This window comes from Solea senegalensis, linkage group LG4 (genome assembly GCF_019176455.1).
Source record: "Solea senegalensis isolate Sse05_10M linkage group LG4, IFAPA_SoseM_1, whole genome shotgun sequence".
Taxonomy (NCBI): Eukaryota; Metazoa; Chordata; class Actinopteri; order Pleuronectiformes; family Soleidae; genus Solea; species Solea senegalensis.
This window is the reverse complement of record NC_058024.1, coordinates 13,819,981-13,964,159: the sequence shown is the minus strand read 5'-3', so window position 1 is coordinate 13,964,159 and position 144,179 is coordinate 13,819,981. Positions and strand designations below refer to the sequence as shown.

General features: G+C 39.7%; 5 protein-coding genes, 1 long non-coding RNA gene and 1 other non-coding gene across 10 annotated transcripts in view; 4 read left to right on the top strand and 3 right to left on the bottom strand.

Moving 5' to 3' along the window:
- Positions 1–4,794, bottom strand: part of barx1 (BARX homeobox 1) — a 4,948-nt gene extending 154 nt beyond the window's left edge. The window contains exons 1-4 of the mRNA XM_044024568.1: positions 4,129–4,794; positions 2,918–3,209; positions 1,563–1,647; positions 1–418 (exon numbers count right to left, since the gene is read on the bottom strand). The exon at positions 1–418 is cut by the window's left edge and continues 154 nt beyond it. Of these exons, the coding sequence (XP_043880503.1) occupies positions 251–418; positions 1,563–1,647; positions 2,918–3,209; positions 4,129–4,333 (750 nt within the window). The 5' untranslated portion in view covers positions 4,334–4,794 and the 3' untranslated portion in view covers positions 1–250. The remainder of the gene's footprint in view (positions 419–1,562; positions 1,648–2,917; positions 3,210–4,128) is intronic.
- Positions 4,795–6,650: 1,856 nt separating this feature from the next.
- Positions 6,651–15,246, bottom strand: LOC122767765 (carbohydrate sulfotransferase 15-like). Of its 2 annotated transcripts, XM_044023232.1 has the most exons (9): positions 14,753–15,246; positions 13,516–13,862; positions 12,021–12,288; positions 11,077–11,217; positions 10,386–10,539; positions 10,045–10,198; positions 8,794–8,941; positions 8,123–8,317; positions 6,651–6,977 (listed from the first exon to the last, which is right to left on the bottom strand). In XM_044023232.1, the coding sequence occupies exons 2-8, from the start codon at positions 13,816–13,818 to the stop codon at positions 8,127–8,129; spliced, it is 1,359 nt and encodes a 452-aa protein (XP_043879167.1). In that variant the 5' UTR covers positions 13,819–13,862; positions 14,753–15,246; the 3' UTR covers positions 6,651–6,977; positions 8,123–8,126. The 2 variants fall into 2 exon arrangements, with proteins under 2 accessions (XP_043879167.1, XP_043879166.1); XM_044023231.1 differs by lacking the exon at positions 6,651–6,977 and having other exon boundaries at positions 7,806–8,317.
- Positions 15,247–16,044: 798 nt separating this feature from the next.
- Positions 16,045–28,625, top strand: ptpdc1a (protein tyrosine phosphatase domain containing 1a). Of its 3 annotated transcripts, XM_044024582.1 has the most exons (10): positions 16,045–16,242; positions 18,851–18,942; positions 22,046–22,217; positions 22,539–22,619; positions 22,825–22,943; positions 24,146–24,283; positions 24,609–25,708; positions 26,060–26,245; positions 26,616–26,726; positions 26,900–28,625. In XM_044024582.1, exons 2-10 carry the CDS (start codon positions 18,861–18,863, stop codon positions 27,020–27,022), a joined length of 2,112 nt encoding a protein of 703 aa, XP_043880517.1. In that variant the 5' UTR covers positions 16,045–16,242; positions 18,851–18,860; the 3' UTR covers positions 27,023–28,625. The 3 variants fall into 3 exon arrangements, with proteins under 3 accessions (XP_043880517.1, XP_043880516.1, XP_043880515.1); XM_044024581.1 differs by lacking the exon at positions 16,045–16,242 and having other exon boundaries at positions 18,706–18,942; XM_044024580.1 differs by lacking the exons at positions 16,045–16,242; positions 18,851–18,942 and adding an exon at positions 21,414–21,950.
- Positions 28,626–30,136: 1,511 nt separating this feature from the next.
- LOC122767804 lies at positions 30,137–33,457 on the top strand. Its single transcript, XR_006360246.1, has 2 exons — positions 30,137–30,456; positions 32,904–33,457. It is a non-coding gene; the product is annotated as an uncharacterized LOC122767804 (long non-coding RNA).
- A 3,033-nt stretch (positions 33,458–36,490) lies between these two features.
- wnt7aa (wingless-type MMTV integration site family, member 7Aa) lies at positions 36,491–52,175 on the top strand. The gene is made up of 4 exons (XM_044024971.1): positions 36,491–36,972; positions 37,460–37,686; positions 41,036–41,307; positions 49,338–52,175. The coding sequence occupies exons 1-4, from the start codon at positions 36,902–36,904 to the stop codon at positions 49,815–49,817; spliced, it is 1,050 nt and encodes a 349-aa protein (XP_043880906.1). The 5' UTR covers positions 36,491–36,901; the 3' UTR covers positions 49,818–52,175.
- On the top strand, positions 42,842–42,914 carry trnaa-agc. Its single transcript has one exon. It is a non-coding gene; the product is annotated as a tRNA-Ala (tRNA).
- A 37,760-nt stretch (positions 52,176–89,935) lies between the features above and the next one.
- On the bottom strand, positions 89,936–143,889 carry fbln2 (fibulin 2). The gene is made up of 16 exons (XM_044023138.1): positions 142,019–143,889; positions 120,726–120,849; positions 119,958–120,087; positions 118,882–119,068; positions 115,335–115,544; positions 113,224–113,346; positions 112,153–112,254; positions 105,364–105,498; positions 103,390–103,527; positions 100,549–100,692; positions 99,135–99,263; positions 97,145–97,270; positions 96,015–96,131; positions 94,766–94,894; positions 93,119–93,242; positions 89,936–91,147 (listed from the first exon to the last, which is right to left on the bottom strand). Exons 1-16 carry the CDS (start codon positions 143,781–143,783, stop codon positions 90,787–90,789), a joined length of 4,044 nt encoding a protein of 1,347 aa, XP_043879073.1. The 5' UTR covers positions 143,784–143,889; the 3' UTR covers positions 89,936–90,786.
- Positions 143,890–144,179: the final 290 nt, after the last annotated feature.

The window sequence follows — 144,179 nt, the reverse complement described above, 5'->3', positions numbered from 1 at the left end:
CATGAGGGAACACACGCTGGCAGGGCTTTGACAAAAACACATGGCTGTTGAAAAGTGGTGCGTGCTCAGTTTCAGTGGAACCTGCAAGTCTTTTTTTTGGGGGGGGGGAGTTGGGGAGGGAGGGGAGCATCAGGTAAGATAGCGTCGCCATGCTATGCCATGCCACGATCAGGATGATGGAGTCTGGTCCCACAGAGTCTGCACATATAAGAGTCTAGAGTGTCTGTACAGGCCACACGGCTACAGCAGCTCATTCCTCCTGCGTGACATCTAAGTGGGAGTCGGAGCTTTCAGAGTGATGCTCAACATCAGCCGCTGATCGCTCCTGCTCAGAGATCTGCTCACTGCTGGGGATGGAGTTCTTCTTTGGACGGCCTTTTGGTTTAGTCGGCGACTCCAGACCTCCTCCCTGAAGCACCTGAACCAGAGCAGGAAACTTAGGTTTTGCACAAATCTACAAACTGACCTGAAATATTTGAAATTATAACATATTATGCGATTTTCTTCTGTTAGCATTCACAAAGTAATATCATAAGTGTGGATTAATTATAACTTTATAATATGGTAATTATTGACTCTGATTTCTTCACTTAGCAAAGCCTTAACTTAGTGCTTATTATTTGCCAAAATTAAATTGTATTATAAATTATTACCATGCTACTAACGATATATTTAAATGTTTGTGTGGTGTGTTTTTTTTCTATATTTTTTGTTCACTTAATCCCATGGTTCTCAAACTATGGCACATGTACCACCAGTGGTACTGCAAGCTTCCTCTGGTGGTACAATCAGAAACACTGTTCTACTGTATGTACCAGGGTATGTGGTCGGAGTGGAGCTGAGGGATTTTGAAAAATGAAACATCCATCCATTTTCTACCGCTTTAACGTCCACAGGAGGGTTGTGGGGGGTGCTGTGCCATTCTCAGCTGACATAGGGCGATAGGCGGGGTACACACTGGACAGTTCGCCAGTCCATCGCAGGGACACATATAGAGACAAACAACCATTCACTCTCACACTAACACCTACGGTCAATTTAGAGTGACCAATTCACCTAATCCCCATATTGCATGTTTTTGGACTGAGGGAGGAAGCCGTAGAACCCGAAGAAAACCCACGCACACACAGGGAGAACATGCAAACTCCATGCAGAAAGGCCCTTGTTCCAACCGGGGCTCGAATAATAATAATTAGAGTCACCTTTACTCTCACCCCAATATAATCTAATTTCACTACACAGTGTGCAACATATGTGTGAGGAAGAGGAGGATGATGAGTGATGGGAATAAATCTGCCTCCTACTTACACCACTGTATTTTAACATTGGTGCTAGCGGTATTAATTTAAGAGTTCAATATTATCTCAAGTGGTACTTGAGGTAACTTTGAGAACCACCGATTTAATCTCTGCAAAGAACAAGAGTTTGAATGAGTGACACAGCAGTCTCTCAATCTGACTCTGGGCTCAAACATTTTCACTTCAACTTCAGTACATGTGAGCATCTAAATAACGAGCCATCATCATCATCATTCATCACACAAAGACGCAGAAATGACTCACAATTTTCTTCCACTTCATCCGTCTGTTCTGGTACCACGTCTTCACCTGCAGTTGACTGAGGCCCAGAGACTCAGCAAGGTCTATTCTGTAAAGGAACAACATCAGACCTTTCACAGTCACATTCAGCTTCTAAAGAGTGTTTGGCAGATATTTCTAACACTTTTCACATGTTTGCTGCATTAAAAAAAACCAGTAGCTTTAAGAAAATCAGTGAACCCTAATTGAAATCTATCGAACCTGGCATTGTTGCCATTATGACAGAGGGCATTTATTAATTATATATATATTATATCACTGTATTGATGACCATGATGCCGTTTCTTTTGATGTTTTTTTGTAGTTGTTTATTTTGATTATATTGTCAAACGATGTAGGAGGTTTATTTTAATTTGAGTGTGTTTTTGTCATCTCATGCAGATTATATTCTTTTTATTTGACTCATTGTAAAAGTAAAAGGAGCATCAAGGGCTGAAGCTAGAACTGAAAACCATAATCTTCATTTTACTAAACTTTTATTTTAAAATCTTTTACAAGTGAAACCTATAGTCAGTTAATTTTTATATATATATATATATATATATATATATATATATATATATATATATATATATATATATATATATATATATATATATATATATGTGTGTGTGTAATTAATCCTTCACAAGAAGGTTTGAAAAGTAATTCAGATGTATATTGTGAGAGCCATTCTTGACAAAAGTGTGTTTCCTGGCCTCTCCTGCTGTTCATGTAGGCCTGTACAATAATGAAATAATAACATTATACATATATACATACATGTGTATATATATAGATATAGATATATAGATTTTCAATATCAAAAGGTATAATGCTTTGAGACACAACAATAATTGCTATGAAGCCTTTTGCCTGGGATGTGTGAAATGTAAGCGATTAGCGATTGCTGTTTTCTGTCCATTAAGAATTTCAAACCGACTCTTCAACATTCACTCAGGAGCTAAACTTTCATCTTTAATTAGATGACACTGTATCGCAATAGTTATGGACATCCACTGATTTTTTAACACCCTAGTTCATAGACTTCATGGATAAAAAAATTGTTGTATAATTTTTATATCACCTATGACATAAATGCTCGCGTTGTGATGTGACCACAGTAACATTTTTTGTATTGTAATTTTGTATAATCGTCAGCCTGTGTGGTGATTGAAAAAAAAAAAATCAGAATGTACAAAAGGTGCCATCCTAATGGCCTTTTTTCAATTGAACCCTTGCCCTCTGAAATGTCTACGCGCGCCACTGCGTGCGTCTGCCTGCGCGTCGCAATCTGCAGTCTAAAGTGAATATGAGCGAAAACTGTCAAGTCCACGAACCTATCGGGCGTGGACAGGTACTTCTGCTTCTCGAAGCGCTTCTCCAGGCCCATGAGCTGCAGCTCGGTGAAGACGGTGCGGCTCCGGCGGCCCTTCTTCACTTTGCTGCCTCCGTCGACTCCGTGCTCCAGCTTCCCGCGGAGGTGCAGATCCAGCGGCAGGTGGTGGGACGCGGCGCCGACCTGCAGGCCCGCAGCCGCGGACAGCAGCGGCGGGCCGAGCGGGGAGCCCAGCGAACAGGACAGCGGGGACATGGGGAACTTAAGGAGGCTCGTCTGCTCGGCTTTAAGCGCTGGAGGACATGAGAACAGGTGTGGAATTAGGATTAAATATTTCTATACATATGTAGACCTATAAAAATAGACTATGATGCTATAATAATAAATATGTCCATTACTCCTCATACATAAACCTTTAAATCTTCGTCTTTTTTTAATCTGTCGTTGCAATTATTATCATCATCATCATGCTTTATGATAACAAACAAGCAAAAACAAAAAACAACAACCCAATATGCTCTGCGTCTTTGATCCAAATGGACTGACGTGTGTCACATGATCTTGGTCAGAATCGGTTCACACTGATCAGGCGTGTTTGACAACACGAGTCAGTGTCAAAAGTCGTCAAAACTGGAGCTGATAATAAGACGCAGCAGCACATCTCAGTGGCTCTAACATTATTATTAAAAAAAGGAAATATTATAGAAAGATATTTAAAAAAAAAATATATATATTTTCTTTCTCTTCTTTCTTAAAATCAGTGGAGCACATAATATTTTACGCACGTATAATTTAAAAACGTATTGGATACATACGCATACAATATCGTGTATTTTAGTTAAGGTCAAACAACTGTATTTGTCCCAAATAGCGATTCAGTTGCAACAAAAAAACATACATACATACACACCAGTTACGACGAGTTTTTTACAACAGTTTTTCATGAAAAACATAATGAGACGCTAACCTTTTTTTCTGCAGCACATTTAAGCATTTATTTCATTTTATTTTTGTGGCTGTTAATCGTCTGTCAAACACAGACCCGCTGCATGTGAACAAAAGATAAACCATTTACTGCAAACCACTCCACGGGAATTTAATATAATTAACTTAGCATTACTTTTGTTATTATTATATGGTATAGACATGTACATGTTATGCGCAGTTCTTCCATATTCAAGTGTTACATCATTCGCTCGCTTGCTCTCTTACCCAGCTGGCTGTGGAAAGGCCGGGCGGACAGCAGAGCGTGTACGCCGAATTTGAGGAGTTCTCCGGCCGGAGCTGACACTTTGTGCTCCGGGTGATCGGTCAGGATTTCCTCTATCATGAAACTCCTGTAGCGATGGGTCCTGTGGTCGGCGCTAAAGTCCGGAGCATAGAATTGCGCTCCCATGTCCAAAGGATGCTGCATCATCTCGCTGCGCGCTTGGTCGCCTCAACAAGACGAAAGCCGATGCTCGCTCCCTCGGTCAGTGGCCCCGCAGGCCAACTGACATATTCCCTCTGCAATGTAGTCCGGAGATCGAAGTTATCCCCAGGTTTTGGATTTTAAAATGAAAAAAAGGGAAGAGGCGTCCGACAGGTGTTTCGCCTGTGGTTTTCCAACTGTGACTCCGCGCGTCCTTTGGCAAGTTCTTTTACGCGCGAGCACCTGGTTCTTATTGGAGAGTAAATCTGCAGCCACCAACGAGCCTGTGACCAAAAACTCCCACCAACGCCGCTGCGCTCATGTCCGCTGGTGTGTGTCTGTGTGTGCGTGAGAGAGAGAGAGAGGAAAAGAGAAAGACACGAAAAAGAGGGAATCTGTCAGCAGCGAAGCGCGTCACCTTGACAGTGAGTAGAGGAAAACGCTTTTGGGCTTTATGAGTCCAAAAGCCTTTTCCTCAAGACTCCACCTCCTCTCTCTCTCTCTGTCTGTCTCTCTCTCTCCCTCTCTCTGTGCTTGTGTTTGTGTGTTTTTGTACGTGTCGCTTTGTGGGGACCAAACAAAACGTACACCCAGGTGAGGACATTTTGGCAAAATGAGGACATTTTGTCTAGTCCTCACATCTATGCTGCACAAATCTGTGTGTGTATGGTGGCATAAATACAGACCCTGTCAGGACCAGTACTCCTCATGGAGACTAAGACCTGCCAAAACCTGGTCCCACTGAGGCAGAACCTCCTTTCCGAGGAACCGGTCAAGTTTAGGGCTAAAAGCTGAACTGTGGTTAAGACATTAACTGGTTATGGTTAAGTTTAAGTAGGCTGTCCAATTGAATGGAAGTCAATGCAGTGTCCTTATAAGGATAGCCGCACAGACGTGTGTTTGTGTGTGTGTAGTAACATGCAAAGCCGCTCCCATCTGCCCTGCAATGGATTTATATGCAAAAAGAAAAGGAAATCAGTATCTGAGGGTAAGGGACACGTAAAATGTCTTTCACATAATTTAGCAAATTATGAGGTAATAGACTGAGGACGAGAATGATGATGAGAAACAAAAGGAGCTAATTTCAAAGGATACTGTCTGCTGACTGTTAATTATTTACTCACTTAAACCATAAGAGATGACAGACGAGAACATTAAGGCCTTTGCATATCTATACATACTTAATACATGCCAATGAATTTCTTTATAGGGACAGTGTCTATGTTTCTCAACTTCAATTACAAGATGAAAACATGTCTTTTTCTTTTAATTGACTGGTAACAAACATGTACAACAGAAATAAAGTAAATGTAAAAATTGACTTATATTAACTTTAATGTTCAGTTAAAAGTGACCACACTTCTGGTTTTGGTTCAAGCTTGTTTGAGATAAAAGTGTCATATACCCCCTTATCATATATCACCCCCTTCATGCAAATGGCATATAGGTATCTCATTTATTCTGCAATAAAATAGATTTTTACGCTTTTATTGTATGGTCCCAAATAAAATATAATTTAGGTGGAGACCTCACAAAAAAGCAACAACACTGAACAAGCATGAGAGGAATAAATTATGTTGTACCATTGTTGCTCAGTCATCAAAAGCTCAAAGAAAGAATTGAATCTTAAGGTCAAAAGAAATCCACTCTCAAGCACTTCTGAGATTTTCTTCCTTTACTTATTTGATTGTAAAATGTCTTTAAAGGAATTACTTTAAATAAAGTGACAATGTATGGCAAACTATGGCTGATGTGACAAATATTTCCAACATAATAACACAATTTAAAGCACAAAGCCCCAATTAACAAACCTGCTACTCAGTCTTCATTAAACAGTACACTTATGATTATGTTTAAATCGAAATAAGCCTAACATGTAAAGTTACTTAAAAGCTGGATAAAAGTGTAACAGAGAAGAATGTAGCAGAGACATGCAACTTTTTTCAAGAAAAGGAGCCACTGTTCATGATTGTTGTGTGAGCACAATCACAATGCACAATGTGCATTCATGGTAAGTGTAGTTTTAAATCTGGTATGTTTTGTATGGTTTGTAATTTTAATATAAGTCCCTCAAGAAAATGTGTGTTGTACACCAGTGTGCAGAAAACAGAGAAAGGCAAAAAAAAAAAAAAAAAACTATAGCTGATTAATTCACAATATGTTAATAATTTTCCAGATTAATCGAGTAATTGTGTGGTCCACAAAATACTAGAAAATGTCGATCAGTGTTTAATTATGTTATGTTATAATTATCATATTTTGTCGGCAAAAAATTATTTTTAATTATTTCTTGCAAAGAAACAACAATTTACATTTCATTAGCTGAATTCACAGAGCTTTTATTTAATCTTTATTTTTTAAAGTTTAAAATAGTTGATGATCTATTAAGTAATCAATTTCTGATTGATTAATCATTGCAGATCAACATATATTTAGTCAAACAGTCTCTTAAACACTAATATGAGTCATCCTTGCTCACAGAGTCAGAGCTGACCCAGAGAAGACCATGTGTACCAATAAAAATGATGAATTTACTGGAGTTGTCTGAGCAATGTCGTAAACTACCTCACTTTGTTGGAACATGTCTCCCTCTAGTGGTTTTCTTTAGAACCGGACACATGTCTGTTGACAAATATGCACACTCCAGCACCTGAACAATGAAACCACAGAAAACTTTATTTAACCTGTTTTCCACTCAGTAATCAGAATGAATGCAGTTTAACACAATTGTCCTGTAGTGACTTAACAACAACAACTATATCACTGAATCTATTTGGCAGAGGTGTTTATCATATACTCTCATCGATAAACACTTGACGGGGCACAATATTAAAGGCTGACCCAAGGAAATTTCCCCTGTAGAATATTGACAGGGAAAATCATGGTGCTGGTAGTGTGGTGCCAGTTGAGCGATGGAGGAAAAGAGTGGACAAAAGAGAGGATAAATCCTGCTCTGTCCTCCACTCAGCACCAGACCCTTCTATATTTTCAAAGAACACAGGGCAGAAAATTGGGTAGACAAAACCAAGCGTAAATATTATTTTCTTGTGATCCTGCTAACATTACCTGTGCTTACGTTGTCTGCTGACCATATGGTAAATTAACCTACGGTAAATTTAGAGTGTCCAATTTACCTAATCCCCATATTGCATGTTTTTGGACTGTGGGAGGAAGCTGGAGAACCCAGAGAAAAACATCTTGCTGTAAAGGGAAGAGTGCTAACCACTACACCAACCGTGTGGCCCAATCTCTAACTAAATATAATTTAATTTAATTTAATTTAATTTAATTTAAATGCATTCAATATATTCAGTTCCAAATGCTACATAATTGATCTTTAAATAACAAAAACTTCATACACTTCCAACCAGTCATTTTGTTTACCATATATGGAACTCAGATTTGAACTCAAACACAAGAAATGTGAAGACAGTTCACCATACTTAATATGACAGAAACAATAATATGTACACCCCTCTATCATCTCAGATTTCTTTAATGGAACATATACCATGAATCATAGGTTTACAAAGATACCCCCTCTCTAAGCTGATTTCTACTCCTTTTTATGTGCTTTGGCATTGACCCTGGTTGTCCAAATAGCAATATTCAATACTCATTATGTCATTAGTCCCCAGAATTGTTTGTGATGTTCACTATCTTGAGTAATGATGACATTGTGATTAATGACGCTCATATAAGCTAACCCACAACACTGGACCTAAAGTATTACCTCTGATCATTAAAATGAGTTACCTTGATTCATATTTGTCCAGTTTTTGTATATGCTCATACCTAATCAGGTTTCATTCCAGAGAAAGGCCTCATTTTCTAGTAAACTGGCGAGTTTATTGTTGAAGGGCCTGTACAATTCCCTGAGGAGGTGTTTGGTGGTTGGAAGCATAGGACCTATCTTCTCATATTGATCCTCCTGAGTGTTATAAATCTTCTTTTTGAACACCTTTTTTTCCTGTTCCAGTGTCAGAGGATCTGTAAGAAAAGTGGGAGATGAGCTTATATGCTTATATTTCCCTAATCTCCATATTGCATGTTTTTGGACTGTTGGAAAAAGCCAGAGAACCCGGAGAACATGCAAAATCCATGCAGAAAAGCCCTTGTTCCGACCCATGCGATGCTGTGAGTTTCAAGTTGAAGTCAGAATAGGTAATGTATGTAAATAGTTCCATGTGCCATGTAGACGTAGCGGTAACATTTGGGACATTCATACATACAGTAGTTTTGTCTGTTTGTGGAATAAAACCCTCTTTTAAACATGACCATGGGCCTCATGCTCATTACTGGAGGGAGCGAGGGTGACATATATTTTACAACAGGTGTAATAGACAAAACCATTCACTTAACTGTAGGGGGGGGGCCCAGAGAGCAAATCCAACTTAGTGTTATACATAGAATAATGATGAGCAGTTCACTTCAAGAGATGGTTCTGTAGATTTTTGCATACATACCGAGTCTCAGAAAATCAAAAACTTTCTTCAGTTCCACTTCAGCATTGGTTGCGTAGTCTTCATATCGCAGTATTAAAATCTGCTCTCTGGGGAAAACAGTCAGCCAGTCCTGTAAGAAGACATAATACATCCCCAAAGGTATCTTGATCTGTGGGGAAAATAGAGACACATTTTGGGTGCATACAAACCAAGCTGTTTTAGTACTAAATCTTTCAAAGTTATTCATTGACGAAATAAAACATTAGACTGAATGTTCATACTATGTTTAGGGTCAGACTTTAAAAATAGAATTAGGAAGTGATATACGCGATTTTGCCTTCGACCATCTTAAGTCAAACAGAGAAAAGGAGTCATTGAAGAAGTTCATATTTAATTTGTTTGCTGAAATAGTAAAAAAAAAATCCAGAATGCACAGACACTACAACTCCTGATGAGGGCAGCAAGGCATACCAAGCTGAGACACTTCTCAAGTAGATTGTCACAAACCTTTCTTCCTCATCTCATCCCAAACAGAAGACCCATATAAACAAAGACTCTTGAGGCATTCTTTTTTTTATTATTATTATTGATTATTGATTATGCTAGTTTCAGGCTGAGCTGTTTGCTGCTTTCATTGAAGTCCATCTCTTAGGATATCTGTGCTGTCTGTCACCTGCATTATGTGAATAGAGTTGACTGGCTGACAGATCTCATAACTCACTGTGGGAAAAGTGACTGATACAAGCTGAAGGGGTCTTTGTTACCAAACATCCAAGCTCTTATTTATGCACATTTAACGGTTGTTATTTTCACCTTTGGGCCATACATTAACACATCTGTAAGCCTTATTTTTCTGGGTTTTGTAAGGATTTACTGTACTGTATCTGTAAACTATAGAAGCCCTAAATCTCTCTTTTAGTCCAAGGATAATGTGTTTGATTTGTTTTGTTGTTTCTTCCTACAGGTCCTACAGGTTAGGCCTTAAGTACAGTTTAACATTTTTGTCACTTAAAAATTACGCTGTCATAAAATGAATTGCAATCTCTTACTTTTCCATAGACAATGTATTACCGGAACAAAATTCAGGAAATGTTTTACATGTTTACAGTTCCTCATGGCATCACCTGTGCAGTTACAACCTCTTGGAAGACAGTTAAAGATACTCAAAGTGCAAATTAGTAGCTTATACCAACATTTAGTAAATAAGTGTTATTTTTTCTTATGTTACCTGCCATCTAAAGAGATAAAAGAGAGAACATTATTTCAACCTACCAAACTGTGCATTAGGTCCGGGTTGTATGCACAAAAACGAAGTGACTTCTCAGACAAGCAGGACTGAAACAACTTGACCAGTCTTTCAACTAAACTATGGAAATGTTCTTTTGACAGAAATGATTCCCTAGTGTACAAGTAGCTGGAATAAAGCCTGCAAACAGAGTAAAACACAGACGTAAGCTAGTTGGATCTATAAAAAGACATTGCTGAATGTACACCAGGAAAATTTAAAACAAATACTGTATATTTTGAACAGTGATAAATTACTGATCACAAGGTGTTCATATAAAGTCACACGTATGTAAAGGCAGATGTTTAGATGGATATGTTTGTCATACCTCTCCGTTGGCTCTCTAATGATGGCTATGATTTTTGCACCAGGCTGAACTTTGTGAATCAAGTCCTCGATCAGGACCATGGGTTCTACACCATCCCTCATTTTGTCCACGTTCCTGGCTCTGTTGTCCCACATGAGTGATGGACTGGCATCAACTGTCAAGACAATGAAAGTCTTAGTGTTCCCTTCCAATCTGTATCAATCAATCAATGTAATTATGTATCTGAGGTTTGCAGAAACATACAATGGCCAGATACAGTATAATCCTGGAGACTGGGCTGTGAGACTACAGGGCAAATGTGGCAAGTTGAACAGTATTCTTGACTACACAACTTCAAAGAGCTAAAGCAAAATCAACCAATTCAAAAGTGTGCCTTTCAAGATCAATAATACACTTTGTGGATGGGATCCTTTTTGTCCCTAGTCATTTTCTTCTGTTTGTCAGAGCCATACCCAGGTGACAACATTTTTCAAACATGTACAATCACAGATAAATAGCAGCAACCAGAGCCATGTGAGACCGTAGGCCACAACGGTGTAAACAACTTCAACACAGTAATCGTGTATAATGTGATAATGTGGTAATATTCTAAGTCATTCAAAGTAATCTGGAAATAGCGAATGACAACAAAAAAGAAATATAAAGAGCATTTAACACAGACACACATTAAAACACTTTGACATGTATTCACCTGCTATTCCCTTGAGTGGATTGAAGTCTTTTTCAATGCGTCCATTGAGTCCTGCTTGGATATTGGCGCCTGCCCAATTATACAGATCCAGGTAGTCTTGCACACGTGTATTGTTCACCATGTTAACAACGTCGTTTACAACTGGAGAAACACCATAATGATTTAAGTCATGGACTTCTTCAGCAAATTAGTCATTAGTCATATTTACAGATTGTTTTAAGATTTCAAATCCACAAAGTAAAAGAATCGAAGCAAATTCTTAATTCGTAAAACATGAAAAGTAGCAAAGACAAAGATAAAAAAACAAACACAGCATTAACACTCATTAACTGTATAATGAGACAAACAATGCAACATGCATGTGTAATAGTTACACAATAGATGTTTTTGTAAACCTGCTCACAATTTTTTTTTAATTTTTCTTTGTTTTTTAATTGTAACTGTGGTGAAAAAAATAATAATTTGGAATGTGTAATCACTTCAGAATTTATCATGTATCCCTATATATCTGAAAATAAGGTAACCATATCCAACAGAGGTGGATATTGACCTTTGTGGATTTGACATTAGGACTAAAATATCATCCGTGAAGATCAATCATTTCTTTTCTCTACCCCCAATAACTCCCACACTCTAGGGGAAGTTTAGCCTTTTCAGTATAACAGTGACTCTGTTGTCGAGGTTGGGAGTTGACTAAGTTCATATGTCAATAGCAGTGCTAAAAATCTTCAATATCTCAGGACTATAGTCTCACCTGTTCTTGAAAAAGCCCCAAAAGTCAGCCAAACGTTCAAATTATCATTTTCAAATAAAACATTAGACTTCACATTATACTTACTTCTAAACTGTCTCTGCATGGATAACTTAAATGATCATCATATATAAAATTAAAATTGTATTATTATAATCAAATAACAACATGCATCCATCTGCTGATGACTTACCATAGCCTGTCTTGGTCCACCATTTTGGCTCCTTTATGTGGTTGTAATTGGCCTCTGGATGCATCTGTAATCTGTTAAACAAATCTGTTGTGCCACACTTTGGTTGGCCGATGATGTAAACGTATGGTAGGCAACGCAGACGAAACAGTTTGTCACCTTGCTGGTGGAACTTAATCCTTTGTTGTGAATTAACATTTTCAAATGACTCCTCATACCAGCAAGGGTTCAAGAGGTTTGGAAGGAATTGGTGAGGAATTACAGAGAACAACTGCAAAGATACACATGACAAAGTTAGCAAAACATCAAAAGTATATACTATATATATATACTATAAATTATAGTGAATAACACACTGCTGAAGAGAGATGTTGCAAAAGGGAAGGCAAATCGGGCATCTAGCCGACACTGCAATGACAGCATGTTTTTTTGTAAGCACTAACTTGCTTACAAAATTTCACAATTTGTAATAATTTTAAAAATGAGGCAGTGGTGGGACGGATTATGTTAAACTGAATAAAGTAGTCATACCAAGGTTTTTATTTGTAGCAGCAAGAGATAATTGAAGTCTAAAAGTGGGTAGTTTGTTGGTAGACCAGTAGAGTTAGTGTTGGTCCAGTGGGTCCTTCAAAACACCTCTGCTGTAGGTCTTAAGGGAAGTCATGAGTTTCGGTTGAAACTGTCTGAGATTACTTTTGTCACTCTACTGAGGCTTAATTGTCATAAAATAGAAATCATGCCATTTTGAAAAAGATCTGAAACTATGAGTGAGACCATAAAATCCACAAGCCTGAGGAGTATAGACATTTTCACAGACATTTCTCACTGATTTATGTTGGAGAAGATGCCAGTTTAAGATTGGAATGGGCATCAAATACAGTCTGGAATTGGTCATTGATTCTGGCTGGAAACGGCTTCAATTACTAGACTGCTAAAAGAACCATATGTTGTGATGATTTAAATGTAAGTAAGTGGGGTAGGTGTTAATGAGCTATCTACAGCCTACCCCCTTTTGATTTACTATATGTATATATATGTGTATGTAGCTTATTTATTATTTCCTTGTTTTATTGCTTGTATTATTTTTTTCCTTGTTTTTGCATTTGTATGGTCTGTTGATTATGAATCAATCATTTCCTTGTCTATGAGCTTTACAATAACCTATTTGGACTTTAACTATTAGTTTCTATATATGGCTTTTAAAACAGTTGGATGTTCAGACCATACGTGTAACACTGACACACACAACTTATTGGCAGTGAGCAAACCTTCACACTTATTGATACATGTCATCCCTATTACCACCATATTGTTACTTTAGAGCAATATAAAGTGTACCCAATAATTGTCAGTATCAACTTTTCACAAGATGACGCAACCATACATAGAAAAAAAAGAAAAGCCATTGCATAGCTAAATAGCAAACAAGCATTACTTTTATCATGTAATTTGAACTAACATGCAAAAATATCTAAGGTCATTTTTTTAATAAACTTACTTCAGGCTCCGCTTCTATTATTTCCGCTTCCTCTGGCAGCTTCCTGGGTGCATACTCCAGTTTGGCGCTGACCAGTTTCACCAGCACTTCCAGATCTATTACACTGTTTTCAAGTGGAACTTGAACATTTCCTGCCCCCTCAGCCCTGACAGCCACAGCAATGGGCGGAAGTTGCAGAGAAGTGTTAAGAACTTCTGTCTTGTTCCATGGCAAAATATATGAACCCATGATGAAAATGGTCAGTGCCAGAATGATGGTGAACAGTCGGATTTTTGAGATTCTCCATCCAAACAGCAGACCCATGACTCCCAAAACAGGCTTTATCCTTCCCTTATCCGTAAGGCAAGCTATGGAGGTGACAAATTGATATTGAAGGTTAGGAGCATATTGGTGTGACTCTAACTTTGTTGTTTGTAGCATTCATTAAAATTGGCACAAAATAGAACAAAGGAAGTGCACCCTTTCAAATAGCAATTTCGATATGAAAATAATTATTGTTTTGCCTAATTCCCAAGTGTTAGTGAGAGAGTCTTCTGTTGCAACAAACAAGAATAGAAGCTTCACACCGACAATGATCACTGTCAACATGGCAATGTAGTAGCAAAAAAAACATCACAGGTCCTGCACCTGACGACATTGGTATCAAAATTTCACCAAAAAATGTCTAGTTTGAATTCCTTGTGACACAGTTGGTGTGTTCATCGGTTTGCCATGCCTGTAAAGTGTATTGAATCATAGACATATTTTCAGCACAGCATTTACTATCATGTTTTCCAATTTATATATTATTTGATACATTGTGGTATTAGAGTGCTTTTGAGAATACACATTTCATTATCAGCATAGAGCTCAGCCTATGCAAGTTGTTAATGTTTTTTACTTTTGTTAATGTAGCTGACTACTTGACCCAGCAAATAATATTATTGGGAGTAGCCTCAGTCAGCCATTTCTCTTTTTCAGGAATGCACTAGATTAGACCAGCACCTTCTTCAGCACAGCTATTCATCACAATAAAATACATGAATGTATAAAGATAAAAATAAGAAAATATAAGATTACAGATTCCTCAATGTCACTGATATATGTTTGTGTAGTTGTAAACAGTTTAAATAAAATACTTAAAGACACAGTAATAAAAAAAATATTTTTATAAAGTAATTGTAAAATTGATCAGACACTGATGGGTTTTTTTTTTTCTTAGAAAAACATGTAAAGTGTCGCTTTAAATGTCACTTACTGTGGGAGAAGACGTATCTATGATCTGTTCTGCTGCTCTCCAAATTTTCTTCTGAGCCACTGCACAGTTCTCAAACCAGACAGTGATGCAGGATGTTGTGATGCTTCAGTATTTCCAGTGTAGAATGTTGTCATGCTGAAACAGGCGACTTCACTTTTCCTGCCTATGAACATTCTTTGTAAGAACTATTGTGTTGCAGGACCAGTTCAGGTTTAACCTGTATGATTTGCCCTCCAGGAACTTTGTCCTGCTGACCCTCTCTGCAGCTGTGGTTGATAAAGAGGGGACTATGCAAATCATCCAAAATCATCTCCTTTGTTTGTTTTTCCAGATTTAAAGGTCCAGTTATTATTATTAGTTTAATAATTGTACATTTACCAGGCTGATTGTGTTAACTGCTGTCTTTAAATACTCCAGTATAAGCCTTTATATCACGGGACCAACATCTAACTCAACATCTTCTAAAACTACCATGATGTTGTTTTATACGAAACACACACAAACTAGCGGGCAAATAAGTTATTTTCAGTGTACTAAATCATTAGGAGCAGTTCATTAAAAAGATTTGTTCAGTACTTCTGCCATGACCGGAGACTCCATCTGACACAGTGCACATGGGTTGGGATTCAGCTCACAATCGCCAGCTTTTTGACATTGTTGTCGATAAATACAAATTTCCTTGTTAAATGTTTGAGATTAACACACATTTTGGGGATTTGTATCATCATACTGGTCTTCATATGTAAGGAAAAAGTTTCATTGCTTCCACATACGTTGTCACTAACAAAGTTAGAGAGGTTTCTTCACAGGTTCGTTCTATCCAACAACTTCTTACACATAGGAAGAATAAAAAAAGGATACTAATGTTAGCTGCACCTAGTTCATTTATTTTGGTCCCGTCCTCACATCATACAATTATGGAGTGAATTAACGCAATACATTTCTGAACATATCCACCAGAATTTCACTCTACATTGGGTAAATATATTGTTTGGTTTTACTGATCATGTTATTAACGTTACTAGTGAATTAAATTTAATTAACCTGCCTTTAATCTAAATTCTATATTCACAAATCAAATTTTTCTGGCCTTTCAGGTTTTATCAAACAATATATTTCAACAATTTCTGAGTGTCACAATAAAACAAACAATGAAGACATTTACCCTATGTAAGCTTTACAAAGTATTTCTATTATATATTTTTTCGTTACGATTTGTCTTAGCCCCTGGCTCTGTTCGTATTGTCAATTGTATGCACTGTATTGTATACTTGTTCTAATAAAGTTTTCGTATATGAAAAAAAAAAAAAGAAACAACATGTCAGGTTGCTCGGCTAGCAAGCTAGCTTCCCTTAGCTAACCAAATGATGTGGCAAGTAGAAAATCCCGGTTTGGTGTATGCCAGCGACAAAACGACTGTGGCTTTAGCTAGATTAATCAACGATGTTATAAATACTTAATGCATACCCGGAGACCGACGACAGGAAACGGTAAGTTGGGGTTTCCGTTGCTTCAGTGCTAGCTTCAGCTAATGCAGTACAACATCCGGCGTTGGGCTAATCATTAGCTTGCAACAGCAGCATCTCGAACACTTAGCGTCACACAGAGGTTATGATGTTTGTCAGAAGAAGCCTTTATAGTGGCAGGGTAAGACAGCAGTTAACGACATGAGGTGAACACGTATCAGCATCAAGTATCTGCAGTTATGGTACTGTCATTACGCTGCTGGTTGGCTTAACTTTGATTTCTCCTCCACTGGCACACATTATCAGTCAGAGATGATACTGTATTACACCTGACAGAGATACCTGAAGCTGTTTTCAAGTGGAAATTGTGTCTGAAAACAGGGATATTCATGTAATGTTGTGACCCATAATGAGTAAAGCTGTTGTTGTGGGACTGCAACTAACTTATTTTCATAATCGACTAATCTGTTGGTTAGTTTCTATAACACTCATTCAGCTCCTGTGGTCGGTACAGTGTCATTTTATTTTGTGATCAGTACACATTCACATGTGTTCACATTTAGAACACTGAAGATCCTGGATTTTTTCCCCAAATAATACAAATAAAGATAATTATTAACTGGTTTGAGGCCCTTTGCAGTAAGAAGACTTGGGTTCCCAGTTGGAATAAGGGCCTTTATGGAGTTTGCATGTTCACCCTGTGTGTGTGTGGGTCCTCCCACAGTCCATAAACATGCAATAATGGGGATTAGGCTAAATTGACCGTAGCTGTGAATGTGAATGTTTGATGGACTGGTGAACTGTCCAGGGTGTACCCTGCCTATCGCCCTATGTCAGATGAGATTGGAAACTAACAACCCTCCTGTTGAGGATAAAGGGGCAGAAAATGGATGGATGCACCACCACCATCATGGTGACTGAAAATTCCATATTCCAACCTCAAATATGTGTTCTCCTTGTGAACACTGTAAACATAAGTAGCATCATACCCCCACCACTTTAGTACTTGATAAAGAGCTGAAATATAAGGTGAGAAATCGTACCATCTTGTCTGCCATATTGCTTTATTGGCACACTCAGTGTAAAATGTTCTCACATCCCACACTCATTAGCAGCGTCACTGAAACCATCTCTCAGCTTTCACACAATTTCTCGCATGTCCACCAACAGCTTCTGTCCACTGGCTTTCCTCGTCATTCACCAGTTTGTAATCAGGAGCTCCTACAAAGACTGCTCAGTTGATTTCTGGACACATTAGATTGTGGTGCCATAAAAAAACTGTAAAAAAAACAGTTGAGTGGATGGAAAAAGACGGGTTTTAACTTTACACCATCAATTATTCAGACTACAGGGCGTGTGTTATAATGCAAGATTTGTGGTGAGTGAGGGGACTTCAGGTTAGACCCTTGGTTTTTGGAATCACAATGGTGAGTCACACTTTGCAATGGTTCTCTTTTTTGTATGGGCAGAAAATGACAAAAACTGTTTTAACAGTGGAATGCTGAAGTAAAAAGTAAATTGACTAGTAATCAAATACTAACTCAATCCCCAACTAATTTGATACACAATAGGCTTGATTATTTCTTCATATAAGAAACTTGTTTTACAGCAATTATACAGGGCCCTATAATTTCCATGATGCGGAAAATTCGTAGGGAATCGCAAAATGTGGGCAATAAAATCTACTAAACATGGAATTTATCATGAAATTTCAGTTTTTCTGATCATTTTGCAAAGACAGGACATTTATTCATTATCTAAAATGCATCCTTTTTAATGCTTTCAGTTTAAAAAGCAGGTCCACAGTAAAGAATTAGTCTTATATAGATGTCTTACTTTGATTGAAATTCTGACTGACTTGATCAAATAGGAAGAAAAAAAGCAAAGATCATGGAGCTGTTTCCCATCAAAAAGTTATCAGGTGAACTGCACCAACCCTGCTCAATTGTTAATGGACCACAGTAAGGCAAAGAGAGCAGTGAGGTGCACTGTTTCACTCTTGCAACTTCAGTTAGCACAAGTGGTGTGGGCCATTGTAGTTCTGAATGTAACTTGAGAAACCTTTGGTCTTTGGAGTTAAACTGACACACTGTGTGGCACAAGGGTGAGATCAGGCTACAGAAATCCCATGCACTGTAGATGTATGGCTCTGACACCACAAAATTATAGGTGGATGTGTGGGTTTGAATAATTGATCAGTGACTTCAGCTTTGTGAAACAGGAGGAATTTGCCTGATCTCTAATGCAGTGTTAAATATACTTAGATATTTGCTGGTTGTAACTCAGAGTGTGATGAGGTTGTTTGGTGTGTGCTCATCTCTCTGGTTTGTAACACAGCACCTATGATCTCAAGTGCTCCCAGCTCCCACTGTGGTCTCCAGAGCACACCCACCTGCTCCCAGAGGTGCAGTGGTCAGACTAATACATGAGTTGCTGATTGGCTCGGTTTGCACATTTCCCTCTCTCTCCCCTTGGGTGATCCTGCCAGGCAACACATCTCATGCTCCTCGTATCTCATTTGTGTACATCTCTTGACTGTTTGCATCATCAGCACAGCCAAGCTTGTACATGAGCTGGGTTTTTTTTCACCTTTTCTTTTGCCTCTGACACAATGTTTATTTACTCCTTTCAGCCCACCTGCCATGGCAGTTGGAGTCAGCGTCCTGAGTGACCTACCCATGACTGGAGTCCGAGGTGGAGAGATCAACACAGATATGGAGACGGGTAGGAGAGCTACAACACACAAACAAAAATGTGATGGTTATGCTGGTGACTGTAAACTTAAAATGCTTTGCTTCTAAATTGGCATTTTAATTGATAAACATTTCTAATGATGAAGACAGACCACATGTATTTTTACTATGTGCGGAAACGTTGCTGGCCAGGTTTTAGTAAGGAGACAACACCAGTGCTCCAATAAGTAAATGAAAATGACCTTTCCTTCTGTAATTGGGAATCAAATTGCAATTTGAATTCCTGTTAGAATAATTAACTAGAACGCAACTAGATATTAGATCAGTTAAAATGACTAGTTGTTTGGTCCATACAAATTCAGGAAATTGTGAAAAAAGTCAGTTTCCCAAATGTAAAAGTGACTATGATGTAAATGTCTCATTTTGTCCACAAATCAAAGATATTTGGTGTAAAAACCCAGAACATGTTCTCGTTTATGAAGCTGAATTCACAGAACTTATTTATACATATTTAAAAAAGGAAAAAAACAAAAACAAAATCGATTACGTAAAAAAGAAAAAAACACTGGTGTGGACTGTTTTGTGCGTCTGTGTGTGTGTGCACTGCATATGTCTTTGTGCACCACAGGGCACAGGTGGTTAATTAGAGGAGGATAGGGTATATGTACTGTAGGTGTCACAGGTATTTAGGAACTGTAAACAGGAAAGAGAAAGCACACTGTTTTTCAACCTTATGTGTGTGCATTTGGGGATGCAGTTTTGTTATGTCATTGATTTGTGCTGGTGGATTTTGAATTGCCTTTCAATCAATGTAATAATAATAAATTTCAGTGCACAATACTCAATAGCTTATCTCCTCTTTTTTGCACCTGCATGCATTGGATAGGCTTTCAGATTTTCCTTACAGGCTATATTTTTTTGATGGATTGCCACTACACTCACTTTCTTTTTCAGTAGGTAGTATACTGGTTATATACCCAAAGAAAGTGTCATTGTTTCTATTACATAAGAAGAATGGTTTAATATGTAGTGTCTGGGGTAAAAGTGTCCAATGATATAAATGTTATATATTTGATATAAATTCAGTTGCTTTGGTGTGAACCTCACACAACAAATCTGTTGTCAAGTGATATGTTTGTAATTTGATTCTTCTTTTGTTTGACATTGTTCCATATACTGCATTAAAGACTCTTAGCACAAGAGGTGGTTTTATTTTATTACATGTGCAGCCTGTAATGATCTCTGAGGTTGCAGCCCTCATGCATCCTTGCTGTCTGTATGTGCCTGCTGCTCTCCCACACTGAGTGGCTCAGTGAACCAGCAGTAACATTTAACATTGATGTTTGGGGGGCTTCAGTTGGACTGGCTACTGAAGTATTGAGTGGACCCTTGAGCACAGTGTCACAGTTTGATATAGGGCCTTAATGAAAACCTCTTGGTTTCTGCAGAATGAGCCAGTCTACTACTCCTGTCTCTGTCTGCCGAGTGGTCTTCGGAGCTAAACTACACCCCCAGAACACATACTCTCTTGTGGTTGGCCATCCCTGCATTGGAATTTTTGTCCTGATCAATTTGAACAACCTTTGGAATGCCAAAAATTGAGATAAACTTGGTTTAAGCTTTCAAAATGGACTTTGTAGTTACATCCGACGAGTGATACACAGCTGGATACCTGGTAGTATGACACATTGCTGTGAAAAGTTACACATTTTCAGACTTGGATTTGGGTGGTCAGTCAGTCAATCACCAAGTGTTCAAAAGGTTGACTAACAGCATGTATGGGATGCAAGCCATGGATTGAGCTGACAATGCAACAGGTGTTAATGGGCACTCTCCATAATTCATACCTAAGAGGAAATATGTATGTCTTGTTTTGCCTGTATTGCAAAATGCTACAATTTAAAGTCGTTATAGTATTAGTTATTTATATAGTTACAGTATATGATAATTGTTTAATGTGCTATTTTATGTTGCCCCCCTCATAGCACACATTGGTACTGCCGCTACAGAGCGTGTGAGGAAAAGTGAGGAAACGTCAAATGATACAGACACTAAAATGGGTCTGCTATCACTTCAACTAAACCTCATCAGACAATAATAATTACATTCAGTCTGTGAAGATTCTCAGTGATCCAGGTCATAGTCATCTTTTGTTGTTGTCGACTGGACAACCAAGAGTTCTGACTAACTGGTTGAAACTGGATGAGAGGGGTAAAAAATTTGCATGGTTCAGCTTCACAACCCTCTAGACAGGTTTCAGCCTCAGAGGCTTAATACGCCAGTTAAATACCTCTGTATTTAGCCTCTGGGGCTATAGGATATGGGATACCTGGTTTTTCCACCAGTTAGTCAGAAATCAAGAGCCTCTCGAATGAGATTTGAAACGCTAACTCAAGCAAGTCCAGTCACCTACAGCTAACCACAAAAGACAGTCCAACATACGTTTTATGTAAACACTCATGTTTGTGTGCTTGTCAACAGCTGTTGGTGTTATGTCTGACTGCTGTGCAGTTGACCAGCCTTAAAGCAAATGTGTTATTTTCCCATTTAAGTTACAAGCCGTCGGCCTTATATCTGTGTGAATGTTATGTCTCATCCCCTCCAAATACACATCTCCCATTATTATAGACTTTGGAGATGGTTGTCATAGACACCCATCAGATGCTGCTGATGAACCAAATTGTTGTATTTGCCTTTCATTGCCATTGGGTGATTATTGTGCAGTGATTCACCACAAGCACAGCGCTGCTGGGTTGAGTCATGAGCCTTTGTTAGTCCATAGCTGCTCCCATTGCTGGTTACAGCACAGAAGACACTGTGAGATGCAGCAGCACAGAGGACGGCACTCTTTAGCTGGGGAGTTGATGGTGTGCATATGGAACCATGACTGCAGGCACTCTGCCTCAGATGTTTTGATGAAGGTCTTGCATCTCAGACGCAGTTCAGCCTTAGAGATCCTCTCCTCCTCTTCCCACAGAGTCATGGTGGCTGTCAGCATGAACCAGTTTCAGCCTACTACTGAATGCAAAACCAGGAGATGTAAACACAATAAAGATTCCTTAAGTAATGCATAAAACGGCGAGGATAGCTCAAATTAATAATGATACTTACCTTTCTTTTAATTTTTCTTTCAGCCAATGCAAGGGTCCCCACGGCAAAATACACCAAGATGGGGGAGACCCTCAGGCATGTCATCCCTGGTCACATGCAGTGCTCCATGGCCTGTGGAGGGAAGGCCTGCAAATATGAAAATCCCTCTCGATGGAGTAACGAGGAGCAAGCAATCAAAGGACTCTACTCATCCTGGTACGTTGGCCAGTCTCAACACTGCCTTTTACACAGGGATCATGTTACTTTTACATAGGGTTAGTATGGGTCAACATCGATAGGTACATAAAACGTTAATTCATTTGTCCTGGTTTGGCTTTGTAGTGTGATTTTGTCAATCTGGAGTAACCAAACACATCACATATTTAAGTAATTTCAAAATGATTCCAAGTGTGTTGGAATAAAAATAATTAATCAGCCATCTGATTATTTCTTTCCAGTTGTTTTGCAATGAAGTCACAGTATTGATATTTGTTGTTTATTCCTCAGATCCACTAACTCGTTATATTCTTTGTACAGGATAACCGACAACTTGCTAGCTATGGCAAGGCCTTCTACTGAAATCGTAGAGAAATATAATATAATTGAACAGTTTCAAAGGTACAGTCACTTCAATTCGTCTTTCAAACAATGTTAGAATTGAAAAGTTTAGTTTGTTTGTTTTCTTGTTTATGCTTTGCTGAAGATTACCAATGAAATGTAGAATGTTTGTTTTGTAGATGCAGTATTGAGGGATAGAAATATTGCTATGAATGTGTTGACCAGTGGTGGTTTGTTGAGTGTTCATACTGGTTGCTTTGCTCAGGTGTGGTTTGAAGACGGTTATTAACCTGCAGCGGCCTGGAGAACACGCCAGCTGTGGTAACCCACTTGAGCAGGAGAGCGGCTTCACCTATCGACCAGAAACCTTCATGGAGGCAGGCAGTGAGTGTCACTAGCAGACTGTGGACTGTCACAAACAGGATACAAAAACACATGTATATGCAACACACATCCATGTGACCCAGCATTGATGTCATCAGAGAAATTACAATAATTGAAAGAGATTCAGCTTTACACCTAATAAATGCCGAACAAAATGTCTAACATGTACTTACCCTTACACGGAAGCTTTTTACGCCGGTCCCTCAAGCAGTAGCATCATGGTGGTAGCTGCACTTTGCCCTTGCTAAAGTGCGTTTCAGAGGATGCTTCATTTAGCTTTGCTTGGATGACCTCTGACCTCTTCTGGGCAGCTGATGCAGACTCATTAAAAACATCATTTTGGTCTTGCAAACAATGACACAAGTGTTTATTTGAATAAAAGACAGGGCTGTCTAGTTGCTGTAGAAACTAGGGTGGAGGTCACATTTTTCTCTTTACCATCAATATTGTGTTTTGCTTACACCTGGAACATAATGTTGTCCCTTGTTGTGGCCATGTAATTACTATGGGATTTCAAACATGTGATGCATGCAGAAGGCTGCACTCTTGATTTCTCTTCTTAACAAGCTCTCTTGAGGTTTTTTAGTCAGCTTAACAAAACATCCCATGCATCTTGAATAGTGTTGTCTTCATTTGGACACTACAAGAAGAGAAGGAACATTGCCTTGTTACCTTTATTACCTTTACAGCTGCTCTTTATGTCAATGTGATAGAAATGTAACACATTGGTCTGAATTATTTCTCCACATTTTTGTCAAAGTTACAATGTCAGTTTTTTCCACTACACCATTCTAGTTCTGCCACGACTTGGCTCGGCTCAACATTGTTTTTCTTTTTTTGGGAAAGTACCTCATGCTTTTTTACCACCTGCTCTGGCGAGGTTCAAATGTGATTATTTTACTAGGGTAAACAGTGGGAGGGTTAGCTAATGCCTCTGCCTCTTGACAAGGAAGAAAAAATATTGATATCTCTGTAACAAAAATACTATCTCTGTTTCTGGTGTATCTATTTTAATTCATCATGAATGTGACACCATTAAAGGAGTGCAATATTAAGTTGAGTACTCATAAATGACTTAAGACTTGAATTTGATAGATGGGTGAAGCTAGCAATGCTTTGTGTTCTTTGCCTGAAATATTATCAGGAAGATATTGAACAGCTCTAAAAAATAATTGTCTAATGACTGATATTGTTTATTTCAGTCTATTACTACAATTTTGGCTGGAAGGACTATGGTGTGGCATCTCTGACTACAATCCTTGACATGGTGAAAGTCATGTCATTTGCGGTCCAAGAAGGAAAAATGGCCGTCCACTGCCATGCAGGTCTTGGAAGAACAGGTCTGTATCATCAGCCAAATTCAAATTTGGGACAAATGTTAACATGAAATCATAATTTGGTGATGGGCGGTCAAAGGTCAAAGCTGCTGTCAGCTTCAATTTTCTGTCTGTTGCTGCGGTTGAAGCATAAACATACCGAGTGAGGAGGGCAAACAGTTGACCTCACATGCTGAGGACCACTTCTGAGAGGAAGAGGTTTGGCTTCTGATTAGATGATTGGATAAATGTTTTAGGATACTGGAAAGTTGCTTTCTGAGATGTATTGACAATAGAGCTCTGGAGATCGACCAATGCTTCTATAACTGTGTTATTTGTCTTTCTGTAGGCGTGTTGTTGGCCTGTTACTTGGTCTTCACATCCAGGATGAGTGCTGACCAGGCAATCCTTTTTATACGAGCCAAGAGACCCAACTCCATCCAGACCAGAGGCCAGCTGCTCTGTGTCAGGGAGTTTGCCCAATTCCTTACTCCTCTTCGAAGTGTCTTCTCCTGTGCGGAGCCTAGAGCGAATGCGGTCACCCTGTCCCAGTACCTTGCTCGACAGCGCCACCTGCTGCATGGCTATGAGGCTCGGCAGATGAAGAATGTCCCAAAAATTGTACAGGTGGTGTGCAGGCTCCTCCTTGACATTGCAGCCAACAGACAAGTGGTGATTGAGCAGGAATGGCCAGAGATGCCCGACCTCACAGCAGAGGTGGAGAAGACGGTGTCCCAACAGGCCCTTCAGCAACTAGGGAAGGAGATGCGAGGGAAGGGGATTCCTGTTCCTCCTTGTTTATCTAACCCACTAATCTCCGCAGCTCTGCAAACCACAACCTCTCATGATCAGCCTGTGACCAGTGATAATGACCTGGACCCTCTGTGGAGGAAGCAGAACATAAAAAGCCCTCAGAAATGTCTCTTCAACAGTAGTAGGCTCAGCTACAGTGACCCTGTCCTTCATAAACATACACCACAGCAGCACAATTCAGGAAATCTGGGGAACATCAGTCCATTTAATTACCTGATGAAACAGTCCTTGTCTCACACCAGCCTTGCAGCCTCGAAACCCAACAGACTGTGTGACCTTTCTCTTGGATCTCTCCAGGACCCAAATATAGAAGCACAGCAAGACACTTGGTCTCCCTTGTTAAAAAAACAGCCACATAAAATGATTCAGAGTTTGTCTTTAGATCTGTCAGAGCAAGGGAAAAAATCCCACTATGATGCCGCACTACCAGCCTTAACCAACAGCAGACGTGCAACCAGTGATGAGCAGCCAGACGTGGTTGTGACAGTGGATGGATCAGAGAGAGGGGATGTCACAGGTCCTTTCATCACCCCCCAGGTTGAGCTCCCTCCAGAGAGCAGACGCATGCTGGTGGCCAAAGTTCTGGCGACAGATGTGACAGACAAAGATCTGACCTCTAAGGTGTTACAGTGGCAGGTAGGTTCCTCCATAACATGTCAGCAAGTATACCAGGCAGTAACATGTAGTATTAAGAGCAATAAACCACTAATGTACAGTGTAAGTAGAGAGTATTGAAAAGCAATAAGATGCATCACACAGCTTAAAATAAACTAGCCCATATAATTTCTACTTATTGTTGCATGGTTATAAAATGTGATACAGAAAATGTGCAAAAGCAGGCACATCCACATTTAACAAACACTGGGTGCTTGGCACTCAGGATTGACAAAATGACAAAAAGCATCTGATAAGCCCTGATTTTTATTTCATTTATTTTTTTATCTACAGACATATTTGAAACAGTGTTTTTGCTTTTTGCTGTGATAGATGGAGCTGAACTCCAGAGAGGGAGCATGGGAGAGGTTGTGCATGGAGAGAGACCCTCTGGTCCTCTCCAGTCTGATGTGGTCGTGGCTGGAGCAGCTCAGGGATCCAGTCATAAGCAGTGAGGATATAAAATCTCTGAGTGTGAAGGATGTAAACCCACAGAATGCCCTAGATTCACTGGAGAAGGTACAGATTCCTGTCACTTATAACATTTACAGCTGTACAAATCAGTGTGGTAAAGCTTGACTAATTGTATACAATCACTGTGTACAAAATTACTGTATACAGTGCATGTATCTGATACAAGGTCTGTTTCAGAAAACAAATATCATCATCATGTCCTGTTGTGATGTATGATATACACATACATCACAACAAACAGCACCATAATCCAAAACACAACAAATGTTCTCTCCTGGCTAACATATTAAAATAAGAAATAAAAATCTGTACTTTAAAATAAGATTTTTTGAAGGACTGAAAATGTAAACATAAAGCTGAAATTGTTGTCATGTGATCTGATATTATCATATGTCCCTCTCCTTCCTGTTGCCAGGGTCACCGACTCACTCTGCTGTGTATTCTTGATTGTGCTGCTCATCTCCTGCCAATGCCTGAAGATGTGGAAACTTGTTTTCTCAACCGTACAATAACAGTATTTACTAAGGTGAGGATTAACATGAGATGCTGAGCCTTCAGTTAATGGTGCGGTGCTTTTTTGCGTTTACATTAGGAATAGTACCAAAATAAATAAATAAAGCTCTTGCATAAGTTTTAAGCAAGAGCTTTAACATTTGCAATTGTTTTGTATTAATCAGATCTCTTAAATTTGATCACCAGCTTGACCCTGCTTCAGAGAAGAATGAGTGTTTATACACAACACTGAAAGCAATCCTGACTCCCATTCTTCACGAGCTGCATGACAAAGCTGTGGAACTGAATGAAGACATGATCAAGCCTTAATTAGTCTAACTAGAGAATGAATGACTGATTTTTCGGGCATTATTGTGTTTTTTTATATCCAATCTTTGCATCAGAGTCTGCAGAGGTCTGCCAATCTTTTGTCATTCAGGATTGAAAATGTGTAGTAGGTTTAGGATTGTGTTGTTGTTTGAAGCACTTAACAGAGTCAAGCACTGCCAATCTGTGTTAATGTGCCACTGTGCTCAGTTTGTCATGTGTCCTACTGTAATATTTGTGTACAGTATGTGTTAGTGTGTAGAAAATGACTGAGGAATATTCCAATGATGTCCATGTTATTTAAAAATGTCACCCGGCTTGTTACTCAGGTAGGTTTAACTAGCTTCTGAGCAAGTTCAACCGGCTTTGACGACAGGCTGTGAGATTGCTTTGTTCTTGTAGAATGTTCTAAGCTGTAAGCTGTGGTTATTGTTATAGCACTGCAAACACAACTGGCCACTCTGCATTTTCTCTCCCAATCAATTATGTCCTTAATACTGTGCACCGGGGAAAAAACTTTCACTGAAGTCTTCTGTTGTACAGGCATATGTCAAACATCAAGCTGCCTCCACTGGTACATGTTAGCAAAATGTCTGCCTCAGCTAAACTGATCTATGCCTGGATTCTGCTGCTGCTCTGTGTGTGTGTGTCTTACTTGTACATATATCTTTGTAAGGACCAAAAAAAAGTTATAAACCACAGGAAGTGAGGACATGTAGTGAAAGTAAGGATAGTTTCCTCGTCCTCATGTTCTGTCACACCTTAAAGGGGCTTTTTTGGTTTTAGGGTTACAATTAGGTTTCAGTTAATGGTGAGTCATTTAGTTGTGATGGTTATGTTTAAGGTAAAGGGCTTGCAAAGGTATTACATCTATTAGTGAGTGTCCTCAGAATGCTGTGTGTGTGTTTTGAGGGCTGCCTCTCATCTCACATCTCATTCATGACACTAATGTAACTTCATATCTGCTGACACACTGAATATGGAACAGTAATGATAATAATAACATGAAGGGTGTGAAGTTACTCTGCAGAATTTTCAACAAGCACCATTTTTTCACAATTGCAGTGGCCTACTTACACAATTAAACACAACTGACTGCAAGCTACGTGAGTCTGTGTGAACTAAATTTATCAATAGTTCATCTTGGAAAGAAGAACGTTCAGTGAGAGAAACAGGTGTTATCCTCCATTTAATAATTACTTTAACTCACCCGCCCTCTTAGCATAAGCTGCTGCATTGTGAATATGTGTGAATCAGGCGCTCCCTGGTGGTATAAGCAAGTTAACTAAAGCTGTTGGGGAATCAAAACGTGAAGGAAAAACACTTTCTATACTTGCAAGAATTATTATATTGTTGCAAATCATTGTGTGTGAGTCTCTTTGCTACTCAAAACACAAACACAATGCTCCATACAGACCTTTGAACACTTTTCAAGAACTGCACTAGTACACCTTCATAATTAAAAAAAAAACAAGTTAAAACCAATCTCATTTGTTTTATATGGGCACATATACTGTATAACAGGGTTCTCCATCCTTGTTTCTTCTGAGAGCTACTTCTACAAAAATCATGGCCTATTTCAAACCAAATAAACTGAATAAGCTTGTTTTGCCTGAACATTTACAAAATACCGATGTCCACAACTCAATAAACATAACAAAAATAGTATCTAATTTACCTCCATGTACATTTTGTATTTTTGTATGCATTTTTTTCTAGTATACACGCCATCAAATTAAAATATTGATGCTGTCAAAACAGAACAATGCATTCACAAATACACCAACATTTTTGTCTTATTCACGTTTCATTTTGATATTATCTACCCACATTACATTACATGTCATTTAGCAGACGCTTTTATCCAAAGCGACTTACAATGGAATTGAGTACAGTCAGTGAGGGGTGGAATCGAACTTGCGACCATTGCGACCACGATGTTTTTCGCACATAGGGTACCGGTCTTAACCGGCTACCGGTTGCGACCATTGCGACCACGATGTTTTTCGCACATAGGCTACCGGTCTTAACCACTGCGCCACTCCACCCCACATGTCACTTTCATTTAGTGAGATGGCTGACACTGCATGGGGTCAACAAGACAGGTGTATGCTGGAGTGGATCCATTGAAGTGTCATTTAAATGTCCATCTGACAGTCTGAACTTTGATAATGACACACACACACACACAGACACCAAGATGACCGCAGCACAACTGTTTGACAACAAATTGGCAAATAATCATTTAGTTTTAAAGGGTGGGACACCTCTGAATTTGGATAAAAATTTAAGCGGGGTGTGTTTCACTACTGAAGGCAAGCTACTGGGAAATAGACGAGAGTTACTCGTAGGAGACCCCTGCTGTATAACCTTTGCATAGATGTCTGTCAGATTATAATCTCAGATAACTCACTTTTAACTGGTTGATAAAAGATACAAGCAAATTAAAGTGAGATTATGGAAAAAAGAAATTACCATTAGCACTGCAACAATTATTTCCTAAATTAATTGTAGATAATTCAATCAAGCTTTGGGATTTTTCAGCTTCTTAAATGTGAATATTTTCTGGTTTCTTTGCTTTGTATAACATAAGAAATCATTAAAACTGATTAATTTTGGGTTAGAAATTTGAGAACATTACCATTTCCAGTCTTGTATAAAGTACCTAAAAGGATACCTGAAGTCACTTTTTATAAGATTTCTTAAGAAAAAGTCTTAAAGTATCTGACATTTACTGTACTTATCAAAAGTAATGTTCTGATTAAAATTGTTTAATTAAGTTTTATAAGTAAAGGTATTAAAAAGTAAGGAGTTAGGATTGAACAATGGTAGCTCAGTATAGAGTTCTCAACGGGCCAGAAAATTACAACCTGACCAGAGCCCGACATGACCACAACAAACAACATATAATTTGCAACCTGCAAGAAATGTGTTTTATCAGCCCATTAAGCCCGTTAGCACATTTTTTCGGCCTGAACCCGGCCTGAACTTATGGGTCCGTTCGGGTTTATCAGGCCGGCCTGACCCGTTGAGACTAGAAAAGCTCTATATAAATACAGACCATTTCCAACTCTTCCTCTTCTGATTTTATTTGGTTGTAACGAGTAACAAAGATAGTTAGGGGAATTGTAGTGGAGTTAAAGTTGCTATAAATAAAGTACAGATACCGGCATTTTGAACAAAGTATTTGTACTTTCCAGGTTTGAGAAACACCAATCAACGTTTTCTGAATCAAATAACAGATCTATCTATTGATTATTCGTTTATGAAAATAATCGTTTGTTGAAGCCCTAATCACCCCTTAATCGCTGACATGATTAGAGGCATCGGTGTAGTCCACACTCCCAAACAGAAGGGGGCTCTAAGTACCGAAGCTGCGCCATTGACGCTAGAAGAAGAAGCAGCCAGAGGGAGAGGCTTTCTGACATGGCAGAGAGGTCCGTTGATTTTTATTAAATCTTATTTTTTAATCACTGTACGTTGATGCTTGGGTATGTTTTTAAAAATGTTGTAATAGAGTAGGTTACTATTTAATAACGGAAGAGCTAGTCAGCTCTACTTTTAACCGAGCTTTGCTTTTCTGCTCCACCATGCTGGAACGTGCTGCTAGCTAGCTGCCACCTCGTTAGCGTTAGCTAGCAAGTTGTTGCTAACTAACGCTAACGAGCGGTGAACTGAGACATAGAAAGAGAGCTGCTGCGTCTTTGACGCTGAAGTCATGTGTGGACTTGCTCTATGTGGAAGGAAAACGACTGCGCCGACAGCGAAACTGTGCACGTAAGATGTTGCACGTCTCAAATGCCCAGTCACGTTGGCCAATTATTGGAACTAGCTAGCTTCCTCGCTTCTCCAGTCGTTATGACAGTTTAACGGTCTGGGTTTCTGTTTAATGTCAGGAGTCACTTTATTTTACACAAACTATATAAAATAACAAGTCTCACATAATGCAGTTTTTTCTGAAGGAATTGCTTCCTTCTAAAACAATTAGTTCTGTCGTGGTCAGACAGTTGTTAGTTACCTCTTTTTTTTACTAAACCAACAGTGTGAGGCTCTGTAATACAACGATGAAGTGCTCCTCCTTATTGGACATTACTGTAAATTATTTGACTATATACTGTGGGTAAGGTGACCTCATATTTGTCATTAGGGGTGTCACAATTCTCGATTAATCCTCCTTAAATCCTCGATACCACCTTTGCTTTCAGAGGTTGTGATTGTGTCGTTGTTTTGATCAATATTCAATGTACAGTCGAGATTGTAACAGTAAACGCCATTGTAGTGCTATAAACATGTCATAACCAATTCACAATGGTCCTGTCTAACATCTGTTACATATCGGCTCCTGGTCTCTCTCTTCTGTCTCTATAAGTCACTTCCCTCTTTCCCTTTCTGTCCCCCATTTCTCCTTTTACCCCAACCAGTCGAGGCAGATGGCTGCATATCCTTGAGTACTGTCAGAGATTTCTTCCTGTTAAAAGGGAGTTTTTTTTTCTCTCCACTGATGCCTAGTGCTTGGTCATTGTGTGGGATTTCTCAACTGTTGGGTTTCTCTTCTCTCTATAATATTCTGCCTTACTATGTACAGTGCCTTGAGATAATGTTGAAATAAAATTGAATTGACTGCAGTAGTAGTAAAACAGGAGGATAATTAACCATTGAAAACCTGTTCATATAATTGAAACAGTCTGTTTTTTGTTTTATGGCATTGTAATCAGTCTGTCATTTATCGTCTTGTTATAGTACAGTATAGTATAGTAATAGTGTAAGCAGTACAGCTTCCCACTCATATTTGAGAAGAGCTGTATCAATGTCCTGTAACTTGGCTTGAATAAACATTGCTGAGAATTTCTTTACAGATAACTCATAACTTATGTGGCCTTCACAATGACTGAAAAGGTCTTTCTGATCTTTGATAAACGCTTAGACCCTCATTCTGAAGTTAACAGAGTCCATCTTTGTCTTAGGGGTTAACCTGCATATTTTTAATTTGTCACAACCAGTGCAAAAAGCTGAGGTCAAGGGCCCGAGCACTACTTTGCCAGCTGCTGTCCATGGTACTGAACTATCAATGGCGGCACTATTTATCAGATTGTTCTCCACCATCATGACTGTAGAGTGCAACAAATTTAGTCACATGCGACCAAAAATGTTTTGAGCGTGACTTAAAAATGTTCTTTGTTCACACCGGTGCAGTTTCCCATACATTGATCAGTGTGTGGCCACAGAATCAACTCCGTTTGCACCCCTCTCTATTAATAAACCCAGACACAACACAGTATCAACATTACCTCCCTCCCTGTCTATTTTCCAGTTGTATGTAAACTCAAAAAATGCACACCGTGGCGACTGACAACATACTCACCACAGTATAGTAGTATTCATTATATACTATAGTTGTTTCATACTTTGAGTTGGGAATAACTAAGGAAAGTCTGCCTTGCCATTAATATTGTTTAGTGTTTGTTTTCCGCTCTATATTCACCATATAACCACTACAAAACAGTCAGGATTTTTCCTGCTGATCTAACCAGCGAAACAATTTAATGTGTGTGTGTTTGCATATACAAACATGTCACCTTATTGTTGTTTAGAAACATTTACAAAAGTATGAACCTATATGGAAAATGTCAAAAAGGTAATCCTCAAAATTGTGGCACTGAATGCAGCATCTTGAAAAATATGAACGCACCTAAATGTTGTGCTGGTTGAATGCAAAAAGTTGGTCTGGAGCCCTGACAGTGAAAACAATATGCAGACTAATGAGACAAAGAAATGTTGTAATTAATGTAATTAGTACTCTGTTTTGTTTGTACAGCCTCCAGTTGAATATTATTGATGTAGAAGTTAACCACTTCCCCTCTGTATGTCTCTGTCTATTGATCAGGGTTTTAGCCGTTGACCTGCATCAGGACGTCTGGATTCATCATGTCACTGCTCCTCGTCTTCACTTTGACTGCAGCGTACACCTCTGTTTACACTGTGGGTTGAGGTAGTAGGTTGTATAGTTTTAGGGTCACACCCGCACTGGGAGATAACTATTCAACCTACTGTCTTTCTCAAAGTGCCAAACTTGCCCCTCAGTCGCCGCTGTACGGATTATGATGGTCAGTTTTCTGAGAGCTGTGCTGTCGTGTCTGATGAGCACGTTTCTCCCAGCTGCTCGCACGGTGTGAGGTAGTAGATTGTATAGTTTTAGGGTAGTGATTTTGCCCTGTTTGGAGATAACTATACAATCTATTGCCTTCCCTATGGAGTGGCATCTCTACTCTTATGAAATAATTTTTAAAAAAATGTTTTCTTCACTAATCACAGCTGTTACTTGGTTATCGTATGATGTCTCCCTCAGAGCATTGTTTCTGGGAAAAGTTAGTGTCTTAGCTTGTACTCTATGTCCCTTACCATAAATTAAATAATAAATTAATTTATTATTCAAATATATTCTTTGTGTTTGATTGTGTAATTTACTATTTTATTAAGTGTGGTTGTATGAGGTATTGACACATTCAGCACTAGAATACTTCCCCACGGGGAAAATTGAGTGTGGTACATTTACTGCAGAATGAAATAACAGAAATAGAAATAAATAAGAAATACGGATGGATGCTCACCCTCGATGCAAACATGGTTCCCAGCAGAAAATCAGTTATATTAAATGTGGTATTATGTGACTTTAGTGTTTAAAATTCTACATTTGGATTTACATACAGTACACAAACTCACAAAAGAAGATGGCAGTAGTGAGTTAAAAAAAAAAAAAAGATTTGTGTATGGACTTAATGGACTTTGTGTTGGGAGGGGGCAATCACAAACTTTAATTTACACAGGGTGTCCACGGGGTCTTAAAGTATTAAAAGTTGATAAATCAATTTCTGGGAAATTATGGCTCTTAGTCGTGATTTCATGAAATATTCAATTTTGTCCAGAGTTTGACTGCAAAAGTATGCATGATTGTATTTATTTTCCTCCCCGCGTTTGTTAACAACAATGATGCGCAGACATGCTCACCCTGCAAGATCGGCTCGGGGCCGCATGCGTACATATGACGTTACGCATCTTGCAACAGGGAACATGCTTCTGGAATAAATCTGAAATCATGGGAAAATGTAAGTTTACATACTCCTGGTTGAAGATCCCTGAATTTCAGCAATGGCTAAATCCTGTTGCTGAGAACAACGGGGAGGCTTATATTGCAACTTATGAGTTTCTTTGTATGGTTGTGCTCTATAGATTTAATTTCAAACTAAAATTATTTAGTTTGTATTTTGTAAGTTAAATATGTGTTGCTGATTACAGTTTGAAGTGGCTATAAGGTCTTAAAATTTTTTGAGAAGGTCGAAAAAGTCTTAAAAAGGTATTGAAATTAACCTTCAGGATTCCTGCATACATCCTGTTTACAGTAAAAAAAAAAAGTTTAGCAGGTGAATATTTCATGAGATGAGTTTACTAAGAGGGTGATATCAGTTTTTCCTTGTGTCTGAGTTTTCAATCTGCAATTCCAGTCAGGAAAGAGCCAGTGTTCGTTTTCAATAGGGTTGCAATGATTAGCGTTGAGTGTTTAGTCAATGATTAAAATCAGGCTCTTGATTTTTCAGCCTCTTCAATGTGAATATTTGCTGGTTTCTTTGCTACAGGTAACAAAGAAATAATCAAAACTGAATCATTTCAGTTTGAGGACAAAACAAGACATTTGAGAAACTCATAATTTTCAGGTTTAGTAAACTGACATTTTATAGACCAAACAAGTTACTCGTTTAATGGAGAAAATAATTGTCTGTTGCAGCTCCAGTTCTCAGCACAGCAGACATGCACAGTATAGTCAATGCTGATTTTGTGTCACCACCACACAACTACAAGTCACTAAATTATCCACACGATATATCTGTTTAGAGATTGTTTTTTTTTCATGTATTATAATACAGAGGTTATGTGAAGAGGGTGTAATGGTTTGTGAGGGAAAGAAAAAAAAAACAGTGGGGGTGGGTGGTAAGAGCTTAAATTGATCACGATTTTCCATCATGATAATACAATAATGATATACATGGTATTTCACAGCATTTAAAAGTAAATGTGTTTGTTGCGATATAGAACAATACATACCATATTTAAAGAACCCCAAAACAATTGATGATGCAAAATGAAAGAGAAATTAAGTTAATAATAGCATATGGACAACTGTGTTTAAAACATAAAACAAACAATAGAGTAGAAGGCTGCATGTGGGCCGCGAGGTTGAGAACTCTGAAATAAAGCTTCCTGAATAAAGAATTATTGTCTATTGTAACCATGAGTCAAAACTTAGTCTCTAACACTTATAATCCCAGTTATTTAACAGTATTTAAATGTTCACCCCATTGACACAGTGCTGGTTTATTACTTGAAGATGATGGCAGCAGTTCCTTAGGTGTGACAGCAGGTGGTGCAATAATCCCTTCAAGAACTAATTTTGTCCTTCACACTGCACTCCTGAATCATTCATTCTTTTAACTCCTCATTCAGGTAAGACCTCTACTGCTGATCACTTTAAACCAGGGGTCGGGAACCTTTTTGACTCAGAGAGCCATGAAAGCAAAATATTTGCAAATTTATTTCAGTGAGAGCCATATAATATATTTTAAGACTGAATTTAACTAAATGTGAGTATAATAAGCCTCTGAATTTATTCTTTTAAATAATGTTGTTATAATACTCACCATTAATGCGACTTCTGGTTCTTGTGGACCCTTTTATTGGCAGAACAGCAAGACTTTCTTTGCGCAGTGTGTCACCAGCAGCATATCTTGCAATCACACTGAATTGCGACAAATGACTTACGTCTGTTGACTCATCCAAAGCCAGGGAATAGAACGGTGCTGCATTTATGTCATTCACTTGTGTTTCCTCCACTTCCAAAATCGATGGATGGATTAAAACAAGTGATAATATTTTATGTTTTATCTGAAAAGCCGAAATCTGCGAGCCAGATGCAATCATCAAAAGAGCCACACCTGGCTCGCGAGCCATAGGTTCCCTACCCCTGCTTTAAACACTTAAACTAGAGGAAACCTTATTTTCAATATTTCCTTTAAATAATGCTTGTAATTCATGTGTGTGTGTATGTATGTTTATATGTATATATATATATACATACACACATGTGTACATACACTCCTGAGACAGTTGGATCAATATGATAATATAGTATACATGAAAGACAATGAAACAGAAAAGAACATTTTGTGTTTCCATTCAAAAAAGTATTCTAAATGTGTTTTATTTTATTTTATTTTTTATCTATTGCAGTGAAACATTACACACACGTTTTCACATACGTGAAGTGAAGGTGGTGGTTAAGTTGGGTTTGGGTGGATGAGGATAAATGGGAGGAGCGTTTATGTTAGAAAATGAATAAAAAGCGCAGGGATGGAAGCCTGACGTTCACGGATCACCCAGAGGACTGTGTGTGTGTGTGTGAGAGTGTGTGTGTGAGAGAGAGAGAGAGAGAGAGCTGAAGCAGGCAGGTGTGTGTGTGTGTGTGTGTCAGGGCAGATGAGCTGAGCGTGTACCTGCAGGCTGCTGGAACCTGGAGCGGGCCGCTGCTGAGGAGGGAGGCAGAACACGCCCTGACGGTGAAAAGGTGGACGCGCGCTCTCGGGGCCCCCGATCACCGCGGAACACACAGAGGCGGAGCTGCGCACCTGAGCACCAGCTCAGCTCCAATGCACCGCCGCGGGCCCGCAGCTCCACCGGACACCTACCAAATGAGATCGACACGAGTTTATATCCACAGACGTCGCTTTGCGCCCGGGAGCTGTTTTATCCGCGCCTGTTGCTCGGATCACCTGGAGATCCCGCGGGACTCCGCCAAGAAATAAAAGAGCAGAGAAGTGAAGTGGCCCGAGCACCATGAGCAGGAAGACGCGGCGCTGGATTTTACACTTTTTCCTGTGCCTTGGAGTAGTTTACCTGAAGATCGGGTGAGTGAGTAAGAGGGATGTTGCACAGGTTGTCTTTACGCACGAGTGTTCCCGGTGTGAGAATGTCGCTGGACCACATTGTAGTTATCATACGCCGTGTTTGTCCACTCACCTCACACAGTGTGGGGCAGCCCGTGCTCACGTGGAAAGGGAACTTGGTTTGTAACCGGAGGGTTGCCGGTTCAAGTCCCCACCAGGTTAAAGGGATGGGGTACCCCTGAGCAAGGTAACCAACCCACATTGCTTCCCGCGCGCTGCTGCTAATTCTAGGAAGTTTTCTCGTAGATGATGGGTTACATGTAGAGAAGGATTTTCCCTAAGATACTTTCTTTAAATAAAAGAACATAAAGATAATAACTAGAGAACGCACTTAGTGTTTAACCATCATTTTTACTATGAGCCACAGCCTACATGCGCACAAACGTCCATCGAAATCCGCCCTTAACGTTTTTGACTTACGCTGAAAAATGTGGCCCTTCTGTCGCAGAGGTCTGTCCACGGTGGTTGCGCTGGGAGCGAGCATCATCTGCAACAAAATCCCGGGCCTGGCTCCTCGTCAGAGGACGATCTGTCAGAGCCGGCCCGACGCCATCATCGTGATTGGAGAGGGGGTTCAGATGGCCATCAACGAGTGTCAGTTCCAGTTCCGACACGGACGCTGGAACTGCTCGGCCCTGGGAGAGAGGACCGTGTTCGGAAAAGAGCTCAAAGTGGGTACGTCGCACTCTGATGTGATTTTAATAAAAAACAAACAAACAAAAACAGGCTGTAAGCCATGCAGCAGAGACAGAGGGAGCGAATGTCACGATAATAACTGAGGTTATTAGTTTACTTTGGTGCCATTGTGTTCAAAAAAATGTCTTATGTGAGGTCTCGAGATGGAGCTATTCTGGAGATTTTAGTGGTTTTATGGTAAAATAATCTAGTTTTATAGCACTTTACTAGTTATAATTTATTTCATCTCAAATGTAGTATTTTTATTAAGGCTTTACACGTTTACAGTTTAGCTTTGTTGACACTTAAAACACGAATGATTACTAAATTAATCATCAACTATTTTGAGAATGATTAATCGGTTTTAGTGTGGTTTTTTTTTTAAACAAATCATCAAATGAAGGTTTCCGATTTTCAGCTTCTTAAATGTAAATATTTCCTGGTTTCTTTGTTTCACATAAAAGAACAAGAAATCATTAAAACTGCATCATGTTAGATTTGAAAAACACAGATTAAAATTGGTCAAGAATTTATGGACCAAACAATAGGGAAAATGATTGACAGATTAATCAATTAACAGTACTCACATCAGGTCCATCAAGAGTGGTCTTTTTTTTAGTTATAACATACACTGTTTTATGCATCTAAAACTAAAGGTATTGTATCTAATAATATGTAAAGTAAAATCATTTTGGGATTCTAAGGGGGCCTGAGTCATGTTATTTTTTGTTCACTTGGGCCAGTGATATAATTATCAGAATAAAACGTTTCAAATCAGGTGATATTGATAATAAGGGCAATAAATGACAGATAATTGAATAGAATGAATATTGAAAACATTTTTCATATCTGAGGTAGTGTTTGCATAAACTTCAGTATAATTTAGATATAGAAATATTGTTTATTACTCATTATAATACATTGATTATAGTATTCACTCAATCAATGAATTGCTGCCTTGTCCATAAACTAAAGATATTCAGCAGGCGGTTAATTAAGGGCTGCCTTTTACTGAAGAATGTTTAATTGTGCTCACTACTGTGTTGTTTTATCACCAGCTACAGGTCACAAACAGAACATGCTTGTATTTACTCCTTTTCTATCATGAGCTATTTATCACTACATGAAGCTTCTACACTAAAAGTGCTTGAAAAAAGCTGGAAAACTGCTCTTAAAATGTCTACAAGTAGTCCCTGAGAGAGTTTCCTCCAAGGTACACAATCGCTGACCCTGACGAATGTCTGAAAGCCCCGAGAGCGCCGACTCTAAGAGCATCTGCTCTCGGTGGGAAAATAAACCCCCAGATTTGAGCGTAGCTGTGGAATAAGTCTGGAGGCGAAACTCCAAAGACACCACAGTGGAAATAAGTGGAGAGTTATTTAAACACACTGGTATTTCACTTCCACTGTCTTGTCCTGTAAGTTCATCCTGTCATCTCTTTCCATTCATTTTGACAGACCAAAACAAAGCCTTATTCCTTATTTAATGCCTAATCTTAAACACAACTCAAATCTTAGCTCTAAACTTAACCAGTTCCTCGTTGGTCTCCACGGGGACTACCGTTCTTGACAAGGTCAGGGTTACTGCCAGAAAAGGCCCTAAAGCAGTAACAAATACAAGAACACACACGTACATACACACACACACACACAGTCATCTTTCACTCCCAAGTGTCATTAGGGATTATGGTTCACATAATCTTATAATGACTGCTACTTTGCACATGTTAATATATTGTATGAAACGTCAAGTGCAGTGAAGGTTTGCACCAAAACAACAGCTGCACGATGAATAGTTTGTTGTGTGGCTTCTTCGAGTGACTTCTGCACTGATGGTTGTGTTAAAATGAAGCGCTGGGCTGCTCACGAGAGCGCAAACGCGTGCACGATATAATGTTTCTGCCTCGTTTGCTGATATCCCTGCAAAAGTATTATCACAAACAGGTTAAACCAACGACTGTTGTAAGTGAATGTACTCTGCTTGCACAAAACACGCAGACTGACATGCTCTTCATCTGCTCTCAGCTGAATGATCATCATGTATGTGTTCATAAAATAACCCCCAAACCCCACCCCACCATCCCATCCCTTCAGGAGCTTCAAGTTCAGACAAGCACTTTCTCCCAGGTTTACAAAATCTCCCTCCAGGTTCTGCAGCTTTGGCAGGGGGTGTTTTACTGCGTGTTTCAGGAGAGCAACTACTAAAGACCACAACGATAGATTTACACAAATCTCAGTGAGAGGAGATAATTGCAAATTATTGAGGCATTGCAAAAAAAAAAAAAGTAAAGGATGAGGCGGATTTCCAGGAGGCAGCAGGTCGGCTCGCACGCTGCCTTGCATCAAGCCCGTCAGTATCTATTGTTTTGTTTCAGCAGACTGGAACACTGATACCTGACAGAATACATAAATTCGGGGCCGTTGTTGGCAGTATGGCAGCATTTTGGCTTTAGGTCAGCGTATCCTTCCCATCGACCAAGCTGGCTACTGCAGTGTGGGCACTGGCTGCTTGTACATGGACTGAAAACACAGATCACAGAGTTTATTGCAAGTGATGTAACCGTTAATATATTTGGTTTACAAATGTAATGCTAGGGTGCTGCTGCGTTTGATGATCAGTCTGCTTTGCCTTTAATTTATATCCTTCTGAGGTCGTGCACCACTGAGAGACATCAGCATCAGTTTGTTTCAACTAAACTTGATTTCAGCTTTCACTGACCCCAAAAAGAACGTGACCTTAAGAGCTTCTGCGTTGGTTTAATTGTTAAAGATTACGACTTTATTGGAGCATTTTCACAACTTACGGTTATTTTTGGAGGGTTTCCACGCATGCTCCATTTTAATTAAAAAGAAAGAAAACACAGTTGACCTGCAGAAATCAGATTTATGGAGTAGAAATCCATCTATGTAGGGAGGCTCTGCATGCCTCTCAGATTCACCTCCTCAGGGCGGATTCTAGTGTGATGGCAGCTGGGACCAGAGCCAAAAATAAGGCCTAAACATTAAATATGTTATCTCCCACTGAATGGTCTCATCTTTATCCATCATATGTATGTGATGGACAGAAAGAGAGTTAATTGGAGAAGTTATTAAATCATACTAATCCTGATGGTTGCAAAAACTCTCATGCTACTTGGTAAATGGCTTCCTTCTCTTCCGGGCTTCATTGTATTTTCAACACGATTCTAAACTCCGTAGCGTGATTAATGAATTCGATTTGGCCTGACTGGTGTATTTTTGATTTGGTCTCGGGGAGCTATGTCAGGTATGCGAGGAGGCTCGGCAGAATCTGAGTTCGTGATTGTCAGCATTTGTGATTAAAAAAATGTTCCTTTTACTCTTCATTGCAGGCAGTAAGGAGGCCGCGTTCACCTATGCGATCATCGCTGCCGGGGTCGCCCATGCGGTCACCGCAGCCTGCACCCAGGGTAGTCTGAGCGGCTGCGGCTGTGACAAGGACAAACAGGGTTTCTACAACCAGGAGGAAGGCTGGAAGTGGGGAGGCTGCTCTGCAGACGTCAACTACGGCCTGGAATTCTCCAAGGTGTTCGTGGACGCGCGGGAAATTAAGCAGAACGCCAGGACTCTCATGAATTTACATAACAATGAAGTGGGGCGCAAGGTATGTTTGGAATACTTGCTTTTATTTAATTTAGCATGTTCCACATCATCATCACCAGTAATGAGCCAAGGCCAGATGCTCATGTGAGAACAGCTCTACTGGTTTTAAAAAAAACATCAGTGATGGACAACTTGACATGTTCAAGCTTTACCACAAACTCAATCTCACACACACATACAGACTGCAGACTGTCTCAAACTGTGGTACGTGAACCACTAGTGGTACACAAGCTTCTGCTGGTGGTATTTGGAGGAAAATCAGAAATACTGTTCTACTGTATATACCAGGGTGTGTGATTGCAGTGGAGCTGAGGGATTTTGACCACAGTGCATAGAAAACAAAACCAAAAAAAAAGAGAAATTAAATAATAATTAGTGTCACCTCATCTCTTGCTCCGTCTTAATCTAATTTCACTATACCAGCGTCTGAAGTGTCTTATTTACGCCACTGTATTTTAACATGGCAATAACGGTGTTACTTGGGGAGCTTAATATTTTCACAGCACCAAATTCAGATTAATCTGCTGCTGAAAAGTCTCCCAAACAAAATTCTGTTTCTGTTGATTAACATGTAAAAGAAACTACAATGAAATTTTCAGGAAATTTGCTTATTATTAATTAAGGTGTAGCTACAGAGGCCACTTCATCTCACCTCAGCTAACTTCTTTATTACTGTGGTTGATGCTCTGCTGGTACAAATGAAACTGACATTGTCAGTTCACAAGTTAACACATCTTTAATTGGTTTTATTCTTAATGGTAATTAACTGATTCAAGATTAATCATTCACATTCCTATTCATAGACAAATTTGCATGACTTAAATCTCATGATTATATTTTAATAATTCATAAAAAACTGCCAGAGAATTGGGAAAGATAACTTTAAACCGTACAGTAAATACATTCAACTAAAACTTTTAACTAGTCATATTGTTGTTAACCAGGTCAAACATATCAGAGTTAAGCTGATATTATAAAAGAAACAAATGTAGAATATGATCACTGTTTTAAAAAAGAGAGATCCCTGCACAGTTAAAAACAAAAAAACAAGTTGTATATATAGTTGTATGTATAATACAAATGTAACTTACGCTACGACTAGAATAAACAATCCTTAGTGCCATTCACATAAGGTCCTATTGTAGTTTTATTTATTCATTTGTTTATTTATTTATTATTATTTTTATTTATTTATAGTATTTTTGACACCTACAGATCAGAGGAGGTTGCTGCATGGTTCTACTTCATACACCTGTAGTGTCTCGCAATGACATAATACATATTGTGAATTCTAATGGCAGCCTTATGTTTAGCAAGTCTAAGTTTAAGATTTTGTTTGTTCACTTTATGAATAAATCTAAGTCAAGTGTGGTGGTTTGTCATCGTTATGATTATTGGTATATTTATTGAGGTTAAGCCGTCTTCTAACTCTGAAATTTCTAAGTTGAATGACTTGAACTTTGGTAAACTCCCAACTTGGCACTGCTGTGGGAATGTACGAGAAGAAAATTGCGTCAGACGATCTGTGATCGTCAGGGGGATTAGCTCAAATGGTAGAGCGCTCGCTTAGCATGCGAGAGGTAGCGGGATCGATGCCCGCATCCTCCAGTTGTGTTTAGCCACTTCACTCTTAAGTATTTCCTGAAAATTACAGTCCAAGTTATCAGGTCGTAATAGGGCGAGACATGACTTGTGTCCTTAGAAATTAATAATTGTAAGTCAACAGTAACATAGAAATAAATGTAAAGCATTCAATTAGGGGGTGGGATGGCTCAGTCGTTAAGACCAGTACCCTGTGTGCGAAAGACATCATGGTCGCAAGTTCGGTTCCACCCCTGGCTGATTATACTCAATTCCTTTGTAAGTTGCTTTGGATAAAAGCGTCTGCTAAATGACATGTAATGTGATAAACAGCTGAGACTTTAAGTCAAGAAATGTAAATACAACAATACATATTTGACCCTTTATTTTATGGTATATTAGAGAAAGCAGAGCTTCCCTTGTGGTCAGCCTCTGATCTCGTGGTATTTTGTGCATTTGTTTTTGGGTATAGTGAGGGCATCATGACTGGGTACAAACGGAGCATCTATCAAGGGCTTTGGCTTTGCAATCAGTGTTGGGTGGTTGTTTACCAACTTGTGCCAAACCTTGTGAGAGAATTGACAGTCAGTTCAAAGACAACGTTTCTCAGAGCAAGATTGCAAAGCAGTTGGGTCTTTAATCATCTACCGTTTATAATGTCGTAAAAAGATTCAGGGAGTCGAGGGCAGAAAACCCCTGCTGACTGTGTGTGAACGTTGAGCCCTCAGGTGGTGTTCTGTGAGAAACTGCCATGCTACTGTGATGGACATGGCCACAGAGGCTTGGAAGCACTTTAGAAACAAATAATGATGAATGTGAGCTGCTTCCCACTTCCACGTGCTGTCCCGCTGCTCGTGGAAGTACCTTCGCTTTCACATTGTGCGAAATTCCCCTTCTTCCGTCTTCTCTCTGCTTTTACCATGTCTTTCTCATCACTCCAGAAGAATGAACATTAATTATCCCGGTGTTTCATACATGTGCCAACTTCTGAGGTGAATCCCGCGCAAAGTTTTATAAATGAGGCCCCAGGACCATATGAGAGTGTATGAGCCAGACTCAGATGCTGTTACCCACTGTACAGAAATTGGGAGCCAAAACATAAATCACTAGAAATTGCAGGGTCATCCACAAAGTGACCCCATGAGAGAGCAGTTTGTTGGAAGAAGTCACATAATAGATCAGTGGATGTCTGAGGTAAACTGTGTCGCACTAAAATGCTGCTGCACTGATGACCACTTTAGCTGTAACATATCTGTCCAGGGAGACAGAGCTGCTTTTATTTGATTTTGCATGCACAACAGAATTTGTGAGGAGTCTGTGGTGATTCAACCGTCTTCTGACATCTCATTTGAAGCAGCAGTCATAGCATGAGAGACGTTTCAAATGTTTATTTTAATAAGGAAGTCACACTGAGACTGAGAGTCACATTAAAAATCTCTTTTTCACATAAGAATTATAAATAAGACCCAGTCGACTAACAGAAACAACATGGCTGAATCCAGAGCAGTTCATTTTTGGACTGATGTGGAGACCAAATAAATGATCCTTCAGCTTACAGAAATGTATATTTTAAAGTTAGAAAGACACAGAATGGTGCCGGACAGACTCACTTCATTGAATAGATTCCACCAGCGTTTGTATACTGGGACAAGGACAGAAGTCAAGATAAATGTTGGTCCCACCACAGCTCAACTTAACTTAACTGTAACACAGAGGAAATGTCACCTGTGAGTAAAGTTAGCATTCCTCGCAAAATGGAAGGAATGATATGGAGTCTACAGCCAGAACACAGGGAGAAACTTTAGAAACACCTTTCAGAAGTAATTTAATGGCTGGATTAAAAAACAAACCCAAAAAAAGAAGGAAAATAATGATCATAACATCTTATGTTTAACTAAATCCCAGAAAGTAACCCACAAATGGACTGGAGAGCATCCATGCAATAACAAATGAAGGCACTAACATGGAATCAGGTTGTAGTGGTTTAACCATAGGAACAAAATCTGGTGCAAGTGTTCCAAGCTAAATTATGGGATTTTTACAGTGGCAGTGGAAGACACAAAACACTTTCTTATTTATATTATAACTGACTCCATGTACCTATGCAAAGCTACAGCTTGGAGACGTGAAACTTATATTGGCAATGGGTTGGGGTCTGGGGCCGAGGCTCCAGTAGGTCTGGAAACTTAAATGGGAAAGCAACACAATCACATGTGATTATGTGTCACTGATGACCACATGATGATGATGATGATGATGCACATAGAATGTATAAGGTATTTCACTGATCATTCAAACAACTTCAAGTTGAAGTGTGATGTGATTTTGTTGCCACACTATGACACAATCCAAAGATGGAGAAAGAGGGAGACCAATGGCTACCACACCACTGATCTGGATCATAACAAAACCACACGGGCACTGTATCAAGTTATAGTGATACCACTACAGTGATCCTAAAATACAGGTCAGGAGAAAGTCATGCATAGCAAAGCTTAAGCTCCACTGTGAAACCTCTGTCGCCAAAACACTGCTAGCATTGCTACCCCACCGCCTCTCTCAATGTGGAACACACGGAATGAGCGGAGCCGTGAATCAAAGACACGGAAGACATTGTTGTGATTGTTTCTCATCATCATTGGCTGTGATGTAAAGCTCAAGAACAAGCTGGAAATAAAAAGAGACATAAACTGAGCATCTGCAGCGAGTGACGCTGCTGTGAGGAAGACAGCTTCAGCCATGTTTTCATCATGGTACAGTTTGGTGGGGTACAGTACGGCCTGGTTTGGAGCGGTAAAGCCCCGGGTCAGGCTTGCCTTTCGACTGAGAACCGCGCGTGGAAGTGCTCGCAAGCCATTCATTGATTCATTTGAGAATAGACGGGCGTAGATGAAACACCGGTCGCAAGGGAGTGACACTTTTCGTCGTCCAATCAGCGGACTGTCGTGGGTCTTGCTCCACGACTATGAGAATTAGTGGGAAACGTTTCTCAGGGCCAGACGAAATGGAAACAAAACAAAGCTGTACTGAGAAAGAAAGAGTCATGTGGAGCCGATAGGCTCTTTGTGCCCCTTTGACAGAATGTGCACTGCTTTCCCGTCTCAGACATCAGTGGCAATTCAGTGTCACAGTGGCAGTTTGTGGTCTTGTCCCGTTCATGGCGACAGGGTTGTTTAATGTGCGACGATCAGGCTTTGGTGGGAGACGGCTTCATACTGTATTTGAGGGCTGGCATCAGTCACACTGTGATAGTGTGCGGATCTCTTAATGTGCACTTACAAAAGTGATAGCTCTGTAATTAGTGTTGTGAGGCTTTCATGTTTAAATGGAGATGATGTCAGAGTGTCAACCTTTAAATGTCTTGAGAAGAATAAACAATAGTGTAAAAAGTGCCACGGGAGGCTTACAGGGGCTCTGTTAGACAAACAATGGCAGCTTCGGCTGGTATCTCACTTCACTGAACTTCGTGAATTATATGTTTGTTAGATCTCGGGAGCATGACCACGCTAAGCTGTGTGCATCCAAGGCTTTTGACAATTACCCCACGAGACTCCAGAAAGTCTGAGGGCATATCAGAGTGGAATAATTAAAAAGCAGGGTGAAGCTTTTTAATACCAGCGAGGGTGAGGAGGAGGAAGGAGGGTGAGCTGATGTCATTCAGCCTGAGGCACACAGTGAATACCCCAGCTGCTTTTGCCAAACCCGCCAAAAGGTTCCACTCTTACCATGAAAAGGCCTTTCACCGCTGCCAGTGCAGTCACCATAAACATCTCAATGAAGTGACCGATTAAACTGTCACTTTAGTCACAACAACTACTCATAAGTAATTGCAGTATACCGCGTGTCTGAATGCATCTGTTTGGACAGACTGATTTTCAGCTACCATAAACAAATCAAAGATTTGTGGTTTTCGTGGCTTATTGTTAGGGCTGAACGAATTGGGGAAAATATCTAATTGCTATTTTCTGACAGATATTGTGGTGTGCACACCGTTGCCCTCTTTTTGAAACCAAAACTTGGTTTATATTTGATTTATTAGAAGCACAAATGAAGTGATTTACTAAGTGTGTATATTTCTTATATTTTTTTTAGTTTGTTTCTCAACTTTGAGAACATTTAAAGCAATCATACTCCTGTGATTTAGGACTCAACTTACTATGCATAAAGTTGTGAGAGGCATGTTTACAACGATTTGACAAATTCAAAGCAGCGCAATGTAGGATATATTGACTTTCAGTCTCTAGTATTAGTCCAACACTGTATGACACATTGCTCATACGAGTGACAGTATTTACTAATCAATCCCCCTTGCCTATTAAAAGTTGTTACAGAGTCTCTATTAAAAAGGTATTACCTGAGATAACCCATGGATGTATAGCATATTTAAAGACCCAACTCATTCATTAAAGTTAATAATAATGATGGTGCCTAATAGGGGTGGAAATCACAGGGTACCTCACAATATGATATGCGACACATGGTCCACGATACCAATAATATCACGATACAATGATTCTGTGCTTTTGCAAGTCAATCAAATAGCGATACATCATGATATATGGCTATGCCTTCACATAGAGAAGAAAGTATATATATACATAAAGTATATATACTGAACGTGGCTGGGGCATCTGTTAATAGAGCTTTCTCTGCTGCAAACTCTTTGGCCAGGTAACTTCCACCCAAGTTTCCAGAGGCTGTTTACTTTAGAGCAACTTCATTTATTAATGAATATATTGATATTTGCCATGGATGGGTGGCAATATCACTAAATCGATATCTTGACCCACCCCTAGTGCTCTCAAACAGCTATTCTAGTTCAAGGTATTTAACAGAATGGATCAAACACACATTCCACTTAAAAAAAAAAAGAAGATAAAATTGTTCTGTAGGCATCATGTGCATCAATGCTGAAGCTGCAGTATCTTATATGGCCACCATGCGAAAACAGTCTACTGCTCCTGGGTGCTCGAGGTAATTCTGATGAGATCAATGTGACATCACAAGAGCTACATTGTATTCCACGACTATTAAACTAATGTCATTTTTTTGTAATTACACAACGTGCACAAAGTTGAAAAGATTGGTCTGCGCTTGTGTGAGTGGTTCTTTCATGTGCGTGTTGTAAAGCTTTGACTGTTTCTTGTGAAAGAATCAAACCTGCATGGCTACTGGCCATAGAGAGACATCTTGGAGCAGCGCTGAGATCTCAGGAATGCCTACATTCATTTGGAATGCTAGAAAACTGTTGTCTCAACCTGTTGGAACTACTCATGCAATATCCATCAGTATTTCACCAAACTGATGTTTCCTAGTTGCTCACAGTGGAAAGACACTAACAAACACTTTGTAAGAGACTGTGTGTAATGTTGCAATTACTAAATACTTCTCCTGTAAAGTGAAGTGTATTTTTGTCCATCAAAACTCAAAGATGTTTACTAGGTGTAGAAGCTAAAAATAAACTTGAATTACCACCTAGTGGGTATGATCGGGTGTCAAGAAAGGAACTGTGATGACTGGAAGTCAGGAGTGGCAGAGATGTATGTGAGGGTGGTGCAGGACATATAGGAGGATGGTGAGACAGTGGTGAGGTGTGCAGTTGGAGTGACGGATGGGTTCAAGGTGGAGGTGGGATTACATCAGGGATCAGTTCTGAGCCCCTTCTTGTTTGCATCGGTGATGGACAGGTTGACAGACAAGGTCAAACAGGAGTCTCTGTGGACAATGTTGTTTGCAGATACTATTGTAGTCTGTAGTGAGAGTAGGGGACAGGTGGAAGAGAGCCTGTAGAGGTGGAGGAATGCGCCGCAGAGAAGAGGAATGAAGGTTAGTAAGAGCAAGACAAAATACTTGTGTGTGAATGACAGTGAGACAGGTGGTACGGTGAATATTAGAAGTAGAGGTAGTGAATGGACAGGCAGGAGGAAAAGAGGGAGATCACAGAGAATGTTAATGGATGTTGTGAAGGAGGACATGAGGACAGTTGGTGTAACAGAAGACGACAAGATGGAGGCAGATGATCCACTGTGGCAACCCCTAAATGTGAACAGTGGATTAAAAGACTGTCTTGTGACATAGGCCTTTCAAAACCCAAATAAATAATCAGCTAATCCATTAAAGTGAACATTTGTGAGCTTGAAGATTCAAGGATTCTCTTCAGTCAAAGTAAAAGTAAAGATTGTGAAGTCACTGTGACCTCAAATTTTGACCTATAACTATCAAGACTGGTTCAGTTTATCCTCAAGTCTAAGTGATGTTTGGGGCAAAATTTAAAGGATTACCTTAATACATGACAGACATCCTACAGGTAAACTACCCACACACATACAACACTGTGGCATAGACATCACAATAAGCTCAACTTCAATTTAAGTTGGTTTGAGTAGTTTTAACTGCACTTTAACTTCCAGTACAAAACTTTGTTTCATCAAGAATTTTCCTCTATTCTAGGTCCTGGAGAAGACCATGCGCCTGGAGTGCAAGTGTCATGGTGTGTCAGGGTCTTGCACCACCAAAACATGCTGGATGACGCTCCCTAAGTTCCGTCAGCTGGGATACGTTCTCAAGGAGAAGTACAACCACGCTTCACACGTGGAGCCGGTGCGAGCTAGCCGCAACAAGCGCCCTACGTTCCTGAAGATCAAAAAACCACATTCCTACAGGAAGCCCTTGGACACAGAGCTGGTCTACATTGAGAGGTCGCCCAACTACTGCGAGGCCGACCATCTGACTGGCAGCATGGGGACGCAGGGTCGTCTGTGCAACAAAACGGCCCAGCAACCCAACAGCTGCGACCTGATGTGCTGCGGCCGCGGACACAACACGCACCAGTACTCGCGTGTTTGGCAGTGCAACTGCAAGTTCCTGTGGTGCTGCTACGTCAGATGCAACACGTGCAGTGAGCGGACAGAGGTGTACACCTGTAAATAGATATCCTGGACTGCTCGTGTACTTCAGAATGCCAGTGCAAATCTGCCACTGAATTGGACTCAACCGTTGAGCACAGAAATGTTACGTCTGTTTCCCGTGATACCATTTCATACATTCTCTGCAGTCCACACTGCTCAGCTCAGATGCTGAGGATATTCTTTTTTTCCTAAACTAATTATTTATTCAGTGAGAAAACTACTGATCATTTTTGACATTTCATTGTCAGGTGGGGTTGACACATGGTGTATAGATTCCTGACATTTTATTGCAAAGTATATTCACGTGCACTTAAGAGCAAAACTTTTTCTTTTTTTTTCTTAACACAATAATTAAACACTGGAGTATTCACAACTGAATGTGACCGACAGATCTGGGAAGCAGAGGAACACTACACTACTGATTGAGGACTCAGTTTATTAATATTGTTCTACATTTGTTTCTTTCCCTCCAGTTTGCTGCTAATTGTCTGGAAAGTTTGTGACCGAGCAGCAATTTTGACTTTTCACGCTAAGTTGACACCACTAGAAGCTAACATGAGCTTCCAGATGTTACATTTCCCCAATGTTGATGACAGAATATATTTTGTAAGAGATTATTTTTATATAATTATTGTTTTATTTATTTTCTCTCCCTGTGTAAAATATTTTCCCTTAGCCTTTCTTTATCTTTTACTGAAACACTGTTCTAAAGATGTCTCCTCAGAAGAAAAATATAATCATGTCACACTGAAATGTGCAGTATTGTGATGCATTTACCGTTTCAGGGAGCGTCACACCTTTTCGTACTAATGTAACCCCCATGTTACATGAACATGCCTTTCTGTGAGTCTCTCATTGTACATTTAATGTTTTTGAGTTCAAACATTGTCATTTGGTGCATAATTTGTCAAACAACAATTTAATCATCAGCCTTTTAAACCTGATGATTAACAACAACACTGCAAACTGATTTCAGCTGCAGTTTGCAGGAAATAATATGATTAAATAACAGCAGGTTTCTGTCCTAAGCCCCTCCCACCAGATGAGAACGGACAGACCAGCATGGTTCACGTGTGAGAGACGACCCAAGGCACTCTATGACACACATTATATTGCATTTCTGTAGTTTTCATTGTAGAGTGGCCGTTGTTACCAACACTGGAATGGTGACCTTTCCACCATAGGGTCATTTACATGCAGCTGTTAAGTTGAACAGCCACTAGGAGCGTCTTTTCTCTGAACTGTGATTGGTCAAAATCACCTGTGGGGCCAGATTTCATCTTGCCTACCCCAACTTTAACTTCTCGGTTCTTTCAACACACAGTGGCTACCATGTGGTATTAACATGTGTCCTTGGTGTAGTGTAAAGCTCATTCTGATTGAAATCCGATTCCCTAAAAACACATTATTGTCACATGTAAATGGGCTACGAGAAATCTTCCAGGCTAAATTTTAGTTACAGTTAGAGTTGAGCTGGGTATCAATGATGTGGCGTCTTGCATTGCAATAAAAAAAGCGGAAAAGACATCCTACTTGCTGATGGCCATTAAATAAAATAACACATTTGCTTGGAATAAAATGGCAAATCAAAGAAGGAAACACAAATACAAGTTAATTAATAATAATAATCTATTAAGAATAGATTGTTAATCAACTACTAAATGAATCAGAAATGAATTTGGTAACTGACTAATCAGTTTTTTTTGATATATAAACTCTTTGATTTCAGCTTCTTGAATGTGAATATGTTCTGGTTTGAGGGGGTTGTCAATTTGAGCTTTAGGAAACACAGTTTGATCAAACAACAAATTGAACCATATACTTGAAAATCATCATTAGCTGCAGCCCTGGATGACACTTGACAGTTTTCAATACTTGGCTCCACTGACATTTTCCTGTAAGTATTTGATACCCAGCCCTCTCCTAACAATTAAATCACCTTCAAATAATCTGAGGTAGGGTCTCTAGAGAGCAGTCAGGTGAGTTTAGATAGAACTGTAAGATGCCTTCATCACAGCAAGGCTGCATGACATGACTGTAGAAACTATGCAGTGTATTGTATAGGCAGCCCGTGGCAAATGGAAAGGGAACTTGACGTGTAACCGGAGGTTCGCCGGTTCAAATCCCCACCCGGCCAAAAAGGGCTGGGGTACCCCTGAGCAACGTACCCAACCCCCAATGCTCCCCGGCAGCCCACTGCTCCTACTTCTAGGATGGGTCAAATGCAGAGGAATACTTTCCCTAAGGGGGATTAATTCAATTCATTCACAGTTTGATTGTTAATGAGAGGATTTCAAGTAAAGTGCAGGTCAATCCCGACTCAGCCTTTATTGTTGGGTTTTCCTGTATGCAACTAATCTAATAAAATCATGTGACTCAAGAGGCTGCTGTGTTTTTACATCAGAAGTTACAGTTGGTCCTTTGCACAAAGACTCACGCCGTCTTTGCATTTGATTTTGTTTAATAAATGACTCAGAATGAAAAGCAGGACGTCACCGTGTGTTTGATAAACACCTTTCGGGGTTTCGTAATGACAGAGCGAAGTGAAGTAGGTGTAACTGAGGTGTCGCAGCACTGTGTGCTCGTCAGCGAGCAGCGGGTGTGTGGAGCTGCTCCCTGATGGATTACCGTGACATCTGCTTCATTCACTCCACAACGACGTTGCCACAACAACCACTCTGTGCCCCCCAAAAATGCTCGCCGGCTCATCGAGAGGCCAGGCTGCCCATTAACAAAATGGTAACCATGCAAAAGCCAGATAAAATCTGGATGCTGTTTATTTTGTGGAAATGGCAAACGAGGAGAAAGCGGTGGGTAAAGGGGGGGCTGTGGGGTGCAGGGGGTGCTTTACAATTGGGGATGATGTCAAGAAGGATTTCAGTCTAAGCAACAGAAAGGGTCTTAACTCCCGGAATAATCAGCAACAAAACATTCTGCACCCGCACTGCGCCTCAATAGAATGACGCTCTCAGAAAAGGCAGCTGGCCAAACAGCTTTGGTCAGAGTGACGCTGAGGCTCTGTCACTGAGAACTCCACGACATTATGCCAGTGTCTCCGGCAGCACCGACGTCTAACATGCTTCACTTCTCGATTTGCATCTCTAATGATGTGGCCTCAAAGCAATTCTGTCAACAGGAAATACAGATGGAGTTACTAAGCTGCCGTTTGTTATCATCTGTTTCAGCTGTCAATCCAAACTGGACGTGAGGACATTTGTACATTTACACCTTCAAGTCAAAATAATATCAATTATTAACATCATAATTATTAATATAAAAATAACATGACGTGAATGATAGCGCACTTAACACTTAAACAATAACTTATCGTTTAAACCTCAAGAAAAAAACCTACGTTTCCAATTTGTGAATAATTTCATTAAACATTTTGCATTTATATTTCATTTATTTACTTAAATAATTTAGCGTAAAAACAACACAACATAATTATAACCACCAGTGTTTGATATAAAAGTTGCATGCTTTTATATCAAATGAAGGAAAACACAGTTTTAAGTCAAAGAACATACAGACTCATCTACGACAAAAGCGAGCAGCCATGCAGAGCGGCTCACTGAAGCGCTAATGAACTGCTTCATGGAGTTTTTTCACTGCTAAGCTCCCTGGTGCTTGATACCTCCATTTGTTCAGAGTGCTTGGACGTGCTGGTGGCAGCCTCTGGCTCGGCCTGTGTGCAATGCACCTGTGAACACCTGCACTGAGGCGGCATTCCTAGATTTAAGACTGTGGTGCTCGCTGCGTGAGCAGACTTTAATCTCTGCCTCTATTCCACGTGTGAGCTTTCTCCCACATGCTCCGAGCTGTGTACCAAGCAAGATACTTCATTTATGTGCTGCCTATTACTTAAGTACAGAACTCTGTGTGCCGAAGAAGTCGGTTCTTCACTGCAAATGGTGCCGGAGGGCGTCGTGCCTGGCTTGTGCAAGAGAGAATCTTTTTGTCAGACAGGGGCTGCTTAATAACTACAATTATGGCAGTGCCTTGAAAGCAAAGGCTAAGCAGGGTCCAAATAGTGCCAAAAGTGACATCACAGCTGAGGAATGAGCCAGAGAAAAGGTACGCACACTGTGGAAAAATAGTGGGTGTTGTGAGGATTTTAATTGAGGATTCATAAATCAAACATTTCATATCAGGTACCTTAGACACCAAAATCCACAATAAATCATGATTTGGCTCAGCAGTGATTGAAAGAATGATGTGTTATTTGTTGTTTAAAAGAGGCCATGCCAGGTAATGATAAACCCGTAGCCCTGAGCTAAACTTTTGCTGTCTGGCAGTTAAGTGCTTTTAGTGCTGAAACAGTTTTAAGGATATACTGTAAAGCAGATGCAATAACAATGTGTGTGAAGGTGAGGTGTTTTGTCTGCACGGTTTATGGGATTTTAGTAATTCTGCCCATTCGCTTGATCTTTTGATTTATGTGGTAGTCTCGTCTAGTGGTTCCAAGCCAAGAGAGTTTTGTTTTTGTTTGATCAGGTTTTGAGATATCATCCCTGAGATTTCAGGTACCATCCAAATACATTTGAAATAGGAATGTTGTTGGAATCTGCAAGATTTAAAGAAAAAAGAAAAGAAAAAAAAGACTTTTGAAACTGAACTGTGTGAAACTGTTTCCCAGTAATCCACACAACTGTTTTTGACAGGAAGTACTTTCAATGTTGTACGCACTGCAATTTGAATATTGACTTTTATCATCATTTATGATCGCATTTATCATGGGGTGCTGCATTGGTCATGTTTGTCTTGCAATTTCAGCGAAATGTGGGACAAAAAGTTATTGAAAAAGCAAGACACACACACGCACACACACACAAGAAAACCCTGTTGGCAAATTTGTGGACTTTAACATCTCTGTGAGTCGATTATAATGTTTACCATGTCAACAGTCTCAGGTTAGCATTAACAACATTCACATTTTATTTAGATATTTAAGTATTACCAACAGTCAAATCCAATGCCAGTTTTGTACAATGGCTACCTGAGACTACCGAGTAGCTTTGGCTGATATTTAGAGTGCATTTTGCATGGTGGATTCTGTCCATCTTTCACAGAGGAACTGAGTTTATATTGAATCAGGACAGAAATTAGATCTGGGATATTAACCGTATCTCCTGAGACCCACGTTATAATTTTACTGCTAAGCCTAACTGAGTGAAGGTGTCGCAATAAATACTATAAATATTCTATTGGTTTCTAATTTTGCATTCATGTCAACTACCTGTTTTTACCATCTCAGTCCTAACAGGGCTCAGTGTGAGGCGCGGGCAGAGGTCTCCTGCCATCGGCACTGAATCATCTGCTGTGGTTACGCAGTGAGACATGAAGCCATGTTGGAGGTCCTGCTTCCCCTTTGTTTCTGGCAGTGATTGACAGGATGATTAGTCCTCGAGCAGCCACAGGAAATAGCACCAAGATGCAGTTAATTACTCTTTTTTTTGTATTCTTCAGGCCTTTTTTACCACATGTGTGGCATGTATGTATGAAAAGAATTGTTTCTTGTGCTTGTGTTAGCTTGCAGCTCATACCATTTTGTGACATGTATAGCAGAGCATCACACCTTTATTAGAGCTTACGGCACAGGGCAAAGTAAATGATGTGTTGTCCCTACACAGGTTTATATCAGACACTACATCACACCCTCTGCTGCTCCGACTGTGTGAAGAATGCAGTAATGACACGACGTGCACCGTATGAACTGCTGTACTGAGAGGACATGAGAGGTATGTCCCTGTGGCCATGCTGACATGAAAACCAAAGCAAGCACCAGCAACACAAACAACTTCCTGCCTTACGCCCAGCAAGCTATAATTTCTCCGACCCCAAAAAAGAGATGCAAAATGATCCTAAAGCAATTAAATGACGAGGAAACCCTTCGTGCCTAAAGGCTTACGCAGAGTGTGGCAGAAAGGTTGAATCAACCGCAAGTGCACGTCCTATATCCTGTTACAGTTCACCAGAGATGGTTCTTTATGGAGCACATGGGAAGGTACGCTTTAAATGACGCATCCCGTGTAGAATTTGCTCATTCTTGATGGTTTCATCACCTCACACCTTTCACAGTTGATTTAAGCAGGGGAATGGGGCGGATCATCCCACAGCGAAGAGAGCAGCTGGAGGAACATGAAAACAGTTGTGACAGTCGAGTTAAAATAAGTTTGAGAGATGAACAGCCTGGTGACAGACCAACGCTGTATCAGCATTATGTCCGAAAGCAACTGTGCCCTGTTCAAATGCTGTGAATGAGAAGCAAGTCTAGATCACTAAGTCTTTGAGCTTATATAATCTTGTTCTTCACTTCTGATTCTACTTCCCAGTGTGACTGCAATGAGTCTCTGATGCGTCTACGCTCCAAACACAATTACATGAGTGGAAATACGTTGGTGGCTCTGTGCACAGTGAAACGTGAAAGCGCAGACAAAACAGTCTCCGCTGCTTTATGTCTTTATAACATCAACGTTACAGTGTCCCTCAAGCTCACACATCAGACTGAATGTGAAGCATCTGTAAGGTGAAGTACAATTGTCAGGTCTCTGCACTAATGTTTTAAAGGTTTTGTTCCCATCCCACTCTAAACCACACAGGAGCATGTTTTCCTTTCAACTGCCCAGTATCCCGCAACACCTTCCCTTCCTTCTAACCAGTCGCACTGAAATCTTCCCATAGCACAATGCTGCCACCGCTGTGCATCCAGAGGGCATTTGCCAGGTGATCAGCAGCACCTTGTGTTATCCAGACAGATTGATATAGAGTTGTGGCCAAAAGGTAGTTTTCCTCATGCATTCAGAAACCTTTCAATGCGATGCAGCGGAGGACGACGAATCGGGATTGTGTTTACATTTTGCAGCTCTTTTTGGTTGCAAGACTGTGTAAACAGCTGTCTATGAACCTCTCACACTTTTAAGGAGCCATGACCAAAGAAATTGCTGTGATTATTTCTGGTTTGGCATCTTTTGTCTACGACAGCCCAAAATTATACAGCGGGTACCAGGCTTAAGGCCTGAATAGTGGACAACTGTGAAAGATAGTGATCACTCGAGTTCTCCTGTCTCTGCAGAGGACTTAAGCTCTTCTCAAATGACCACTGCTACTCTCTCTTCCCTGTTCTATGCCTATCAGTTATTCCGATTGGCCTTAAGGTTAACTCAAAACCTGAAAAACATCTTTTATTTTACAGTTACTGAGGTCACACTTGATGCTTAAAAAAACACCTCTGTCTCTATAATATGTGGGATGTTTTATTTACATGGGTAAATATAACCTCACTCAGAACAATGAGTGACAGTTGAATTTGTCAAAACCGGTCCTCGGTGGACTTCTCATCGCTTCTCGAGATTGAGACTCGGCAGCAGACAGGAAGTCTGAACTCTGTTTTCCTCTCTGAACTCTGGGTGTGCTTCCACTACCTGTGCAAGAGCTTGCGGCATGTTATCTTTACGTCCAGACAGTCTGTTTCCTTTCAGGTACTGCACGCGTTGCTTCAGCGAGGAAACTATTCTTCCCACATTCATCGAGCTCATATCTTTATGAGCTCCATTAGGAATTACTGAGATAAGACACGCTCATATTGTAAACGTGCATGACTCCAGAGTTTGCACCAACATGGCATGATTCAACAGCCTCAGTGCTACGGCTCCTAATCACTGTTGAAAGAAGTGTCTTTTTTGGCGAGTGGTGAATGTAGACTCTTTAGCAAAAAAAAAGAAAAGTTCACTGTGAGGTCACTCCAATGGCAAAGCTCTATAAACTGTGGAAACTTAAGGATTAGTAATGATAATGGTGAATGCTGAGCTTAGTCATTTGTGCTGGCAACATTAGCCCAGGACTGGATTGGTGAGCTCTCCCTTTGCTGTGTTGCTTTAAAACAGCAAGTTTCAACAAGTGACAAGACATGAATTCTAAAGGGAGATCTAAGTTCACTTCTGTGCCAGATGTCATGCCTTAGAAGCCATATCAGCCAGACTACCAGTTGACAGGAATTATGCAGATCCCATTCCAGGTGGTAAGGTTTATGTGACAAATGAAAAGCCAGATCGCATGTCATCCGTCAGGGTAACGATACTGTAGAGAAAACAATAGTGACAACATCACCACTGTACCCGTGGTGACCTCTCATCTCGCTGCAGCCTCTGATGTGCACACAAAGTCTGGCGGAGGCAGAAAAAGAGACAGAGATCAAAACCCTCTGAGGATCTATAAAGCAGTTACACTCGGCAAACTCTCTTTTCAGCTGAAAGAGGTTCCTTTGTTTTCTGTATGAGCCTCTGTGTTCCATCATTTAGCATCTCTGTTACATTTTCATCCCATCAACCCATCTTCAAAGCTTTAATGAATAAAACTAAATTTGCATCTACTCACATCTAATCATTTATATTCTATATTATATTCTTTAACTCCACCTTACTCAGTGATTTTAATCTTTGTGCTGCCTTTTGAGCATGAAAATTCCCAAATAAATCCTGGCTCAAGTGTGACATCAGCTACTATTGACTGTTCCACAACAAATACGCTACATAAAATGGGATAATTGCTATTCCAGCACCACACAATAAAGATAATACATGCAATGAAAGCGATTACTTATGGCCATTTGCTGAGATGTCTATTGTAGCTTTAATGTGGCTTTGCAGAATAATTTGATCTAACAGTATTGCAACAGACTTGTGATTTGTAAAGAGGAGGAACCATTTAAAGGTAGAGGCTGACAAATCTCTCATCCACACAGTCAGCGTTAAAGAACTCTGCTGTTTGCAGATAAATAAGACTCATGACACTTCAATCAAAGTCAGGTGTTGACTCAGCGTCAGTGCTGACTGAATTGCATCTAAACATATTCAAAGACCTTCAAATGAACAAACTGTTGCCCTCTAACCTTAGAGCTGCCAACATCACAGTGTCTACATTTTAATGTGGCTCAGGACAGTGTGTGTACATGTAAATAACACAATGTTGTGAGTCAGAGATGCTCTGCACCTGGTGACAGTGAAACGTTGAGCAAAGACATGTGGGATCTAAGTTCATATTTATCAGGAGAAGAAAAATAAAGGCAGAGTCTTCTTCTTACTCCCCAAGATGTTCGTGCTGTTTTCCCATGGCTGCCTCATGTTGCTTGTTGCTGTCCCCCCAGTCATTGTTTGGACAGCTTGCAGCCTCCTCAAGAAGGGAAAGTGGATATTTATGTTGAGACTTTCAGAATGACCATTAGCAGGAGAAGCTTTTGCCAGAAGCCAGGCAGCCTGCCACTGATACAGACTTTTCTTTGTAGCTCTTCAAGACCAAACAGAGAGGATCAGATATTGTCCCTCACATTTACCAGGGCCACAAGCTCTGGCAGGCTGCATCAGTGAGCGCTCCACAAACACATATTTTCCAAGGAGCTCCTTTGGATGCTCCTCTTTTTCCGATTGATCTGGAAAGATGTTCCATCTGGAGTTTGGCCCTCTGAGTGAGCTCCGCCGATAGCTAACGGCAGGAGCAGACCTCTGCTGCTGCCTGATTGGCCGAGAGACTGGTTCAGCATGAGGTCAGCGATGTCTGACAGTGTCATCCTCCACTCAGAAAAACACAGCTGTCCAGAGCAGTGATGTCAGAGTAAGAATCATAATTAAATAACTGATGCCAGCAGCCTGATTGACACAGAATTAATGTAGGTCGAGGGTGCGATTTCCAACTCTACTAGTCTTGGCACCCACTTAACCTACTGTGGGTGTGGGTATGTGTGGGGTATAAAAGATGGGTGAATGGGAAAACTGTAATATAAACCACAAGAAAAGTGCTACACAAATAAAGACCATTTACCAGTAACCAGGTTTTATAACTGCTTTAAAGGGTACGAAACAGGGAGGACAGCACAGGTAGAAAGCGAGGTAGGCCTAGAAACAGCGGGAGAAGGGACACGGAGGAGAAGATGAAGAGAATCTGCAACAACTGGCAAGAACTAAGGAAGGCCCAGAGACATGTGCAATGGAGGACTATCATCAGTGGCCTATGTTCTGACAGGGGCAAAGGGCCTAAGTAAGTAAGTAAGTAAGTTAAAGGGTCTGGCTCCTGTCTATATTTGTGAGCTCTTAATTCCCAGTAGGGGCGATCACTGCCTCTTAAATCTCATCTTTAAACTCACTTTTATTGTATGGCATATTTGAATCATTGAATCACCTGCATTGTAAATTAAGTATAAAATAAGTTATTATCCATGCAACAAGGGCTTTGTGAGACTGAAATCTACAACTACAAAACTATACACTTGAAAGAATGTACGCCCAGCAGGCACCAGACTTGAAAGAGAAAAAATCAGATAAAATCCAGCCATTTACAAACTCATCCTTAATTTCTGGGCCATATGATAGGCTGACCCAACAGAGATACAATGACCAGTCCTCCCCCTGGATTACTGTAGCGCTCCTCTGGAATGCTTAGTAGGTTCCTGGAGGCCATTCCCCATTCAGCAAACAATCACTGCCAGGTAATAAAAGAAGCATTTGTGTTTTATGTCAGCAGTGTGTGCAAAGCTTAAAAGCACAGAGATGGTGTGGCAAGATTGCACTCGTTTTTTTGCTCCCAGAGGGGTAAGCTATACTATTATTACCAGTAGCCACCGACACAACTACAGTACTTCACTGAAACAAAATGAGGCAAGGCCAGTGTCAGACGATACTTGTGCGATCACAACCTCAATAAATTGCCCTTCCCGAAGTCCATTGACTCTCTGGTTGCAGGTGCAGGTACAACAAAGGCTTGTTCCTAGACGGAATCATTAATGTCTCTCAAGAGGAACAATTATACAGAGAAACAGGACAGTCTTTTTTGTCTTTTTTCAAGCCACTATTCTGATATTCTGGCTGACAACCTAAAAAAAAAGAAGAAGCAGCAATTAAGGCGGCAAGGATTAGTCGAGGAATGGGTTAAAATATCAATTTGGTGATATATCCTTATAGAATAATGATAATCTATACGCAAATATCGATATTTGAATTCATTAATTAAGGCTCTATAAGTAAACAGTCCCTGCCAGTTTCACTTACCGGGCGTCTCTGAATGAATGAGGGAAACTTGGGCGGAAGTTACCTGGCTGAGGAAGAGGAAGTATACAGCGGGATAATGGCAGAGAAAGCTGGGGTGCTCAAGTAAAAAGGGCTAGTTTACCTGCAGAGGAGGAAGAGTTGGGACCTGCCAGACACAGAAGATTTAGCCATAAATTCTACACATTCAAGTGCACCAGTGTGGTTCATGTGTTTGTATCAGAGGTCTAAATGCTCCAGGGTTCTGCTCAACCGAACTACACAAGACTGGTGTGAACGCAGCCTTAAAATACATGTTGACATGTTCAGCGGAAATGGCACTAAATCCAATTGCTTAAAGTTGGACTACACATCCAGATAACGTGATTAGGAGCCACAGTTCCAACCCCTGCTCCTGTTATGATATAAGCACTCTCAACACAGATTGCTTTTAGCTCCATTGTGTCAAAAAAACTTTCGTACGATCAAACTAAGCAAAAGTGAATTTTGTGTCTTTTACTGATTTCTATGTCATTGTACCAAAATATTGTTTTGTGTTTAATATGAATGCACCTTCGGGGAAGCAACAGTTCACCTAATAAGCTTGACTGAAGCCTGGTTTAAATGCACAGGCCTTCGATCCAACTGGTATAGTCTAAGGAGACAGCCTGAGAGCCATAAAGCCAGTCTATACACGTGTGTTTTCTCCACGCTCTTCAAAAATGCATAGAAACACATGTTCGGGTTGTCTCGTCTGCCTGTGGCGTAACCGTGTGCTAATGCCTTATTAAAGCCATTCATCAGCATGGTAGCTGGAGGTTTTCTCCAGGTACTCTGACTGGACACTGACAAATTGAATGTAGGTATGAAGGTGAGTGACCGGTCCAGGGTGACCCTGCCTTTCAACCAATGTCAGCTGGGATTGACTCCAGCCCTCCGCAACCCTCATGTGAAGGATAAAGCAGAGTAGACATTGAGTGAGTGAGTGATTTGGTTGAATTTCCTCCTCATCCTGCTTAATGTTTAATGTGATACTCATTGTGTTGTTTGTTAATAGAATAATTGCGTAAGAACCTTTCAGCATGATGGAAATCAAGTGAACTGACAGTGGCCTAGATTTCTGCACCTCCCCTGGTCTTTGTTTACCGCCTTAGGGAAATCTAGTGTATAATGGTGGACTTTGACTTTGAGAGTGGGAGGAAGCTCTTACCCACAGTTCCACTGAGCAGCTGTACATACACATCCCTACAGTGGAAAGGTCACTGGCAACAACTGTCTATGCTGCAAAGCAACCTCAAATAGGGAGAAAAAGTGTCAGTGGAATGTGTCAGAAGTGATGGAGCATTTCAGAGATAGAGACACCACATTAGGTCATCATCATCAATGAAGGCCAAAAACTACCTCATGCACTGTTTAAGGGAATGAAATCCAAACTGTTCTTAAACTGAATGCTCCATTTAAAGGATTATTACGCAATGCATTTCATGATTTCAGTGACTGTTTTTCTCATGCTTATTATACTGCATCTTTATATAGTGTTTGTTATCAGTCTTTTATGATGGGATGGGCAGGTGGGACCGGCACAGTGTCACAACCCCAAAATGCCTATTTAATGACCTCCAGATGAGACACACTTAGTATAGTGATTGTGTATAGTGCAGCTTTAGGGCCCGGGTCATATTTTCAACTTCCACCTGTCACAGCAGAGGTCTGCATGATGTACATTTCATCATACGCCCATTTCCATGGAGGCACTCACAGCCTCCCTGCGGACAACAACGAGTAAACCTCCAATTTGAGTCTGTGTGAAACATCAGGACTGACACAGACACAACAGAGAAGACGGTAACCATCAGCACTTGAGATTATGTGAGGAGTTCCACTGGTGCAAACACATACGACTCATCACTTGAAGAATACAAGAATAGAAAAAAAAACAAAACGAGGGCAAACTCATAGCAAGAATTTGCTGTTACGGCAATGGAATGTGACGTGGAGTATGCATGCATGTGATGCTAGACTGACTAGACTTGTTTAGAATGAACAGAACCACAGACGTGTGCGCACATTACGGAAATGCAAAGCAGCTCTTCGTGGACACAGAACACAAAGTATGACCCAGAACTCAAGCTACACTGTAAATCCTTTGGGATCCAGTTTCTCCAAGGAAGAGTGATAATCTCTGATCACATGCATCACACATACATTACATTACTATAAATAGTCCAACTGCATCATATGGACACATGTGGTCACTGTCAATAACCAACTACTGCTTTTCCGTTTGAAGCCAGAAAAGGCTGTTGTGATGCTCATACCCTGAAGTTAGTGGAACAAGCACATGCTGTGATTTTTACATAAAGCTTCAAAACGTGCAGCAAATCAAGCATCTTGGCATCACAGCAAACAGGTGTGAACAGGACAGAAAGTCCTTTCAGTGATTTTCGGTTAAGGGGTTCTATGAATGCATGCATGCGGCTGTTGACCGCTGGATTGTTCAAGTTAATCCTCTTCGCTCCAACGAAATGTCAAACACAGACAATGGGGCTCCATAATGGGGCTATCAGGAGCAGTCTCATGGCTGTGGAGATGCTAAACAGCCTGCTGTGTTGGGTAAGGCCACCAAAAAGAGCCCGCCTTGAAAGAGGCGATATTTTTTCAAATCGTCTGGCTGGTAAGCAATGATAGAGCTGCCTGTCACATTTTTCTCCTTGACTACAGGGGTTCCCTTTCAGAGGAGCTCACAGGCACACCGACGTGACACACAAGCAGCCTTCCGGCCTTGTTTGCATTCAAATGTGATAAAACTGAGAGGTGACTTCCCTCACAGCTGGGCAGAAAGCGGATTAGGCCAAAGTGACAGGCTTCTTGGACATCCTGCCTCGTCGGCTTGTCACACTGCAGAAGAAAAGAGGCATCACTAAGCTTGGCTTTGGAAGCCAATTGAGGCACATTGCCATCCCTTTCACACTTCCAGTGTTCCCAGTGGCAGCTCGCCAGCCATGGTTAGTGGTCCACAGACAAGGTTAGTCATTCAGCACAATCTCCTCCCAGTGCTGGGGAGCAAACTTTCCAATCAGTCTATAGTCTGACTGCAGTTATTTGAGGTTAGATTTTTAGAAAATACATTGATATTATTTCTTCTATTTTTTACCGTAAAAACGACTGATGTGGCTGCACCTGTCAAACATTACTGTATGTTCATTTGCAAGACACCTGAGGTTCCTGTTGTTCTTGTGTAAATATATTTAAAGTGTCCAATGTAAACTAAGATTTATGGCAGATCATGACAGTGCATCTCTGATTCTGGTGCAGTATCAAATATCTGAAAAATGGATTGTAAAAAAAAAAAGACCTACATGAAGCTCTTGTGAAGATTCAAAGAAAATCTGTCCATCTTTATCGTAAGAAATACAGAACACATTCTATCACCATGTTTGTACATGATACCTTCATGTTGGTAAGATAATCCTTGATTAGTCCCACAATGAGGACATTTACAATGCACATCCATTAGTAAAACAAATCTATTTAGACTCTTTTATATAAATGAGACATAGAGACAAAGAAAATAGTAAAACCATGGGGTGCTTTAGCGTTGGTCTCTGAATAGATGAGGACTCTGCAGCGAATTGTTCCCAGATTAGAAACATGACTGTCCCTAAAGCACAGTTTGTTTAAAGCTTAGCGCTCTGTTGACATTGGCTTAATCTGCTGCAAGATCCAAGATGCTTCGTTTTGAAAACAAGCACACACAGTTGTATTTACACGCCATAGTCAGAGGTTCACATCACCACATGATCAAGATTCTATTTGTGTATCTTATCAATTACCATTTATTTATCTAATCAAAATATTCAATGTTCTGACTGTGAATGCTGAGCACCTTAATAGATATTTTAGGTAACGTTAAACCAAAATATGTGTGCCAGAAAAACTTGATTGGTGATTTTATGATTATTAATTGACAGTGTTTATATGACACAGTCTACGTTAACGCATACAAGCTCCTCAGCAATTGGGTTGATTGTCAGAGGAGCTCAGGAACTGCAGCACCATCTGCAGGCTCACACTGAAGGACGGATTCAATTAGGACTCAAAACTGTTCACACTAAAAACTTTCATTAGTTGGATCAGTGCATAATGAGAATTCATTCTGTGCTATATTCTTTTTTGTTCTACTTCTTGCGTTTCCAAAATAGAGACCAATGAAATGAGGTTGTAGTGAAAAATGAAAGGAATTGTATTTCATACTATTGCTTTTAGTTTTAAAAACAATCCTCTTTCAGGCTCTTGTGTAGTTGGTACCCATTTCTCAAATCTCACTTGTTTGGTGACCACAACAAGAAGCCGACTGACGGTCATGTCTGTGTCTTTTTAAAGATTCAGAGCTTGGCGCTAATTCAACAATACTACATTAAAATCAGACTATCCTTTTTTCGGTATTCTTCGGTGGCAATATAACAATCCAACACATATTGATTAAATGTTTATGCACTGTACAAACATTGTTATACCATAACTGCTTTGAATATTTTACCTCAGATTTGTGAAATGTTTTCCCCGGTTATCTTTTTTTATCCATAAAGAAATTTAAATGCAAAACGAACTTGGTCATTTCTTCAATGCTTCGTCCAGGAGCAGAAATCTGTCTTTAATTAACTAGAATTTGTTGCCATAATTATCAACAGACCAATTACAAAAAAACATGTTCACTGTGAAAACAGCACAGCTGTGTTTACTTGTTCTGAAGTAAAGGGGGAAAGAGTGAAAGAAAGAGAGGAGGAGGTTTATAGGTTATTTAGATCTCACTCTAGGCTTTAAAAATCGTACGTACAATTCATGAGAAGTGTGGGTGGAATGGCGAGAAGATGAGGCATTCTCAACACCAGTCACTCTCCACAAACTGTATAACACACAAACCACTTGTTAAAACCAATTAAACTGCAGTTTGATGAGGTTTTCAGGATTTGTTGTCCCTAATTGTGTTATTACTTAAAACAGTGATATGTTAAAACAGCACAGAGCCTGCAGTCACAATTATAGGCAGTTAAGAATCTGCTATTTTGAAAACGTAGCCAAAATTGTTTCGGTTTTGTTGTGAAGATGAGGAATATTTTGGTGTCAACTTCAACCCAACAGCAGATATAAAGTCAACACAAACACAGGGATGGTTATGAGATCAAGGTCAGGGGTCCCTATTTGCACCTGAGGCCTTAATGACAAATTATCTGGATTAAAGAGCAGGACTTGTATCTATTCTGTCATCGCTTGTGCATAGCTGCACCTTGGAGGTAAAGCGTTTTAGTCTTTATTATTGCATGTGCTGAGAGACGGAACCCTGCAGGTGAACACTTAAAAAGGAGTGACGCACCAAATCAAACCATCCCATCTACAACAATGATGTGTGCCTCCTCCACACCTGTTTTTCAAAGACAAGTTTAAAGGCAACACGTTTGTGGTGAGTGTTGCGGTCTAAGACCAAGGTTTGCCGTCATCTGAAATCAATTATGTTTATTATGTCTTTTTATGTGCAGCCTCAGATGGATGCGAAGGCTGAATTACAGCAGAATGAGACTGATGTGAAGCCCGGGTCCTCCTCAGCCGATGAAAGAACTGTCACTTTCTCCGAGCTTCTGTCCACACAGTGGCTGAGAGATCAGTGATAACACAGGCCCGATAAGGCCAGTTATCACATCAGAGCTCCGTTACAGTTCACACAGAGCGAGAGGAGATGAAGGCCAAGAGATGATCTCAATCATCACACAGTTAGAGGCAGGCTGAGGCTCTCTGTGAAAACAGAGTTCCTTTAAAGAAGATGGAGAAGAGTGATAATTAAGTGGGGTGAATATCAAGCTGTGGTTCACCACATGTTAACATGTTGTGTATGGAACAACTGACTGATTGTACTTCAGGTTAAAAGGACGGTGGTAGAGACGTAACAGTTTTGAATAAAAGAGGTTTACATCCAGTAACACCTACAGTAAGTTATGCCTTTGGCAGTTGTTGCTGAAAAACAAACATGCCGTGTTATCGCTCTCTCTTGCTCCATGTTTGTTTTGCTTGCATTGTCTGACGTGAGGTGGTGCGTCATGATAATCCTGATATGTGTGTTGTGCACTTACTCTTAAAACGTATATGGTATGCATGTTTAAGATGAGATAAACTATCTGAAGTTTCGCCTCTAGGGTGTGATGCAACTGGATTTAAAATAATCAAGGTTTTTAAAATCCTGTTGTCTGAAAGTGATCGATGAAAAGGCCTTTGCATCTGTAAGTGATAGAAAAATGGTGAATAATTTCAACTATTCGTTTATAGTGGAACGATTTTCAATAAATATCTAATTGTGATTATTTTGACAGGAATTGCGATTGCAATATGAATCGCCATATCAGAGGGAAGAGTTGTTTTTACAGAATTATTCACATTTTCATTTAAAACAAAAAACCTTTAAAATGATTACTGTGTGATATTTGTGCAGACAAAGATGTTTTCTTCAGTCTATAGAATAAGACTATATATATATATATATATATAAATAAGACAATAATTAATCTAAAATTACTTTTTGACACATTTGAAAATCGCAGTAGGTTATATTGCAATTTTGATAAAATCTTGATTAATAGTTCAGACTTGCAACTGGCACTTTGAACACTAGTGCTCCTTAGCACATCTATAACAGATTTCTTTTACTACTTTAGTGTCCTGCAAATGAATAAACAAGACCAAAGGGAGACAAATTTGAGCAAAAGTATTAAATTAGGACCAGAAAACCATAGCGTAACAGGAAAAAAACTATTTGAAGCTATGAAGGCTGTGGTAGTACTAGCAATATGTATTTAAAAGACTTTCACCTGTTTGATTATTTTAAATGTCAGGTCACCACCAACATTCTGCTCTCTTAAAAACCCAAATGTCTTTGTTCATGTAAAGCACAGACAAAAGTGCATCTACTTGTGTAATTCTTATTCATAAGAGAGTTGCACGTTGCTCTGATTTGAATATACCCTGGGAAAACCAAAGCCTACTGTCAGGTTTGTGTTCTGGCCAACAGAGATGTACAGTAGGTGCAGGTTCAGTCATAGCTCTGCTGGATGGATGTAACCTGGAGGAGGTATTTGTGAGTAATGAGAGGGAGGGTGATGGCTGTTCAACAAGCACGCAGAGCGTCTCTATTCAGGAAGTTCAACACCTGGTCTATGATGTTCATTGCAACAGTGAGTGCAAGTGGGCGACCTCCTTAAATTGACATGTCTTCGACATCACCTCACTGATCCTACTTACCTCCACATTAAGTCATTTAGTTCTTAACCTCTCCCATGCAGGTTATTAATAGACATAATTTGGAGGTAATTACAGGTTTACAATTCACCAGTAATGATAGGAAGCACTGAGCCTCTCTTTGAAGTGAGCTCCCAACTTTCCAGAGGATGGATAAGCACCAGTCCTCCAGATCAGGATGATACTTTCATGTCAACAGCCGAAGATGTCACAGAGAGAAATGTTTGTTCATTTCTTCACCGGCGCTTCCATTTGTGTGATTACTCACATCAGTAAGTCTGTGTGGTGCTGTGCTGGAAGGAACAAATGTCTTTGAGTACAACTTTTATGTGTGTGTCTTTTAGAGCTCAGATGGGTCATTAAGTGAGGAATGTGAAGCCCTTGGCATTACCATGGCTTAAAAAAATATGCACCCTGTTTGTACATTATCCATAATGGATACTGGAGAATTTTCTACTTGCAGCATGTTTCGGAGATAAACGACATCCCCGCCGTTTTGTTGTACCTTCTATTGAAGGCTCAAAGAAGCAGTCTTCCTATTGTCACATGTTCATTCATAAACAGCGGCCGATTCCGAGACACAAAATTTTGAACAATGTTCCCTTTATGTGTCCGATCCTGTGATTATCTGTCAGCCGCCCCTCCCCCCCGCCGTTTGGGTTTTCCAGCACTCAGACAGCTCCAGGACAGTCTGTCAGGTAAGTTTTACCTGCAGCTGAACTCTGCATCACCTCCTGTTGTAGCCAGCAGCACCGGCAGTGCTCTCTTATCCACTAAACAAACGCTGAATTCCAGGTTCATGTCCTGAGGCTGTCATATTTCCACTACACATACACCTAATATGTTTTTACATGATGCTTCTAATAGCGACAAGGGAAGGTTCGCCACTGTGCCACAGCTCATATCTAGAGAAGGATCGCGCTGCTGATGGGATGGGTTTTTTTTTTCCTCATAAGAATGATAAATACATTATTTGACTTTGAAGGATAAAGTCGCTGATCATTCCCATTCATCTGCTGTTTTGAACACAGGTTCTCACATTTGTTTTTCCCACTTGTATTCTTTTCATAACAGCCCTTAAGGTGAATAATGTGCACAGATAACAGATGAACTCATCCCGCCATTCCCATTGAACCCCCCCACACAACTCACCCACCCCTTCAGGTCCGACAACAAAATTCTTTGGAAACCATAGCTCTTAAACTCTGGTATGTACACCACTGGTGGTAGCTTCACCTAGTGGTACTTGGAGGAATATCAGAAAGATTTGCCATACACCAGGATATAGGAGTACAGTGAGGCAGGGGTATTTTTGACCAGAGCGCGGAGCAGCTTATGAAACAATAACATGAGCTTCACCTAATCTCTCGCTCCGTCTCACTCCATTTATGCTCACACATCTGAAGCATGTGTGAGGAAGAGGTGGATGAGGGAGCACCTGCGCTCTCACAGCTCCAAGTGAAAGTGGCTTCCTCTGGACATATTTAAGACAACCCTAACCCTCCAAAGAGACGCTCTCTGACCCGCTTCTCAGTGCCCCGATGTTCACCATTTCTTTTTCTAATGCTTAATGTCTGACTTCATGTAATAGTGGCGTGAATAGCACTCCTCCTACTCTTTGTCAATCTGTCTCTCACACAGACACACAAACACATGAACATCAGACACATCTGCACAGTATTTTGTTCTCATCAACAGACATGATGTCAGCGTGTATTTGAATGAAGACTCCTGGTGAAGAGACTGAATTTGTAAACAAACAAATAATGCAAAAAAAACCAAACAAATATTCATGTACATTCCTAATTCTTAACTGCAGTAAGGAACACATTTAGTGTAACACAAGTCCCACAGATGAAGTATTCAGGTAAAAGTCTGACATGGCAAATCTACCAACAAACAGACCACAGCTCAATACTAGTTTGCACCAAGTGTGGAAAGATCACTTGCTAATTTCTGTGGTGACATGGAGTGTGTTTATCAAGAGGTTCTAACCACATCCTCACTTCACAACTAGGGGATTATTATCATCACCCATATTTAGTCAAAAGAACCACAAGCGAGTCATGATCATTTTTAATTGAGGTCCTTGTCTTTATACATGCAAATTAAGATTTTTTTCACTCTGACTAATGTCCAAAGATTTGGGTTGGGACACTTGCTGAAGATTTTCCATTCACATTAGCAGGAGAATTGTTGGTATATCTGAGCAAAGGGCCGGTGCCTGGCTTGAGCATGCAGGAAAGAGGACACTCACCCATTCACTCACAATAGATTATCCTGCTCTATTCAATCATCTCAAGTTTTCACAGATTTGCCTGATTTTATACAAAAAAGAAATTGGCAGGAGAATGACTGGTGTGACCTGCAGATATTTGGGCTAATTTTCCCACACTCTGGCTATTTATTCTTACCTCGAGGTTAGATACAGGCAACAAATTGGAGTAAAAAACTATGTACATTTTTATGGTCAATTGGTGGGAGATCATCACATACAAATAAATAACCATTCACACTCTCACACAAATAATGAGTTGTAATTATTGAATCATAATGTTAGTTCAGAATATACCTTCCTTAAAAAAAACATAATTGATAATGCATTTTAATTGTGTAGGGACATAATTTTAAGGACACAAGGTTGAAAATGATAGAAAACAGTAGTAGTAGTAGAGAGGAGGCTTTTTTTCCAATTTCATATACATTATTTCTTCAACTTCAAAGCTGCAGTGTGTGTCATTTTGGTCATTTAATCTGCAAACAGGCCAAACTCCTGAACCACTGGGTTATTTAAGCAGTAGAATTTAATCCTCAAGGTTTTTGTACCTGCTCCTTGGTGTTTTCAATCATATTCAAAGTCATCTTGCTTTACAAGCACAATTTTACAGTTGGCTCTGTTTGTCTTTACATAAAACCAATCAATTGTAGCACCAGAATGTTGCCATGCGACACAAACAAAACACCACTATACTGAGAAACAGAGTTGTGGAGCTGCTGGGCTCAATAAGCATTGTGAGAACTCATTTGACAATGGTTTGAATGTAACGGCCATTTGTTAATATTAAAACATTACACACTACAGTTTTTAGTTTATGTACTAAAAACTCTGTACGCAGAGTTTAAAGGAACACTCTTGTCAACATCAAAAGCAAAAGTCTTTCACATGGATCCATTGTTACACACACGCACACACTACACGCTGTGCAGGTTTAAATTGCTCAGAACTGGCTGGGACAATAAAGTGTAGGGTTACAGATGTGACACTGTTACTCTGCATGCCACACACAATGACAGGACTCATTATGTTTTTATATCAACCCTCAAAATGATTAAACGTATCAGCTGTGTACAGCTGTTCCTATAGACAATATCACAATTGAGAGGTTTTATAAATAACAGGAAGAGGAGGTATTATTTGTTACTTCAGACCTTGCCAAAATATGGTCCTCCAAACCTTTAAGAGAAACATTTCAATATTATTCTGCTGAATCATCTGCAGTGAGTGAGTCCACAAAGCTTCCAAATGTAAACTATAGCACTTAGCTATTGCCATTTGTCCAGATTTAAACAGTCAGAAGAAGAAAACCTAGTACATAAGACAGGTGGTGAAAAAGAAAATACCTGCACTTTGCAGGGATCTACAATTTAATTCATGGCTGTTAGGAGCAGAGCACACAAGCAGGTTTTACTAGTGAGGACAGGACCACAGTGGAATTCCTGAGGTGTGCACTAAGTAGGCAGTAAAAACACTCCATGTATCTATCCAGGACTCCCACACACACTCTGCCTAGTGTAAAGTGGTCATGCATCCCGACTGATCTGTCACCAGATGCTTAGTGTGCCCCACAGTTGCTGACGGCCGTGGCCCGGGCCTTTGTCTGTATGACTGCTGCACAACAGAGCACACTCGCATTCCCCACATCCACAGGCAGCACTCGGCACTGCTCCGAGAGAGAATACTTTATGATGGCCAGACACACATTCTGTCTGCTCAATTTGTCATCCAGTAAGAAGGATGTTCATTAGCTGTGGATGGGAGCCATTTCCAGCCTGAAAAGCAGAAGCATGGATCATCTGGCATTGGTAGGTGTGGTCATTTGCAGTCGGAGACCACACCACTTGGCGCTGGGTCAGGTTATATTTAGTCAACAGTACCTGTTCATTTAGAGGGTTCTGTCTGCCACACAGTGGCAGAGAGCAGCTGGACTTCCTGCCATAATTCACAAGGAGACGAAGCTTACACTACAGCCTCAAACACCACGGTGAATAGGTTTTTCTCTCAAGACGAGGCCCAATTTGTCATTATTGCAAAGGTCTGTCCATTACCTGGCAAGGGAAAAATTTCCGGCCCTAAATCCATCTGTAAAAGACAGCATGCATTCCAGAGCTGATTTGTTACTCAAGGGGAAAAATTCATTATGACCAGTAGAAGAGAGTTAGACAAACAGAAGGAGGGAGGGGAGTACATGCATGATGCTCAAGATACAACTATAAAATTCATGGGCCAAGAGTAGAGACAAGACGGGTAATTCTGGTATATACCAGTGAAAATTTGATCTTATTTTCATAGTTTTTCCCATAATGTCTACAGCAAAGAATAACATTGGATCACTAATGTATGCAATACATGTGCAGAAATCTGGAAATGTGGTGAAACGGTACAACACAAAGGAATGAACATACGTTTTAAATTCTTTAAATAAGGGTCAAGATTACATCCAGTCAACGGATCGATCATCAATCAATTCATAAACATGTTCTTATTCCTTTGCACCATATAACGAAGAAATCATGGTTTGTGGACAAAAGAAGGCATTTGAGAACATCATCATTCAATGATATGGGAAACACTGATCAACATCTATCAATATTTTCAACAAATTGATTAAACAAGAAAAAATTGATTATAAGCAGCTGTAAAACTTGAAATAAAGCCGTTTTAGATTAATGTGGCTGAAAAACATTACAATTTATGGCAATTAGAGATTATTATTTTCATCATCGATTAATCTGTTGATTATTTTCTAGATTAATCAAGTACTTGTTTGCTCCATAAAATGTCATAAAATGTTAAACTGTTGATTGGTGTTTCCCAAACCTCGAAAAGATGATGTTCTCAAATGTCTACAAACCAAAACATTTTTTAGTTTTTAAGATTTCTTTGTCAAATGGAACAATGAAAAACAAGACAAATGGCAGTTTTCATTTCTAAGTGTGAAGTGATTATTTAGTATAGTGGTTGGTTTTACAACCCCATTATCTAATCTAAATGTGAATATAGTGGGCATGTTCAAATCTCAGTCATTTAAAATGATTTGAATCACATCATAAATTCATATATTTTCACCATTGTCATTTCAAATCATATATTTCTTAACTTCAGGAATGACAACTAATTTAAACAGATGTTTACCACAACCTCTACTAAGCTACAAAGCTGACTCTGTAATTCTACCATCCGTTTAAGTCTACCTGAACTATTAGTACAGACAGATGGACATATTACTGGCAGAACTACTGTCAAAATCAACTAGAGATGCTTTATGAATATCACCTCAAACAATAACATTTCTTTTTCATCTTTGCTAAAGCCTGCAGTAAACCTCTTTACAGAGGAGCGTCTGTACTTGACCTGGAATCCTTGACAAATCACACTGAAATGTCTGTATTATGATTCTAAAGCATTCAAGATGCATTCTGGGACAATGAGTAACCCTGCTTGCCATTGCTTGCTGGGTTTGCTTGTGCGTGAATGCACTTGGGTAAAACCCTGCTCGTGTGATTCACTTGTATCCATTGGAGTCTGACTGGTGTCTTTTCACAGCCTGAATAAATCACCTTGAAAGTGAGCTGATCTTGTCAGAGCCAAACAAGTAGTGTTTAATTGAGCCCTAAAAGTAATGTTGGAGTCTGTCTGTGTGTGTGTGTGTGTGCGCGCGTGCGTGCGTGTGTGTGTGTGTGATGTCAAAGCAGCAGCAGAACAGAAGCAGACTGCATGCCACACAGTGAGACAGCATTGGGATCAGTCATCAGAACCATTATCCTTTGTTGTAGCCAGACCCACCTACATCAGGTGATGAAAGTTCAGGTTAAAGTGCACTCTAAGGAGAAAAGCTCACTGCTTTCTCAAATCTCCATGGCGATGAGGTTTAATTGGACGATCCACGAGGACTGTGTGACTCAGGGACCTTAACAAACAGCTTTTTTTTAAAAATAATTACACAAAAGTGCAGGTTTAATTCCACGTTTGCTGCATTCACCACAGCGATAATGAGAAGGTAGCATTGATCAGCCACAACAATAAAACAGATAACTGGATGTGGCAATTTAAAATATATTTTTGAAGGCTTTGTTATTGTCCATGGCATGGAAACAATGATCAGCCACAGAGTAAAAACTGGTTAGCGACATGTTTCGAGTTTGAGCTCGAGACTGATCCAGCTGATCAGTTGCAGCTCAATACCCACCCTTACACGTGAACCCAACCCCAACTTTCCTATACTATAACCATGTTAGTGGTAAAACCTGTGTTTGTTCTACTATTTAATGTCCGAAACGGTCTATTATCCCAGGTTTAGTCTAGACACAATTGAGCATTACATACACATGAATGACTTAAACTCATTGACAATGTTGACTAATATATGAGACCAACCTTCAGTTACATTATTCCAATCCAAATGCTGCCTTAGGTGACTTTTGACTTATGCAGAGTACTGCATTCTAACATTGCGTTAACAATTTAACCTTGACATAAAAACTGAGTAATGGCGACAGAAAAATTACACTGTCCATGACATATATTCATCACCTACACACAAGCCTCATTTTCGCTATGTTGTTCTCTTGGATCCTGGGATGCAGTTTCCATGGTGAAATGGCACCTGGAAAACTAGTTTTACGTTTACTTTGTATTCTATTAAAAGTACAGATGGTCAAAATGGTTCACCATAGGGCTGAACAATTTCATATAAATGTCTAATTGCGATTATTTTTACTGAAATTGCCATTGCAACTTGATTCGAAAATTATTCTTATTTTCATTTAAATAACATATTTAAAATGATGTGTGATATTTTTGCAGATCTGTGATAAACAAAGATGTTTTCTTCAGCCTGTAGAATATGATGTGCATAGGTCAAAATAATATTTAATCTGAAATGGTAATTTAACACACATTTGGCTTTAAATGTTGCACCTTCATGCAAAAATTGCAGTAGGCGATAATGCCATTTTGATACAATTTCAATTCATTGTTCAGCCATAGTTCACCACATGGTTTTTTCCAGGACTTTGGAAAATTGTGTCAACAACCTTTAGAGTAGAATAAAAGTACATGGTAAAATCCAGCTAATAAGCTAAGCGAGATTCCAATGGCTCTGTATTCCCAACAATAAAAAGCCAGTCATTCCATTCCTACATTGTTCTCTTTATTCATCCAAGCATTTAGGCCATTTATCTTTACTGCCCTTTGCTTCAGGTGTTTGTAATATTGTGGAAAATCCCCTTTCCGACTTTGTTTTAGATAGTGTAAGACAAAGCCTGAATGATGCCGTACAGTAATGTGTCTATTTAATCTGCTGTGTTACCGTTCTGTCACTCTACATGCCAGCTTCACATTAACACAGCAGAAAAGGCTAGGTTATTGTTCAAGAGCACAAATAACAACAGGCTCTACGACTCACAGGAGGCTACAGATAATTCCTTCACAGCTAAACCACAAACACTGAAGAGGCCACCCACAAAAATGTTTCTCATAACAGTTCCAATCTCTACTGATAAGCCCAAAGCCAAGATAAATAAGAACACGCTCCTCTGCCAGCCTCCTGGTTTACACTGCAAATACTGCAAGAGTGTGCAAGGCAGTTGGGTCAACATTTCCTCTTTAAAATCTGCCACACCCCGTCTACAGGTTACAAAGTCCTAAAGTTGTGGGCTTGTCATAGCCACAGGTAAAAATAAATAAATGAATAAATCACATATTGTCTGAGAAACATCATAAAGAACTTCTTTGCAAAAGGACTGAGTAGAGACTTTTTTGTAACATCAAGAGTCAGCCCACGACTCTAAATGCCCAATTGTTCCCCCACATAAAAGCTCAAAGATGGAAGTTCACCCTCTTCACAACCTAATCAAGTTCTAAACCGTGTCTATGAATGATTACCATCAAACCACAGAAACACAGCACTGCAATTTAATCAGATGTGACTGAAAGATTCAGTTCATCCTGAAATATCATGAAAATGTTTTTTCTCTCTCTCGTCTTCTGTGTTTACAATGTGTGATTAATTGTGGACAGTTAAATGTATTTAAACGTGTTTTCTCTGATGTTTTTTAATGACAAAACTGCTATGACTTTTTTGTTTAATCTGTCAATATCTATATCTCTCCCTTTAATGCAGTGTATTATAACTCTCCAGGGACGCAATCTTTGTTCAGCTAACTATTAATGTAATTACTGACAAATCCAAAAATGCAGTAGTCTGTTTATCCATTAAAAAGACCAGCATGTTGGTTGCCCTTAAAAACAAAGAAATATCTCGAGTTCCAAAACAGTTACCTGTGACATTTCCCAATGGTATAGTGTTTGAAGTGTCAGTGCACGTGCTAACACCCTGAATTCATTATCACCTCTGATTTGTACATGTTGAAGGGATGAAACAGATCCTTGAACACTTTTTGTTTATCAAACAGAGAGCTTGGTAAAATATCTGCCACATCAGAGGGGGGAAAAAAATGTCTGGCCAGTCTGGGAGAGGAATTAACAGGAAACACAAAGTCGTGTGTCGAAAGACAACTGATGGAACGGAAACAGAGCTGTGCTTTGTTGGCCGGTCAGGTGTCGTCTCTCCTCTGACCCTCATTTAAGCTTTCAGACAGCACACACCTTAACACACCTCATGACCACCACCCACACACACACCTGTTTTTAAGCTTTGCCTTGAAGTGGCTGTATGCAAGATTATTCTTGCATATATTGTCTTTTTTGATGACAATGAATGACCATATCATTGCAGGCTTACATGTGGTTCCCAGAGTCAGGGTTTCCCCCTCTTTATATAAAGTTAGATATTTTGATGAAGCTGAACCATCTCTTAGTCATGCTGCTATAGACCTAGACTGCTGGAGGAACTCCTGTGGGTGCACTGACTCACACTTACTCCCTCACACTCAGGGTATGAATATGACTTTATTACATGTCATTAACCTCGTTTTTCTCTCCCTAGTTTGTGCCTCTCTCTCTCTCTCTCCCTATCCTCATCTTCCAGGTGACCCGGGGGCTGCAGGATCCTGATCCAGTTGTAAGGCTACAATTATCATCATTATTATTATTATTATTATTATTATTATTATTAGCAGTAGCACTATTGTCATCATTATTATGCTATGATTAAAATTGACATTTAGTATAATTTTTCAAACAAACAAGCTATGCTCCTGCGTGTATAAACGACATTGTAGTGCTATAAACATGTCATCACTGATTCAGTTCTGTCCTGTCTAAACACATAACTTAATGTAACTGTTATCTGCTCCCAGTCTCTCTTGTCGGTCTCTACCTCGCCTCCCTCTTTCCCATCCAGCAAAGTGTTGCAAGCACTGCAATAAAAACTGAATTTGTTTCATCATAAAACACTTTAGTTCACAGTGAAAGTGGACTGAACAATCAATCATTTTTTTCAAATAAACAACTGCAATTAGTAAATTGGAAACACGAAAACAATCTGCGAGAAAATCATTTCTCACCAAATGTAATTGAAAATGCACTTAAGTGGTGTGTGAACATATTTCTTTTTGCAAACTGGTAAGAAGAAGATATTAGAGAGGAAGTAAAAACAATTACAGAAAATACAGTTTATATTATATTCCAGAACCAGGATGCTTTAATATAAGTAGTTCCAAATTCTAAAGAGGAAATATTAGCATTCTAACACCAGCAAGCACATGCAGGAGCACGGGCTCACATGAATCAACCTTTCATCTGTTGTGTGTGTGAAGATAATGATCTGTGCCCTGTACCGCTCCGCATTAACGCAACCATGAGCCCCGGGAATGCCACGACTCTCCACTATAGCGTCACACAGGGAGACTCAATACGAGGCTATGTTTGTATACGGTCTGTACATCACTACCTGTTTATCCCTCATCTCACAGCACAGTTACTTTCATGATGGGACCCCTACCTCTGTGTCAAGTAGCAACTCATGCATACACTTCATATGTGCATTATTTCACAACCACTTAAGAATGCAGAATGATAACAAATCACTCCGACTTGACAAATTACCTTTTACTCTCCTTGCACTAATATTTCAGGGAGAAAAAAAACTAATGCTTGCCTCTTTTTTCTTGACTTCTACATGTAATGAACAGCGAAAGGTTAACATTAAGCTTTAGAAAAAACTTTGAGAGAGTTGCTCATAAACTACAAGTCTGATGCACAGTTTTACTGTAATAGTGTTGGCTCATCCCATCAGTGACTAGACAACAAATGGCATATGCTACAACAAATGGCATATTTTCTCCATACCTTAACAGAAAACAGAACATAAAACTGTGATTCTTAAAAGTGATGTTGACTAAATAATTTGCCAGTTAAATTATTAGGATTTGCTGTGCATCAAAGTCAGCTTGTGGTAACAAACCCACAGACAATCATCCTGTATTCAGTATTTTCTGGCCAACAAACCCACAACAGCTTTCACCAGCATCAGACTGCTGTTTTTAGTTAAGTTGGTCTGCTAGAAAGTTCACAACTGATATAAAAACAATGTAAGACAAAAACAAGTTTCAGCCTTGTGTGTGTAAAAAAAAAAAACCCAAACAAATCTGTTGTACTGCTTTAACCACAAGCTTCTGAAAATTACTATCATACTTCAACTGCCACCAGATGATATTTTACAGTAGCTTAAAAGACAAGTGGACAAAAACTTGAAGTTGGGGTACAAGTCTTGTAAAGCTTGCAATCCCCATCCTCTCCCGACCGCCCTTTTAAAGCTCTGCCCTTAAAACCGCACACTGTTGAAGAACAGCTTATTAATAATTGACTATGTCATGTTTAAACTTGTAAAAAAAAAAAAGTGGTACAGCAGGTGACAGGTATTCATCCATTTGGTCAGAATTAAATCACTGTTTGCATTTACAGTGTTGTGAGAGCTACAGACAGAGGCATTTAAAAAAAAAAAGAAACATCTTATTGGCCAGGGACACAGTATTTATTTGACGTTACTGCAGTTACCGTATCGGTTTTGGCTGGTTTGGTTTGTGTTTTTCATGTTTGTCAAATGCTTTTGTGTACCACCCCTTAAATGTATGAACACATTTTACTATGTCCTATAACACTACAGAATTATCCAGACTCTGCTGACTATCTGATTGAAAAGTATCAAACTACTCCCACAACATTCACCTTTCCCATTTCATTGTTGTTGCTGGAGTGTCAGTACCAGGAACCACTGAAACTCAATGATTAATCTGGTGAATTGATTCAATAAATTAATCTGTGGGACAACATACCACGTGTTCACTGGGTATTGAAAGCACTGGAGACTAGTATAACACAGTGTCTATCCTAAGTAGCATTTGCATGGTCATTTTAAAGTGTTCTTACAGCCTAAGGCATAAACACACTTGTGCATACTGCTGATCTGTCACTGATGGACAGTGATTGATATTTGCACCTGAAGAGGGCATGGACTTAATGAGTTTCTTAGTCGGGGGAGAATGAGAAGGGGGTCATTCATCACTGGAGCTGGAAGAACTGGATCACATGATCAGACTCTTAATCACATGAGTGCTGTATTTCTTCTTCGTCAAAAGTCACATCTGCACAGAATATTGACAATTACATACTGCAGAATTTGTGGCAGCAATAATCACGACTGTTATACGTGCATCACGGCGTCAGCGATTAATGGACATTATTAAAATTTGTCAACGCGGAACTTAATTATTGATGCATTATCAACCTCTGACCGTACCACTTAACAATGGTCTATAATATAGAAATAAAAGGCAGCTGTGTGTCGCTATTAACCAATTCCAATGAAGTATTCAACCAAGTAATGTATGGTTGATCATTTCAAATGCAGTGAAATATAGGAGTAGCTGGCTCCCTTATTTGTTTGTTTATTTTTTGTTACTTTATTAATCCCACAGGGAAATATCTCAATCCCATCCTCTTCCAGGAACCTTCCTAGAATTAGGAGTGGGCAGCCACAAAGCAGCGCCCGGGGAGCATTGGGTGTTGGGTAACTTTGCTCCGGGGACCTGGCAGGGATTTTAACCAGCAACTCTCTGATCACAAGCCCAGTTACCGTTTCACTTGGCTGTGGTGTAAAATGACCGGTGTGTAAAAATTGTGACTACATGACTAATCAAAAAAAATTTATCGGCTGATTTGTCGACTATCAAAACGATCGTAAGTGGCATTGGATTGTTATCACCTGCATATCTTCAAACGTTTGTGAAAGGACTCACAAAATGCACATTTTAGATAAAAATACATTCTGAGCAGACTGGAGGTGTGCAGAGAAATACAATCCTTAAACTCATCAATCGTATGTCCTGTAAACTAAGCTTTTGGAAGAAGAGTAAAAGAATTACAACAGTGCCCCGGAGGCTAAGATGGAGCTGATAATAGCTGCACTGCACTCATCGTGGCATGCCGTGAGTAATTAAAAAGCTACCTGTAGTTTCTTGCTGCCTCACAGAAGTATGAACCAATGACAGTCATTGCGAGGACCTGCCTTCTGTTTTGTCTACATGAAAGAAAAACAAATAAAATCACAATTTTTTCCTATATGGGAAAGCAGAATCTCTGCACTAACCTCTTTTCAACAAAACAGTCCATGAAATGACAATGAGGTGAAAGCGGTTGCTTACAGTAGCACAAACACAACACACACATCAAGGATATGTTAGACTTACTGATACTAAGTCAACTGCCATTTAATTTAACCTTCCACAGTAACAACAAAGCACCACAATTACTAAGGTTGCCCAGGTGATATCACAGGTGTATCACAGGAACATCCATGTCACCAGAGAGTGTTGCTCTGCAGCCCGGCTGAACAACAGACCAACACAATTGGTCAATTTCATTAGGCGATGATATTTGTCCGTGATTAGCTGATCATGAACACCATGATGTTTAGAAGAAAACCTTAAACTAGTGATTAAGACCATACACTCTTCACTGACATTACACAAATTATTTAAGAATAGGCTCATTTCTTATATACCTGCATAAAAACCACTGGTGTTGCCTCCTGATGCCCATTCATAAGAAAACTGTTTTCAGGTTCTTCAACATTTGTTTTACTTTTTGGGTCTAAAGGTAAAGTCCATTATTTATACACAGTCTAAGCCTTTTTCTTTCTTTTGCAAGAGCTCCTTTCAGCTGCAATCTCAAGAAACTATTGTGGACCATCCTGCCCAACCCAAATAAGAGAGTTAGCAATTAGCTGGTTAACATAGTGGGAGCATTAAGCAGGTAAAGGGCCACATTTCCCCATGGATATCAGACGGGCAAAGAGAAACATGACTCCAAATGATACTATCATTGCTGTGTCTGCTGGATGTGTAAATAGGCAACAGATTGCCAACATTTTTTTTATGTAATAACATGTCTGAGGTGTGTGTGTGTCTCAGCTTGTTGAAATTTCCAGTGCCCAGGTTTCCATCAACAATCAATCAGTGCAGCTTTAAATCCCATATATGAGTGATTTGAAGTTTTACAACGACCTATGATAATAGAGAACAAGACGCTTTGTCAGACAATGGATCTATTATGTCCCATAAATGTCCACTGTACGTGGAGGCCATAACGTTGTAACACATCTGTTTTAATATTAAAAGGGCATAGTACAGGAAAAATGAATACAGGTTGAAGAAAATCAGTGCATATCTGGGATGCCGAGTTGGCCATATTCAATAATCGCATTTGAAGGAGCCTATGTCTTAAACTGAAATAGGACAGATCTATACACATCATATTCTACAGACTACAGACATCTTTGTTTCTCACAGATCTGCACAAATATCACAAAGTAATCATTTAAAATATGACATTTCTCAGAAATCATGCAAGTGTGATATCACAACACAAAATATGAACTTGTTATTATCTGAAAATAGACTGTAACTCAGAATTTTTCATTGAGATATTATGAACTGACACTGCCATCTCTGGAGAATGTAATGCTTTTGTCATTTGCTGCTTTCCAAGGCTGTGTACATAGCCAAAAATATGCAAAAGCTTTAGTGACCTAAATTAAAAGTAAAATGATGAAATCTCAATATATTACAATAAATGAAAGAAAACAACTACTTCTTGGCAGGTGAAGGCAGTTTGTTCCTGAAGACTGAACTAGATCATCCTAAGTGCAGTGTTGAGCTCTATAATCATAGCTCTGGTGTAACCTGTGGCTGATTCATCTGACCTGAGGATCAAAGCAGCTCAACGTACCTGTGTGAGCATCACTTGTTGAGTACAAAGGGCCGTGCTGTCAGCTCGACCCTCTGTGTAGCTGACCTGAGGCATCCGAAAAGACTCAAACGAGAACCCCCTAGCCTCAACAAACACACACTGTTGGACAACTTCAAACACAACACTTTGGCTCTAAACTTCATTAACTCACATGAAAGACTAAAGACTCAACCTGCTACTGGACCAGACATTCTGTCTGAGGGAATGCACGGAACTAAAAGGACACAGAGGAGGTTTGATTCAAGACAATCAGACTCAGGACTATCAATGTGTAACGTTCATGTAAAATGTGACATCATTCCAAAAAGATCCAAAAGTTAAGAAATTACATACTGTCCTAAAAGGGCTGCAGTCAAAGCTGTAATGGGCTGGATTTAAAAACAAAACAAATGATGGATTTTCCAGTTCAATTCAATCCACATTTAAAGGACTCAATATCAATTCATAAAATCCTTAAATTGATTGGTCAACATAATTATGCCATTAACTGTATTATATAACCGTGTCCTCCATTGTCACTACACAAAACAACATAACAGTGTTGTCTTCTTCTGATGAGTAAAGTGTTGCTGACAACTCAGTGATTACTTCAAACTGTCTTATGCAGTTCTAGGCTGGATATTTTGTACTTTTTTTAAAAACACATTTAATCTCAATGAATCAGTTTAATATTTTCTTGTTGGACTTGGTTGTTGAAATTGTTAGAACCATAAAAACTGAAAATGGTGAAAATTACGACATCCTTAAATGTCTAGTAAACTCCCAAAATTCACATTTATAAAGCTGAAATCACTTCAAAAAGAGGAGTACTCGACTATCAAAATAGTTGGTAGTTTAGTAGATGATTGCATTTCTTGCAGCACTACTCTGAAATGACTCCTTTAATGATCTTAGAAAGCCCTCTGACAAAGCTAATGTCCTCATTACTCTGGCTATAATGGAGGAACTCACTTCCTAATGTTGCCGCAGTAGCCACCTCTTACAAAGCAGTTCATCTTCAGTGAACATGGGAAGCAAAACATTTCATATTTAGTGGGAGGTCATTTTTCTCACTTAGCGAGTGGAGCAGTACTGATCTGTGGGCAGCAGAATAGGGATTTGAAAATGGCCTGTCAAAGTCAATAATATCCAAGATAACCATTATTATTAAAGTCAGTGGAATGCAGGGGAATAAAGTCTGTGTCTTTGTATTAATTCCTCACAGATGCATCACCTTCTCTTTGACGGTGCTGTATTGATGCACATGGAATGTTTTTGAGGTGACAGTTCATCTCAACAGTCCTGTTCATGTACAAAACATGAAACTGAAGTTAACAATGATGAGCTACATGTCAGCCAGTTCCCTGAAGGCCGGAAACAAGCATGTTATGAATGATAGATTTCATGATTTCAAGTCTCTCGCCCTGTTTTTACTGTCAGTGCCGCAAGGAAAGTTGGTGCTTGCCGTGTAGAGAAAGTCTCTCCTTTCCTCTGGTCATGCATCCATGTTTCTGACGTGTTTGCACTCATTCCTCCAAGTTACCAAGGAAGTCAGACAAAGAGCCACATGTTTGATGCTGTTTGGATTAAGGCACAAAGGCCTCACAATATTTCAAAGTTGGAGGTAATATTTTATTAATTCCTGCTTATTTTGCAAGTGTTCCTGATTGTGATCACTCATGTATCCTCAATATATGCACTACTTTATTTGCAATGTATGTACAATTTATTATAAAAGAAAGATATCAAGCTGTTGGGAATGTGATCTTCCAGGCCTACTTTGTACAGACAACAAAAAAACATTAGTGTTATAAAGTGGAGCGATCTGGAACATCTGCACCTCTCTGATACAACAGAAGAGTCACAGACTTTGTTTCCAAAGTTTTAATATGCATAGAATTAATCCTGAATTAATACACAGTAAACTGATAGCTTTTGCTTGTGGGAGACAAAATCAACACATTCATCAATAATGGGAGCAAAAATAATGAATGATCTACATCAGATGCAAACACAATGCAGATATGCATGTGTCCACCTTTTCACATACACTGCTCTGTATAATTAAAAAGTAGAATAACACCAGATAAAAAAACAATGAACTCTCTACAGCAGTCCTATCCAAGAAAAATACTGCTCTTCACTAGAAATGGCATTTGTTTGCGATTGCAATTATGATAGAGAATAATTAATCAAAACGAGGCTCTGTTTTGTCATATCAAGAAAAATTCCAAACCCATTAAACCTGGGAAGACTCTTAAGTATGACTAATCATGAGTGTGCTAACAAAACAAAATTGGGGATCTTGCGCAAACAGAAGCTGCTTACTTGGTTAATGGTCGATTACTTTTGTGAGGCATAAACAGACTTTCACACATTTCACACAACCAAAGCCCCACACAAGACCTGGTGTCAGTGTCACAGAGGGAGTTCTCTGCGTGGAAGAAACAAATCTCATCTGTCCATGGAAAAGATGACTCATGATTTCACACAGAGCCTCCTAATAACAAATCGACTAATAACTTGGACTGACATTTATATTACAGTGGGCATGCGATTAGAGTGGGCAGTCCAGTGGAATCAGTGGCGTGGCTGTGTAGTAAGAGGAAGCTCTGGTGAGAAGAATGGAAATGTGTTTTTGCTCACGTGCTGGAATGGAAAAAGTAGGCATGCATGATGTGCGACGCTCAGACATTGTTACGCAAGTGTATTGAGCAAGTGAACATTCTTTCAGCAGCACACTGTGTCTTCTGCTGATGTATAAGTGCAGACTGCTGCCCTCTGTTGTCAATCCATAGCGCACTGAGGTTACCACAGGAAAAAAGTCTGGGAGCACTGTTAACCTATGCATGCACAATGCCGTAGAAACAACAAATGTTATAAAATAATATCAGTTCACTGTTTATCTGCTATTTGCAACCCCTTAGACTTCAGAACAGAATGTTTTTTTTAGTCAATCTGCATTCCTTTTTATTGGTCTCAAGGCTTCTTTCAACTTATCTTTTGGAACATCATTATGTACAAACACAACAAAGCAAATTCCTTGTGTGTTAAAACCTATTTAATTTACTGATGTGACATTTGAAGCCCATTTCCTTTTGTAAAGGAGCTGCCAAGATTCCACAAGGCATGAATTTACTCTCAAGTGTGAGCACCCCCACCCCACACCCCAACAACTCTATTTCTATACATTTATAGCCACCTTGCAATTCTACAGTGAAACCCTCCATTGAACCTGTTGTCATTAAGGGCGTCAGTGGAATATTGTTACTGGATGTCTGCTTACTCTCATTCTTGATAAGCCTTTGAAGGGGAGACACCTAATCACAGATCACGCCCCTTCATGTGTGGGTCGCCACCTCAATGACCGGATGTGTTTGGGCTTGAGCAGAGAGGGAAGACGTCACCCACTTCAGGTCAGTGTCACCACTTCATGGGCTGAGCATTATACAGACCCACTGAATACTGTGATAAAATATCCTACTCAACGTTATTTTAACAGTTGCACTTGACTTTCACATCTGATGAGATGCAATAGAAAAGGTGCAACTTAAATATGTACAGTTTTACAATGTGTTTACAATCCTAAAGGCCTCAAAGTGTTCCCCTTTTTGTCAGATATGCTTTTCTTTGAAGCAATGCTTTAAAACCTGATGACATTCGGTCTGTCATTACATAAATATCTGATTATTCTCCTCAATAATTTGTTCTTTTCGACTTTATAAAACAGCTGGATGAAACACCAGTGTCACCACTAACAATGTTTCCACCTCACTATTTACTGTGCAGCGGTCAAAAATGGTAATAACCTAAACCCTGACAAGAGAAAGCACTCGGAGAGTGCAAACCTCTGCCAAGGTTGTTCAGTTTCCCAAAGTGTCATAACACTTCCCCATCTCTGTTTTACAAACAAACCCAAAATTTGAATCAACACCAAGATCTAATATATATAGATCTATCCTCCACCAGAGGGTCGCGGGGGGTACTGTGCCAATCTCAGCTACATCGGGCGATAGGCAGCGTACACCCTGGACAGTTCGCCAGTCCATTGTAGGGCCACACACAGATAAACAACCATTCACTCTCACACTCACTCCTACGGTCCAATTTACCTAATCCCCACATTGCATGTTTTTGGACTGTGGGAGGAAGCCAGAGAACCCGGAGAGAACCCACGCACACACGGGGAGAACATGCAAACTCCATGCAGAAAGGCCCTTGTGGGCTCGAACCCGGGTCTTCTCGCTGCAAGGCGAGAGTGCTAACCACTACACCACCGTGTGGACCCACTACTCTGTACCATAAATATAAAAAACACAGAAAAGCTCTGCTACATCATTTTAAATAACTACAGATGAGGAAATGAATAACAGAAAAGAGCAGACACCTGCTGTAAGGCTTCAGGTACTGCTGAGAATAGGGGAGAGAGGGCAGGACTGGAGCTAAACCAGTTGTTGTGCAGAGGATGTCGTTAATCTGCGACCAATATGTATCCCCAATGTCCCTGTGAGATAAAAATCCTGACTGTCTCCGTGTGTTTACAAAGCATCACAAACAAGATAAAGGGGCACATACAGAATATTATTAAAATATCAAAGACTCAAAGGCCTGGATTATGGATTATGAGCCAGTGTGCCTCTGGGCACAGAAAGAAAAGGGCCCCCACACAAACAAAAATTGACGTTGGTACATAAAATATTTTGGTTGTCACTAGAGAATCTCACAGATTCTCCTCCTCCCACTCACAGTTTATCAGGCAACACCTGGCTAATGATACTAATAACACACCAGATTCAAATGTCATCATTAAGCTCTGCAGAAGCCTGATAACGAGCCATTCATTTGTATCAGGTGTGTTGGAGCAGGCCAACATCTAAACCATGCAGGGCAGATTTCCCTAAGGAAAACACTGTGGTATATAAGATATATAACATAATTAGTGTTATATGGCTTCGGTGCCCCATTAAAATATTGGAATGAAATAGCAAAAATATCGGGAGAGTAGTGCAGAGGTTTGGGCCGTTGTGATTGTGTGTCTGTACCTCAAACAACCATCCAAAAAAACTGAAGTATGATTTTTACATGTTCATATATAAAGAGACTGTCCATAATAATGCTGATATTTTCTAAAACCAAAACAACACAAACATACGAGAAATTACAAGTGAAAGCACGGTCACCAAAAAAAATACATTTGCTGGTGCCACACAAGACCCACAATAGCACTGTGTCAGACCAGTCGGTTCTTATAACAACAACAACAAACAGGAAAACAAATAACACATTTATAAACACACTGGTGTGTAATCTTTAAGAAACACACCGCAAAAACACGTTGCATTCACTCACCATGTGCTGAAGTGTGTGGATTTTCCGCCACCGAGTCAATTGTTTGGTCAAACAGGTGCGTCGCATTTTTCTCTCCATTAGATAGTTTCCTCTCGCGCACCTTTCATGGTCACGTGAACTACTTTTTCTGTGGCAGATGACGTGTTTTGTTGGAATTCTGGACATTTGTTTTGTTTTTTAAAAATATATATAGGGCAACCAATTCAAAGGGCTATTAAAGTATGTGGAAATTTTTGTTGTTAAGTTTTGGATTTTGACAATAGTATCTTCTCAACACCTTTACAATATACGTATCACAGCATTAGCAGAGCAGTGATTCCCAAAATGTGGCCAGCGGCCCCCTAGTGGGCCGTGATGGTCCTGCAGGTGGGCCATGAAAGGTCAAAATAAATAAACGTTTTAAACTAAACACTTAAGTCTTAAATTGCTTTAAGATGTGTAAGATAGATTATAAGAAATACTTATTATAAGGGGAAAAAAAACAAATCCATGTCATTTAAAAGATGTGTTATTTTTTCTTTTATCTGACTCTCTCTTATACAGTATAGGCAGGTAATCAGGCCTAAAATAAAGTTGTTTTAAATTCATAACTCGTTGTTTATGTTGATAATTAACTTTGTTGTGAAGCTAAACATTTCAAATACAACATGGTGCCCAGCTGTAATGACCACACTCATCCAGACTAAGGGTATACTGGTTGAATTGATTCCAAGTATTAATTTGTGTTTTCATATTTGTCTCTCTATGTTGTTTCTTATTTTTTTAATTGTAAGTCATGTTTATAATGTGATACTAATAATAAAGCCTTTGCTTTGTTTATGCCTCCCAACATAGAAATAGGTAATCTTATTAATATGACACTTACTCACTAACTCTGTTCATTACTTTGTCATACTCTATCAGCTTCAGTCCAAAGATATCAGAGCTAAAAGTATCTTCTAAAACCTCCTATCAGTCCAACTGTGGGGTTTATTTATTTGGTGACCTGGGAGGGATTCACCAGGCCTAATTTTCCATTAGACATGCTATCTGCTGGCATGTATTAATAGTCTGAGGTGGTGAAGCACACACACTTTCCGGGTGGGAATGTCAGAGGGTGTTAACACACACACAACGGTCCTTGTTGAGCAGTGGAATAGTTGATAAAACAATTAAGATAAGACAAGCTCAGACTTTTTTTGTTACGCAGTCTATTTTCAAACACGACATGTTAATTAAAAACGTTGCTGCAGTGATAAGCATTCACTAACTTGGTTCTTTTCTTTTTTGATGGAGTGGTGTGGCTTGATTTGACCAGTAGATGGGGATGTTGGCTCACTGTTCACCCATAATAGAGTCCATTACAATAGTTTGATCATGATTTATTGATTGGTTTATAATGTAAAAGTCTTGTGACATGTTGTGTGAGACCAGTCAAAGGTTATAACAGAGTTTATTCCTACATACAACACAGGAATTAGTCTGGAAAAAAAAACACAAGATGCATGATCTTTACCCTGAGAGAATTACAACACAGTAACATACAAAGAGACACAGCATGTCCAGTAATAAAGGAAAGAATATGACACGTAACAATGAAAATGATCATCAGTATCACTACATCGATGTTCTCAGTGCTGAAAATAACATACATGAATGTCCTCTGCGGTGTGATGTAGACTGACCACTCAGCACTTCTATTTCTTCAGATCACATCATAGAACCAAAATAATCTTAGTGATAATAATAATAATAATAATATACACCAAATGCTGAACAAAATATTCTGTCCTAAGGATCATTTTTGTGACCACACTACAAATGGAGATCGCTGAGGCCCAAGACAAATCAAAAATGTAACAGATTACATCAATAACTAATACTGTTGGTACTTTAAATACTTTAAAATGGAATGTAAAAATGGAGATTTACACTGTTCTTTTAATCTCTGATTATTTGGTGAAACAAAGTGTGACAGTTTTTATTTAATTCAAAGTAAAGTGGAACTTTTAAAAACATTATTGTTGTTATTCATAGCCTGGACATAAACAATATGGACATTTTTTTTCATTATCTTATAAACATTATATTTTTCGGGGAAGTCAGATACATTTTTGGCAAATAACACACAAACAAAAAGCAACAACAAAAGACTGAAACAAACCAAGCACAACATAAACATTTTGTTAAAATAAACATAAACGATCATTAACATTTACTTCTTTTAGATTCAAATTTTTTAACTGGAAAGAATTCTGAAATAAAAGTTCAATACATTTTGTCAGTTTCAGGCCTAAACATGACAAGTGCCCTTAACTTGTAGTGCTGCTTATACTGTTTACTAATATATCTGCAGACTTTATGGAATTATCATCACAGAGATTCAACCAGAGCAGAGCAGAATTGATTAATGAATTAGTCACGGAATTAAGTCATCACCAACTTCTTTGATCATCAAATAATCAGTTTTGAGTGTTGTCACTTTCATGTTCTGCTTTCTTTGCTCCTCTGTGACACTAAACTGATTATCTTTGTTATGTGGTCAAAACAAATCATTTGAGGACATCGTCATTTTGAGGTTTGGGAAGATTTCTCACCACCAATTGATGACATTTTATGGATCAAACAACTACGTGATTAATCAGTCAGATTAATCAGTGCAGCACCTCTCCACCGCCTGTATGAACGTGGAGCATAGAAACTAAATGACACAAGCTGAAAAACACTCATGGTTTCTCAGTAAATATGATTGGTCGTAAAAAAAAAAAAAAAAGTTTTACAAGATACTTGAAAAAGTTTGAATATGAGGGTTTGTACATATATATATATACATATATATATGTATGTATGAAAAAGTTGGCACCATACGAAATAGTCTCCTTTTCATTTTGCTGTTACATAGTGCTGCTTGTGATGAAGACGTATATCCTGGCGAGGAATGAGGTGACCGTTCCCTGCCTCAGCAGCTTCATCTCCACCTCTATGAGGAAGTCTCTGGGCTCGCGCACTTGTCTCTGCAGGTACACGGCACCCATGAAGCTGTTCAGCTTCCTGGTGCTGAAGTAGCCCTCCTCGTTGCCCTTGGTGACGCTGATGACAATGTGGTCCCCGGAGTAAGCGGGCGACGGTCCGATCCGGAAGATCTGGGCTGGGATGATGATGTTGGTCTGGAAGCTGAGCTGGTAGTACGTGATCCGAACAGGGGAGTTCTGGCAGTCCAAGGAGTTGCTGGGACAGCTGGTTCGCTCACAGCGGCTGGAAACGACGTCAATGAAGGAGACAGAGGAAGAGAAACATGAGCAAAGCAAAACTTAGTATAATGTTTTTTGGAAGTACATTTTAGTTTCTTCTTCCTGCCTGTGGTTTTGTCTTTGATTGTAATCTACACTGTAAACTTCACACTCACACATAATGCACTATAATCACCTATTTTACATCATGTACTGTTCTGTTTGCCTCCTGTGGCGTAGTTCCATACATTTGTTATTTGTGTTTATGGTAAGAAATTAAATTTCAATAAAATACTATTTCATATGTGTCTGAATTGCCCCCTGGTGGCTGGCTGCAGTATATATCATCAACCTTTTTTTATTTTGTTGTTTTTTATTTCAGGCCTTTCTTGTTAAAGTGTTGTTTTTTTGAGGGTCCGTGTAATAAGTTTGTTTTTAATAACAAATACTGGATGATAACCTTCCACACATAATGAAATAATAACAAAAATAAATAATATTATAACATTATAACAAATAATGTGTAATTCATTCATTCATTCATTCATCATCTACTGCTTTAACCTCCACATGAGGGTCCCAGCTTACAATGGGGAGAAGAGCAGGGTACACCCTGGACAGGTTGCCAGTCCATCGCAGGGCCACACATTCACTCTCACATTAATTAATTATAGGATTTTAAATAGAATTTTTAAACAGAGCTGGTCGATAGAATTTATATCGACCGGCTCTAATCGTTTTGCAGTTACCTGGGAGAAAATGTCATATTTTGGCTTTTGGTGTGTGACATTTTTGTTCATATAATAATTTTTCTTTACACTACTTGTTGTGTTGTGTATCCTGCACCAGCAGCTGACGGACGGTTCTACTCGTTGCTCTTTTTTTGTTTGATTCACTGATTCACGTTGCCCGGCAAATGATTTAAATGATAAAGTTTGGTTTCAGTTTTTTGATTTTATAAAAGTTACGTGAGATGTCATGATTGACAGCTGAGAGCAGCATGACAATATTGAATCACTGCCTCTATTGGAAAGCCTTCAATTTAATCACCTTTTACCCAATTACTTCTAATGCTGATGAGCAAGATGATAGAGCCAGTATCTGGAGTTATTCAACCTCCTTTTCATATATCACAAGGTGGTGGAGATGCCATGTCCATCATTATACATCACTGATGGCTTCCTTTGATGCTTATCCATCAGAATTTACAGGTACAGGTTTGATGCACTGAGAAATCTGCACAACTCAACACAACAAAGTCGGAGATTCTGTGAATCACACAGTGGCAAATGTAGGCAGAGCTGCACATCAAGTGAACTTCTACATAAATGTAAGAAGTCTACAGCTGCCGCAGGTTCACAGCTAAGCAGACCCTAAGACCAGGGGTGGACTGTACACTATTTCTCATTACAGGAACTCAAAGGCAAACTCTGACAGTAAACCCACACATGCACACTGGAGATTAAAGTGGCAGTGCATCAGTTTCACTGAAATTGAAATATACTGAGACATTTCCCAATAAACCTGTCAACATCTTCAGTTAGCATTCCCCTCACTCCTCTCCATGCTATCTCATGAAGACATTCACTACATATAAATATGTATGTTCATGTACAGTATGTGAAATTAATATTTCATGTAGTCATAGTATATAAATATTAGTATTAGTAAATACACAGTATGTGACATAAACTGGTTAACACATTTATTAGACCACCACCCATGTTCTATGTTCCTATAATGGTTAATAGAAAAATGAAGCACTTATTTAAAGCTATAATTTGATTAAGATATTAAATTATAGCTGATTTTAGTGGTAGAATGTTATGCTTGATTCATTCCTGACATCTCAGAGAAGAAGCCCAGGCTCAGATTTGGGTATAAAAATGGGAATTCAGTTTGTTATTTGCCAAATAAATAATAACATTTTCAGTTTTAAACCTGTTTGTTTTCTTATTTTTTAGACAGATAGTTCCAATAAATAAGTACAACTCACGTGTCTGACACCTTCTTGTAATTGTGAGGACAGTCAAAGGAGAGACATTTGAAGCCTCCCTGCAGGTTATAGCAGGTCTGTGCATGTGAACAGTTGTGGGTACCAGTTGTGCATTCATCAATATCTGCAAAAGACAAAGATAAGTAAAAGGGGTTACTACACCTGACAGAGGTTGGTTTTACGGTTTCATTTTGAACAAGTTGCTATTTCTACCATGATCATAAAAAAGATAAAATATGATTAATTCATTCACATCATTACTTAATCCTCACTCAGCTGTGACATGATCTTCATCAGTGACTTTGTGGAGGTCGGTGCTAGTTACCCGACAATCAGCAGAGACCAACAGATTAGTATCAGTAATAAAAAATACTGTCATCTAGAAGTAGTCTTTGAATTACAGGACTCCAGGTTGGTGCACCTGCCGAAGACAGCGCTTCAGGGAGCTCTCCTTAAAAAGCATGTGGTGCATCAAATACACAACAGCAGCAGCAACAACAGCAACTAAATGAGATTTAAAGATCTAGGGTGTAAGATTAAAGTGAATGTATGAAGGAATATAAAATCCATAATAATCATCAGTGTAAAATCACTTGAAATTAGGATCTATTGTAGTATTTTTGATAACTCAGAATGACAAAGCAAACACTTTATTATCATTGCTATGGAATATAAATATAATATCTTTTATAATGTATTTTTTTCTGAAATATGTTCCCAATGAAGTTGCAAGAAAAAATGTTTCTTAAACCGGACTTTAGTTTGTATTTAATTTATAAGACCAGAACACTTAAAATGATGTAAATAATGCACATTATGCACAAATTGAAAACTAAAACATAATAGAGATGTAAATCGTATTGTAAGAAAACACAATTGACTTCTTTTCCAGTCAGCAAAAGCATGAGTAAGTGTGCTGCTGCAAAAAACTATAAGTGAGTTTTAGGAAGACATGACTCACAATGGTGAGTCAATGAAAGGACTTTTTAATATTTTTACATTAGTTCCCCCCTTCTCTTTCATATCACCTTGCTGCTGACCTGTCGCATCACCATCAGGCATTAGGCAAATGTAAAACCACTCATTTAAATGTATTTCTTATGGCTAAAGTCATTGAATAATATAATATAAATTAAATCCATCTCTATGACCTGTGAGCAGTTGCAGAGACTAATCATAATCATCATGTGAAACGCTAGAAAGACGACCTTGAGCTGGAAGATCCTGAAGATGAGTGACTTTTCACAAAATGCTCATCATCTGTAGTACATACTCATACTTACACTTTCACACAGTCTGTATAATAAAAGCTGTGACCCTCATGCGACGACCTTCAAAGCCTTCATTATTAGACCTCTTTGTTTTGTTTTTCTAAAATAACTTTTACGCATGAAACATAAAAGAAAACCGTCAGACTGGAACTGTAATCAACTTCCTTCTGCGTTTGACAATTTTCTTTTTGTTCCCTTTAAGTTCTTCTTAAGGAATGCTGGAAGTAAATATCACCGAGATACAGTTAAGAGCTGTTAGTTGCAGCTGAATATGTCTACAGGTTAATAAAATAAATAAAAACCATCTTTTAAAAAGGATTTAGTCTGAAATGCAGTGAACAAAACTCAAAAAAGTGTGTGTGCACTGATGCCTCACCTCTGCAGGTGCGTCCATTGGCCGACATGGTGTATCCATGAGGAGGACAGGAGCACTGATAGCTGCCTTCAACATTTACACACTTGAAGGAACAGATGTTCCCGATGCTCTGAGAGCACTCATCAATGTCTGTTTAAAAAAATATATATATACAGTATATATGTCATTACAAAAATTCATGCCATTATTTACCCATACATGCATGTTTATTCAACTGAATCCTAATATTTCTTTCTCTATGTACCTGTTTATATCTAAATATTTACTTTATGCATTCTATTCTAGTTTTCATGCACTGTATATTTGCAGCAGGGCCTGTTAAATAATGTTTTTTTTAATGACTTCAACTTTATGGCAAACTGAAGCTGCGACCCCTTCCTGCTTTGTTTCATTAACAGTTGACTGCAGTTGACATTACACTCAATACCACTAAGTACTGATGAAAAAAAGTGTAGTGAGTAAGGAGTCAGGCTGGACAGATACTATTTCATGTAATAGTGAGGCGGTGAAATGAAGCACCAGTAGAAGTTAAACAGTATGAGCTTGTGGAGTAGCTGGGAGTATCCAAAACATAAAGACTTTACACAAGAATTTTAAAGTTTAAAAGATCACAAAGGTTGTAAAGAACACATGTGCCGCACACTCCATGGCCATAAAGGTACAATCTAATCCCCAACAATAGCTTTTGGTACATACTGTATCTCTACATGGTTTCTTTTGCCAGTTTTGGTCAAACTTTCTGATGTGTTAAAGTGGAACGACAGTATTTGAACCAATTTAACGGCTTCAGAGTCATTCCTCAGAATCAGATGGTCTTGCGAGGAACACAAATTGCTTTACAGCACAACTCACATGCCTCCCAGCCAGGTACCGGCTATAAGATCAAGGCAGCGAGAGCTCTGATGAAAACAAACGCACATGTCGAGGAGAGGGGAGGTGGTGAGTTATTGCGATGGTGAGGATAAAGGGGCTTTAATTTATCAACTATGAATGTAACTATGCTTGTACACCTTATATTCTGTTCTCATGTTTGAGAATGAGAAGGGAAAAAACCTCTTGATATAACACATCCCAGCCAATCGATCAACCAATCTATTTTTGTGTAGAGGGACTTCCTGAACTGCTCTATTGATTGTGTTAGATTTGACATATGTGACCAATATAGTGCACACTCTGTGTGACACAATGTTTAATGCGTGTAACACCCGACACGGTGGCGATCAATCCCATATTCATAATTAATTCAAACCTTCACAGGTGTGTCCATCCTCCTTCAGGTGGTAACCTTGACGACAGTAGCACTGATAAGAGCCGTAGATGTTGGCGCACTCCTGGCTACAGGGATGTTTGTCACATTCGTTCACATCTAAGCACAGAAAAGATGATCATCGTTACACATGGTTTTCCTTCTGCTTTTTTTATTTCAGAAATCGTATTCAGAAGACTTCTTATCACAAATACAGTGCATACAGTATATACATATAAAAGGGTGAAAGTCTTAGGGTCCCACCAGCTTTGTGATACCGGTCCAAAACTCAATGTGACAACTTGTTTAAATCCAAATAAAGGATCAATAACTAAATTTCCTCTGTGGATTGTAACGTGTGTGTGTAACTGGTTCTTAGTAAAGAATGATATTTATGTATATAATTACCTTATGTAAGTGTGTGTTTAACAGGTCTAGTACAACGATGGAGCTCTATTGCACAAATAAATAAAATAGGCTTTGGATACAAAATTTAATTTTTTTGATCTGTTGTCAGGCGAGTTCTACCTCCAGAAACATCAAAACAAGAAAATAAGTGACCAGTGATTTCTGGGGCAGTGAAACGGAAAAAGACAGATTGAAGTAGAAGTAAAAAGATTAAAATAAAGGATTGTCCCGCATGAACTGCCTGGTGCCATCTGTTATTAAAACTGTGTCAAGTGTCTGAGGCAAATGAAGGTGAAAAACCCTAATGGAAACCTAATCACACTACTTTCATAGTAAAGCCTGATAAATGCAAATCTTCACAGTCCCGACTTGGTTAAGTTCTCTGGATAATATCTGTGACAAGCTAATGTGAATCATGCTCCTTCGTCAGAACTGCTCTCTGAAGCGCGACTGTGTCTTCAACACACTGATGACTGACAGCACCTGAACTTGGAAATGACACCTCCGCATTCCCAGAAATGAAGACTGGGAAATTACGTTCCACCAGAAAGCATTTTGCGGCGATAAGAAATACTTACAAACACTTTTCTATCCATCAGTACGCGGCGTGCAAAGCCTCCCCTGAGGCAAAACCTCTCCGCTTACATTGGAGGAAAATACGACAGTCCGTCTAAAAACATGCCATTTAAACCGTTTTTTTTAAAAAAAGGGAAACACTAGCTTACCTTCACAGTTCTTGCCATCAAATGAAAGGGAGAAGCCAGCTGTGCATGAGCAGTGGTAGGAGCCTGGGGTGTTTTCACAGGTCTGGGCACACAGCCTGCCAGGGTAACGCCAGCACTCATTTATGTCTGTCAGAGCAGGAGCAAGCGCTGTTAGACAGCAGGCAGATGCCTTCAGGCCACCGAGGACGCAGTGCCACATCTCATTCATACACAAACACTATGATGAGTGGAGGGACTTTTTTTTTTTTATTTAGATTTCTGCTGGAATGGTGAGGGGAATTTTCATAGGCAGTAGCTGTCACATCATTGACAGCAACTCCGTAAAAGTTTGATAGATGGATGGATGGATGGATGGATGCTGACTTCTCTGCCAGCTGACTTTTAAATCATGCTACCAACAATGTAAGGCAAGTTCAATCCAAGACTTTTTTTTAAATGCCCCCTGGATTTAAACGTATGACCAATTTCACAATGTACCAAAAATGCTTGGATTTCGTAGGCTTGTTTGAGGCGCTCATCAAACAGTAAAAAAACAAAAGGTTTTCCTTGGATTTATGTCCAAGTTAAAGCGCTGGTTCCCTTTATCCTGAGCTGCACGGTTTTACTGTGAGAGTCCTTCAGTAAATTATGAACAAAGAAAATGTTTCCAATTATTTTGAGGTTTTCAAATGCGTCACACAAAAAAAAGAAATATCAGAAAATCCCATTTCCCACGTTTGAAAGAGTGATTGAAGACATTTTAATACCAATTAAGGCCTTGTTTCTAGACTAATAACTTCAATGGGAACACTGGAAATGACTGTTCCCTTTTAATCTGTTTCTGTGCAAAATGATCCAGTCAAAACATACTTAATGCTGATAGGGAGGTTTCCAGTGAAGGATAATGGTTATTTTCTCCACACTACTTTTGTCATTAGTGAATCGTTTGTGGAACATTTTCGATCGATGAAAGATATGATCTCGCCATCGGTCCAGTTTCCTACCCTGTACTATCTTGATGGACTTTTGTCTTCCCCTGTAAAACAGAGATGGAGGCCATGAGCCAGCCATCACCTCATCACGGACGGTTATATCGTATATTTGGTCAATAAAACTGTGTCCACATTCAGACCAACACTATTTTATGAAAGAAAGAAAGAAAGATATTAAGCAAACAATCACGTTTCTGTCCACATATGTGATGTAACTCTAATATTCACTTTGGTTTCAGCTGTTTTATAACAAAGTATGTAAGATGAACTCAAGTTTTCAAGAGTCACTTTAACTGATCTGATTGGAAAAGTGGCATAAGGGGCCCTATAAAGACATCACATAATAACCAGTATTACTTGACTGAAGGGACCCTTTTAGATATCGAGGACGAATAGCATAACATATCATTGACGTGCACTATTAAGATATATCACATAACATAACCAGTGTTATTTGGCTTGTTAATTTGAGGATAAAGTACTAGACAATTAATTAATTAATTTAGTGACCTGGTTCTTGACTTCTTGTATACTGAGTTGCATGGATGCATATGCGCTTTACTCTCAGGGTACAGATTGTGTCAAAGTGAAACCAGGCCACATTATGAATATAAGTCTTGCATGGTCCACTAGTAAAGTGCTATATAAATAAAGTTTATTATCTTTATAACAAAATGTACATCTTTGTATGTGGACACAAAGATGAATTCTTATTTTTCCTTTTAGAGTTTGAACATATCTCACTGGTTCTCTAGTTAACTCCAGTTACTGATGAAGACTAACAACAACAAGAATACAAACATATTCATGACGCTTTTTTTCATTTTATGTCAAACTATCCCAAAAATTGTACATTTCATTATATCATTTAGTGGAATCCGACATCACTCATTCGCTCTGTGTAGTGAAGTTTAACTGAGCCACTGCCTCTGCTTCTGGCTTCAAACACTGTTTGGACAACTCCAACACCCCAATCTGCTTTTCATCATTTCACAGACTTGACATTGCAATATACGTACCGGTGCAGACTTTGTGCAGAGCATCATACTGGTAGCCCGTCTGACAGTCACAACGGTAGCTGCCAGGGAGGTTGTGACAGATCTGGCCCGTTCCACAGCGGTGTGTCCCCATCTGACACTCATCAGTGTCTGGACGTGGAGAAAGACAGATAAAGCGTATCAGCAATGACCTGCTGCACAGCTGTGTAGTTTCAAAAAACAACCAAACGCCTCTTTTTACACTGTGAGAGATAGTAATCTGAAATGAATAGAAATATTCTGTTTCTCATGTACCTCAAAAATCATAATTTTACATCAATAATTTCCTTTAAAACTTCTGACACATGGAAAACCACAGTCTACAAACCACTTTATGTTCCATATAAATAATAATAATTGAGAACTTGACACTAGATCATTATTATTTGTCATTATATTCGTCACTGCAGGTGGACAATAAGTGAAATAACCCTGAAATACTTACAATTTAATGTTATTTCTTATTTTATTAGACTTTTTATACTTAATATCTACCTATATTACCAGTATTAATCATTTTTGAACAACTATAGTTAACAGAATACAGTGTATGGGAAAACAAGATCCTGTAGTCTTGCGTGTTAATCACAGACACTCTGAACTGGGTCCGAGTCTTTGGCCAGAATTCAAAATGAGTCTTAATATTTTTAACATTTTAATTTAACATGTTAATTGAATATCTTCAATTACATAACTGTTAGTTGGACACAAATAATTTGCCTATCCACGACAGATGTGTCTTTGAAGCAGTGCTCAAACATTTATTAGATTCATTGATAAAGTGATCAATAGAGAATTGATCATCATAACGCTGTTCAGATCAATAATCTAGCAAAGTCAAATCAAAATGTACCTGCTAAGTGTTTTGTTATAAATATTTATAACATTAATTCCATTCATTGTTGATTCATTTATTTTTAATCCAATTATAGAACAGGCTCCATTCATGACGGGATTACATTTTTGCTGAATTTTTTCAGTGTTGCTTTCATTATTTCACTTTTTTCCTTTTCAAACTATTTTGCTTCGCTGGTCGTGTGATTGACAGTCAGCTCATTCAGGCGAAAGGGAACAGCCAATAATGTAACTGACAGAGTCTAAGAGGAAAAGTGTTTTTTTTTTTTTTTTAAAAAAAAGCTGAAAATTTGTCATTGTGAACCATAACATGTGAAAGAGAAACTGGAGTAAAATAAAAAATGCACTATGTTACTGCAAAGCAACAGAAATCAGCTGATTCATCTCCTAATTTCATATTCATTTATTGAATTAAGTTTTCATAACTTCATGAGCCTAGCTGGCTAATATTTCAGCTCATCCCTCTTGAGGCCTTTTGCAATCAACACTTTGATGACATTATTCCACACTTGTGTGTTCATGTCCGAGAGGTGAATCTCACCAACACACTTGGCTCCATCGGGGCTGGCGTGGTATCCGTGGCTGCACATGATGATCTTCTTCTGGCACGTGAAGGAGCCCACGGTGTTGATGCAGTTAAAGCCCGAGCTGCACGGCTCAGTCCGGCTGCTGCACTCGTTTATGTCTGCACAGAAATAAAAAAAGAAAGAGAATGAAGAATTACATTCCTGTTCCACAGGAATGGCATTGCTGGGCGGGCTTAATCCTGACTGACAGGTTGACAGTACGTCTATCTATCAGCTCACAGTCATTTCAACGGGACAATTATGGAGTTGTGTGTTTACTTGTTGGTGTAAATTGGGCCTAGTTCTTCCAAAACTAGAATACGTTATGAACTAATCAGTATGTGTGATTGCAGTCATGTGGACTGTAAGGGCTTTATTCATTGTATGTAAAGATTATAACATGAATCTTTTGTATTATTATCAAGTATATATCTATATCTCTGTATACTATTGAGATAACCCTTTACCAGCAGCATTCAGTTTATAATCTCATATATTTATATAGAATTTATATCTTCATATAGTTGTAATTTTGTATAATCCAATTATAATTATAATGTCCAATTTCTGGGATGGATACATCCATACATTCATACATATGTACATGCATCCATCATCCTAAACTCTGGGTTTTTACCTCGTGATACTAACTGTGAGTCAAACAAAAAGACCTAAAACTAGTGAATAAGACGTTAACTCCTCAGGAAAATGCTTAGTCAGATTATAGAATTTTCCCATTATATGCAGTCTACGGTTAGATTTAACGGTTGATTTTTCTTCTTTTAGCTTATCCGTACTCCCGCCTTACGTCTTAAGCCTCACTTGTCAAATGTTACGTTCATTTTTAATGTACACTGCGTGGTTTTTACTCACTTTGCACCCACTCATAAAGCTCTGGTGAATTTTGAACCCACTCCTCACTTACTGCAGATTCTGCCTGTATACTGACGCCGCACAGAGTCACGTGCCGTCGGATTCATTAAGGTGAAGGTGGTGGTGATAATTGCTCAGCAACAGAAGGCAGGCTGTCATCACGACGCTCCACGCTGAGCTGCTGAATTGTTGTCAACCCTCGTCACCTGGGGGTGATGCACTTTCTGCACTACTGGCTACTGAGAATGCCAATCAACATTCATGTCTACGCCGATCTGTTTTGCTGGGTTTCACAAAGCCAAAATGAGAGCCATACAGACAGGAACGTGGATATAACTGATATCGGAACATCAGGCACATGCTCAAACTGCAGAATGTGCTCGTGTGGCGAGCGGTGTAATTTGTGTAAACTGTCTGATTCACCCTTTTTTTTCATGTACGTGAGGCGGTCTACAGGAGGTGCAGACGTCTCGTTCTCTCCCAGATCACTTGATTTACATTATGGTGAAAGATTATTATTTAAATTACTCAATGGTGACAACATGTGTTGCTTTTATCTCGAAAGAGAGAACCCACAACATTTGCGTGTGTGTGTGCGTGTGTTTTGTAACAGAATTTAAGAGGTCTTCTTTTTAAAACACAAAAGATAGTTTTAATTTGACTTACAATTATAGAAAGACAGCTCAGTGGGATTATGTGCAATATCTGAGGCAATTATGTGTGATTATCTGCTCGGAGACATCAGACGTGGCTCTGTTTCTGTGAGACATAAAAAATCATGAGATAAATGTTAAAGCAACTTCTTATTCTCTAAAAAGTTTCACTACATACTGGTAAACAATTGCAAGCTTTTTTATTTTATTTTAAGAGCAGTAGGATGTTTTTATTTTGTTTAGTTTTTTGCTTCATCTGTATAAAACTCAAAGCATCAAACCCGCAAGTATTTGTAGTTTTATTAGGGGGTGGGGTTATATTTTATTGACCAGATGCAGACATTTCTTGGAGTCTGGTGACCATGAAGTTACCAAGGCAACAAGTGGAGAACCTCTCAGAAGCCAGATCATATGATCCTCCATAAAAACACAACATGACATTTAACATTATCATAAAAAGTAATATGGGCAACCTTTTTTTTTTTTTTTTTGTAAATCAACCTCTGTCATATTCTCTATTTCAATAAATAGATAATAAACATCTTCATGTGCACATGCCTGATAAAGGTCTAGTACCAGAAACGCTGCAATACATTAGTCAAAGCAGGTTGGACAGAGTGCGAGGTTTCTTTCCTTTCCTAATTCTGCTTTATAGACTTGCTTTTTCAAATTGGAAAACAAATCATTGCTCAGCCCTCGTGAGTGGCTTAAGCCTGTGTCCCCGCTGGTCATGTTTTCACTGGGTGCAGGCCAGCCCGTCTTTTGGTGCCACACTTTTTGGCACCTGCATGTGCACAGAGGTCCGCGTGGTATGCGTTTCACTTTGCTTCATCTGTGCGGACCAAACGCGCCGACACTGGCAAAACACTTTGCAGTCCAGTGGGCGGCATGCGCTTGTTTTGTACAATGGCTTTTTTAGACAAAGGGCGAAAACAGAAACTTGCACAGCTTGTATACATGTCCAACTCAGTGCTCCAAGAACACAAGGATAATTGCTGCTCCTGGAATGGAATGTGAGACTAAGTACCCGTGTGTGGAACTGACGTGGACTATTGTTTAACTGTGACCGTGTACGAGCATTATGGAGATGTGATGTGACGCAAGAAGTGTAACCCAGGCAGGGGCCGCATGCGGCACATCAACACCTGAACTATTATACTTTAAGTGTTCACCCAGGGACATAATGAGAGGAATGATTGTTTTGAAAGACGAGAAGCACAGTATTCCAGCTCTATTAGCTAGTTATCGGTGCACTGTAGGCAGCAAAGAGCTGCCCTGACATTCTCTTACCAATGCAGTTTCCATGAGAGTCCTGTGTGAAGCCGCTGATGCACTTCTGTTTGGTAATACACAGGAAAGAGCCCATGGTGTTCTCACACACAGAGCCCACACCACACTTATGGGTTTGCAGCACACACTCGTCAACGTCTAAAGAGAAAAAGAGAGAAAGAAAGAAAGAAAGACAGACATGAGCATCAACACAATGAGCCACTTTAACAGACCAGAAGAGAGCTCACTCTACTGTAGTCATCTGCTGTCAGCTCTGGCAGGTTCAGCATGTTCACAGTACAGTAGGTGGCACTGTGGCTCAAGCACAGAGTAAACATATGCAGCATCCGAGATATAATAAACTTTCACTCTGTCAGAGTTTAACTCCAGGAAAAATCCCCCGCTCCGTCAAAAATATCACTTGTTCCTACTCTGCAAATAACAGAAGCTGAACCAAACTTGTTAAATGACAGTTATTGAATCTTGTGAGCGATGGGTGGGGTTTAAATGGAAGATTCTTGCTTTTTCGCCACAAGCTCGTTTCTCTGGAGTTCATGTAATATTTGGTCCTATGAGATTCGTCCTGGGGTGCACGGGCAGAACAACATTAATTTGGCGTTTCCTCTACCATCGGCAGAGGGACGTGTCGCAGCGGAGATGTGTGCTATTTTCTTTCATGAAGCGATTACTAATTTCTTTTTGTCTGCTGGACGGCCGACTAAATATTCATTATCCAGCCACATTGAGTAGTCACATCAAGTCAAGACTTAAAATACCTTGCTGCCTTGTCACTGTGTAAATGTGCTAGGTCAAATCTATTTATCACAAGCCCCTTATTTGTAAAAACTGTCAATTTTAAGCCCATTGAAAAACAACATTTGTCTACAGACACCTGACACCTCGCAGTTACTGTCACAACTTCACTGATTCAAACCACCAAATCCATTTTGTGCCATCAATTAAGTCGTCATGTTTCTGTGAAAACCTTGTCCCTAAGAGAAAAACATCATTATGATGACAAACTGTCATATCTTTAATGAACACTTTGTATGGCAACAACCCCCAGAATGAATTAAAAAAAAAGAAAATCAGCATAACGCTCCGTATACTTTGATTTCTACAGTTTCCTTTAAAGATTTGTGTTGATTTCTACACAATTAATATTCATCATATTCATCTGAATATGGTCTGCGGGCAACAATGAGCCTCTTTGAGAGGAACTCTCTGCCATCAATGATGCCACAGCTATGTACGACACAGCAGTCCTCAGCGGTCGATGAGTCATCAAAGGGCCCTTTAAGGAGGAATTATTTTGGGTTCACAGTGATACAATTAGAAAAAGTGACAGAGGGGGACAAACGTACGACGCAGAACAGCCTGTGTGTGTACATACATTAGCATCTGTTACACGCTGCCGCAGAGATTATGTACTGTTTGCCAGGAGATCCTTTGCTAAACTGGCAAAACCAAGCAGGACACAGTGACACAGACACAAGCTCTGGATAACTGTAAGAAGTAAGTGACCAAATGTAATGTTTAGACTCTCACTTGAAGGCTGTGACTATGTTGTAGTATCTGTCTTTGTTTAAAAATGACAGCAGTGCAATTTCCAAACAAAACCACTTAGTGCTTTGTTGTGAAGCTGCTCAAGAATGACCTGCTTTACAACTCACTCAGGCTGTTACCACGGTAACTATGTGTGTTGCCAAATGAACCAGCACTGAAATCTTAATAACTATAATTTAGGAGTACCTTAATCATTTCAATGAGCAATTAAAAAAGCCCCAAAAAAATACATGGATGAATTATAATGTGTTATTCCCCATTCCATCTGATTTCTGGCTGTTTTGTAGCTAAAAAGAAAGTTAGAATTCAGCGGCTGTACTGCCTCTTAAAAAAGACATCATCAGTATTTCCACTGACTGCGTTAGCGGCTCTGAAAATGACTGCTGGGTAAATCGCCTTAATGAAATACGTCAGGTACAATGAACTCACCCTCACAAACACTATTACTCAGCTGGAAGCCTGTAGGACAAGTGACCTGCAGCTCGCATACAAATGATCCCACTGTGTTCACGCAGCGCTCACTGGGCCGACAGCTGTGGGTGTTGGTCACGCACTCGTCCACATCTGCGGAGAAAGGACAAATGGTGGCCGTGAGTGGAGACAAATAACGTGTGATGGTCGGAGCCTGTGCATGCTTGTAGTTACGGTTGATATTCAAAACTGTACGTTGTTTGTGTGTTCGTCCGCTATCAACATATTCACAGAAACATAGCACGTTACAAAGACTATGCACATGCACAGTGTACTGGATGTTTCGCTTTTTTCCCTCCAGGAAAGAGTATAGGGCACTGTACCCAGTGTGAAAACATGGTTGTTAACAAATGCACCTCGATAAATATTGTAACAGACAATATAACAAACAATCCTAAATTGTGTTGCTTTAAATCCCAAGTTAAGATCAGAATATCAGGTCTCGGCAGCAGACGAGTGATGTTTGAGCTTCATCTGCTCGTTTCAGTGAAATAAAATACACAGTTGCGATTTTTTAAATCGTTATCAGTCCAACAGCGGCGGAGTTGGTAAACAGGCGCTGTTGATTTATGACTTTGGGAAGCTCGTGCTGAGACAGTGGATCCTCACTCTCTATCACGCTACTGCATTCCGTTATCATGCATCACGCTGCATGGCTGATTAGCTGAATGGACTGATACAGTAGGGCCGGCCTGGGATTATTGTGTGTTACCGTATCTGCACATGTGTGTCCGTGTGGAAGACATCCAGCATACACACACACACACAAACTCACAACACAATAACATGATGGCTTTTTGCATCTAGTAAACGTGATCCAATCCACAGGGAAGCAGACAAAAATGTCTCGTAAAAATCGACACAAAAGGAGCCAGGGCTTCCACACTGAATCAGAAACGAGAGGAGAACATACTGTATTCTCCGGTGCTGCTTGTGTGTCTGTTGGCAGTCCCTCGCTTGCTGAAATGCCTTCCATGACTTTCAGAGCTTCTGCCATAGGGAATCTGAATGAACTACAATGATTATGAATGGGGAGTAGGAGGAGGAGGAGGAAAAGCACTGATCTGAGGCTCTCACTTGTACCCCGTGTATGAGTAAGACCCCGGAGCTCTTTTCCATAAGGTTTAGAGCTGGGTCGGACACTTGTCCAACCCACTTAAACGAACAGTTTCTCTTTATTTTCAATACAATTCAATTGTATTTGTATGTATTTGTACTCTGTGATGCTGCATAAACACTGCAGGCACTTGTTTTGGGGGGGACTGTCTGCAAATCGCCGTCATAGGGCAGATATTTTCAGTCACACCAAGTCTGCCATGTCCTCTGGGCCGTGCTCTCTGTCAAGGCTTGGGATGGATGGGACTGCTTTCAGTGTTTGCATATTGCCAGTGGTGCAGAAAGTTGCGTTTGCCTTCCACCACAGGGCTCCAGTGTCTGGCATTATTTCCAGTGCGTCATTTAAGGGAAGAAAAAAAGAGAAAGTAAAGGGGAAAAAGTGCCTATTGCTTTAAGCTCCCTACCTCCCTTGACTGGTGCCTGGGGACAGCCACATTATACAGCTGTGAGGAGTGAACAGATCCAATGGAAAACAAGGGAGCAAAGAGGAATATAAATGTGTGGCTGAACGTAGGAGGGAGAAGGCTATCAAGAGACTGGAGCACGGGGATGTGTCTGAGAGGCAGCACCATCAGACACTCGAGGAAACACATACCATGTGGTTTTTTCACACTTGACTGAGCAGACGATGGGAATCGTTGAAAAGTTCAAGCTGAGGTAGATGACGTCAGACTTGGCTCATTTGCAGATTTGGTTTGTGACAGGAGGGTTAGGGCCACGCAGATGCAGGCTGTGTGTGTGTGTGTGTGTGATTTCTCCATCATGAATTCAGAGGGATGTTTGGATTAGAGATCCAGATGATGTTGATTTATCAGGGGTATCAGGTTTTTCTCTCCAAAACTGCGGCATTTATAATCCATACACTAAAGCTTCAGTCTACGGAGCCCCTAAAGGGACATGAGCATAAAAATATATATATTTCAGTTTCTCGTGCTTATTTTATTTGAAGGACTTCATTATAAGGACATTACTGTTCTGCTTGCAAGTGGTTACCGTCATATTGTCTCTGAACGACATTTAAAACAAATTCTGAAGTCTCGCAGTCTGTTTCTCCGCAAGGGGTACACCAGTTTTTATCGTATATATATATATATATATATATATACATACATATATACTTTCACTCATGAACAGGTTACAAACATCTGGCCACTTCCTTGGATATAGGACGGATGTACACAAAATGCAAGGAGAATGGATTACACACCAGGAAAGAAGACCACTGTCTTGTCTTAATCGGGGTCATGTCTTTGCTGGTTGAAGGTTATCAGTCATTTGTACAGAAAGTAGACACTTACATTTGCGGGCAGCAGGCATAAATGTAATGCTTTTAAAGGCACATGAGAAGTATGATGTCATAGGCATACAGTACAAGAAGACATCAGGGAGAGAAAGTCTGGCAATTCATTGTTATGCTTGTCTGCCTCTCACCTCAACCACTTCATACCTTTTAAACCGCTGTGTCAATATAGTGCACAATATCATTTTGCGGCACACTCAATAACTGTCAGTGTAGGTCCTATAGCTGTGGGCTATAATGGGAGAGGAACATCTGGCCTCAGGGTCACATACAGCCTGTAAATTTGTGACGCGGAAATACAACAACATTCTCGGGACCGCTATTAAATCTTTCCGTGATCAAATAACCTAAAGTAAAGTAGTAAATTACAGCAACACATTCTACAGGGAGGTTTCTTCTGACTGTATCTCCGTCAGGTCGCAGTCAGGGTGAAGGCAACTGCCATGAAGAGAAAGGTAGATTGACAAGCAATATTTTATCGCTCAAGTAAAAACAAAGCTTGTTGGAGGAGCCATACTTCCAGTGATGAGAAAGACTTCTCAGTATTTTTACAGCTGGGAACATGAAGCTACAAAGTCAAATAGTTCGGACAAATATTGTCAACAGGAGCAAAGGCAATGTCTGGATGTGCGGCTGTTGTGTTTTACATAGAGTTCCTGAATACTACCTTAAATAATTACATTAAAGGGATTAACTAAAATGGAAATGATACAACTTATTCTTTAAAATGGGTACAAAAGTGACAGATATAAAGACACAGTGCAACTCCGTCTGGCCTTCTCTAAACTTCATCACTCTCAAAGCAGAAAAAAGCTGTGGCACTTTTTCTTGGCATGAACCCACACTGCTGCTCGCTGATCTTCAATGACTTGCCTCATATCAGTAATCTGCTCTGTGTTGGTTCTCAGAGCGGTGTTACAGGAAACACTTCACCAGTAAAACCATTGTTTCCCTGTGGTACAGCACATCTGCAAAGACCTCATTACACACGTTCCTAACAGAGCTCTCACTTACACAGTATTTTCTTCGTATACTGTGCCTGTTTCACAGTAAAAAGTATACATCAAAAATAGATTTTACCACAGTGTCAATCAACCTCCAACAACACCTGGCCATGTAAAGGAAAAGATTATGATAGCACTGTGACTGCAGAGAGGATAATGCAGATATTTACTGCAAAAGTCTCATCCATAATCATAAGAAATACCACTCTAAAACCTTAGATGTTACCATGTTCCTTGGAGTAAATATCATAAATGGATAAGAGTGGAAATGATGTGTGTCCGTGTGTCTACATGTCTTTATTGTGAGGACATTTTAGAAGACTACTTCAAAAGGCTTTTTGAGGGTTAAGACTTTACGTCGTCGGTGCACAGAATACCATTATGTCAAGAAAGAGAAGTGGTTAAATTAAGAAAGTGAGATAAATGTGTTTGCTGCAGATCCACAGAGGGTTTTATGTAATACAGTAAGCTGTACTGTGACAAGTGATGCTGACATAGAAAAGAACCTTATGGGAAAGAGCTGCAGGGTGAGCGCCTCAGATCAGTGTTTTCCCCTCCTCCTGCTCCCCATTCAAATTGTTTTAAAGCACATATTTCACTCAGATTCCCTGTGGCAAAAAAACTCTGAAAGGCAAGTAAGGCATTTCATTAAAGGAGGGAATACGAGAATACAGTATGTTCTCTTGTTTGTGATTTTTACCTGTTATTGTTTTCACGAAGAATGCCATACAAGCATGTGTGTGTGTGTGTGTGCGTGATTGTGTGTACTGAGAGAAGCCATTCACACTTGAGCGATGAGCAGAAACGACATCAGAAAGCCGACTAATTGTTGAACTCGCGCATTTACGTTTTTCTGATGTGCCGAAAAGGCCTCGTCACAGAACGCGTTCCCATGGCAACAGCTGTGAGTGAAACGGAAAGAGGAGAGCAACTGTTGTGTCTATCTCACTCAACCATCACACTGAATGAATCCCATCAGTATCCAAGTACCATTCAGGTTAGTCTACACCAAGCATCTCAGGTGTTTAGAGTTCCACAGCGTGCGTGACGTTTTTACCGCAAGTCGTCCACAGTCGACTTACACCTCTCTGACACCTCCCCACACACACACACACACTGACATCTTGTAGAGCTGCTTCAGTCCCTTTGTCCTGTTGAAGCCAAATGTTGCCCACCCACGTGTTCACATGTGGAAAGACTTAGGAGGGAAAGTGTTCACTCTGAGCCCTGAATGAAATAGTAGGGAGGAGAAACACTAACTCTTATGTAATAGGTTCCCATCTAAAGGTATTACACCGTCTGCTGACTGACACATGAAGCAAAACTGAGCCACTTTCAGCGCCTATGTCCACTGTGTCACAGCTACATGCAGCACTATGGTTCACACCCTCTACCTGTCCACTCGACCAGCAAACGTGGTGTGAGCTGCTGTGTACGTGAACCATCTGTTTCACTGTTTTTGTTTTTTTTCCACAGAGCAAACCCGCTGCCAAACTTCTCAACCTATTTACAAATTCATGGATCAATTTACTAACTGCTGCAGGAAATTTATTACTGTAGACCCATTCATGGAAAATGGTCCTTGGCATGGTAACAATTACATTCCCATCTGGGGGAGGGTGTAAATGTAGGTGGTCCATCTATTTGATTGAATTTCCTCTGCAGCAAAATGCTGACTTTGAACCAACGAGCACCTCTAATGTACTGAGGATCGATCTTTAATTATTAAGTTATTGCAATAAAATGCAACAGCGGTGCAGCCTACAACATGACTATGAAGTAGCACAAAAAACAACAACTGATTTTTACACTTGACTCAGAGAAGGAAGGATTTAGCGCAGGATGACGTTCATTCATTTTCTACTGGTTAATCCTCCATATGAGGGTCGTGGGATGAAAAACCATTCACTATCACCCACACACCTAGAGTCGATTTACCTAATTCCCAGTCTTCATGTTTTTGGACTGGACTGGAGGGAGCTGGAGTAACCAGAGAAAACCCACGCGCAGACACAGAAAGGCTCATCCTTAGTCAAACTGGGATCCGATCCCGATACTCCATTCATGAACAGAAACAGTGTAAAATCATTTGTCAGTTCTATCTGAGAACTGGCTCTGTCCTGCAAAACTATCAGACCTGATTGAGGGAGCGTTTGTGTGTATACACTAGCTGCACAGGGGGGATAGAAACTGCCAAACAACCGGGTTTATGGAGCACTTCCTTCGTGTTTTCAGTCAAACTCCACCTTGTTTCACAAGCACAATGTTGCTGTTGCCTCCGTCTGTCTAATCACTTCTTGTGTTGTGTGCAGCACGGTAACGTCGCCAGGTGACATGAGATCGAAAATACCACTTTACTGAGGAACAAGGAGAGAGTCATTTGGAGTTGATAGCCTTTCTCAGCATTGTGTAAACTCATTTTTAAACCTGGAGCAGTAGCAGGGTACACTTTGGAAAACAATTAAACCAGTTCATCAAACCCCCTCCTATTGCCCCTCTCGTGAAAGCTCCCCCCCAAAAAAAAAATAATTATCTGAAGTGCAACAGAGAACATTCCCTGCCATTAACTCCTCACTGGAGTACATCTCTCTGGCTGATACACCTGCTAATCATTCCATGTGTTCTGAATGAACTTTTCTCAGGATATTAGGATGTGAAGATGATAACAACAAGTGCGTTAAAATGTGTTTCAGGAACAAATCAGACACTGTCCACCACGGAAATGATGTATTTTAGTTTCATAATTTCATAATGAGTAGAATCAAACTCAAACTGAAAAAGCACCGGGCATCAAATGTTTATCAAATTATAATCATTAAAGGTGCAACAGGTCGGTGTTATGGAGACTGTCCTCCTGTCACTGTTCTGCCAGGTTTTGAAAGAAGGTACCCAAGTACACAGATGCTACTGTATAATCCGGGATGTTTTAAAGCTATCACTGCCAAAGAGTAATTAGCTACGGCGAACTCATGTTCCTGGCAACAGTCTCCAGGAAGTGAGAGCCCATCAGTCGATGCGTTGTTTAGTTTCACAAGACCTGCATTTCCCTTTTTCATGAGTGACTGCATCCAATTAGAAAATGTTCCAACCTCCGGACAAACCGCTCGACTGCGTGTTTGTTGTGTGTGTGGTGTATGTGTTTGTTGCTGTTCACTTGTGCGGCACTGTTGTTGATGCTGTTAGGTTGTTTGGTGCCAAGTACAAGCCCAGCTTCAGAGAGGCGGCTTAAGGGACACACACACACACACACACACACACACGCAAGCTTGGTAAATTGCTCTAATTACTGCCAACGGTAACATGACGGGAAGGAGCGAAAGCCCTTACCTTCACACATGCGACCATCTGTCATCAATGAGAAGCCAGGGAAGCAGGAGCAGTGAGCCTGGCCTGCCACTGTTATACACTGCTGACTGCAAGGACCGTTTGCTATAAGGTGAAAGAAATAACATATGAGCAGCGTGATCACAATCATCTCTGGATTGCATGCAGCGACACCTTCAGGACTCTCATTCACTCATCATGTCTTCACTTTTTAATCCTCGTGGTGCTTCTGTGCTGTCCTGCTGATCCTTGTTTTGCTCTTCAAGGTAAAACCCCCCGACCCCGAGCAGGAAGTGTTTCCCGACAATTTCTCACACGTCCCTTAAAAAAAGCTTTTAAGCAGTCAAGTGTCAAAAGACCACTCCATAGATATTGAATATTCTTATAAATAAGAGTCAGAGACAGTCAGCGATTCTGCCTCCACTACACTAACTGGTGATATGCTGCCTCTCAGCTTTTTAGTATTAGGCATTTTGCGGTTGACCTGTTGCACCACGGACTCAAACAACTTGAGCTGGTGGTTGGTCGGTACCATGTCGACTGCCATTTTGTGTCTTTCTACCATCCATCAATTTAAGCTGAGGGGCTGGGAGCTGTGGATCATGTGCAGAGCACCCAGGTCAGTTTGCATGTCTGAGTCCAGCGGAACACAGACATGCAACAGTATGTCTCCCAACTGCAGTATCTGGATGAATCAGTCCAAGTTTGAGAAATACAATTTAGTACAATTTACAATATTGAACCTTAGATAGATATTGATATTGAATTATTGCCCAGCCCGATTGAAGAGCAGAATATGTATATTTGTTGAATACATTACACAGTATAGTTGACAAAGTTTGTACTGAGAAAAGCCAAATGGTGTATTTACACAAGGTCAAATCAAAAATAAAAACATCTAACATCTTGCTGTACTAGAACATGTTTTTCCAATCTTTAAAAAATATTATTCTTAATAAATATTCTTAAATGTCAAATATGAATTAAAAAACATTGACTGTGTATGTTAAATTTAAATGTACAGGTTAAAGTTTGAATGTTTTCTGTACACAGTGAGTATAATGCTTGTAATACCTGCACAAGGGTTGAGGCGGACTGGGTGTGTGGTGGTTGTGGTGGTTGTAGTGGTGGTGGTGGTTTGTGTTGGGATCACAGCCGGACTTTCCTCTCTGACTGTGTTGTCTTCATCTGGACTCACTGCACATTGAGAACACACCACAACAGACACTATGAGAAACAGCTCAGTGAGGTTGAACAATAATTAAAAGAAACGACTTTTTAATGTTTCTGATATGAAAGCAGTTTACAAGATTAAAAAAAGCAAAATTATACGTAATATCCATTCCCAAATAGCCAGACATGATCCGACCGCTGCTGGGTGCTTTGTCATTATACTCTTTTATAGAGCAGAGAGGTCTATGAATAAATTATCTTTCATTTTAAGGGTAAGAGGGGATTTTTACAAGCTTGTTAATTCACCAAGACTATGATGATGAAATCTGTAACTAGTTTAACCACAGCATAATCATAGCAAAAAAATGACCATATATGTGCAGCCAATAAAATTAAGCCTCTTGTAGTTAAACCTTTAATGGAAGTAAAATACTTTGTTTTATTGTTCAGAAATTCCTTCATGAGCTAATTCCAATCACACATCTGTGTTTTAGCATAACTGAAGGAGCACAAGGTAAAAGTGGAGAAACTTTTGCCCACGTTAAAGGCTTCTTCATGTTTATGTTAGGGGGTTAATATACCAGCCATATAGGCCTAACATTTTAGCATTTTCACTCAATGTTTATTCGTTCATTTTAATTTGTAAATTGTTATTTATGTGTGATAAACCGTTCAAATATAACATGGAGGCCAATTGGCCAATGGGAATTATTGATCCTAGTGGTGTTTTAAGGTCTGGGTGACCCCTAGAGGATTTTTTGATTCCAAAATGGGCCCTCGTCACTCTTATTCATTTATTTATCAATAATTACAGAACATAATAATCTTTGTGCACAATTCAAATCCAGGAATTTGACAGAGAATTAAGACTTTGGCACCTCCTCTAGGCTCTCAATCTAGCCTAGGGTAAATATTTCCCATGACAGGAGATACTGACCAATCACAGAGCAGTTAAGAGTGCGAGGGGCACTCAAATGTGCTGAAATGTTCCTACCAGGTATGCATTGTTCCTACATTTCTCTGCAGCTTAGGCAGTTGTTGCCAATGTTACCTAAGTGTGCCAAAAAATGTTGTGTACTCCAACTTTAAATACCACACCGTCATTTGCTGGGAAAGCAGAGCTGTGTAATGTCACATCATACCACTGCTGCATGTTGACATTATTCATTTAAAAATTGTTGTAATACACACTTATGTGACCTGATTCTCTATCCACCAATCAGCGAGCTGCAGTGTGTCTAACTCCACCCTTCAGGTGCGAGACCACTGGTAGTCCAGTAAGTCTCAAAACTAAACACAAACATAATCCAAAGGATTGTGTGACATTGCAAAAACAACTGAACTGTACCACACGGTGGAGAACGGGTCTTAAAGGCGACATAGAATGCTTGTATCACACATATATGTTAGTTATGGAGGTCTACTTACATATATTAACTTGTTTTCATGGTTAAAAACCTCCTAATCGCTGCAAAGGAGCCGATCAAAATATCTCCTCACTGACACTCTCGTCAGCCACGCTGTTTCAGACCAAAACCACACCCCCAGAACGTGGACTGTGTTGTGATTGGCCAGCCAACGAGAGCTTTCCCACTATCCTGTGATTGGCCAGGTACCTGGAAGTGACGTAATAGATAGGCCAGCTCTCGGATACACAGCTCCCCCTCTGGCACAGTGGATGCTCTGCATCTCAGCAGCTACAACGAGAGTAGTTCTTCTTTTTTCTGCGGTTGAATGTACGCAACCGGATGTGCCTGGACTAGTGCCCGCAGGAGGCGCTACAGTGGTGAGAGGAGTGGTGAGGATTTCTGATGACGACATCAAATTAAGGAAGTGCCGATCCGCTTCGCAGAGCCCAGGAAAACAATACAACAATATTTTCTCAGCAGTGGCTGAACTGTTGTTCAGAAACTTTAGGGTTTCCTAAACGAGATAATGACGCAGATACACACACACAAACGCAGCGTTAATTGGAGCTTCTGGTCTATGTCGCCTTTAACACTGAACAGTACCTGGTGCACAGGAGTGTCGATCTTGCTGCAGAATGTAGCCCTGGTGGCATTCACAGCGGTATGAACCCAAGACGTTGATGCATTTGTGCTGGCACAGCTGGCCTGCATACAGCTGACACTCATCCATGTCCTCCTGCTCCTCCACCACATTGGCAGCTTCATCTGTGGCACTGATGGAGAAGGCCTCCTTGGGATACTCGCTGTCTGAGACTGGAAGGAATGAGAGAAGGGGATTGGCAGGGTCTCAAATTAGAGACAGCACCAGATTGCCCAGAGAGTTTCTCCCACACACACACACACACATACCTCATGAAATTGACTTGAAGTTACAAAACAACATCTGCTCCTCTTTTTAATTTTACAGAGTGTTTTAAGTGACACTTTTATCCACTTTTAATATGCAAATGTGCATCATTACAGGACCACCACAAACGAGTGCTGAGGTCAATCCGTGACGCATTTGTGATGACAGAACAATAATGTGTGAGTGAAGTAGTGGGGAAAGTATTCAAAATGAAGTGTTTGTTGGAAAACTAGAATGAGCAGAAAGGAAATGTCCTGGCAGGTCAGCTGACTGCACTATTACACCTGTTCATAGTTGAAATCCTACCTGTAAAACAAGCTTTTAATGTGAACTGGAATATGTAACTTGTGTAACTCACGTATAACCTCGCACAAGCCAAAATATATACACATCTTTTTTTCCCCCTTTTGATTAAATTGTATGGGAATTTAGTTTGTGATATTTTAGTGAAAATACCATTTTGCTTGAGATTCTCAGAGAACTAAAAGCTTTTGTTCAACTCTGTCTTTGTGGTTTTAAAATCTGAAGTGGAACCAGGTCTGTCTTTTAGGACACACTGCTGTATAGCCGATAGCAAAGAACTACAAACATCGCAACACTGCCTCAGATTTGCAGGGGGGAAAGCTAGAAATTAGTCCTAGTAACTTGCTTATTTTAGTATTTCTGTGCTTCGTCTCATCCTCTGACTGGCGGCTCTCATCATGAATCAGTAGAGTGATTCAAGCCACAAAAACAAAAGGAAAAAATACACCAGATAAACACACAAGTGCTTGACCATTACTCTGTATGCCAAGAGGTGAGGGCTGAAAGTGTGCTTTATTATAAGAAATTGCTCTTTTGAGGGTTTTGGGTTAAAAGTGAATGTTTTCTGTTTTAATTCAAAGGCAGTGAGTCATAAGACTGAAGACATTCCCCCCAAGGAAATAATTACCGTGCATCCTCATCCATTCCTTAAAACATTCACAAAGTAAAGGCATCCTTCATGCATCTTGAGTGCGTGTTGACTATGAGCTTCGACTAGTTTTTACAGCTCCTAAAAACTTTGCAGCTGTCAGCAGGTTAAATGATTCCCACTTCAGAATGACATCACTCACATTTGCCGTTTAAAAGCAGGAGGAAATGAGCTGCTGGTTGATGGCTAGAGCAGAGAGTCTATTACAGCGTGGGATTAGAGGAATTCCTCTGATGTCGTGAATGAAATAACAGCGGGGGTCTGACTTTGTCTCATCATCACACATGCAAACAATTGCTTCCATTAAAGCACAAACACAAAGACTAATACTGAACTCCCAGTCCATTCCTTTTGTGAATGTCAGAGGTATAAAGATGAGCAAAAGTCTATCCAGGCTCGTGAAGGGTCAACCTCTGTCTGTTTTTCACCTGTCACTGCGTCAATGTCACTGATTTCATAGAACAACTGGTGCTGGTTTCGACTTTCTGAAGTTACCAGAGCAGTGTCTGAAGTGGCAAACTTTGTAGAGAGGCTGCCATTATTGCTAACGTAGTGTTTGGGTGTTGTTGGCTGTACTCTCCAGCAGTGGGAAGAACAGCCTTGTCCAAGAGCTCTGTTTGGAGAGTCTACTGTTCGAGCATAAACGCATAAACATCATTTGATTGTCTCACGTCTGTGCTGGAATATTTGCATAAAAACGGTAAAAACAAATGAGCAGCTTTTCAGTAGAAGTAGTATGTTTATAGTCAGTTCAGCCATGTACACAGTGCACAGTAAAGTGAGACAGCACAGGAAAGGTGCAACACAAAACAAAATATGGATTCAGTTCAAAAGGGCAGCATTACACTGAAACCTCCAATGCACACGTGTGAATGCAGTTACAGCAAACAATAAATACTGTGTATTCAGATGCTAGTGTGCTGAAGTCTAACTATTTTTCTGTACATGTACAAACAAATGAGTCTTGGAAGAGATTTGCATGAGCCATGTTTACATTCAGTCTCAGTTGTTTGGACAATCCTGGATGCAAATGTCAGAGGCGATATGTACGTGATAGATCAGAGACAGAGGAAAACTTTGCTGGCACAAGTAAAGAGACAACAGCCTGAGCTGCCATCTGTTCCTGATTCATCACAGCTTGCATACATCTTTCCCCATTACTGTGAACGGTAACGTGACTCCTGACCCATCAACTGAGAGCGTCTGTCTTTTGAAAGATCAGACTCCGCTCGGGCTCCACCTCTGACTTACAATTCAACAAGGACACGACAGAGATGGCTCAAAACCAGGACCAGTTCCGTTCATCAGCGCGGTGCTTTGCCGGTTCAAGCATGTGACGGCAGCCACAAATGTGCAGTAGATAGAGGGCGGGAATGCCGAGGAGGCAGGATTAATAGGTTTTTGTGTTCAAATTAAATAAAGCTGCTTTCAAACAAGCACTGTGGTCCGTAATTGTCCTGAAATTGACCTGGAACTCATCAGGTAAATGTTTCCTGATGTTAAGTCAAGTGAGAAGAAGACTAATTTCCTCACAGATTTACATACAGACTGACTTCTTACAACCAGTTGATTATCCCCCTGATGGCCATTTAATTAAATACAGCTGTCAGAGACTTGCAACTGTCTTAAAACTTTGGACCCACATACTAAACTCCTTATAAACGCCTTGTTTTTACATGTTTTACATGTGGACATATGCATTCTGTGTCTATAGAGGGATTTATGTGAAATCAGATCCATTTCCTCAGTCAATGCTACTTGACTCAGTGTTTGAAGTTTGAAAATTATAAAAGAGAAACCACATATCTGCATCCTGCTCCTCATCTCTGCATGTCTCGATAAAATTCACTAATTCACTGCTAATGTTATGCACCCAGATCTCAGGCTAAATTAGAGACAAACAACAAACTCGAGAATTTGAAATGAAACTTGTAGTGTAATAATTCTTCTACGTAAAAGGAGCTTTTCACAGCTGCAAAGCATTTGCAGGATTTGCCAGTTGTGGTAAAACAGCTCAAAGAAGATCATCTAATCTTTTCCTTGTTCTCATTCCTTAAAATATTTTTGTGACTCTCTTTTAATTTGACCTGACTTGGTCTCACCTCAAACTGTCAGTCATAGCTTGGCGCGGACAACATCACAAGACCAAGGAAACTGCAGTTTTCACTCATCTCTCATCCAAATACAAGACCACATCGCATGTAGAAAAAATGTGTGGCTCATTGGCTCATAATGTGTGCATCTGTCCTATATGTCACATGATGGACTGTATACAGATACAGAACAGATACCTTTTCTAGGCATTGGAGATGGTCTGGGTTGTTGCTTTTTCTTCAGCGTCACCTGACTTGGACCTTCGCCTTCCTCGCAGCAGGTGAGTGCGACGTGACTGCATGGGTAGACCAGGTGCTGGTGAGCACCGCAGCCATATCCTCCACTGCGCATCCATAAGCCAAGGGCACAGCAGCTGCAGCACACCTGTCCATCCAGACACAGCAGCAATTAGGAGTGTATCACTGGGCTCCCCCTTAAAAAAACTCTTATTACCTACTCTCTTTATGACCCTGCACTTTTAACCCTGTTTAGTAAACAGTTGAAAGGAAGGAAACGTAACCGACCGCCAAGCGGGCAGAGTCATCCCGGTGAACCCACAACAAAAGGGGTTTCAGCTGTAGCCTCAAGGTGGACCACTTTTTTCACCTTCCTTAAAAATGACCTGGCGCAGACGTTTGGCTCGGCTGCTTTAACACATGAGCAGTTGGCTGAAGGGTTGAAAAACCAGGTTTTCTCTTGGTGAAACAATGACTACAGTCTGAGCTGACTCCTAGCAAAGGGGTGGCTCCAATTTCCACATGAAAGTATTCACAGGTCTGAGGGATGTGAAGAGAAATGGGAGATTTTTTGGCAGTTCTTAACAAACACATCGCTTGCCAATGAACACAAATACACTGCCCAACCTTCAAGAAAGCCCTTCTGCTGGCACAGATTCTGAAACTGAAATCTGGCTGTGGCCAAAACATTGATACATTCCAGGAGATATTTAATGTGTTTAAAGTCTGATATACACAGACTCAGAAACCATGTTATTGTGGCTGTTCCGCAGTACCAGACCACTGCCGATGGGTGGAATTGCTTTGCACTTCTTGTGGTCTTGAAGCATTCGAAACGGTGAGTCACACTCAGCCTGACTCACAAAAACAGCTAATTTTCTATTCAAGAGATATAAATGTAACAAGCTTTCATCAAGTCAGTGTTTGTTAGGCTAGTGGGTAGAGGAGGAGGGCATCATCCACCCGTGATGTGCTGTTTCATTAAGCAAATGGCACCGCTATTTAGGAGACCTCATGCTGGTGAGACAGTGATGTACCTGGTAGGAGTCACGTGCGCACTCATCCTCCTGAGCCACCTCACATGTGTCTCCTCTTCTGGCTGAAGTTATTCCTAATTCACACTGGCTCTCCTTCTGTGAGCTGCGGCAGCACTGGTTTTGTGCGACACTGGCGCACACACACACACACACACAGATATCAAAATCAGCCTTTATTATTTAGCACTTTTCAAACAAAGTGATGTCACTTAAAGTGTCCCACGTGATTAAACAAAGAATAGAGAGGAATAAAACAAAACTGAACTAAGAATATGTATATACTGCATATCCACTAGTGTGTTAAGTATTAGATTAGGTGTCACTTTGTAATCCACTCATTCCCACCACACTCCCCAAAATCCACTGACATAACCAATGATTTTACCTCACAGAACACAGGGATGTTGGTGCAGCTTCCTCCACCAGTATGTTCATTTGTTGTACAGATTTATCGGTTTGGATTTAAGTGACAACAACTTCGAGGCAGCAATGGACCAACAACTCCTGTGTTCTGCTGGATTAAATTGCTGTTTTTGTCAGTGGACTCAATGCTGAGGAAGTGAGTGGGTTAGAAGAGCTTTTTGTTAAGTAGCTGATCATTTTTGTCTGAAGTCCACAGTCACTGCCATGTTTTAAGGTGTATTTCATTAAAAATATGACACCCATGTTGTACAGTGCTTGAGTTAACTGTGGTTTCAACTAAGTTAAGACACTATTACTTTCTCTAAAGCAGTTTCCAAACGTGTGGCTTACTGGGACAGTACTCACCTGCACATGGAGCTCCTGTCACCGGTCAGCAGAGGCATGTGGTTGCAGTGATTGTTTTCATTGAACCATTTCTGGCCAGCAGCACAGCAGCTCTGCAGCAGCTCTTCAACAGAGGCTCCTGGACCTGCAGCCCAGAGACATGCAGGTATGCACACATCAACATACACATAACGATGATGGAATAAATAATAAAAAAAAAAAAAAACAGTTGTACAATAAATTCTCTTTGTCTGCTCAGCTATACTGTGCCTTCTGCAGACAGACAGAAACAGATGGTAGACTGCACCAGGTTTCAAAGGCGCCATAACATTTCTACAGCTGAACCCTGTAGGTCTGTCACCAGAATACAGTAGCACATTTTATGATTGGAAACTTTTTTCTTTTTTTTTTTACCCAAGCAACAATTTCTTCTATATATAGTGTTCATAAGTAGAACGACAGTCCTCTAGCTGTGAGCGTGAAGTGAGACAGAGTCAGTGTTTTTATAGAATATCAGGTGGCGAGCAGATGGAGGACTTGAAAATCTCGCGGACGAATCATCAGAATAAATGATAAACACTTCACCTGTGCTGCATGCACTCTTAAATATTCTGCATGAATATGCTGCACTGTTAAAAGTATTAACTTACAAGCATGAGTGAATATTACAGTTTCACGTGAAGATTAATTATTTTGACATTATGAAGGACACAGGTCAGCAAATTATTGTCATAGACTGACAATCTCTCTGTAGGAAAGATAGTGAGATCTCAGGCTGTTGGTTTTATTTAAATCTTTTTTCCTCATTAGAGCAGTTTTATCTTCCCTTATCCCTTCTTTTTTATTTTCACAAGTTAGTTATATGCAACTGGACTTGTTTTAATAAAGATGAAGATGTTTCTTCACTTCTGACTGACAAAGTAAGTCCAGCTGCCAATAACAAGCTTCTGAAGATTACGACCTGGGCGACTGAGAATCTTCACAGACATCAGTTGTGTGTACATATATACATATATGTATATATATATATGTATGTATATATATATATATATATAGACATATACCTATATATATATATACATATATACATATATGTATATATATATATGTATGTATATATATATATATATAGACATATACCTATATATATATATACATATATATATACATTTTGTCCATGCACAGCACTTTGTGTTTGAAAAACGTTTGCATATTATACTTTGGCTTTTTTGTCATGCATTGGTAAAACATTGATTCCATGCTGTGACTTGACATTTGAGGCCAAGTTTAATTACGACTGGATTAAAACTGTTATGACTGATTGCTGTGACAGAGACAGACAGACAGACAGCAGCTATTTTATAAATTACCTGCTGAGGGGCTGAGGATGGTAGACAACATTAACATTATTCTAACAGATGTATGGTTATGTTTTCAGTACAACAGCAGTTTTTTAAGGTAATTCTGTAATACTACTTCAGTAAAAGTGGTGTTATAATGCACTGTATACTCACTATACTATACGTACGGCTGTTTAGATCTAGTTTTTACCATCACGCATGTTTATATTTCAGAGTTTATACCGCCGTATGTTTTTAATTTTGTATTCTATTCTTTTATTCTTGGCTAAACTTACAATACACAGTACATTCTTATGTTCTGATGTCTAATGCTGCTGTAACAGAACGATTTCTCCAGTCTGGGATGAAAAAAATCAATTAGATCAATGAATCCATCAATCAATCAATCTATTGAGTCACTGTAACGGATTTGTCATAAACAGAGCTGAAAACATGAAGTCGGAGGAAAAAATGGCATCGTTTCAATATCATCAACCGAGAGAAAAGAGCATTTAACATGTTAAAGCAGGAACCAATTAAATCCCCATAATTGAATGAATGCATTTCCTATTTCTATAGCTCACATTTATGCTGATGCTTAAAAAAAAAAAAGAATCTTTGTCGCTTTCAATTATGCAACTTCAAGCAAACCTTGCCTACGTCAAGAGCATGCTGATGTGGCAGCTGTCAGAGTAATCACTGACATTCTTCTCCTCTCTGCAGGTCCCGTGGAAACTGAAATACGCCCCCCTCTCTCCCCCTTTCCCCACTCACAGCAAGGCTGGCTGTTTTGCATGGAGATCACATGGAGGATGAGCACACTGTGAGGCAGACTGCTGCTGCTGCTGCTGCTTGGCACTGTGAAGAGCCCAGTTGCCTCGTCGCCTCCACACCACACCCAACGCGCACGCATCAGACTTGACTCTGAGCCCTTTGAAGAAAAGCCGCTGACAAAGAGCTTTTGTTTTTCCTCTCAATAAACCTTCACTGTCTTATATACAGTGAAGAACATTAGCATATTCTTCATATTCCCACTGCTTTGTTTCATTTCTTTAAAAGGCTTGGACTTCCTACATGACAACAACAAATAGTTCCATGAGTGTCATCATTCTGGTGCAGCCATTTCACGTCACTGGGCAAATTCCTGTTACTAAATGAATTACTTGTAAATAAAAATAAGCCATGGTAGAGATGTTGTGCAGTGTATTGTAATCACCTCTAAGTGCAGCACGTCTAAACTATGCTAATCCCATACTGCACAGTGTACATTCAGATTAACTACATTCAGCCAGGAATGCTTTAAATACCGATACTCGGAGCTCTTTTTAATTCACTTGGTTGGTTTCAGTCTCATGTGTGACTCCCAAGAGGCTGACCACATATTACAGCGCTTTTGTAAACACCCACTTTCCCAAAATTCTTTTCATTCTTTTCATTCATTGTGTCCAATTGGGAGAACATGCTCAAAATTTCTTATTCTATTATCCATCTGCATGCCAGACTGTTTGAGTCCATGCAGAAAAGAAAGGCATCCAAATGTAGACATTTTTTCACACAAGGACACCTTTAAAAGGTTTACTTTTTGTGCAGACTGTTGATTCTCCCCAAGATATAAAAGGACAGCCATTGTTGTGAATTTTGAATGGACCACAACAGCTGTCGACCATCTTCACGTTTTATGAATACAGCCAGCTGATGGATGAGTTGATCATAAAAATGATCATAATCAGAGACTATGGAAAACATTTTAATGGAAACATTAAATTAAATTCAATTTAATTTAAATACAGGCTTTATCTAACGCTGCAGCCAGTATGCTCATGAGTCAAATTTTTATTTGCACTGTTTATGGTGGTCTATTGGTTTGGTGTTGTGCTGATCATCTTCCATAACGTGTTGCAACCAGAGTTAGTCAAACACACCAGGCTGCAGCTATATCGTGGAAATGCCAAACTTTACTAAACCTAAAAAGCCACTCTATCCCCTCTAAAATACAGTGTAGCCATGGGTCAAATACAGATATTTGGTGATATATACAGTATTTCCTCGTGCAATGCGATAATCCATACAGATATTTTAATTCACAAATTAAGGCACTATAAAGAAAACAGTCCCTGTCAGTTTTACTTGCCGGAAACTTGGGTGGAAGTTACTTGGCTGAAGAAGAGGGAGTTTACGGCAGAGAAAGCTCCATTAAGAGATGCTCCATCCACATTCAATACATAGACTTTTAATGCACCTTGTTCTATTTGTTGTGAATAAGTAGAGAAATCATGCACTTCTAACTTTTCACAGGCCTTTTGTTTTCTTCAGTTAAACAGATGATATGACGTATCGCTGTATGACTGTCTTGCAATATATTGATTATCACATAATCGTTGTATCGTGATATTATTGGTATCATGGATCATGGGTTATCATACGGTACCCTGTGATTCCCACCCCTAGTATTCATGCTAAAAGTAGCCGTTGTACATATTTAAAATATATCCCCTTTGGAGGTATGGTTTATTCATTTATTTGATTTATTTGATCTATTTGTAATTAAAGCAGCTTTGACAGAGCAGGAGGATACAACTACTCTCACAAGACCTTTGCTTCTCACAGAATTAATGAGAAGCAGAGCCATCATCCTGTCTGATTTTCAAACTATAAGGCTTCATTTGAACCCACACTGATCCTGAGTGAAAAAAGTTAGACGCAATGTATTTTACAGTGTTATGACAAGCGTGTTCCTGGAATGCTTTCCAAAGGCCAAACATAAGGTCAGCTGGAGCCTAAAATTGAGAAGAAGTCTGCTAATTAACCAAGAAATCATGGAAACATGCACATACATTTATATTCCTAGAACCACACATTTGTCAATGCATACTGTGGAAAAAGAGTCAACACAGTTTCCCGGATGGCAGTGCTGCCTCTCCTCCAAATTAGGCTGTTATGGAGCAGACAGACCAAGAACAAGAGACAACCTCCCACATAAGGGAATCCCATGGGGTTTGTCTGGACCGATTAGCTGGGCTTCACTCTGCGTTCCCATCATTACGCTGTCTGGCCAAACACGGATCTGTCTCACAACACACTCAGCCACATGGCTGACACATCTGCACTCTGAGGGAGTTCACTGCAACATCCGCAGCACCGACGACAGCACGGCAGCGTAATCCATGTTTGTAGCTTGTACCGTCTGTGATGTAGAGACTCGGGTAACAAACTAGGTGACAACAGACGGATTTGCTGATTTATCATGTTGATACATGGCTGTTCAAATATATTATCTAATTAGTGTTGACCACTACTAATATGTGATGGATGTCCTTTTACAGTTTGCTATATTGGACAGTATTTGTAAATATTGAATTACTTTGAACATGATGTGACACTTGGTGCCAAATTATATGTTAGAAACTGCTGATCAATTTTGATTTTCATGCACACTCATCACGAGTTTACAGAGAAAAAGAAAATAACAATGTTGTAATGTAATGAGGTACAAATACTTTGTTACTGGACTTGAGTACAACATTCACATATCTGTACTTGTTTGTATTTCTAGCCACTTTTACTTTTACTCCACTGCATTTCCTCTAACTGTCTTTGCTACTCGTTACTACCAAATAAAATGAGAAGAAGAGTTGGTAATGGCCTGTTTTTATAAAGAGCTTTTGTTGTCTTTTTAACTACAGTTTTGTCATTCACACATCTCTGCAACACAGGGTTAAGTGCCTTGCTCAAGGACACATAATATGTGCCCCTGACTCTAGGGTTAGGGATTGAACCCACAGACTTACCAGATTGTTTGAAATGAGAGAAAGACAACAAATAATGGTGAGTGTCTATCTTTTTACATTAACAATAGACCAAATGACAGGCGGTAATGTCAAAGTAGCTCATTTTCTTGCTTGCACATTTTCTTGCACATTTTCAGAGCAGTTTTAGGACAGTTGGCAAATGTTTCCAGAAGAAAAGCTTTAATACAATGGCTTTAATCCCAGTTGACAGTGAGGGGCTTACCAGCCTATCACATGACCAACATACAAAGACAAACAACCATTAACACTCAATTTAGAGTCACCAATTAATCTTTGCAGTACCCAGAGAAAACCCCACACAAACACCAGAATTACATGAGAACTCCACACAGAAAGGCACGAGTTGAACCAAGATTCCAACTGAGAAACGTATCGAACCAGTGTTTATTCCCAAAACCAAAACAAAAATGACTGAGAATTAAAAGCTCACATCATTACACCACAGTCCTTAAACAAACACGACGAAAGTCAAATGGAATGTCATTTTTAGTGTCTTCTTCTGCTTTTTAGGCGACTGGTGGCAGAAGAACAAGATGAAAACAAAACAATTACAAAGGTGTTATATTAGATAGAAAGATAAGTAGGTAGAGAAAGTTCCAAGTCAAATACTAGTTTTCCTTTCAACTGATGTTGTTTCCACCAATTGAGAAACATATCTTGCTCTTTAGCAGCTTTTTAAAGGTGGTTCATGAGAGCTGCGAGCTGAGAGAACCAAAACGGCGGACATCATGTTCACCAAAACATTTTCTATGAATCACTTTTCACATCATGCATAGTCATTTAACACATTTTGAAGATAGATATCTTCCATATCTTATCTTATCTATGCCAATTTCACTACACAGTGGAAAAACAATCCTGTTGACTGAATACAAAACTTTAAGGAAAATTAAAAACTGTCATTGGAACAGCAGTTTCTGTTCATTTAGCTACATTTATGCATCGGCCATTAAAACCATTCAGTGAGTAAAAAGCATGGAATGGAGTAACTATTGGGAAATAGAGGTAATAATTCCAAGGATAGAAGCCAGACAAAGACATAACAACTTTGTCTCTAGAAGGACAAATCCCCAGGTTCCTGTTCGCAATTCACAAAATGAACATGATAGATTAAGTCTCTCTTGTCTGTGAATGCCTTCTGTTTCAATGTGTTTATTTGTGCAGCAAGTATGAATGGACTGATGAGGCACTCTGGGCTTTCAGGAAATAATATGAGCAGGCCAGAGTGGGTAATGACATAGAACAATACGAGGATGCTAAATTTCTCAACTCCCACTGCTCTGAAACAGTCACAAGCTTTTCTCACCCTGAAACACACTGTGACAGTCATTCATCAACATGCCTCTTACGAAGATAAAGCAGGGAGAACGGAACTGACTTCCTCACTCTCCAGCAGATTGGCAGGAATGTCGTTCAACATTCAGATGCACATTGTCAAATACGAAGTTCAAGTACAAGATGACAAACGGTTTATGTGCATAGTGATTTGCCCTGTCACTCCAGTTTAGCTACAACGTAATGAGTTCTGAAGGTTTAACAAATCATAGCAAAATAATTACTAATATAATATAATCAACCCCAACATTTCTTCATGTTCTCTATATTCAGTATGTTGCGTTTGCACTGTTTTCTCAATATGTTTACACGCACAGTTTAATTGGGCTAAGGCCATAGTCTAAGACAGGCAATCAGACAACTTGCTGAACCCGTGCAGAGGAGAAAATCTATTTATTGGCTACGTACACTGCTGTATCTCTCTATAATCTTGTGCGTATTGAATCAGTTTCCTGTTGACCTTTATGTCACAGAAACACAAACAGCGAATGACGAGATGGACAGTGAGATGGATCGTGCTTTGGTTATGTGATTTCGTACCCGTTGTGCATGTTAATCGTGATACAAATTAGATCGAGCATGGTGTTTGTGGATGCTGAGAAAGACGCCACCATATGATTTCCAGCAACAGTACTGTAGTTTATACGTCGTCTCTTTCTACTTCCAGGTCAAAGACCAGGGAGGAATTTTGGTGCATGTGCAGAACGGCAAGTCCAACTCCAGTCCGACTAAGTGTATACATGCAGGAGTAATCAGACTATCCAGGTATGTTAGTCCGACTAAGACTGTTAACATGCAAACTATTCAGCAAAGCTATTGTGATATTTGTATTTATTTCAAAAAGTAGTAGAGTTTTCTATAAGAAAAGAAAAAAAAATAGAATCAGTCTTGAATGAAATGAGCTGTTAACTGCAAGATTAATCTCTTTTTTCTGTTTTCTCTTATTAGTCTTGCAAGATGTGGCCATGAGAGAGAATAATGAAGTTGATACCAAGTTCTCCACCAGCATGAATTTTGATATCTGGTTCATTTCAAAAGTATATAGACAAAGAAAGAATTGGACAAAAGCTTTTAACTGTCTGAAAATAACTTAAATGTCCAAGAATATGGCACAGTAGCTGAAATATACCAAGCTGAATTTGAATAGTTTCAGGAAATCAGTGCTGGTATTTAGACCTAGAATGTAGGGGTTAAAATGGAAAGTTAATTGTTGACTGAAATGACAGTGTAATCCTTTTAATGTAAGCTCATTACAGATGTTGAGAGAACCAGCAGTGTTGCCAGACTGAAATATGTTCTGCACACAATCTATTTCGTTTGTACAATTTGGATGATTTCCATTCACGTTCCACCCATTTTATTCCAATAAACCAGTTTCTCCTGTCATCAGCCAGTCAGTGTGATTAAGAATAATTATGGCAATCAAAAATAAATCATTTTCATTTAGATTACATTTTAATTGTTGCGTTTGTTGCCCTGTCAAAGCTTTGAGATAAAAGGCTTGTAAAAGGTGTTACAGAAGAAGGGAAGAGGTATTTTCATGACGATTGGATGAATTTTGGTCAGTCAAATCTAGCAATGCAGTAATTATGCCGTAAGAATAAAACAGTGGCTTGTCATTTTCTCTTCATCTATCATCAGGACATATTGTTATTTCACATAAATATATATTTATACATAGAACAATAATCACTGTCATGAGATGTTCTTGCAAATTGTTGGAGACCATATTATTTTGATGTTGGTAGATCCAATTCATTTTCATGTATAACTGTGTAAAAAAGTAACAAAAATGTTTGTAATAATATTATTTAGTAATAATAATAATTAAATGTTCTTTTTCCATTGATATAGCACATTGAAATGTGACCCCGACTCCATATTTCAAAACCATGTAAGCTGGTGTTAGGAAGTCTGCTATACTGAGAAACACAGAGATTTATTAGGAGCAAATGGGCTTAGTCAGAATTGTGTGAACTAATGTGGCAAAGATTTGACATTTGTTTATGTTAAACGTCAAAATTGAGCTTTAAAGTTCAATTCAACATTGCTTCTTAACATTCATATTAGGAGCATTTGTTGTCACTACAAAAGCACAACACACTACACACACACACACACGAGAACTGTCGTGTTCTGTTGCTGATTTACTATTAGTTGGTCACTAGACCATTAACCACGTGTTAGAGTTTTGTCAACAACGTAATGCATTGAATTACAATATATCAACATGCTGTTGCAGCTGTGTCTGTGAGTTCGCAAACAACGTTTTAATTAGCAGTTTCCCTTTGGTAGAAAATGAAAATCCAGATGGAGATCACACCACGTTATCATTTTTGTTGACAGGCCTCTTTTTAAATTGGCCAGAAAAGACAGGTGTGTTTTTTCATAATACATTTTAAGCTCTTGTTGCTGCTCTAAAAAGAGTATGTGTAAAGACAGTAATTCAGTGTGCATTATAGTCTGAGGTGAAGGTGAAGACTACAGAGAATGACGGTCCAGCATTGAATCAGGGTGGTGGTTTCAACCAAAACAGAACATAAATGCCCTATACAATACAGTCTTTCACATGACCCCAGAAACACATGTCATGTACTCAGTTTTTTTGTGACACAAGCACTACCAGCTTTATTGTTGCTCTTAACCATTATATTTCTTTGTCTTGTAATGCTTTTGTCTCCTGTGAGCCCAGCATGTACATTTTGCCTCCCAACGCCAGTCAGCTCTTTTCATATCAGGCAATCTATCAGCCCCTGACACTTCTCAACAGCAGCCTGTCCACAGCTGCAGCCCTGGGCTCAGCTCCTGCTGCCTCATGAGACGTGTTTGCTGCTGTTTCCCCGCTCAAAAAAAACAGAATAACTGTTGTGCAGAACAATTACAAAATCCTGTCAACAGTCCAAATTTGCACTCAGGGATTTGTTTTAAAAGCATTCAGGTTAATAAGGTCTATATCTGTTTTAGGTTTCCGTGTACAAATGTCATTAAAGGCTTCCATGCTTGCATGCTAATGCAGTTCATAAATGTGTTGGTTCAACTCTGACTGAAAAAAAGGGTAATTTCCATTCTCTTCATGGACACATTATCTCCATCATACCTCATTATCTTTAATGCTGCCAGCAACAGGCAAGATCCTTCTGGTCAGAGTCAACTAGCAGAAGCAGCAGCAGAAGCAGCAGCAGAAGCAGCAGCAGAAGCAGCAGCAGCAGCAGTGGCGGCGGCAGAAGCTAGTCTGGATGAGATCTGAGCTGTGGACCAGACACGGCCATGAAAGTTGAATTGAAAAGAGCTGCACTCTTGGCAACAATATCCAAGACTCTCTTTCAAATCAACATCTCCCGTCTACCAGTCACAGCAGCCCCACTGGGGGAGACTTTTGGTCTCCGAGTTGAAATTGTGAAATAAATCCATTTTGAATGCTTTTTCCCTCAATAGAAATGGAAACTCATCATCAGGCAATGGACATACATCCTGCCACACTCTTGAGCACCTTATAACACATACTAAAATGGGTTGTCTACTGGGAAAGAGAGGAGATCACACTACACACAAGGTTGGATTATCAATTAAGCAATGCCGGAAATCATATCAAAGCCCGAGTCCTCTCAGTATTCCCTTATTCGCCAAGGGAAAATAAAAATCTGTACTAAATCTAATGTTATAGAGTCTAATGTTCATTCAAACCTTAATGTAAATCAAGTCATCTGAGAGAGACAAAGAATATATTCATTTGTTTTGTGAACTGACAGAAATCTCCATATGGTATACAAATACTTTTTAAGATGCCTCATTTTGTCTTCGCAGTCGCTCCAATTTCGTTGGCAGCGGAAACTCACATTCTTGGTCTTAAGCCTTAATGTCCAACTCTTTCACATGCTGTCCTCATAAACTGTTATTACAAGCAGCCTTATTGCCTTGATAAGATGTAAGAATAACATTCTTTGGTTTCTCTAATAACTTCCACTCCTCCTCGAGAAAAAAACAAAGGCATATTTAAACGTTGGCTGGCTTTTTCTGCTGCTTAAATACTACAAACACAGAAACAAATGCAGTTCTTGCATGATTAGATACTTTACTACTGGTAGGCGCCACTGACAGAAGCACGACTGGCTCAAACCTAAAACAAAAAAAATTGGCAGTCTGCTACGCTTATGAGGTAGCTATCTGCACATTTAGAAAAGCATGACCTCAGTGACAGATGAGGGGTCGGCTTTACATCATGATCAACTTATATAAAGGATTTGCTTCCTGCTACCACAAGAGCTCTGACATTGGCAGAGAACAAAGCACACCGAGAGGCAAAATCCTCCACAGATCCTCTAAAGAAATGTAAAAGAAAACCATCAAGCAAGGTTAAATGCATGAAATATAAAGGATCAAAATCAATCATCCATCATTATACCGTATGTATGTTGTGCTTTCCATTGTTGAAAATAATAATAATAATGAAAAAAATCTGTCTCTGATTTTTCAGTCCAGACAGTAAGTGAGTTCCATTCCATGCAGGGCCAAGGAAACATGCCAGTGGCAGTGGAAAAAAAAGAAATATATGTTATATTATGTGCCAAATTCTAATCCAACAGAACAAAACAATGACACAAATGGGATTGGTCCGTTAGAAATCAATGTTTTTTGGTGTATGATTCTGTCTCGTGCATCGTGTGCTAAAATGAGCTCAGCTCCTGTTTCAGAGGATGCAGTACTGTTTTGGTGATCGGGGTCATACAGAAAGTTTGGCCGACACCAACACTGGAGTTTGCAGAGATGAGGACTTTGATAACAGTATTATCCAGGGACAGCACCTACAGTATATGCAATGAGGGTTGAGCCTCAAGGGGGTCATTCTGACTCACCTTTGGGTCCATGGCAATAACCTTATCCTGCTATCTCTCACATGCAATGTTGCTTTCAGTTCAAATGAAAAAGAAAGAAAGAAAAGCCCTCGGGGCTTTTAAAGATGTAATCAAGAGACCAAAGAAGGTGCAGGCTCAGTACACCTCAGGGTCATCCATCTTGGAGGTGATAATCAGATGGATGTTCCTCTCAAATAACTAGGATCCTGCCTTGGTCATGTTGATACTGTTACTGATACTGGGTAAAGGTATTCCGCTATTCCTATTTCCATAGTGGGATCTATGAAAAGTGAAAGTGAAAATCTATCAAAGTGGATCCTTCTCATATGAGAGTAACTGTGATTTCCGTTGTATGTGTGATAACTACCTGTAAAATTGCATATGTCTGCCTCTTGAACACAGCTGTAATCTTGGAATTCCTGATTACTGAACTTCAGATGTTTGTTTCAGGAGGGTGGCCGCTCCATGGTGGATAAAGGTTGGCTCACTTGATTAGAGAATAACTCAAGTAGCATTTTTCTTGTGACAGGGCACGGGTGGCTGACTTCCTGTGTGCAGGTCATAGTTTGCAGGCGTGTTCAGGGTGGGCCCTTTGTCTCACACATCAAGTTTTGAGCCAATCTGTGAATATACGGGCGAGTTACAGGGCACTTCCTGTTTAGCGGTGAAATGGCGGCGTAATTAAAAATGGCAGACATCGCGTTTGGGTAAAGTTTGCGTTTGTAGACGTGTTCAGGGGCGGTCCCTTGTGTCACGTGTGGAATGTAAATGTTGACAAACCACACACCTATGTTTATAACCTGTAACATACCTGAAAATAGGGGAGAAATAATCACACGAGTGATGTTTCCTCAGCAAGGATTTAATTTGAATGAGGAAAATACCACACGCTCCCCAGGTACGTGGGCACAAGACAAAAGCAATCAATCACAGATTGTCCGAGCAAGACCTCTGTGTAGATGACAGGCAAGAAAACTCAAAGTTTTATATATAACTAACAAAGTAAATAATATAAAATAACCATTTAGATCATTTAATATTTTTTTAATCAATCCCATTAAATGCCATTTCTGAATTTATTTAACGTTTTAATCTCACAGATTTTTAATATTGCCAACCATTCATGTATTGTAACTAAATATATACAATAATATATTATTCTTTTAGGGTGTCACACCTGCACCCAAAGTTCTTCAGCGCAGTTCAAAGTTCCCTATCCAGTTCAAAGTTAAACTACAAAACTGGCTTTAATACTTTGAATGATCAAAGGACAAAAGTTTTTCTTTGTCATAGAGTAAACTACAAGCTGTCGTTAAGCCTTATAGAAGAAGAGGAATGCAACATACAGTATAGCAGATGTGGATTACAGGAAAGTTAAGACAGAGAACAAGCTGATGGAGTGCATGCTGAGTGATTGAGAAACTGTGGAAACCACATCGAGAAACCAGGAAACTGTAATAACCAGGAAGCAGAAATCTGGGAGCTGGAACAGCTCAAAACATTGTCCAAAATCTGGACCTGCAATTATCAACCAGAGCAATCTGCCGGGTTAAACATGGCTTACAAAGCTATTGGAAAGTCAATGGAGCAACTTCAAATGGAGAGAACCACAGCAAAAATGCATTTCTCTCATTTGGTCGACAGTATAACCTGGACTTACAAGACCTTATCAGAGGAGGAGCTCAGAGACAGCTTTAACAGACTCAAAGTAGAAGCCGAGAAAGTCATGGAGGCTAATGAAAAGGTGGAAGCTGGAGTCTGGGCGGAACTAGAGCTGGACTCAGATGAAGTGGAGTTAACAGAACAGCAAAAAGCCGACCTAACACAGACTGCAAACGAGTGCGAGCTGAAACTTAATGAGGTCAAAAGCCTAATCCAGGAGACTCTTTGGGTCAATTTTGGGAATTGTAAGGTGTCTGCAGCACTCCGGGCAGCAGTGTCAGGGTTTGAACACATGGCTGCCACACAACCCAGCGGAAAGGAGACGTGCGAGTTCATGCTCAACCACCTGCAAGGACTGATGAAAACTGCGAAGGAGATTTACATTTGCTGGAAACGGTGGATGCCACAAGAAGACCAAGAGAGCATCCAGTCTACTCTGAGTCAGCTTGAACTTCTCATTCCCAAGTTAATTTACGGTAAAGCTGACCTCAAACAACCAATGGCCAGAGAAGATTCTGGAAGACGAACACACAGAGAGATTTCTCCAAATTATGCCATGCCAAATATCAAGGTGAAACCAACCACTCTTCCGAAGTTCAATGGCAACGGGCGTGATTTTCACAGATGGAAAAGGGACTGTGAACCAGTAAGAAATCAGAAGAAGTCAGACACCAATCCCACGGGGTGTGTTGTCTGTGGTGTTGCAAAGCACAAAAAGAAACTCTTCTTCTGCAAGCAGTTTGGAGCTCTGGAACTGACGGAGAGAAAGGCTGCAGTGACAAAGCTGGGAGCATGCACCAAATGCCTGGAGGTTCACAATAATGGTCCTTTCAATTGCAAACTCACCTATCTGTGCAAAAGTGAAGATTGCAAGGATGAGCATCATTTCTATCTGTGTCCCAGTGCTGAGCTATACAAAGGTGGAGAGCATCAGAAAAATGGCAGGTCTGATCCGGAGGTTCTTGAAAGAACTGTCACTAGACCTCGCCCAACAATGCTGACATGTTGTTCACAGATGTTGACTTCAGAGCTCACAACCTGGCAGAACTTTGACACATCAACTGACCAACCAAAACACCACAGAGTTCCAGGTGTCACAAACTTTAACAAGTAACAAAGGTTGTAAAGTTGGAAGACAAAAAAAGAACAGCTCAGTAGAAAAGCCACTCAGAGTCATTCAGAGTGCCTTTGATGCATGTGCAATCTGCCTTACCATGCCAACACCCAGACATCAACGTCAGACAATGGCAAACAAAATGCAGAAAAATGCTGCATTTCTCTTACATCAAAAGTCAGAACTTGGAGTGATGTCTCAACTTCCAGTTGAGAACAAAAATATGGAGCCAAATGTATCTTGGGCTAGCCAAAAAAAAACCTTTATGATGCAAACTAAATCTATTAATATCAAAAACAGAGAAATTAATTAATTAAAGTAACTAAATAATATGGACAACTGTAATCAAATTATCACAAAAGCTTATACATATATATATATAAAAATGTTATTCAATGTTGAACAGAGGAGGCCGCGGGCCATTCTTTCATTATAACATAATAATTGATTTGGGGGCTGCCACTTTGATACCTGACACCTGTGCTACACCACGTATAAAGACTGAACACTACTATGTGTACAGAAGTGCAATCAACAACAACAACAACAAAAAAAGAAATCCAAGCGATTTCACTGTTGACTTCTATGTCAGGGTTTGTTGTTCCAGTTCAAGGAACGTCACCTTAACTAGGAAATTCCGAATTCTGACTGCAACTGGAATGCACCAAAAAGTTGTTTCATCTTAATAGTTATTTATTTATTTCTATCTTATAAATGTCTGACAAAAGCCTAAATGTTTGAAATTGAACAGAGTGTGCAGATGTAGTGGCAGAGTCATCATCATCATCATCATAATGAAGGCTTTGAATGTATGGGATCTTCCCAGTCAACTTTGTTCCTGTGACAAACAAACATACAAGCCATCCAATAAAACTAAAAAGCGCTAACAAGCTAATCCAAGGCCATGTGAGTGATTAAGAGTCTGCCAGACATGTATTTGCATTTACATAAGTCTGGATAAGCAGCCAGTTTATTTTGTTTTTTGATCCCAATGGACTCACAAAAGATCTACACGTCTAACAAATAACGGCCACTGACAAAGTTTGGTCACTGAATGGGAAATCAGTTTCATATCTTCGGTTGGATGCATCGGATGTGTGAATACACACTAAAGTACACATTGACTAAACGGCGGGCTTGGTACATCTCTGGTACAGTCACCGTTTAGCAAACAATGGACATTGTTTGCATGTCATGCGGGGTCCCACATGGCTCAATTGTAGGGCCCCTGCTTTTTTGATTCTACTTCCATTCTTAGGAAACACGGCATCTCCTTCCACTGTTATGCCGATGACAGCCAGATTTATGTACCTTTAAAGCAGAAGGAGGCCTCATCTATCAATTCACTTCTTGAGTGTCTTGACGAGATAAAAGCGTGGATGGTCCTGAACTTTTTAAATTTTAATGAAAGGAAGACGGAGGTAATAGTATATGGACCCAATGGCTCCAGTGAGTCCCTTCCTGTTGACCTGGGCCCTTTGACACAGCATGTAAAGCCTATAGTCACAAATCTGGGTTTTAAAATGGACAGTGATTTTAAATTGGACCGTCAAATTGGTGCAGTAGTGAAGTCCTGCTTTTTCCACTTAAGAAAGCTGAAAAAACTTTTCTTTCGGCCCAGCACTTTAAGACTGTAATCCATTCGTTTATTACGTCTCGCTTAGATTACTGTAATGTACTTTATCTTGGAGTCAGTCAGACGTCCCTCTCACGTCTCCAGCTCGTCTAAATGCACGTCTTTTAACTGGAGCACGTAAGAGGGAACACCAATTGAACATGCCTATTTTAGCCTCACTCCACTGGCTGCCTGTGCATTTTAGAGTTCATTTTAAAATCCTTTTATTTGTTTTTAAATCCTTAAAGGTCTTGCCCCGCCGTACCTCTCTGAGCTGCTTCATCCTTACGCTCCGGCCTGGTCTCTGAGGTCAGCTGATCAGCTGCTCCTGCAGATACCACAATCTAAACGGAAGCTCAGAGGGGACAGAGCTTTGTTGGTTGCTGCGCCAAGACTGTGGAACAATCTTCCACAGCATATAAGACACGCCCCTTCACTGTCCACTTTTAAAACACATCTTAAAACCCATTTTTACTCTTTGGTTTTAACCCAGTAGAAGACATTGGTTTTTATCTTTTTACAGTTTTATTGTATGACTTTTTCATTTGTGTTTTTATTAATACTTTCTACATTATTTTATTGTATGTTGTATTGTTTGTTGTCTAGGCCTATGATGTAATTTATTATATTTTATTTATCTTATTTATCTCTGCTGTACAGCACTTTGTTTCAGCTGTTGTTGTTTTTTAAAGTGCTTTATAAATAAAGTTGGACTGGATTGGATTGGATTGGATTGATAAGTCACTTGGAGACACAAGTAAAGCCTGTAAAAAGCCCAGAAAAATAAGCTGTAGTTTCTTTTTTTGTTAAAGGCAAATTATAATTAAATGTGCTGTATAATGTATTCATCTTTTTTACAATATACATAATGGGAGATCAAAAAGAAACCTGATAGTTCAGTATAGACCACAGTGTTTATCAGCACAGAGGGAAACCTACTGGTTTCTTGAAAAACATTAATAGCACAAGTTTTTCATCTGCTCTGCCACTCTCTGTGCTCCCTAACGTACTGGTGGAAAACCCATTAAGCTCTTTCAGCTCTGGTTTCTCATTTGTGACATCAACCCTGCTCCACAACAGTAGGTCTGTTGCCTAACCAGATTTACATCTTTCTGCCAGAGGACATAAACTGTTAAACTCTAATATATTGTTCAAATACTAAACTGTAGAAAATCTACCAACTGAACTAAATGTTTTCATACTGGTTTGGGGTGAAAACAGTTGTTTCCCCTTTTCAGAAAGGTCAATACAATAAATAAAATACTACTCCTTTTCTACTTGTTCCAGATAACTTTAACGTTTGTGGTCTGTTTTGTTATTGACGTGATGTCAGCCTATTGACTACTAATGGGACTAAACTACTTAATTTTGCTATGTTTGCTCCAAGTTATCACACCTGGTAAACATCTGCACTGGTACTGTTGTCCTTTTAGCAACTCCTACGGAAGTGATGTGTTCCTTGTTTCTACATGGTCGTTATCTAATAGATTTGAAACCCTGCTAAACCAATTATCCAGTTATCCAGTGACAGTGGTACACGTTTAAAGCTCTTTGTCCTGGCCGTTTGTCTGATGACTGTGACTGGGATGAGGACTCAGTGGCGTACACCTTGCTTGTTTGTATGATAATTCCTCTGAAGCAGCAATTCATTCTGTCACTAAACCAGACAGACAAGCACATGTTTATAAGTGTTGTCTATAATATAAACTGTTGTCTATTGCTGGGCATTCACTGAGCACATGTACGCTACTTTGTAAGTCTGAGAGAGTCGGCTTGATGAGCTCTGTTGATGGAGTTGAAAAAGATGGAAATGATGACGTAATTATTATTATTTTTTTCCCTTTGTGGTGAGAATTTGCTGGCGGTCCATATTGTATAATGCACATTCCATGACCGTCCCATCTGTCTGGTACTGGGAGTGTAACTGGCATTTTGATTGCAGTTTTCCTCAGGGGACAAAGTGGGACCTTGAATCTGGATCACAGAGGTTCCAGAGGCACAGTGAGGGCTTGTCTTATGGAAAAGAAATGTTTTCTGCCATTTTTTTTTTTTTAAGTGTAATAAATTATGTTTACTGCTCTCCAGAAGATGACCATAATAAATCTGCTGACTGACTAGGTTGCTGATTGATACCAGTGACTCATCAATTACTTCACTGGGAACTGAAATTTCAGGCTTTCCGACTCACTTTCCAGGCTGCACTGTGTACTGGAACAAACACTCCCCAGCCATTAGAATGTCAAAACATGAGCCACTAATGATGCAAAACATTTCTGAGAAGAAGGCAGGGGACATCCTGTCTCAAACCAAAACAATAATAATACTATCAAAAAATGTATTAATGTGATATAATGTATTTGTGTGCATATTTCCATGAGATCGTAGCTGTAATTGACTCTTAGCTCCAAGAGAAAATCCATAATTCTGTCAAAAAAATAAATCAACTGGCCAATCGACTCTTTTATTACAGCTGAACAATCCAAAACATATATCTACTAATCATGTTGCTGCACTGGTGCTAGTGCAGTCAAGGTTCACCAAAGCTTCAACTGATCTCCCTTGAACAAGAAATAAGTGGAGGGTATTAAGAAAATGTTGTGTTTCTACCGGGGGTTCAATTCGGTACAGTATGTATTTGTTATGGTTATTGTCACAGTTCGAGAACATGCAACTTTTTCAGCGGTTCAAGCAGTTGGAGCCACTAAAATGAAACAGATGGAAAAAAGACAGCTGCTGCCATCACGCTTTATCATAACAGTAATGTTTGGAGCGACTCGCCTCAGTCCAGGGACAGAGAGTGTGAAACGGTCATCTGACAAATACGCCATCCTCTTTAGACTGACCTGCCACTCGATCACCCGGATACGGTGTTAATCTATCAAAAACTGCACTGCAAAAAGTCACCTTATATAAACATAGAATCAAGGATTATTACCAAGTATTTGGTAATGTCACAGATAAATACAAGTTTTATAGTAACTGTGGGGGCCGATGTGTCTGCTCCTGCTTCCTACTATGCTGAAATTGAGCTGCAGCCTACACACAGGTGGTGCAACCGTGGTGCTAATCTCTCCTCACTCTGAAATTAACAAAACATTCTTGAAATGTCCCTTTTTGATTGATGATTCCTTAAAGCATGTCTCCTCATTTGACACTCATTACAAAGTGACAATTCAAAGCAGAAGTAAATGGAGGGCATATCTTCATCTCATTTTTATTCAAGCAGCTGAATCTTCTTTTCTGATCATTGACACAACTGTGTTAATGCAGGCGAATGCCAAAAGTCCCAAAATGTCTACACTAATAATGTCTACAATAATCCACATCTAATAGAAATGTAATATTATCATAGAAAACATCACCAGTGTCAAAACATTAGCAGGTATCATTGCGAGCAGATCATTTGTGAGAAAGGATTTTCCTATCGCCTTCTACAAGATCAGCCCAAAGTCAGCTCAAATAAAAAAGATAAGACGACGAGGCTGTTTGTACTGAGATGTAAGAGAGTTGCCAAACGCTGCATGCTTTGCCAGTACTACTGAGAGAGCACTGATGATCTTCATTAACAGCAGCCTGGAGAGAAGCACCATTCACCATTTCCATGGTGAAACTGTGAGCACCTTTCTGTGTTTGTGTGTATTTTCCTGCAGCACTTGCTTGTTCAGAACATGACTCTACCTCCTGTATATTGGGAAGAAGCTTTTGGATCAAGTCTTTATTCGCCTGCCACTGCACAATGGTTCCCCCCTCATTTCCATGAATCAATATGCAAATCCATGGCTGTAGAATAAATCAGACGTGGCGCACAGCGATTATGTAATTACATTATCTCATCTAAAGTTTAATTGATTAGGACAGGCTTCCCAATAGATTAAGGACTTTTAATAAATCTATTTTATCATCCACATGCTTCGTTTAAAGAGCAATTTGATGAAACGAGTGGCTAAGTGTGTGTGTCACAGATGATTCTAATGGAGGGCTTTTCAAACACAGGGAAGCAACACCTGTCTCTAATTCAGTGCGATTCAGTACAACAGTGGCACATTAGAGCCTTATTTTGAAAAGGTTCAGTTACACACTAAAACAAAAAAAGTATATTCTCATGTACAAAAAGTTGATACAATTCAAACATATTTATTGGATTTTTGGTTTAACATGAAAGTTGATACCATTAAAACAGATGTTTGTAACAGTTTCTTAATCAAGCACCACCTACAGTATATTCAAAAAAAAATACTCATACTAGGCTTTTGTGGTTGTGTACTATTCCCATTTGAGTTGACACTGTACTGTAGGGCACTACCAGCATTAATATGATGATAAACTGCTTGATTACTAACAATTATATATTATATCTCATAATTACTTCTCACAATTTATAACAACATTTAAAGTAATAAGTCCTTTGTTTAAATTTAAATTTAAATTTAAATACAGGATAAGAATAAACATTTCTTTTACGACTAACTTTACAACTAACTATTGTTTCTGTTTTATTGTCCAGTCCCAGCTCCCACTCTAATTTGAAGCCTCAAAACTGGTATTCAGGACAGTATGTGTACCAATAAAGTTTAGTGAGTGTCACAAAACACTGTTACTGTACATGCAAGTTCTTTGGTTGTCTTACTTTCTCATGCTGCACACATCATATGCTCTTTTCTACTTTCTTTAAAGTAAATAAAAGTATATGACATGTACAGCGGCCACCCACATGCTCTGGAACACCAAGAAGCAGCTATCACAGCAACACTCCCACAGTTTGACACTGGGAGAATATAGATTCTAAATCTTTACATGAAAACGACACATTATGAATCTGAGATACATGCTAAAATAAAACCCTGTGAAGGTTGGAGATCAGGAACAATTTACTGCTAAATCCAAAACACAAGCCTGTCTTTCTGTCTCCTCCTGGGAGAGCCGAGGCTACTTGCAATAAAAAGTGGCAGGGCCTTATTCGCACTGTGAGCGATGGTGGTGATGTTCACAACTGGAGGAATGTTTGACTCCCAGCTCCAGACAGGACCATAGGGTCACTATTTATGTTCCTGTTCAGATACCCAGTGAGTGGTGAGAGACTCTGCTGCTTCCACACGCTATGACATATGGCCTGGTGTGAAAGGGAACGCTGTTCTAGGAACAATAATTCTTGTCAGTTTAAAACTGTAGTGCCTTAACCATAAACAAATATGTCAGTGTCATTCAAATCAAATGAGTTCACACAAAATGCAATGGAATGAATTGATTCATTTTATGTCAATAGACATAAATTGATAAACAAAGTGTTTGCAAACAGGTGTTGTCAATAATACAACTGGTTTGACTGCCACCTAGTGGCAATCTTATCAAAATCTATTAAAAGAAAATGTTTTCCTTGGCTTTATGTATATTTCTTTTCATTATTTTTTTAATATTTTTTTTCTCACTCTTTCAAGCTTGAAAACAGGTTTGGGAAATTTCCTGATAACGCCACATTTTTTCAAACACATATATTGACAAATTAATAAGTGAGTCTATATATTAGTCAGCTCATACTGGTGAATAAATGAAATGAACTGTGTCTGTGTTGTGAAAGCATTGACTTACCCTCATTAGGTCGGTTGGGTGAAAAAGGCTGGTGTGTCTTCTCCTCCTCCATCACTTCATCCTTCACCTCCTCTTTGTCTTCACTGTGGAGGTTAAACAGATGTGGCTCTCTGCTGGGCTCAGCCTCATCCAGAACAGCCTTTACTGGAATCTGGGAAGTGGTGGTCATAAGAAAATGGACCATGGGTGTTGTGTTCTCCTCTGGCCTCCTCGGGGAGATGGTGCTGAACTCAGGTGTGGTCTTTGTGTTGCTGCTGGTTGGGTCAATGTTTTCGGGCTCCACGTAGCTTTTCTGCTCAGTGACACTCAGAAGAGTTACTAATTCTTTCTCCTCCTCTTCCATCTCCTCTGCGTCCACCCCTCCCTCACTGTCTGGTTGGACTGTCCCCTCTAATTCTATGTGATCATTTGAACTTGACCTGGAAAGGACTGGGGTCTCTGGACTTTCCAGTGTGTGAAGAGAGAGTGACACTGTGTGACTCTCTGTACTTCTGACTGGATGACTAACATTGATATGACCGTTTGAACCTCTGGGTATAACACTATCCAGTGCATTTTTGTCATGTGTCTTATGCTGTGAGCTTCTCTGAATATGTACTGGACTCTCTCTCTCTGAACTCTCGTTTGGGGGGTTTTCACTCTCTAAACTTTGATTTAATGGAAATACGACACTACCCAAACTCCTTTGTGCATGCATTGGATTCTCTAAGTCTGTCTGTGGACTTTGATCACTGACTGAGACTCTTTGTGCACTTGTCAGACCCTGAGAGGCCTGCCAAGAAGTCGTGGTGTCCTCATGCATATGTGACCTGACAGTACTTTGTTGTTCTGTTGGGGGAGGTTCTGTCACATCCTCTTCGTCTGCAGGATGGTCATGAACTCCATATCTCTCTCTCAGCTCAAACTTGCTTTGTCTTTCCAAACTCAGAGTGGCAGGGTTTCTGCCAGGCGTGGCCGAGCCACCAGATACAGATGTGACCTTCCTGAAGGGAGGGGACCGAGTGGGGAAAGCTAGGGTTTGAGGGTAGCTCTCTGGAAGGTCTGTTGGATCATAATCATAGTCCTCTGATTCATCCTTATCAAATGATGATGGTTTGAAAAGAGGAAGGTTACCATTTGGTAGAATGTGGTATGGTGTTGAGAACTGATCCGTATGGTCTTGATGGTCAAACCTGTAGTGGCTGCTGACTGTGTCCTCCACTGTGGGCACAGCTAACATTGGTTTATGGACTTTCTCCGAATCACAGTCAGGTACAGGGTAGCACATCAGCTCCCCGCCGTCATTAGGGCAGTGGCAGACCCGGCAGGTTTCAATGTGGAAGGAGTGCCCAGCCTCGTACTTTTGCCCATCATGGACACACCCTATACGTTCGCACTGCATGCAGCCATCTGCAGGCTCTAAAATCTCGATGCAGTTGGGTGGCATGTCGGGACAGCTGATGAAGTGGCAGCTGATCCGCCCTCCACCTGCAGGACAGGAGCACTCTGTGCTGCCGTAGTCTACAAAGTAAGAATCTCCCTCGGGCACTTTGCCATTCTTGAATCCAGCACTGACGCAATCATAGTATTGGTAGCCCTCACATGTGCAACCTTTTTGTAAGCATGAGGCGCAACAGGTGCCACTCTCCAGCACTTCTTCTATACATTTGTCCAGCAGGGGACAGTCCACGCCAGTGCAGTCACGCTGGCAGAAGCAGACACTCAGGTACAGGAGCATCAACAAACATCCCAGCAGTGCTACTTCAGCTCTTTGAAGACAAGCCATGGTGCACAGTGCAGAGTACGCACTACAATCGAGGAACAGGTATCATCCAAGGCCTTCAGTTTATCTCTTATGAATTCTGCCAGATTCTGTCCATTGGAATAACCTCTGCTCTGCAAGAAATAAGAGATTCAGAGAGATAGACAGACAGGCAGTCAGAGGCTTTGTTCTCCAAATGAGAGCGGACTAACATCTGTCTCCATAGTTAAACTCACAATAGTCAATATTTAACAGCTGATCCTAACAAAAAGACCACATACTTGTACTTACATCAGCTGCAGTTCTACATTTCTATCACGTAAATGATTTTATACATAAAGGCTAATTGGTATTTTCTGCATCTGTACGTCCACTGATTTCTGTGTGATGTGTGTGTGTGTGTGAAATGTATGCTTATAT

Excerpts from the sequence above, each read along its gene's own strand:
- LOC122767765 (XM_044023232.1), bottom strand. The coding sequence starts at position 13,818 with ATGGGTCTGCTGTTTGGATGGAGAATCTCAAAAATCCGACTGTTCACC. Across the intron at positions 12,289-13,515 it reads TAATAGAAGCGGAGCCTGAA|TTGTTCTCTGTAATTCCTCA; the intron begins GTAAGTTTATTA and ends GTATCTTTGCAG. Across the intron at positions 8,318-8,793 it reads TTTTGATTTTCTGAGACTCG|ATCCTCTGACACTGGAACAG; the intron begins GTATGTATGCAA and ends CTTTTCTTACAG.
- ptpdc1a (XM_044024580.1), top strand. The coding sequence starts at position 21,494 with ATGTTATGTCTCATCCCCTCCAAATACACATCTCCCATTATTATAGAC. Across the intron at positions 21,951-22,045 it reads TGAATGCAAAACCAGGAGAT|CCAATGCAAGGGTCCCCACG; the intron begins GTAAACACAATA and ends TTTTTCTTTCAG. Across the intron at positions 22,620-22,824 it reads ATAATTGAACAGTTTCAAAG|GTGTGGTTTGAAGACGGTTA; the intron begins GTACAGTCACTT and ends TGCTTTGCTCAG.
- wnt7aa (XM_044024971.1), top strand. The coding sequence starts at position 36,902 with ATGAGCAGGAAGACGCGGCGCTGGATTTTACACTTTTTCCTGTGCCTT. Across the intron at positions 36,973-37,459 it reads GTAGTTTACCTGAAGATCGG|AGGTCTGTCCACGGTGGTTG; the intron begins GTGAGTGAGTAA and ends CTTCTGTCGCAG. Across the intron at positions 37,687-41,035 it reads CGGAAAAGAGCTCAAAGTGG|GCAGTAAGGAGGCCGCGTTC; the intron begins GTACGTCGCACT and ends TCTTCATTGCAG.
- fbln2 (XM_044023138.1), bottom strand. The coding sequence starts at position 143,783 with ATGGCTTGTCTTCAAAGAGCTGAAGTAGCACTGCTGGGATGTTTGTTG. Across the intron at positions 115,545-118,881 it reads ATCTCCAATGCCTAGAAAAG|TCTCAGACAGCGAGTATCCC; the intron begins GTATCTGTTCTG and ends CATTCCTTCCAG. Across the intron at positions 91,148-93,118 it reads TACAAGAAGGTGTCAGACAC|CCGCTGTGAGCGAACCAGCT; the intron begins GTGAGTTGTACT and ends CGTCGTTTCCAG.